Source organism: Xenopus tropicalis, chromosome 2 (genome assembly GCF_000004195.4).
Source record: "Xenopus tropicalis strain Nigerian chromosome 2, UCB_Xtro_10.0, whole genome shotgun sequence".
NCBI classification, from domain to species: Eukaryota; Metazoa; Chordata; class Amphibia; order Anura; family Pipidae; genus Xenopus; species Xenopus tropicalis.
The window spans coordinates 77,240,346-77,362,241 of record NC_030678.2 but is presented as its reverse complement, the minus strand read 5'-3'; the positions used below and the strand labels follow the sequence as shown (position 1 = coordinate 77,362,241).

Here is a 121,896-nt window from a genome sequence, read left to right as displayed (position 1 = left end):
AATATACATATGTCTTTTTTCGCCCTAACTTACTATGTTACTATGTTACCAGGGTCAGCCAGATGGCATTCTGGAAATGAGCAGCACATGGACATGGCCCATTTATATTACCCACAAAGATCTGATTCTTTTTTTTATGTGGTGTTTTTTCTGTGTTTGATAATATTTTCCCATCACGTTGCTCCCATAACCCAGGTCATTTTATCCAGGATGCTCATATTCTCTTTTTTATCATGTGTTTTTTTACAGTGCTGTTTTCTTACATTTCGCTATATTGTTTGTCTATTAATAGGAGGAGGGTGAAGTACAAAGAAAACTTAACGTGAATTCCTAAAGGCAGAGAAACACCAAACCATCGCTCCTGTTTTGAGCACCGATAACGGATCAGACCGCGATATAAACTGCATGATTTTAAGCGTATATTACAAAAACAGGTAATAAAACTTGTATAAGAATGGTGCGCCACCTGCTGGTCTCACGTACCATTGCGCTTCGGGCTATAACCAGGCGGCGCTTACAGTCCAGCCTCCATAATGCCTACCCTACCGATTCCAGCCACAGTTTAGCTAGTACCCACACACAAATACCTTTGCACAACTGACTGAGCAGTGCCTTTCAGCATCCAGTTCATAACGCCAAACACTCGTGTTAGTTATATTGTAAACCAGTGCTGTCCAACTTCTGTTGTACCGAGGGCCGGAATTTTTTCGACCTGCGTGGTGGAGGGCCGATAATGGAAGCCAGTTTTGACCACTCCCCTTTTTGAAACTGCACCCACTTGAAACCACACCCATGTTATCACATGACCATACCCATATTAATGGTTGTAGTACAGCAAAAACCTGCCATACTCTGCCTGCCTGTGTGCCATACTTGGCTGGTTTGTGCCATACTTGGCCTGTGTGTGCCATACTCTGCCTGTGTGTGCCATTCTCTGCCTTCCCTACCCTGCCTGTGTGTGCCATACTCTGCCTGTGTGTGCCATACTCTGCCTTCCCTACCCTGCCTGTGTGTGCCATACTCTGCCTTCCCTACCCTGCCTGAGTGTGCCATACTTTCACTGTGTTTGCCATTCTTGGCTGGTTTGTGCCATACTTGGCCTGTGTGTGCCATACTCTGCCTGTGTGTGCCATACTCTGCCTTCCCTACCCTGCCTGTGTGTGCCATACTCTGCCTTCCCTACCCTGCCTGTGTGTGCCATACTCTGCTTGCCCTATGATGCCTGTGTGTATGGCACACACAGGCAGCCTACAGTGACACAATGCTGGCACTGCTCCTACAGTCTGCACAATAACTATATATTAAAAAAACTTTTTAATTGCAGTACCACCTCAGTATATGTTCTTTTTGTAGTGTGCAGGGATTATTTGTGGGTTTCTACTGCTCCTGAGGTGTGAACAGGGGAACAATGTGGGTGATTACAGCCTGAGCCTGAGGTGTGAACACTGCAGGGGGGGAACAATGCAGAAACTAAAAGGTGTGAAAAACACAGGGGATTACATATTTAAACAATACAGCCTGATTACAGCCTGAATCTGAGGTGAGAACCATGCAGGGGGGGAAGTTAATCACAGTACTGATACCATTTAAAGCTTACACAAGAGTAAGCCATCAAAGCAGTCAGACAGGTGGGGGGCCACACAGAGGGGGGTCGCGGGCCGCATGCGGCCCGCGGGCCGCCAGTTGGACAGCACTGTTGTAAACTATCAGACATTTTGTTTGCAGTTATCGTTCTAAAGTAAAATGGAAGGTTTTGTCAGTTTTAGATAAGCGTTACACCAGCCGTGAATAACACAAAGCAAAAACACAAAATAAACATAGATTTTCCTACTGTCCCTAGCAGATGCCTCCACACAAAGAATCGAAATTATTAAACCTTTAATAGACAAAAACCCCAACGCCTCAATCTGCTCTATGCGCGCTTGCTCTTTGCGCAGCCAATCAGAATACTGCAAGCGTTACCTAGCGACTTGTACCAAACAATATGGCGACCCAGTGAGTGCAGCATGAGCAGCCCTTTATTTACTCTGGGAAGACCCCGTAAAACCAGAATAGCATTGGCCCAGCAGAGTTACAGCGGGGGGCAAAAACAGGCGCACGAAACACCTTTGCAGGCTTTGGCTCGCTGTGACGATGGGAGCAGGACCTCTGCGACTCTGGAACTAATAAGGGAACCTGACATACCCATGGCAGGGCAGTTGTCGAAACCTCAGATTAAATCGCCGAACCAGTTACCTGCGCTTGAATCCCCTGGGTAACTAACTGCAAGTATTTTCATCCGTTTCTGGACTACATCATCCAGTATCCCCTGGGAGCCAGCGGCCAGAGCTGGAGGCTGCAGTTCAGCAACCTTTGTAAAAGCTACTCTTCTTGAGCAAATTATCTATCTGTTATCTAACTGTTATTTCTGCTTATGTTTACAAAGTACCCCCCAGATATTACTTGAGAAAAAGAATGAGCATCTTTTAATATTTTTATTTTCTTCTTAGAAGACGAGCTGCACCATTCAAATCCATGGCATACTACACGGGTGAGTTATTTTTGTTCTACCCATTAATTGCACATATCAGTGATCAAAAAAAGGCCATATCTGGGCCAATATATTCCCATTTTTACAAACCTATTCAGTTTTATCTTCTTGTGGATATATTTAGAATAAATAATAAATAAGCTGTTTGGGGTTCTCAGAGTTAAAAATTAAACAGTAATTTAGTGGTTTGTATTTACTTTTATTTTCAATGCATCGCATTCAGTTTTTTTGTCTCTGTCCTTCCAAGTTTTAGTTGTATTATCCCCATCCCGCTGACCGTGACAGTGCCTTGCAATCAAGATTGCAAGTTCTTTATCCCAAGATTACAAAGTATTTAAAACAGCAGTTCCACAGCTTTAAAGTAATAAAAATATAATGCACTGTTGCCCTGCACTGGTAAAACTGGTGTGTTTGCTACAGTAACACTACTATAATTTATATAATAAGCTGCTGTGTAGCCACGGGGGCACAGGTTACATTGCAGATAACAGACAAGTTCTGTAGAGTATAATAGTGTTTTATCTGTTATCTGCTATGTGCCTGTGCCTTTTCTCCTTTGAATGGCTGCCCCCATGGCTACATAGCAGTTTATTTATATAAATTATAGTAGATTTTCTGAAGTAAACACACAACTTTTACTAGTGCAGGGCAGCAGCACATTATATTTTAGTTACTTTTATACACTTTCATTTTTTGGTGTTACTGTTCCTTTAACTCTTAACTCTCAGGAACATACAAACTAATTGGGGATTAGCCAGATATTGCTCACCTCAGGTGAGTGTATTAGAGGAAAGACCTAGCTAAATTAGTGGATCTAATAGTGTATGGCCAGCTTTAGTTTATTATTCAAGGGAATGCACTAATATCTGTTTGTTGATTGCAGAAGAGGAGATGATGCTACTTGAAGGTCTCCCATCAAACACCACAGGACCCACAAACAAAGGGAATTACTCCCATCTGGGGAAAGTTGTGCAGGGTTAGTACCAGTTTCATTTGGTCTAATGGACTTTTTGGTACTGATTGCCATAACACAATACTGTATCTTACTTAACTGTTGTCAAATTAAGGTTTACTGAAAGGTATAGAGTTGAACAGTGTAATGTGGTTGCAGGTTCGGCTCCCAGTGACTTTGACCTGCTAAATTCTACAATGAAGCGTTTAGGAGAGCTGGAAAGGAGGGTGCGGGCCCAGGAACAGGAGATACAATCAAAGGTCAGCACTGAGACCCTTTATCCAAAGAGCCATTTTGTCCTTTACTTTTGAGTATAGTCCCTTAAAGGAGACATATTATATAAAAGTTAAGAATGTACCAGTGAATTATAGAAGGATTGTGCTTAAAAAAGTTGTGTTTTAGACTGATTTATTGAGAAATTCCACCAAAACCCCACTTGTCCCGCCCATCTGTCTTACTTCCTGCTGGCTGAATTCTCTGGATGTGCAGGGGGGGCGGCGGTTCTCAGTACACTGCACTGTACCAATCAGCAGCTAGGCTGACCTGATAGGGAACTGAAGCCTGTCTTTGCTTGTGAGAGTGGCTCTCCCCCTCCTACTTTTCTTTGGCAGGGCTTGTTAGGACTCACCCACCCTTCATTTAAAACACAGACAGAGAACTGAGAGGATCTATCGGGAGCTCCAATAAAGGGGCCATTTTTACAGATAAGATGCATTTTTAGCCCAAAGTAAAACAAAGTAAAACCATTACCGTATATTATTCATAATTGCCTACAAAATCAGGTTTTTTTTCTATCTATCCTACATGTCTCCTTTAAAACCTTTTCACATTTACTGCTGCATCATATCATTCTTTAATATATGCACATTTTATGTCCAGTAATAGTGATAATGTTTACACTAATAGACACCAATTTTTTTATAGTAAAAAGGCTGTGGATTACTTAAGTAGGTTGGAGAGAGAACACAACCCCCCCCCCCCCATAGATGTGATTGTCTCAAAGGTTTTCCATGCTTTTGGGCAATTATCTTTGTAAAAAAAATTCTAAGTTTAAATCTAATACTAAAAAACGCATTATGCTGGATTGATGAATATTAGTAACTTGGCATTTTCTTGTTATCACACCGAATACATGAGGCAAGAATGAACAGTTGTTCATAGATGTGCTTAGTGCTTAGGAATACTGAGAAAATATATCTGTGTGTCTGTCTCTCTATCCATATCTATACCACAGGATCAGGAAATCAGAGACCTAGAAAAGAAAATCAAAAGACTTCAACAGCTACATTCAGGTTTGTTTGGGTTGGGGATGTGCCCAATGGTGGGTAGGAAAATGTAGGGTTTATATGTCCTTTAACTCAATTTTTACATACAGGGAATGCCACAAGTGGAAGGAGAGAACAGGAACTGGAACACCAGTGTAAGGAACTAAATAAAAAAATCTCTGAGATGGAGGTGAGTGTGTATGGTGTGCCATATTTTTTCTAATAGCTATGTAATAAGTGAGACCCAGAAATGTTTTGTTCCTCCCTAGCGTTTCCTTGGTGATTATGGACTGGTCTGGGTTGGGGAAAACAATGCAGATGTCTCACCTGAATCCACTGCCAGAACATGGAGCCCAGGTAATTGTAGATTATAACATTGCCACTGTAAACAATCTCCTTGGAAGCAGCGGTTCATAGCAGGCTATGAGAAGCTTCTATCTGTTATTCGGATATCACTGGAGTATGGAGTAGGGTCAGCCCTGAAAACTTCTGTTTAAACAGTGTAAATTCAGTGTATTAAGGGCTAAACTACATGGGAAGTAGTTTTCTAATGCTACAGTATCATTGATCAGATAAGTAGACAAGCCTGTACTCAGCGTTGCCAGGCAAATAGAACTCCTAATGGTTATTAATGCTAAGGTAATTAGAGCCAGGGACCTTAAATAATGAAGAAGTGAAATGTTTGCATACACCACAATTACTATTTTCTTTAATCCTAGGTTCTAGTATTTGAAATAAATGTCACTAGGCATTAACTTTTCCATATTATTGAAAAACCATGTTATAACACACCGATTGACAATAACTAAAAATATTGCTTCTCTGTATATTTACTAGGGATGCACCAAACCTATATTTCAGTTCCTTGGGTACGAATTTGGCTAAATACCGAACCAAGCCCAGAGCAGAAGCAGAAAATGCAGGGGAAGGCATGCTGCAAATATTTTTCAATACTTAGGGCTCAGATTCAGCTAGGCGGTTGGATTCGGCCATGTCATGCTAAAAATGGCTCCGATTTAGCTGAATCCCAAACTAAATCTGGGATTCGGCCCATCTCTAATATTTTTTACATGCTTTAAGTAGGAGTTCCACCTATTGTCAGGAATCAGTCCCTATAGCTTTAGCACTAGTGGTGTTTTCACTTTACACTTTTATTAAATAAATGGGTAATATGAGACTTTTAAAAATAGTTGTATTTATAGTAATATTTTTTTAATCTCCATAGGACCTTCTTCACCTACTTCTTTCCTACCAGACTTTGATCTAGTCCTGGAAAATTTAAGAGATTTGAATGTACTTGGAGGTGAGGGAGAATCGCATATTGAGTATCAAAAGGGAGGGGCCCGTTTGAGAGCACCCGAGTCTGTCCCATTGACTTTGTATAAAAACGGGATTATTATGTTCCAAGGGCCCTTTCGATCCTACAAGGAAAAATCCACACAGGTGAGGAAAACAGAAACAGTGGTATGTCAGATGGGAAAGAAGTTATTTTCCCTGAAATAATTTGTCCTTCATTGTGTTACAGCTATGTATAAGAGATATCATGGATGGCTATTTTCCCTCTGAACTGCAGGCCCGGTTTCCTAATGGAGTCACATTTCAGGTAAGAGAATTGCTGAAGAATACAGTCTACGCATGTAGGTGAAAAGGACTCTTGAAAAGTATCTTTGCCTTGCAGGTTACAGACAACCGCAATGTAATTTTCCAAGAGCAGCGGCGATGGGATGATTTTCCTGGTTCTGGTCAGACTATTGGGAGCTCAGGAAGTAATTTACAAACTAACAAAAAACCAGGTAAGGGCTCTCTTTAAAAATAAGGCAAGCCCTTAAGGGTTTATAGAACATTTTCATTGTAAATTCTGCCCACCAACAGGACCACAGCTTTCCACTGACCAGTTCTTGAATAGACTGCCTAAATCTGTAATTCGTGGGGGTAGAATTGTGCATGTACGAAGTGCTGTAAGAGAAGCTCTGCAGGTTTGTACATGACCATGGGAACGGAGGGTTTGGTGGAGCATCTTCAGACAGTTAGCTCTTGTTGTTTTTCTAAGGGGTCAGAAGAAAATGAGATGCCAAAAGAAATCTTAGTGGAATCTCCACAGCTATCAAAAGAGCAGAGGTACGGATAGTAAAATGTATTCCATAGGGTTAAAGGGGGGTAGTCATTACATAATATCTTTGCTGTTTTTGTTTTTAATATTTTTTTTATTAAATATAGTGTTTTCCTTTGTCTCATAAATCCAGTTGTCACAGTTATATTTATTCAAAGTCCAGCGTTTTTTATTGATGTCCTTCAGTTAAGCTTTCTTTCTCAAGCCAAGAATAAAACAGCTTTATTATTATTATTATTAATGTATTTTCACAAAAAGGTGTGTTGCTGTACATGGGCCCATAAAAGTTATCCCCATCAGCCCTAAGACTTTGGGTAGCCACATGGGGCTCCATCCTTTCTATAATGGCACAATTGTAAACAATGTAAAGAACACTGTTGGAATGTTGCTTTTGGCGAGTTTTAAAGGAATAGTTTAGTGTAAAAATGAAACTGGGTAAAATAGATAAACTGTGCAAAATAAAATAATAGTTTCAATATAGTTAGTTAGCCAAAGGTGAAATCTATAAAGGCTGGAGTGGGCAGATGTCTAACATAACAGCCAGAACTCTACTTCCTCCTTTACAGCTCTCTAAGCTATTATCAGTCAGTAGCCAATCAGTGATTTTGGGGGGGGGGGGGGGGGGCACATGGGACACAACTATTCAGTTAGTTTGTGAGTGCACAGGTCAGATTCAAAAGCAAACTAACTGAACAGTTATGTCCCATGTGGCCTCCCTAAAGTCACTGACTAACTAAGAGCTGAAAGCAGGAAATAGTGTTCTGGCTATTATGTTAGACATCTGCTCAATCCTGCCATTATAGATTATATTTTTCCATAACTATGTTAATATTATTTTTTATTTTGCGCAGTCTATTTTACCCAGTTTAATTTTTACACTGAACTGTTCCTTTAAGACAGTGTTGCCATCTCTCTCTCTCTCCTGATGTAGGATCACAACTATACAACAAGATTTAAAGAATATAAATATTTGTATTTGTTTTAGCACACAAGACAACATGGTAGTGTCAACTTTAAGGATCAGGTCTGAGTCTGGTGATAAAACATATAAAGTGCGAATGTTGTCTTCAGAAACCCTTGCCGACTTGCGAAATTACTTGTCCTCGTGCCGGTATGTGTTTTTTGTTTTTTTAAAATCCTATAACATATTTAGTCTGTTTATTTCTCATTCCTTATTATATATTTTGTAAGCAGGGCACCTGATCTCTCCTCCTACAACATTATCACCCCTTTCCCTTACTGTGTGTATGAAGATGATACATGTACCTTGGAAGAGGTTGGCCTCGTCCCCAATGCTTTTCTAGTTCTCAGAGCAAGAAGTGAGGAGGAACAAAAAAAGCAATCAGTCTGAGGAAAAAAGAAAGAATTTCATTTATGAATCTAAAGAACAGAAGAAACAAAGGGGCGGTGATCTTTTATCTCTTCCTGATGACTGTTCAACTTGAACTTTACAACATGCACTTTTATATGGTATAATTCTACAACTATACATGACCATAAAGGAACAATAAACTAATACTAACAGTTCTTTATCAGTATGCAGATTAAATTATGTTCTACTGTGAGTAAAACTTGATAGCTGGGAGGCAGATTTTGCCACTGAAAAGTCACCTGTTAGAAAATACATCTGCTAAAGCTATCCCATATAGTTGGGAGGTCATTTTTAACACTATTAACACAAGAAACATTCTTAACACAACAAGAAACATTCCCCTAAGTGTTGTACTCCATACAAATTTGCCATAACATCTTATAATTCCCACTAATTGCAGTAACGATGAATCTAGTCATTTGTTTATGCAAGAAACGTGCAGGAGATAAAAGCAAATCATTGTAGCATCCATTACCTTCTTCCTGGCTTTTAAACAGAAAGTGACGGTGCCTGGGGGGGGTCATATAGACCAATAATCTTGCAATCCTGGGGGATCTAAAACTATACCAGGGTGATTATTGCGGCGTTTTTAAAAATCTGATTGTGGCGATTTATCACCACACACAAGTACAATAGCAGTTTGTCCCACACTACATATTTATGTTGCAGCAACTTTATGTTGCAGTACCTTTCCATATGGAACTTGGTGCCGCTGCGATTAGTCGGCAATCAGATTTTTAAAAATCACGGCAACTAATTGTCCCCTCTGTCTTCGCCCTAAAGTAAGTGACTCCTTCACTTCCTGCTTTTCTGGAGCAAAATAAAGATGCCTGTAGAATTGTATGGCCACTCGTGTGATATTCTTTTATTCTGCCCAATCGGGCTAACAAACCTTTAATTAGTTTAAATGGAAACTGCTTGTCTGCTTCTATAAAACAAATGACATGACGGACTCCTCTTCAAGATTTGGGCACTTCCCTTCCAGCTGAAAAATGCTATTTTTCATATTCCCAGCCTCTATATACAACCACCTACAAACATCTGTTTATTATTCGTGGAATACTTGAGCAAAACTCATAGCAATTTCAGTCATTTAGTTAGGAACAGATAAGTGTTTTATTTTTAAATGAAAACAATGTGAACAACAGGTTTACTGATCTACTGGAAGACATTCTCACTTCCTCTTTGGCAGGAAAAGCATGGAATGAGTTTAGAAGTCATAAAAAGGAAAGTTTTTTTTTTTTAGATCCCTTATCTGCCAGCAGGGGGGGGGGTGGTTCTGAAAAAAACACAGAAAAAGAGTTCAGGGCCTCTTCCAGTATCCCAGGAATGAATGAGGTGCAAGAAAGTGAAATTTTGGAATGTATAGGAAAAGATGGAATGAATAATCCCTGTTTCTAGTTTACTCCTTTGTGGGTGAAAATAAGCAGGGTGTGGGCTCAAATGCATTGATGTAACAAAAAAGGTTCAGCATCACAGAATCTAAGCTTTAAGCTTAAGAAACTGGCTCAATATCTCATCTTCAACAGCAGCTGCAAACTGCTCATAGTCCTAAAATAAAGAAAAAGTTAGAGTGAGCACAGGAAAGGATTTAGAGTAAATCATATTCAAGACATTTAATATTATGTATGCAAACCCATAATTAAATGCACCATCATGCATTTTATTCTACATTTAGTTTACAATACATAACACAGTACACCATGCCCTAAAATTCTTACTGATGTTGTGGCATTTAGTTTTTTGTCCAGCCTATTTTTTTTCATAAAAAATTATATATTTTTACTTGAAGTAGCCTACCTGTCTATAAAACAGCAGTTAGGTACCTTGTGTGTATTTTTCTGGACCCATTCAAAGTTTACAGTTTTCAGGTCAAAATCCCTACCCATGTGAACAATGACATGCTTAGTCAGCAAAAAGGAGCTGGCGGAGATACACCATGTGACATTAGCCAAAGCCAATAGCTAGGAATATGTGCCAGCGAAGAAATGCCTCAAACTGTCCGTACCTCCTTCCCATTGGTCACAAAGCAGGTGGTTAAAAGTACATAGAAGATGATTATACCTGCTGTGACATTAACTTATGGCAGGGATTCCCAACCTTTTTTTACTGTGAAACACATTAAAATGTAAAAAAAAGTTGGGGAGCAACACAAGCATGAAAAATGTACCTGGGGGTGCCAAATAAGGGCTGTTATTGGATCTTTGGTAGCCCCTATGTGGACTGGCAGACTGCAGAAGGCTCTGTTTGGCGGTTCACATGCAAAAAAAACTTGCCTTCCAAGCCATTGGCTTATGGAGTACAAAATGGCAACACACTTACCCCACAATATTGGTCATCGTTGAAGATTTGAGGTGGAAATGCATTGGGGTTCCCACACATCTGCCTCATTTCTGTTCTGATATTGTTATCCGCAGAGATATCCACTGTCTCATATTTAATGCATTTGCTATCCAGGATACGAGTGATTTCACTTTGTTTAGACTTTATCTAAAAATTAAGCATATATAGATACATTAGTAGTAGTAAAATTATGGCAAGTGTTTACAACATAATTGGGCACAGATGTTCATAATAGGAAGTGAGAAAAAAAAATTCAGTCACAGGAAAAAAACCCAGTTTGTGATTATTTAAGGAAGTTCTTTACAAAGGCCAACAGGCTAAAAAGTATTGTGTGTCTTCTGCATTTTCAGGGATTGCCCCACTTCCTTTTTTATAATTTATTTAGTGCACAGACACTAGGGCTGGCCTGAATGCTGAAGTACATTCTGTAAGCTGGTAGGCGGTCAGTGTATATCCTGCAAAAAAGTAAGGTATCTCTGCTAATATCAACTGCTGCACCAAACACTCTGCCAGTAGGAGATGCCCAATTATTAGCAAATATATTTCACTCACTCTTCAAAAGTGCTATTCTGCATAACATAGTAATGTAGTATTGCTTGCTTGGACTGTTTCCCACAGACTGCACAAAGTTCAAACGCAGCACTGCAGTATGCTGTTTGAGAAAGGAATTATGCAAAGACACCGTGGTATTTAGAAACAAGGCTATGCTAATGCTCATTTTTTATTTTCTTTCAGAGAGGGCAATACATATTTTCATGTGGCATATTCAACAGTAAAAAAAGACACTGAAAAAAAAAAAAAAAAAGATATATTTAGATGCAGTTTAGAATTAGAGCCGAGGGCGTGTATAAACCAAGAACAGCTCAATATGAAAGGTGTGTTCGTATAAAGATTTCACAAGCGCTGGCAAGCAGCAAGAAAACGCCCATGCACTGAGACTATATGGACACATAGAGCACTGTGGAAGGTAAAATAGAAGACGTACACTAGAGGAAATATGTGTTTGTTTTGTATAATACAGGGGTCCTAAACTTTTTTAACCTGTGAGTGACATTCAGATATAAAAAAAAATTTGGAGAGTCACACAGGCATGCAAAATGTTCATGGGGGTGTTCTAGCTAAGAATTAACAAAAAAAAATAAGCACTTGCTTTGAGGCCCCTGGGAGCAACATCCATCGGACTGGTGAGCAGCATGTAGCTCGCGAACCACTGGTTGGGGATCACTGGTATAAAGGATACACATATTGTTGAAAAACTAGTCTATATTATCGAGGTGCTGAGTTAAGCTTATGTTGAAATGAACATGCAGTTATAGAAAATAATACCTTCTACTACCAGTTACTAATGTTGTCAATTTTCAACAGAGGAGTTAAGAGCACTTCCCATAAATAATACGTACATGTCACAATGTAGCAATTAGTGTTTCTAAATCAGTATTTGTGGCTGCTAACAAGAAAGGATGACAATGTGTAAGAGACAGACTAGGGGGACCTCTGATTGGATGGCAATCAGTAGTCTTTCATCATACCCTTTTTTGATCCCTGCAATATAAGACACAAAAGCTGAATTTCCCTGCATTTTATCTATGCAAGTATATCAAAATGATTTGAATGAAAGCGATACAACACAAATGCAGTAGCTGCAGTTTGTTGCTGGCTGTGTCCCAAGATAAGTTTGCATTGTGCATTGCATCAACCAATGTGCCAGACATATATTTAAATGCAAATGCCACAGGGAGTGCTTCACAACTACAGGAAGTTGTAAATAAACGCAATTAAAAATCCTCGGCCATTTCTAAAGCCAACATTTCCCTCGGTGGAATAAGGTACTGATTCTGGCATTTCTAAATAAGGGCGGGGAAGCAAGCCCTCCCAACCAATATAGAGGCAGACGCAGTATTTGTAACGCAAGTTGCACACACAATCCATCGTAGCGCCACTTTTGTCAATGCATGTTATCATGAAATCTCACCTCCCGGGATCCGGTTACCGACGTGTAATACACTTTCACCACCATCCTTAGCTCCAGCCGTGATATTACTCTGCAGCAGTACTTCCGGCCTCTCCCACCATGTGATAGGCAGGGGACCAATCACAAAAACATACTTTGCGCTTATCTACAATTGCCTAAGCCTATCCAGAAACGCTTTTGTGTAGTGTATCTTCCTTATACCTAGCGGCTAATGTTCGTATACGGAACTTATATATTTCCCGTCTGTATGTATATGCTTATATTTTTAGGCGCCATCTGCTTTTGTTTAGTAAACGTTATACCACTATCCCTTATTTACCTATAGGCATACGCTTTAGTTTTGTGGGAAGATGTGTCCAACTTACAACTTCTATTGCAATGAGTTAAACAAGGCTTAGTGGTCTCTACTCTCAAGGACAATTATTGCTTACATTATTGCTTATTAGTTGGGTTGTCTTACTGTGAATCAATGTGAAACAAAATCAAGGTAGATATTTGTAAATAATAACAGAATTAAAAAGTTTATGTAGAAATAAACTGTCTCTCATCATTAGAAAGACAAGTGCTAATAATTTTTTTTGCATTGGCTCATCAATGGCTGAGCCTGGACGTTGCTAGAGTAAATTTCCCCTTGCAACCAGGCAGCCATCTTCATTTTAAACTAGGGAGTTGCTTTAGGGCTTTTACACCTGGATGTTTTTATGTGTTTTATGTGGCATTGGCATTCATGTTTTAAAAATGCATTAAAAAAAAAAAAAATGAAAAACACCCACCACCAATCATAAACGAAGACCATCTGCAAATTGCCTCATGTTACTTTAAAGGTGAATTATCCCTTTACACATGGTAAAGAGGGGCAGGGGTATTTTGGTTTTCAATATTTTCTACCACCTGTGTTGAAACCCTCGCTGGACCACAACTTCCAACATTTTAGCTTGCTATTATGTTAGGGATTCTCGTGGTATAGCAACATCTAGGGTTCCAAGGTTATATCTATAACAGAAGCAGGCCCAGTGATGGTTAAGGGCTATTAATATATAGGGGTCCCATTGAAACACTGACTGCTAAGCAGTTTCAATATATACATACTTATAAGGTATTTTGTCCAAATATGCGGTGTTCTTCTTTGAGCTGTAAGTTAAACATGGAGATGTTGTAAATTTGACACATGAGGTGTTTTTGTAATTGGTTCTGGAATATAGTGTGAGATTTTCATCGTCTACAGGCATCCGTTATAGGAGAATATGATGTGATGTGTGTGTTGGCCTTCCTGCCTCTCCAGTAATGCAACCACCAGAGAATATGATCTACCAGCAGATATTCAGATGGTTGATAGAAGATCTTAGGTTCAGAGCATTGTCCACAACTAACTTCATTAGATTATTGGCCAGGTTGCTTTGGTTACATCTGTTATTACATTTTTAATAAACAAATTGTTTTATTTATATTTTTACAATACCCATATTTAGATGTGGAAGATCTTTATGTTATAGCGTCACTTTAAAATACACACAAATACAATAATACACAGACTTACACTGCCACATAAACCAAACAATGCTCAGTACAGCACATTATAACTGATTCTTCTGATTTCCTGCTGAGGTGCCCAACCCTTCACTAATCTCCTATGCTTAATGTCCATTAATTAAATGTTTATATTTAGTAATTTTATTGTGTGAGGCAGAACTCAGCCAGAATCTAATGTACTACATCAGCAGGGGGCCTCATCAATTTGTGGTCCCTGATCAAACCTGTCTGACTGAGATCTAGCCAATTTTAGGCCAGATATTGGTCAGGTAGGCCTGTCAGGGGTGCCCATACACAGGCAGAAATGCTGCCGAATCGGTCTGAAGGACTCAAAACGGCAGCTGAAATCTGCCCCTGTATGGCCACCTTTACACTCACACTAATAACGAGTAGTCAATATGACTGACAATTTATATTTTGGTGTGTAGGTGTTTTATTTATTTCATTGTTTAAGCTTTCATACACAGTGAGTGAGTCAGAAGTGAGGTGGTATGGAGGGGCTGAGGATCCAGCATGGCATCTGGTTATTCTTTGGCCCAAAACTGAGAGGAAGCAAGTGGTGATGCACATGATGAGGTCAGGAGGGTCATGTGGTTTGTTTGGTTCCCCTCTGCAACTGATAAATGAAGTTGAAAGGCTAATTTTTATCAATCCCATTCCTACTCCTTACATACTGCATGCGTGTGCACGCACACACACACACTGCAAAACTTTAAATGGGACAGGGTGTAAGGAAGGCATGTCTCCCTGTCACTGGGTGATGAGGAGGAGCAGAGATAAGGTCATTTTCTGAAATGGCTTGTGCTCCACCAGATTTGTTGCCCGTAGTAGCCCAGATTTAACCATCTCCCTGTGTGCTGTAACCCTAGGGTGGAGAGAAGCAAATGTGTGTGTAGCTGCACTGTAATTGACCTGATTGCAGCTACATGCAGCAGAGGCCTACATTCACATGTTCTGGGCCTATTGTCTCTCTTTGTAGCTGCAATCAGGAAGACACAGTGCCTTAAAATTGCAATTTTTTTTATTTAGGATTACCCAATAGCACATACTACTTAAAAAAAAAATAAAAAAAAAAAAATATATATATTTTAATTAAAATGGTTTATTTAGATGAAGCAGGGTTTTACATGAGCTTATTTATACAACATATTTTTTTAGAGACCTACATTGTTTGGGGTTATAGTGTTCCTTTAAGGGAAACATCTATCGTGCAGGCATAATGTTCTTAAGACTTGCATATTAAGGTGAGGACACAATTGCCCTACAGTTCACTTCTCTCCATCTGTGTTTTGTATTATGTGAAAAAGTTTGGATACCCATTTCATTTGTCCAGGGACCCTGACCCTTATTACCTCATTAGGCCTCAAAAGCTCTTCGGAGTTGCCAGCTATAGGCAACTTCAGGGCATAGGTTTTGTGTGGCCACTCAACAACCATGGGCAGTGAGGATCTGAAAATTAAGCTAATCAATATCTACAAAGTTATGGAAAGGCTATAAACATGTTGCAAATTGGTTTCAGCACACTGTTTTAGCTGCCCATAATATTATTGGAAAAATGGCAGTTAAGAGGAAATGTGGAAGAAAAGGCAAGATCTGAAAGACCCAGAAAACTTCTATAGAGCTGCTTGTGTGCTAGCCAGAAAATCAAAGGCAGAGACTCATATGACTGCTTGGAACCTGCAGAAAGGTTTGGCTGACAAAGTACTAGTGTCACACCTCTCCACTGTGGAGCTTTGCTTACACAAGAAGATCTCTCAAATTAAATGTTATCTGCAAGAAACAGTGGGCAATGATCCCTATAGAAAGCACTGAAAGACATTTTCCTGGATACAAAAGGCATTTACAAACCATTATAATTGTTTATTTTGCAATAGGTAGATTTTTTCGTAATGGCAAAATATCTGAAGGTGTGTTATTTGATTGAAAACCAGTCTAACATGTTTTGAGCTTTTTAGAATCTTTGTTAAGGAAGCAAGCTAAAACCCTGCAGGAAGGTAATCTAAGGCTAATTACATTGAACACAATTACTTCTGAATGAACAGCCTCTTTGAAATTTTTCAATACCTGCCACACTGTTGTCCAGAGGTTAATAGTAAGGCTGCAACATCTCCTTAATCACTTAGATTTCCTTCTCCTCCTCCTCTAACCCACTCAGCCCCCTCCCTCAGGAATTTGCTTTGACTTCTGGCTTGTGGGCATGCTCAGTTGTTCTAAGCTCAGGTTACTAAACACGCCCCCAGTCTAGCAGCCAGTGAAGAGCTGGCATTGCTGGTTCCCATAGAAACTCATCTCTAGCTGTTTGATTCAATTTTTTTCTGATAACATTCTCTCCTGAGCTCAGCTCAAACAAAACAGAACTTTTATCAGAGACAGTTCTGCCTGTATGAGTCTGTATTGGTGATGAAATGTATGCTGAATATGGGTGGTGTGTGTGTGTGTGTGTGTGTGTGGTTTGCAGATTTAACTGTATCGGATTATGTATCAGTAGAAAAATGGCCACCTGGTGAAAGCTACTATTTGCTTTAGGAAAATGTGATGGTGCTGGCAAGCGGAGGGGATATATGCAGTACAAATGATGCCCTTTGGGTGGGGGAGACATGCCCAACTGATCTACATTGTAGGCAAATGTAGGCTTTACATATCCTTTAAATCATACCCTGTGGCTCCCACTGACTTTAGTGGGGCAAAACTGAAAGCAGAAGTAACAGCACTTCTAAATTTTTGTTCTGAAAAGTAACAGCATTGATGCTTTCTCATTTAAGTGATGGGAGGTCGCAGGAACATTGAAGATGCTTCTGCCTGAAAAACACCTGCAGAAAAAAAGTGCACCAGAAATGATATTCTCCCCTAATTAGTTTATTGCTGTTGTCTATTTTTTCCCTTCTTGTAAATAGTAAAATTGCAAGAAACCACAAACAAACCACTACCATTTTCTAAGCACTTTTGCAATTTAGATTAACAGAACTGATAGCGGGAAAAGGCAAAGCACTGAAAATATATATATATTTTTTTAAAATCTACTTTCTCAAATGTGCAATAAAATAGTTAAACTTAATTACAAAAGTTAATTTTTTTCTTTAAAGGAGCTATTAAATGTGCCCAAAAGGGGAAGTACTGGTTTTACATTACAGCCCAGAAGGAAGGGGTTTAGGGACCCTGGCAGATGGGATGCTTTATCAGCTGCAGAAAATGTCCTCTCCCACTGGTGATAAAGCACCCGAAAATTCTGACTGTTTACTTAATTCTCATTTTAATCCCCTTAATGGGAAAAACTGTAGTGCACACTAGCCCATAAGGCTTTTAAATTAAGATACAAGACCCCATTTCAGCCATTCTATTTACCTTTCATATGTGCAGGACAAGTTTACAAATTATGACAACTTGAAGTTTATTATTTTAATGGTAAAACACAAAGCAGACAAAAACATAAATATACAGATTTTAAATTATAAATAATCAGTCAGAAGCCAATATATGGCCTGCAAACAGTACTGCATGTGATCAGAGACATGAATGTAATGTCACACAGTATAAGAAGTCTTTTATTCAGTATTAGAAACAGCTCAGTGCATCAGCCGATAAGTAATCTGCACTTATTATAAAGGAGCTAAATGAGCAGCAGTTGCCAGTGGGATTGATCTCCAAACCAATGTTAAAATTTAATAAAAATGCAATACACATTAAGCTCAAGGGTTTCCTGCAGCAAGTGCTCTAATACAGTTATTTTATCTCAGATGAAACATTCTGGATTTATGTTTTTAAATCTACAGTCCAGTGAGAAACAAAGCTTTTACTCACAAAATTGATTTTTATATGTTGGTCAGTGTGCAAAGAGTTAGAATTATCCTCTCATGCAGAACTGACCACAAGATCCTGCACGTTAATGTGCAGCTCATACCCGTCATGTTCATACATAAGGCACTTTGTTCCTTTATCATATATTTTAAAAGGATGGATTTCCAGTACTCACGGTGATATATCTGTTACACAGTCTGTGTGAAATCCTGTGTCAACTCATCACTGACAAAACAGTCCCCTTACTGTGTGATACAGTTATCACCCATATCCTGTGCATAACGGTCACTTATGGTGGTTCTCAAGTCCTCAATCTCTCTCTTCAAATGCCTCACTCCATCCAGATGTTTATCCAAAGACAATGAATCACTTGTCCCATCTTGATCCTCAAAATGTGAAGCAGCTGCAGATGCAAACAGGAATAATCAAAACAAAAGAAAATTTATTATGTGGTTTAAAAAATGGCAATTAAATTTGCCACAGTTTGGCAGGCTTCTCCATGTAAAAAAAAAAAAAAACATCTTTTTTTTGCACAATTTTTCTTTTTTTACTTCTGCCAGAAATAACAGCATCAGACCTGGCGTTTGGACATCGTAAATTAAAATGCCTTAATAAATTCACAGATTTACACAGCATAATAAATAGGGCCCAAAGTGTTGGACTGCCTGTTAGGGACTACTTACAGAGTATTAAAACCACAACTTAAAATGCTATATATATTTGAGAAAGGTACAGGAGATGGGACCAAAACATAATTTTTTTTGCACTAAAATGATATTATTGATTCTTAGTAAAGTGCTTTGTCCAATCGATTTCTATATGTATTTAAAAACATGTTCACTTCGGGCTAGAAAGATCTGCAAATGATCACACTTTTCTAGAAATGTGTAGGCTAAGGTGAAGAGAAAAAAAAAAGAACTTTGCATGGTTTACCATAGGGAAATTTCACAGCTCTCTCTTTACTTGTAAAGATGAACACTTGATGATCACTTTTTCCCCTTAAAAGCCTACACATGTGAACGAAGAACTTTGAAACTTACCTCTGGTGAACCACTGCAAGCTGCAATGAGTTTTCCTTATTTACAACAAATTAACAGGACATGTAAATAAGGTGTGCATGTGAAATTCAATACTGCACACAGCTGGCTTTGTGCAGCTACATTTTGTTCTACTTACAGTGTATCCCCAGGAGCAGTGACAAGTTGGGGTCTCTTCCCTCCATTCTCTGACTAATAAGAGTACATATAGATCTCAGGTCTTTCAGGCAGAGATTCAGCTCACTACAGAGGGCGACGATTGTCCCAGATTCTAATTCAGCAGGTTGTTCTGCTCCCCTTGTCTGACGCAATCGCTCCTGAAGAGTCACATTTTGCTCCATCAAGTCTTGATTCTGCACTGCAAGCTGTAAAAGATCACCATTTTAAACCACTTAAAAGGGAATAAACCCTCAGTAAAAGGGAAAAAAAACTGCTCTGCCGAGCATTTATGTTATTTACTCGAATTAAGAAAGCAATATTTGCATTGCATTGCATGGTGACTGGTGTTTAATTAAAAAATCGCTTGGAAATGCCAAGCTATTAGTTCTATGATTTCATGTAGAATGGCTCTCTCTCATCATTTCAGAATACCACTTTCTACACGCAAACAAAAAATATGCAGATAAATAAGCTATGGCTACAAGCTTCATTGAACACTGGAAAGGCTGATGTAAAGCACACTTTCATTTACCATAATTTCCATTCTAAGTGGCTGCAGAATGTTTTAAAACCCTGGAATTATGTAGAATTTGGCGAGAAGCCCTTCTTCATAGATTGTTCCCTAGTGCTTTATTATTAGTGTTAGAGGGATGGAAGAACCTCTCTCATATCAGTTCTCATATACAATACATCATCTGCAAGTAGCTTTAACTTTCTCATAAAGCTTGTGCTCACTGTCATCATATTTATTTCTGTGCATTAGATGCAGCTTCCCCAAAAGACTCAAATCTTTGTCTGTACTATGCAGAAATTTAGACAGTTCTTAAGGATAAAATACAGTTGTGCCCAAAGAACTACCAATTTAAAACAAACAGGCAGCATTTACATCTGGAATATACAGTTTGAGAAAATATACATGCAACAAGATTCAGCACAAGTACCATCCTACAAAAAGCACCACCTAATGGTAAATATTCTGTACAGTTCCTGCAAATGAAAAACTATTGAAAACATTGCCATCTTGTGGTTAAGTAGAAACACTGCCTTTCAACACTGTAAATAAATCAATTCCCGTGACTCCTACAGACTGCCATATTGACGTTAAAGAAAGCAAGACTAAACAAGGCACTATAGCAGTGTAACAACCCCTTGGATGTTACTCAGTGCCCCTAAACCAGGCAGTTATTTTTGAATTCCTGATTGGTTGCAAGTTTTGGTTGAATAAAAACAAGATTTACTAACAAATAAAGCTGATAGTGGGCATAGATGCTACCTAATAGTCAATCTTAGTCCTTATTTGGCACCTCCATGAACTTATGATGCTTGTGTTGCTCTACAAATCTTTATACATTTGACAGTGGTTCATAAGTAAGAAAGTTTGGGGGCCCCTGCACTATAGGGGGGTGTTTTCAAAAGGTGCATCTCACACATGAATGTAAGAAGTCCGTGGTATGTGGTGGTCAGTCATATGCATACTATATAATAATCACTAACTTTCTTGATAATTTCCTGGTGGCAACTTACTGATTATGCGTGCATGAGATGCTGCCACTAGATATAATTCAGGACTTCATAATACTCTGTTCAGCATACATCTTAGATGAGGTCCTAACTGATCACAAAGATCTTTGAGGTTCTATTGTCTTTAACCAATTAGGTATTTTGTTTCAGATAGGACAGTTATGATTTAATTCCTAAAAGCCCAGAAAAGCTGCACTGAGTCCTCTGTCAAAAGAAACACAGGATTTCTGGTCTCCTTTTTTGTAAACATGTCCTTAGGGTATCTGACTTCGGCTCTCCTTCAGTCGAGGGGCGGAGTCTGTGCAGCTCTCTCCCCCCTCCCATAAGAATGCATAATAATCACTCCCCCTCCAATCAGAATGTGTGATCTATCCTCAATGCAGCAGGAAGGCCAAGTGAACACCAAGCTACTATGGCAGGTGTTATCTTAAACAAAGAAAGCTTCTAGGGCTCTTTACTCAGGTACTTTAAAGGTTTTTGCAGGATAAATATAGCGTTTTAGGCGACACTAATGTGGCAAATCTATTGGTAGTAAAAGGCGAAAAATGACTTTCCTTCTCCTTTAGCTGAATATATCAAAATGGATATGTTTGTAAGCAAAAACTCCAAAGTACAATCCCTAAATAAAATAAGTGATATTTACAGTTTCTGCAAAACTGACACTTTGCAGCATAATTTCTACATGCTCTATGATATAAAAAACAAAAATCATGATCCATATTGAGTTGTTTGATAGCACATGTGCTGCTTAGGCTGAGGGCACAACACACATTGTATGAAGTGTATCAGCTCCTGTGTGCAGCTCCAGTGACAGGAACAGTTAACCTAATTGCAGCTAGATGGAGTGGAGATCAGTCCGAAACAATTTATCTAAATATATTTACGTTTACTGATGTTACTGGTCCCTTACTAAAGGGTTAAGTTGGGCTCTCTCCTCCCTAGATGAGCTAAATGTGTAGTTTAGAGAGATATAATGACCTTCCCTTTTTCTCTCCTTGCTGTTGGTATTTTAGGCAGATTAGGTAGTGAGATTATAGGGACACTGTTGTCATATATTACAATTTCCATTAGCTTGTTATTAAAAGCACATCGTATACACCCTTTTCTAACAATTAATAAGCAAATTTATGATATAAAAACAGTTTATTTCTTCACAAAATGTCAATATCTAAAACATTATTTTGCTTATTGCAGCCTAGAGTTCTCCATACCTGCCAAAAATGTGTAATTACTTCAAAAATTTAGTAACATTTTCCAAATCACCAACCTCTTTGACAGCTGCTCGTAGTTGCTGTAGAGCAGTTTCTTTCCTCTGTGCTTCTTCTTTAAGGGCATCACCTGTACCTTCTTCCTGTGCCACCTGTTCTTCCAGGACCTATTTAAATTGAGTCAAAAACAGCAATTGCCATACTTAAAAACATGTTGGTAGGATCCTAAAGGTGGAGGAGAGATTGAAATATATATCATGCTAATGTATAGCACTGGATTGAATTGTTATAAGGCATGCACATGTGGTGTTTTGTATGATTTGGCATTATGTAACCCTATACTACATTCCACTGACACCAAAGGCCTGTCTACTCACCTTTACTTTATTGCACATCTGTTCTATCTTTTTTTTTTGACTTTCTATCACCTGTGAAAAACAAAAGAGAATTTATCATGGTCTTTAGTATTTGAAGGAATCACTCATTTGGAGAGAGTTTTACCTTCCTCAGACACTCCTGCTCCTTCCGTAGAGACTGCACCTCTTGTCTGAATTCTTCTGACTCCTGCTTCAAACGCTTTTCCTTTTCTCCCGATTCCGTTTGCTTGAAACATTCTATTTCCTCTTTCAGGCTGTTAAACAATGTCCTGGTTATATGTGTTCCGTTGACTTAACAATCCTAATGCAGAGGTTGAAACTAACAGCACATTTCACTGCCTCCTTCCAACAATTACCTGTCAATGGTACTCATCAACTCCTGTCCCCGGCACTTTTCAGCTGCCAGCTGGGTCTCCTTTTCTCTGTTCACATTTCTGATCTCTGCAAGCCTCTTTTCCAGCTCACTCGCTTGCTCCTGCAAGAGGCTACTTTTTTCCTGAAGAATCTTAAGCTGGGGGGAAACATTTACATAGTTCAATTCAACAAAAAAAGGGATAAGTATTTTTTATTAACTTTATTCAGAATCATTGTGTTTTCCAACTGTTGGGTTTAATTTTTTCAAAAGTATTTGCTCTTTTTGGTGCCAATTTACAAAGTTTGGTTAACTATAAGGCTTACAGCAGGTTTGCCAGAGTTACATTCCTTTGTAATTACCCTCAGTTTGAGGTGGGTGGCGTTTGATTAGTTCACCTTAACAGACTGTATAAATAGAACCACTGGCACTCCAGTGGAGCTTGCTCTGGTGGTAGGTGCTCTATAAATGATTGCTCTTTAAGTGGGTGCTCTGTAAGTGGAGTTATAATCACAGGAGTTAGTGGGTGCTCTGTAAGTGGAGTTATAATCACAGGAGTTAGTGGGTGCTCTGTAAGTGGAGTTATAATCACAGGAGTTACAAACAAAAGGAGTTAAAACAAGGTAAAAAAAAATTTGTATTTATTTTAAAGCCTTTTTCACCAATTTTTGTTTAACTGTTTCTGTAACTGGGAGAATGAGTGGTAGCAACATTGAAGGTATGACACAGTGCACAGCCTGCCGCATGTATGCAGTTGTGGAACAACAGTTCCAAAGTGCATACCTCTGTTGTGGATGTGAGCGAGTTGCCACTTTAGAGGCTCGCGTTAGAGCTCTAGAGGAACAAGTTGCAACACTGCGTTCTATTGACAATCTTGAAAGAAGTCTCTTGCTAACTGAACAAGAACTAGCGGGGTCAGATAGTATGGGGGGAGGGGAGCAAGGAAAGGATGATAGGGCAGTAAGCTGGGTGACAGTTAGAAAATCTAGTGTGGGGAAAAGGAAAAGGGAGGCTGCTCCAGGGTTTGCGCATCCCAACAGATTTGCCGGATTGTGTGAAGAAGATGGGAGTGTGAACTCTGGACTGGCGGTTCTAGATGAGGCTGATCTCTCTAACAGCCGGGAGACCAGTTTCTCTAGTAGTGGTGGGAAGGAGAGCAGAGCTAGGCCTAAACAGATAGTGGTTATAGGGGATTCGATCATTAGGAAAGTGGACAGGGTAATCTGTCGAGCGGATCGCTTCAACCGGACAGTTTGCTGTCTTCCTGGTGCCAGGGTTCGGCATGTGGTTGATCGGGTCGACACATTATTGGGAGGGGCTGGGCATGACCCGGCTGTCTTGGTACATATCGGTACTAACGACAAAATGAACGGTAGGTGGGGGACCTTAAAGAGTGAGTTCAGGGATCTAGGCTCTAAAATTAAGCAAAGGTCCTCCAATGTCATTTTTTCGGAAATTTTGCCGGTGTAGCGTGCTAGTTTAGGGAGACAGCGGGAGCTTAGGGAGCTAAATGCGTGGCTAAAGTCTTGGTGTAGGAAGGAAGGGTTTGGGTTCCTAGAGCACTGGGCTGACTTTTCTTTGGGGTACAATCTATACAGCCCTGACGGATTGCACCTCAATGGAAGGGGGTCTACTGTGCTAGGGGAGAGAATGGTTAAGAGGCTGGAGGAGTGTTTAAACTAGACAAGGGGGGGGGGGGGTTGGTAAGCTAGATTCTTATGGGAGAGCTAGTGTAGATGGGGCAGTGGGACCAGTAAAGGGTTGTGGGGGGAGGAGTGAGGGGGGCATATAGTTTATCAGATAAGGAGCTTCCATTGTTACAAGGGAAACAGACTAATTTTCACTTTAGCTCTAACTGTCCTTTAGCTAATGTAAGCATCAGAGGAAGAAGTAGTAATCTCCGCTGCATGCTGGCTAATGCGCGTAGCTTGTCGGGTAAATTAGGGGCGCTGCAAGCTATTGCATGTATTGAAAATTATGATTTAATAGGTATCACTGAGACCTGGTGGGATGAAAAATGCGACTGGGCTGTGAATTTAAATGGGTATATGCTTTTTAGGAGGGACAGAGTGATTAAAAAGGGTGGAGGGGTTTGTCTTTATGTAAAGTCAGATTTAAAGCCATGTAATAAAGACATTACCAATGAAAACGTTGAATCTCTTTGGGTAGAAATTTCAGTAGGGCTGAAGGTCACAAAGAAAATCATCATTGGTGTATGCTATAAACCACCCCGTATAGAAGAGGGGGATGAGTCCCAGCTACTTTTGCAAATGGAGGAGGCTTCAAAATTGGGTCAAGTTGTTATTATGGGGGACTTTAATTATCCGGACATTGACTGGACTAATGGGGTGGCTAAGTCAGAAAAAGCTAGTAGGTTTGTAAACATGCTAAATGACAACTTTTTATTTCAGGTGGTTCAAGAACCTACTAGGAATGATTCTATTTTGGACCTGGTAATATCTAACAATACTGAACTTATCTCTAACATTTGTGTGGATGAGCATTTGGGGAACAGTGATCACAACATGGTCTCCTTTGAGATAATGCTGCAGAGACAGCTCTATAAGGGAGTAACTAAAACGCTCAATTTTAGACGTGCAGACTTTGCCAGTATAAGGGCATCTCTGCAATGTGTCAACTGGGAAAGGCTTTTCATGGGATTAGACACAGAAGGAAAATGGAACATCTTTAAAACATTGCTTTGCAGGTATACACAACAGTATATTCCCCTTGTAAGCAAGGAGAGGCATCGCAAAGCTAAACCTTTATGGCTGAATAAAAGAGTTAGGGTCGAGGTTGGTAATAAAAAATGTGCTTTTAAAGCATTCAAGTTAGCTGGGACAGCGGAAACTTTCATCAGGTACAAGGAAGCAAATAAAGCATGCAAAAAAGCTATCAGGCAAGCTAAAATAGAGATGGAAAGGGATATTGCAGCTAGGAGTAAAAAGAATCCAAAATTACTTTTTAATTATGTGAACAGTAAAAAAATGAAGCAAGAAGGGGTGGGAACTTTATTATCACGGGGGGATACGTTGGTTGATGAGAACGGGGAAAAAGCAGAAATTTTGAACTCTTATTTTTCATCTGTCTATACATCTGAGGAGCCACCTAATGAAGGCTTCCCTTTTAATATACCCAGTTCTAGTAATTTAGCTACTGACGCGTGGGTCAAAAGAGACTTGAACATGTAAAGGTAAACAAAGGTCCAGGACCGGATGGGATTCATCCCAGGGTATTAAATGAGCTGAGCGCTGTGATTGCCAAGCCTCTTCACTTAATTTTTCAGGATTCATTGAGGTTTGGCATGGTGCCGAGAGACTGGCGAATTGCTAATGTGGTGCCATTATTTAAAAAGGGATCTCGTTCTCAGCCTGAAAACTATAGGCCTGTTAGTCTGACATCAGTAGTAGGAAAGCTTCTGGAAGGGGTAATAAGGGATAGGGTACTTGAATACATTGCAGTTCACAATACTATTAGTTTGTGCCAGCATGGTTTTATGCGTAACAGATCTTGCCAGACTAATTTAGTTGCCTTTTATGAGGAGGTGAGTAGGAACCTCGATGCTGGAATGGCAGTTGATGTCATCTACTTAGATTTTGCTAAAGCGTTTGATACAGTACCTCACAGAAGGTTAATGATCAAATTGAGGAATATTGGCCTAGAACATAATATTTGTAATTGGATAGAGAACTGGCTGAAGGATAGAGTACAAAGAGTGGTGGTAAATGGAACATTTTCTAATTGGGCCAGTGTGGTTAGTGGAGTACCGCAGGGGTCAGTCCTTGGTCCTTTTCTTTTTAACTTGTTTATTAATGACCCGGAGTTGGGCATAGAGAGTACTGTTTCTATTTTTGCTGATGACACTAAATTGTGCAAAACTATAAGTTCCATGCAGGATGCTGCCGCTTTGCAGAGCGATTTGACAAAATTGGAAAACTGGGCAGCAAACTGGAAAATGAGTTTCAATGTTGACAAGTGCAAAGTTATGCACTTTGGTAGAAATAATATAAACGCGAACTATCTACTGAATGGTAGTGTGTTGGGGGCATCCTTAATGGAGAAGGATCTAGGGGTTTTTGTAGATCACAAGTTGTCTAATTCCAGGCAGTGTCATTCTGTGGCTACTAAAGCAAATAAAGTGCTGTCTTGTATAAAAAAGGGCATTGACTCAAGGGATGAGAACATATTTTTGCCTCTTTATAGGTCCCTGGTAAGGCCTCACCTTGAGTATGCAGTGCAGTTTTGGGCTCCAGTCCTTAAGAAGGATATTAATGAGCTGGAGAGAGTGCAGGGACGTGCAACTAAACTGGTAAAGGGGATGGAGGATTTAGGCTATGAGGTTAGACTGTCGAGGTTGGGGTTGTTTTCTCTGGAAAAGAGGCGCTTGCGAGGGGACATGATTACTCTGTACAAGTACATTAGAGGGGATTATAGGCAGATGGGGGGGGGGGATGTTCTTTTTTCCCATAAAAACAATCAGCGCACCAGAGGTCACCCCTATAGATTAGAGGAACAGAGCTTCCATTTGAAGCAGCGTAGGTGGTTTTTCACAGTGAGGGCAGTGAGGCTGTGGAATGCCCTTCCTAGTGATGTGGTAATGGCAGACTCTGTTAATGCCTTTAAGAGGGGCCTGGATGAGTTTTTGAACAAGCAGAATATCCAAGGCTATTGTGATACTAATATCTACAGTTAGTATTACTGGTTGTATATATAGTTTATGTATGTAAGTGTACATAAAAAATAATGTAAGTGGGTTTCTTTCACTGTTTGTTAGTTTGAAACCTTGTAATTTCCAGACATTAAATAGCATGTAGCAAAATACCTCTTGGGTCTGTTTTTGGTGGTCTTGGACAGTAGGAATATCAGCCAAATATCTTTCCAATGTCTCAATCCTCTGTTGTTTTTCTTTGTTTTGTTCAGTCTCTTTCTGACATTTCTTCTTTAGAGAGTTTATATGTTTGTCCCTTCCCTTCACCTACAGAAAAAATTCAACACAGATTGTCCATGCATTGCGTAATGTTTATTTTTAATGGGACTCTTTTCTGTTAGTGTTAAATTACTGAAAGAAATCGCCAGCGCTCAGTCTAACCCACGCTGTAGTGTTGACCAGCTGCTAGAAACACACTATTGTGCCAGCGCTCGGTCTAACTGTTAAATTACTACTCACTGCATGCCTTAAATGCTGAGAAGAAGCCTCTAGAAAAGGGAAAAGCCTTAAAGGGGTGGTTCACCTTTATGTCAACTTTTAGTATGTTATAGAATGGCCAAATCTATGCAACTTTCAAGTGGTCTTCTACTCTATTATTTACTTATCTTTTATAGCTTTTGAATCATTTCATCTTCTAACTCTCTTCAGCTTCAAAATTGCTCTGAGAGACTACAGTTTTATTGTTACTTTCTGTTACTTATCTTTCTTTCTATATAGGCCCTCTCCTATTTATATACCAGTCTCTCATTCAAACCACTTCTTGATTGCTAAGGTAATTTGGACCCCAGCAACCAGACAGCTGCTGAAACTCCAAACTAGAGAGCTGCTAATCAATAACGTAAATAATAAAAAAAAAAACACAAAAAACCCACCAAAAACTAAAAAAATGAAGACCAATTGCAAATTGTCTCACAATATTACCCTCTACATCATGCAAAAAGTTAACTCAAAGATGAACAAACCCTTTAACTAGAAATACAGATACACAAGTAAGTCAATGTTTTGTATTTAAAAATGAAAACTGGGACACATACAAAATTACAAAGTCTTAGGCTGATGCCACATGTGGCTTTTTACGCTGCGTGTTTTCTAATTCTCTCGGCGGCTGAAAAACGCACGATATCATCCATAGAAATAACTTGAAAAGACTCGAAGGAAACCACACAATGCGTAAATACGCTAGAAATCGCCTTACCACGGATTTTTCAAGCGTTTGCCGAAATACGCTGTTATTTGCACAGCAACCTATTCCTATGTATACACAAATGCAGTGGCGTTTTTTACTATTTCGCACTATTAGCACCATGGGAAACGGGATTTGCTACGTCACCAGTATTAGGCTGAAAAACGCCAGTCAGGGGCTGTGTGGCGTTTTTAGGCTGAGAAAATACGCAGCGTAAAAACGCCACGTGTGGCATCAGCCTTAGGGATCTAAATTTCTAATGTTTCTTACCCGCTCTTCCTGCTTTCTTAGCTCCTCAGTGTGTTTCTGGGTAGCCTCCTTTATTGCTTCTCTTAAGCCTCTGCTTTCTGCTTCACCAGCATTTAACTTTTTTTCCAAGTCTGCTTTTTCTCTGCTAGAAGAATCCACCTTTTCTGCAAACTGTGCCCGCAGGAAAGTAATCTCCCTCTGCAGTTCCTAAGATCATTCAAAAATGTGAGGTTTATTAACAAGTGATACTGACACTAAAAAAAAACTACTCTTCATTATTAATGTATGTAAAATGTTACCTATAGTTCATGTTTCTCATTTTTCCCTGATAGAGTTGCATTTGTAAATAATTGTTACTTGAAGTTCCTAAACCTGACAGTTTGTCCAACCTGACTGTCCCTCCTCAACACATCAGTTATAGCTTCTAATGCTAACGGACTACTGCTGCACAAATATGGCTGCCCCCTCATACAGAAACATGGGGGGATCAGATAGGTAATGTAAAAACATTGGGCAAATACATTTATGGCAAAATTATAAAGAAAACAAAGACAATGTTATGACAGTTGTAAAAAGGGTTTCATTTCTGGTGTCAGTATCTCTTTAAATATTTAAAGCAAAAAGAAAGGATTCAGACTGGTATGCTTACCTGCATCTTCATTATATACACGTCACTATAGGGGCTGGTCTGGCTCAGCAGAGTGCTATGTGCCTGTACCTCATTTCCTCTTAGCTTTTGCTCCAGTTGTAAAATATGCTGCCGTTGTCTGCAAATATAATACAAAACTCATTACCACCAGATAAGGGGACTTACCAAAGGAGTGTCACTGCAGATGCTAGAGGGATTAAAGTATTCCCTAACCTACAGAAGCAGGACAGAAGAAACTAAAAATTCCTCCCTTCTATAAAGCTGTACTCCACCTCAATTAATCCCAGCTGTCAGAGGTAGAGTTAGACACCACAAACAAAAACTAGGGATGCACCGAATTTGCTAAATTCCACTGGAGTTTTTTTTGTTGGATGGTGACGGGTCGACAAAACATATATATATATATATATATATATATATATATATATATATATATATATATATATATATATATATATATCTCAATCCAAATGGTGTCCGCACTTTTATCCTTGAGAAAGGTCCTAACAAGGACCGAAACGTTGGTTTTAACAATATATCTGCAATAAAAATTTTTTTGATGAAACATTGAAGGGTGTTCTGGCCACAGATGATTATTATATATATATATATATATATATATAATATAATATATATATATAATATATATATATACACACACACACACACTACAGATATAGGATCCCTTATCCAGAAACCCATTATTCAAAAAAAAATTTGAATCCAGATTGGTGGCAAAACAATCCTACTGGGTTTATTTAAATGTTTAAATTATTTTTAGCAGACGAAGTCTGGACTTTGAATTACAGAAAGATTCCTTTCCAAAAAAAAAAAAAAAAAAAAACCTAGGTCCCAAGCATTATGGATAATAGATCTCACACCTGGACTGGCACCAAAAACACTATTGCTTATTCATAGCACTGCCTGGTTGCTAGACTAAATTGGACACTAACAACCAGATAGCACCTGCTATTCCAGTCTACAAAGCAGTTGAATAAAAAGCTAAACCGTTAAAAAACAAAAAAAAATAAACCCAAACATGAAAAATGAAAACAAATTGCCTTTCCTGTCTACATCATATTAAAATATAATTCAAAAAGGTGAACTACCCCCTTTTAACTATGGATGAGAACCCAGAATAGGTTTTGTGCAATTAAGGATGAGTCTCCACAATGCTCTTAAAGGATGCATGGAAGTCATGATTTGTTCAAATCTCATAACTTTTTCAAAGATTTGGTTGAACCCTTATGGGCTTATTTATCAATATGTGAGTTTGTGAATGAGAGTTTTTTCTAATTCAAATAAATTCTCATTTTAAAAAACTCGAATGCTTGCTTATTTATTAATATGGAAAAAAAAAAAAAAAAATCCACTCGAATAGCTCAAATTTTCAAATTTACAAACTTGAAAATCTCAAATTGAAAATATGGCTTGACTTTGCCTAGGACAACTCCCACTGACTTTTACATGAACCCACAAGCTTTTACCTGCCAAATCTTTACATTCACGTTTTTGTTTTTTTTGCACTTAATAACAGACATTTGCATTTTTGAACCATAACTCAAATTTTAGCACAAAAAACTAGAGTTGTGAAAATTCAAATTAGAACATTGATAAATCACCCCCTTAGTGCTTAGTTCATGTAGTAGGATCACTGGTGTTTGTGGTGCTCAAAATGATGGCTGCATGGTAATTTAACATTCAAAAAGATAATCCAGTTTGTAGTTAAAAGGTCAGTGACAGGTTAATATAACAAATTAATTTTCTATGCCCTTTACTCACCTCTCCAACAACATTTCCTTCTCCAGCAGGACACTCTCTCTTGTCTTAAAGATTCTTTCCCACTGCCCAGGATCAGACTGCAGTCCTGAACTATACACAGGTGTCGGGGGACAGGGTCTCACCATCTGCAGACAAAAGAGAACTGCTATTCTGGATGTTTATTCTGGGTTTACTTTTTGCCAAAAATGGTCTTTGGAGCATGGAATTATTAGATTCTATATAGTATTTGCATAATTACCTGGAGCTGTTCCATTCTTAGTCTCATGTTCTCAGCGTTTTGATGCTGTCTCCAAGCACTAATTTCAGCACCTGGTTGCAGACTGTACTGCTCAGGCTTCCACCCATGACTGTTTTGATATGTAGCAGATTGTCCTATCTTGCATGTAAATTCCCCCTTTCCAATAGCTCTTATCTCAGGCAGAGCACCATATGGTTCAGTGTCTGCACTGACTATGCCTGTGGGAGCACCTGGACGGTGATCTGTGCAAAATGCATCCAGTATGCCAGACTGGTTCAGTGTTGGTTCTATATTAGGTGTTTCAAATTTCCTAGTGTCTTCTGCTGTAGTGTGGTCTGGAGGAGTCACACTTGAGTAGGCATGCGATGCAGAGTCTTTATGGCCAAGAGTAGAAGGCATGACATGAGCTGTAGGGATAGTGACTTGGCTTCTGATTGGCTGGAATGTCATGTTTCTGCTAGCATTACAAAAGTCTAAGGAAAAAAAAATGTAGCTTTTTGTAATGTAAAATATTAAGTGAGACATTTTAAGCTATTATTGGTAGACTTGAAATGGCTTCTTTGGTCACTTCTTGCAACGGGGTGTCAAAGGGCACCCCACAATCCTGTGCTCTATAAAACTTTATTGAATACAAACGAAACCAGCACACAGCCACACAAAAGCATTTACTCTTTTCCAAACCTTGGTAAATAGGATCAATCTCCAGTGTCACTGAGTAGCATGTGATAATCAAAAACATAGAAGACAAAAGCACCCTTAATAGCAGGCAGTAGGCATGTTTCTCAGTTTCCCCCTTTGCCAAAAGGTTTAAAAGGTTGCACACAACCTACCTACTACACAGATGTGTCTATGAACATACACTAGACAACAAAGACCGTCCCTGAACAAAATGTTTCTCATACCTGAAGGTTGACAAATTCCTCCTCTAAGATATTGGATCACAAGCCATCTAATATATAGGTACTTACGATCTAGCTAATAAACTTAGAAGACAGTACAATCCAACATCTTTTAATCCTCAACCCAATTTTTTTTCAGTTAATCTTTACATTACTACTTTAGACCAATTTTCTCTCCCACATTCACATTTATTATTTTCCCTCTTCTCAGGTGTTTTTGAACACCCGTTTTCTCTCCAGACCTATGTTGCTCTTTTCCTTCCCCTTTTAATGGCCTTGCCTTCTTACCCTATCCCTAATGTTTTCCCTGTTGATATTTTCTTTTTCTCTTAACTTTGTAGACAGGGAGATCAGATGGAGGCCATATGGCCCACAAATGGTTTCTTCCATGTCTCTTGCCAGTTTATAATGAATAAACTGGTAAACATAGGCACAACTCATATTATTCAAAATTTCAGACTGTTTCAGGTCCACACAAGAGCCATATTTTTCATCTGTCAAGACTAAGACATTATTGGGCAACATGTCACCGCTTATTCCCTTGCTACTTTTTTTTGCTAATATTCACCTGCTTTCTGTTGACTGTCCCTCAAGATCTTATCTGGCCATGAGCTTCAACAACCAAAGCCATCCTAGTGCAATAGGAAGTACACACATAGGTAGATTGGCAGGGTGACTTTAAGAGGCAATAAGGTTTGACATTAAGCAATAGTTCAATTCTACATACAAAGTGAGAAACAACTTTAATTTTATTTGGATTTAATATTATATATGAAGGTCTCACAAGCATATTGTACTAATGGATGGAGCGGACCTTATTTTGTAAAGTTATACATTAAAATATATATTATTAATTATATTTAGAGACAAGTTACATTTTTCATACTGCAATCATATGTATACACATAACTTAAGAGTGCAAGATCAGTGCTTACCTCTTGAATACCCATCTGACAGTATGAAGCGCTTATACTGAGCAAGTCAGTTTCAGCACTGAGATCAACCATCCCTTCAACAACTCAAAAGGGATTGGCCTTGTGCCCCTGTTCATGTTTGCAAATCAAGGCGTTGCTATGGGAGTTGGAAAAAGAAGGACATCTGTCCCAGGCACACAGCCCAAATTTGATATACCAAGAGGCAGTATGTCATTTACACCACCAGGAATACTAAATACAGATGAGCTTCTCCTACAGTATAAAGTTGCATGGGAGATAAAAGTGACAGTGAATGCTTTTAATGTAGCACTAAAAATACAGGTTAATATTCCAGTCAGCAAATAGAATCTCCCTAGCCTGTAAAAGACAGGATTTCTGCAAAGTGTTATATATAATTTATGATAACTTAGGGGCAGATTTATCAAAATGTGATATTAGAGCTCACCACAGAAACATAATTCACCCACTTTCTATTTATTCCTATGGTATTTTGGGAGCATATTTATCAATGGGCAAAAAAATTGAGTTCACTATTTGATAAATACGTCTCTAAAAATACCATAGAAATTAACAGAAGTTTTTTCTGTTACGAGTAAGAATCTCGCATTTCGATAAATCTGCCCCTTAGGTACAAAAGTTAAATATTATAAGTATAGTGAAATTACTTCATTGTGGTTTTTTTAAGAGAAAAAATATTAAAAGAAAATATCAAGTGCTTAATATTTGTTCTTATTGAATATAGCGCAGTAAAAATACTTGGCATATGGAGCAGCAGCCCATGGATCTGGTGGTTTTTATTCCACGGTAATTAATCATTTATCATTAAATTGTAAACTTTTGTGAGCAGAATCCCCTGATCCTATTTCTATTCTTTTACTTTTTTTTTTTTTTTAAATATTGCAAGACTGTTATAACAATCATGTAGCATGTTAAGTATTGCATAACGATGGCTTATTCTGTTTTAGTAAAAGCATTTTGGTGGCATTTAAAAAAAAAAACAAAAAAAAAAACCTACAGAGACTACAGGTCATTAATATAAAGGGCTAAAAATAGTTGGTGGTGCTCACACCACTGATAGTTTAAATTTAGAAAACACTATTTAGATCATCTCTTAAAATAGCACAAGGGAAGCTTAAAATAAAAGTGCATGCAGCAGTTCAGAATACGGTAAAACTTTTCCAGATATTATGACCTTCCTGAGAAGGTCCTTTGGTTCTAAAATTAACAGGTTGAGAGCACATTGAGAGCATGGCTCCACATCTAAAGCCCCTTAAGTCGGCTCCAGAAATTATAGGTAAATTCATGCAGGGGATTTGTGTGTGCTGATCTAAATTTCAAATGGGAGTGAAGCTTCAGTATAAGCCGAACCGTAACATCTCTCTATACATAAAACACAGGACCTAAAGGAAAATGCTTCCTGGTCCTAAGCAACAGTATCATCAATATAATAGTCAATTCAAGCATATTCAAAAAAGAAAGACATGTTAAATCAACTGGGAAAATACATATATTTTGTTTATGATTTTCACACACAATATAAAACCAAAGTTGAAAAAAAAATTCAGTGATTGATTATATTTCATTTTTTCTTATATACACCTAAAACATGGCAACCATTGTTTATACAGCTCAAATCGCTTAATAAAGGTTTCCTGAAACCTAAGATCCTTGACAAACATGTTTTTTTAAAGACCACCCAGCCCAATCCTGATCTTTGCGGCAGACAGCCTTACTCCTCTGTTTCTCACCAGCAGACCTGGCCAGGGAGCTGAAGAATACCTTTCCTTGCGTAAAGGCAAAGCTGTAAAAGTTCAAAATACCAATATTCCTGTGTTTTTTAGAATGCAACACCTTACACATGCCCACCACACAATGGTAACAGACAATGATAAATAAAATTCTAATGGTTTAATTTCTAAAAACTATTAGTTATGCCCAGGCGCAATGTTTATTACAGATTATGGGATAAGGATGATTTTACTATATGCGCCCCTTTAAAAGAGATTGTCATGATTTTTATGGTGTACTTTTTATTTCTATATTACACTGTTTACATAGCAAGTAATTCACTCTACCATTTCAATTTTTTTTCTTGAATAAACATTTTTAGCTGTAATATTGGTGTGTAGGCAGCCATCTCAGTGCATTGTGCCTGAGTCTGAGCTTTCAGAAGGAGCCAGTGCTACACATTAGAACTTTCAGGTAACCTATTGTTTCTCCTACTCCCATGTAGCTGGAGGAGTCCCAAGCTGGACTTGGATTTCTTACTATTGAGTGCTATTCTACTGGCAGCTGCTATCTTGCTACCTTCCCATTGTCCTGCTGATCGGCTCCTTGGGGGGGAAGGGGTGATATCACTCCAACTGCAGCGCAGCAGTAACATGTGACTAACAAGTTTATCAGAGCACAGGTCACATGGCTGTAGCACCCTCGGAAATGAAGAATATAGCTATCCCCATGGGAAATTCAAAATTAAATATAAATATATCAGCTTGCGTTGCCATAAAATGATTTTCTCATACGCATTCCTGTCAGTGCAGACATGTAAGACAGCTCCTCCTCTGTTCCCCAGTTTAATTGTGCATATGGCTTTCAAAAGAGTGCTCAGCTTGTTCCACTAAGGCTCCAAATAATCCAACTGGAACTATACTGGCATGTATATTACTTCAAGCCTTTTTGTCTTAGAGTGTGCACCACTCATCAACGCATATCACACAGAATAATCAGGTTTTCTCCCACAGTACAACACAAACTAGTACTACAGCTGGCTCCAGATAAAACTGAACCTTCTTTGTGGATGCTTTTAATAGAAAATTAGACTGTAAGCTCCAGTGGGGCAGGTAATGTATATGACTGTATATTATGCCTGCAAAGTGCTCCATAATACGTTGGTACTATTAAGTATTGTAAATAGTTGCCCATCGAAAAAAAAAAAAATTGCAACCTTTCCCCTTTTTATATAGAAAAGGTAATACCTTAAACCAGTTTCAGTTTTCATTTCAGTGCAATATACCAGAAATATATCTCTTTATATTAGAAACTGTAATAGCAACAGCCAGTTCTAGTGTTTATGCAGAGTGACAATTACAATCTGTCTCTTGGGAATCAGGATCCTTCTTAGCAGAGGGTGCAAAACTTGCATGTTTTGCAAGCTGCTGAACATAAGAACAAGTCACTGTGATCAACTGCCTCATATGCAAAACTTTACCACCACAAAGTGATAAATAGGCTACTTAAACTGCCTTTAATAGTAACACACTATAGTAAAAAGGGTCTTGCATGTGACTTCAGAGTACACTTAAAGGCCACATAATTCATACTGGTGAAAGGCACAGTTAAAATGATAAAAGAATGAAGATTTTTCATACCAGTACCTATTAATTTAATTAATTGCTACTACTGTACAGTGTACCAATCCATTGTGATATCACTGCCACACAGTTCTCAATGCTTAGATACTGTGAGTGCAAAAACAACGTAAGGTATGTAATTACTGAGCACGCCATAAAACGTGTGAAGGCAGAAGTTGAAAGATTCCCGAAACCTACTAGCGTAAGGGTCACAAGTAAGCAAAGATGGACAGAAATATCTCCTGGAAAACCTGTTGTGTGTCACTGTTATGCAAGCTAAGTGATGAAATCTTTCTGCAATCCATTTCTTTAAAACTCACCTTCCATACCTTCGAGACAGGAGGTCCCAGACCTTGGGTCACCTTTTATGATCCCATAACCAGTAGGAAATCTGCTGACAGCTTTACCAGACACTAAAGGGGTTTGCCACTCTGTGCATGACAGAACATTCTTTTGAGAAGATCCAGATTCTGCAAGAGAATCAGAGCAATAGGTAAAGGACACCAGTTTTATTAAAACCACATAACAGAATACCAGCAGATTTACCCACATTCATACTACAGTACAGAAGTAACTGAAAGCCTGTAACCACTTCAGAAATTGGAGAAGAAGTCATATCTTAAGACTTAAATTTAAAAAATGAACCAATAAAAAACCTCATGTACTTTAGCTTCTTTAGATGCAGGCCAGTTAAGGTGGCTTTTATACCTGAAGGGGGGGGGGGGGGGTGTAGTTCTCCTTTAAGGGATCACATACAAAATTATGTTCTGGAGAATGGCATTATGAGCAGTAATCAGCAAGGCTTTATGAAGGATAGGTCATGTCAGCCAAATGGCTTTTTATGATGGGGTTAGTAAGAAGCTTAACAGTGGGGATGCAGTAGATGGATTTGGATTTTGCCAGAGCATTTGATACTGTTCCCCACAAATGACTGCTTTCTAAACTAAGGTCTATTGGTCTTAGTGAAGTTGTTTGCTGGTTACAGGATTGGGTACAGATGGTGGTTGTTAATGGTACATTCTCTACTTCGGGGATCCCCAACCATTGTGACCCCTGTGACACATTTAAATATAAAAAGAGTTGGGTAGCAATACAAGCAGTTAAAAAGTTCCTGGGAATGCCAAATAAGGGCTGTGATTAGCTAATTGGTAGCCCCTATGTCGACTGGCAGCCTATAGAAAGCTGTTTAGCAATACACCTGGTCTTTATACAGCCAAAATTTAACACCAAGCACCTCTTTAGAGCCACTGGGAGCAATATCCAAAAGGGTTGGTGAGCTACTTGTTGCTTACAAGCCACTGGTTCGGGATCACTGCTCTACTTGAAGTAAGGTTCTCACTGGGATCCCTCAGGGTTCTGTACTGGGGCCACTTGTTCATAAATGACTTAGGGGAGGGTGTGATGTACTAGTGTTTACAGATGTCATAAAAGTCTGCAGCCCATTCATTTCTATCCAGGATGTGGCATACTTGCAGTAGGATCTGGACAAACTGGCAATCTGGGCGGCTAAGTGGCAGATGAGATTAAATGTGGATAAATGTAAGGTCATGCATCTGGGATGTAAAAATATGCAAGTCACTTACACCCATAATGGGCATAGATTCATGGGAGGAGGGTGTTTTCTTCCCATTTACAGAGCGCTGGTAAGGCCCCATCTAGAATATGCCATTCAGTTTTGGTCTCCAGGGCTCAAACGGGCATTATTGAATTAGAGAGTGTCCAGAGAAAGGCAACTAAGCTGGTAAAGGGTATGGAAAGTCTCAGTTATGAAGAAAGATTGGCCAAGTTGGGTCTGATTACACTGGAGATAAGGTGCTTAAGAGGTGGTATGATAACTATGTATAAATATATAAGGGGATCATATAATAACCTCTCTAATGCTCTATTTACCAGAAGGTCCTTCCAACTAAGAGGGCACCCACTCCGATTAGAAGAAAAGAAGTTCTGTTTAAATATTAGGAAAGGATTTTTTTTTTTTACTGTGAGAGCTGTGAAGTTGTGGAATTCTGGCAGATACATTATATAGCTCCAAGAAGGGGTTTTTGCCTTCCTCTGGATCAACTAGTAGTTAGGCAGGTTATATATAGGCATTAAGGTTGAACTTGAGGGACATATCTTTTTTTATAAACCTAACTTACTATGTTACCAATAGGAGGGGCCTGTGAGCATTTTCAGCAATTCAACCTATTCCTAAATTTGTTTTTAAAACCTTTTCCAGCCATCAGGAAACCTGCAATTTTAAAGAGTAAATGTGGCCATACACAGGCAGATATAAGCTGTTGACTCAGCCCCTTCAGACCAATTTGGCAGCTTATCTGCCCCTATACAGGGACCCTATCCGATCAATATCTATCTGAAAATCAGCCAGATATCAATTAAATAGGTTTGATTTGGCTCTAGGGCCAAACAAGTAATATAAATATTAGAGTCTGTGCTGCATTGCTAAGCCCTTGATAATCAACCTGTAACTACAAAAGTTTGTAGGTCTTTATGGCACACTTGGATTGAGAAAAGATTTTGCCACCATAATATGGAGGAGCTTGCTTATTTACTAAACCTGGTGCTAATCATCAGTGCAGTTTCTAACAGAAATCAATCGGCAAATATCTGAGCGTAATGCTGATTTCATAGCAACCTATGTTTGTAAATGTGCTGTGTGCACAGACAATCCTCACCTGCTCTGCTGGTTCGCTGGTACCCTGCATCCTGGTATCTTTCCATTGTTTCCATAGCATCAACAGGTTTCTTAACAGGAACAGTGGTTTCTAAGAAACAACACAGTTAAGTAAATTGACACACTTTATAAAAAGACATGAAAATCAGATTTGACCTAACTCGAGTCTTCTCTTTTTGGTTGTAGTTCCCCAAACAATACTTTGTACTTGGCTGAATATTTTGGCTACTTATTATTATACTAGAACAAATCTGATGAGAAACAAGCCTACCAGCACATGCTGATCACAGAAAAGAGGGTTATTCCCACCCCCAGCTCTGACACTGGATTTAGAAGCAAGCAGCAGCCTGGGGGTGTTTCAAGTGCTTTATTTTAAATAAAGACACCCAAGGTCTGCAGTTCTAGGCACAGGCCCTCAGATGTTTATATTTGTAGATATGGCCCTGGCCTGTGGTGTAGCAAATTGCTAGCTAACCTTGTGGCACAGATCAGCGTGTGTTTCGATAGAAATCACATTGGCAGTATAATACTTTTCATGCATTCACTAAACAGTGGCATATATATATATATATATATATATATATATATATATATATATATATATATATAATACCTTAGCCTGTGGTGAGCAGATACTTGAGGAAAGGATTAACTATGGCAGCTGGCATTCTATATGCAAGCACCCCAAGTTACCGAATTTATGGCTTAAGCCACTATGTTTACAGGTGTCCAACACATTTGTATGCCCCAGTATTAGCCTTTAGTTCCCTTTTAAACTTTTTTTTTAGCAGGACTCTAAGAATCAGTTTGTCCACTTAATAACTGGCTTATAAGCAATTACGTTGCTAATTGTAACTTATTATTTATATTACAGGAAGACTTTACAGGGATAAAAGTGACCCACCGACTCAATTTTGGCTCTTAACCGCACTGTGGTAAAGAACCCCATGAAATAAAAAGTCCAACAGACCCTCATCTATAGCAAAACGCGAACTACAATTTCATACCTCCAAAGTGTCCTGCGAATTCCGATTTTCATAACACTGCCCACAGTCCCGAATAGATAGCAGTTTGAGTATCCCGCTCCTCTCACCCTGACGGCCCGCTTCTCTCACAGCTTCGTCACAAACTCGCGAGATGAGACTTTGAGCTGACGATTGCGCGGGTATATAAGCGCAGTGACGCGCCACGCACTTACATTGAGAGCTGAGAGATAGAACGGTGTGTGTGGTTAGAGATATAACTATCAGAAATAGTTGTTATAGAAGGTAGCTGTAACGCTTGTCTGTGCGGGGTACTTTCGATTACAAACTTGTTGCTTTGCTGACAGCCCCTAGTTCTACCGGGGAACCAAAAAAACAAAAAGAAAACTGTAGGCCGACATCAGAACTTTACCTTGGAATGAGACGAAGCAATTTTTTGTAACTAGATTTCATGTTTATTCCAGAGAATGAAAAAAAAACTCAGTTTAATTTTTTTGCGCAGAAGAATTGTTTGAGCTAGGCGACAAGTGCAAATACCAATATTTGACTGGTATAGGTATGTTTTTATTTTTGTGCTGAAAGCGCCAACTTGAGCCATCGAACAATGAAAACTTGTCCATACAGTGTTAGATTTTTTTTAAATTTAGGAACGAAGACTAATAAGAAAAATTCGATTTTTAACACTGGCATTAGAGGGTGGCAGTGTTTAAGTTTTCATATTTTGCAAATTAGGGCCAGATTTTTTTCACAGATTATAAACAAAGGGCTAATTTAGGAGATGATTGGGTAAAATTGTTGGGGGTGTTGAAGTGGGATCATGTGGAGGCTGAGCAGACTTGGGGTGTGGTACATGAGGATAGTAACTAAGCAGTTGCTGTGGTTGGGCAAGCTGAGGGAATGAGAGGTTAGGACGCTAGCCCAAATAGTATTACCGTGGCAGGGTTTGTTTGCCCATATCACTTAAGCATCGTGGCACTTTTGTCATTACAAGAAAGTGCTATAAGTTTGCAGCCTTTTTAGTGCAGTTTTATGTTGTAGGATTCCTTCAATCAGATGCAGCTTTTTGGCACTCTGTCTGCTTTTGTATGGAGTTATACTGAGTGTCATGCAGTATTATTCCCAAGCCATGTTTGCTAGGTGCATCACTCAGTGGTTTTTCCCCAGCTCGGCTCTGTCCTGCTTGGGTCAGAAGGTTTCTTACAAAAGCCCATAAAAAAAGTGAACGCCTAACTTGGTTTTTCCTGGCCAGCAGTTCTCTTTTCTGAGGAGAGTACTGCCGTATTGTTAAGATGGAAAAAATATTCTGCACATATGGCTGCAGGTACAGGAATCTTAAATAGCACTCATGCTGCAGTAATATTACATGGGCCCCGTATTTCATTTTTCTATTATATATATATATATATATATGTGCATTTCATGATTTAAAGGCAAACAATGTTGTTTATCTTTATACAAATAGAGCCATTTTTGCAAAAAAAATAGAAATAGTATCTGGTAATAGATAATCTTACACTGAAATCTGTCATTTTAACAATGGGGGGAGATTTATCAACGTTCAAATTCTTTTTTTGAATGATTCAAGTTTTTGCACTAAAATAACCTAGAATTTGAACTATGGTTAAAAAACTCGAATGTCTTATATTTATGAAATGCAAAAATCCCGAAAAGTTGAATGTGAGACTTCACCATCTAAAAGCTTACGAATTTATATAGAAATCAATATGTTTACAGGGTAACCCTTTTAAATAAAAAATAACAAAAGTGGTATAAAGGGGATACCTTTATTGGCTAACTAAGATAACCATAGCAAGCTTTCAGAACATTTTAGTTCCTTTTTCAAGCTGATTACAAAGAAGCTGTGGTGCTCTCTGATATATTTATACAACATACAGCTCATAGATAAAATAACCAGAAAAAGAGAATATTGATCTCTGTGGAAGGTGTTAACAAAGTCATATTCAAGGGGGCCTGCAAGGGATAAACAGATAAGGTACAGGGTAATGTGGATCAAATGACTTGATATAAATTAAGGTTAGTTACTGAAGTGTGAAGTAAAAGGAATTCCATGGGATTAGTTGGTCCAGATGTTTGTACAGAGTTACATCAACTTTTCATCACCTTTTCAATACCTACTTTCGAAGTCAATGGGAGTGTTCCTAGACAAAATCAAGCCTTATTTTCATTTTGAGTTTGTAAACTTACAAATTTGAGAGATTCGCGTTTATTCAAATGAGATTTCCTCAATAATAAATAAGCAAGCATTCAAAAGACGAATTTTTTTGAATTAGAAAAATCTTGAATTCACAAACCTGAAAATTGATAAATAAGCCAATTAAAGTCACAAACGACACAGATGGGCATACATTGTCCAATGATTGGACAGAGGCGTTTGTTTTCGCAATAGATGTAGAAAGGATTTGCAAGATTTAGAAATGGCTAATATATTATTAGTAAATAGATGATGCATATCTGAATCAGTGATTGGGGTACTAATCAAAGGAAAGAGAGAACAGTCTTAAAATATAATAAAAACATGAATTTATCAAGGCATACCTAAAATAACCACAACTCGGGAAACATGAATGGTGCGCTATGGAATTATTTGGATACCTTTTTGTACCCCTGTCCTGATAGATACCTTTCAATGATAAAAAGTTCTTTGTGGACTATAGCTTATGGAGTATGTGAAAAAAATATAATCCTACAGGAACTTTATCTGAGCTCAGTTGGAGCCACTTTCAGTCAGGTGGATACTAATAACTGAGATGAGACTGAATGTGACTGGTTGATTCTGAATGCGGCCACATCCTTGATTATTAAAGGTTGTGCACAGTAAGGCAACCAGTTTTGTATGATTTTTGCTTTTCCTTCTTTTCAATTTCTTTGTATAGATGCCAATTTTGCAAAAAAGCTGAATAAGTTCTGACAGGATTTATACAGTCATATGAAAAAGTTTTGGAACCCCTCTTAATTCTTTGGAGTTTTGTATATCATTGACTGAGCTTTCAAAGTAGCAACTTCCTTTTAATATATAACATGCCTTATGGAAACAGTAGTATTTCAGCAGTGACATTAAGTTTATTGGTTTAACAGAAAATATGCATCATAAAATTAGACAGGTGCATAAATTTGGACACCTCAACTGAGATATTACATCAATACTTACTTGAGCCTCATTATTGCAAATATAACAGCCTCTAGACGCCTCCTATAGCCTTTGATGAGTGTCTTGATTCTGGATGGTGGTATTTTTGACCATTTGCTCATACAAAATCTCTCCAGTTCAGTTAAATTTGATGGCTGCTGAGCATGGACAGCCTGTTTCAAATCATCCCATAGATTTTCGATGATATTTAAGTTGGGGAACTGTGACGGTCATTACAGAATATTGCATAAATGCCTTTGTTTAGGGTCATTTTCTTGTTGGAATATCCAACCCCTGCATAACTTCAACTTTGTGACTGATGCTTGAACATTATCCTGAAGAATTTGTTGATATTGGGTTGAATTCATTCGACCCTCGACAGTAGGTAGCAGGTGTTTTTCTCGGAATGCAGTGTTCTTCTTCCGCCATGCAAAGCGATTTTTGTTATGACCAAATAACTCAACTTTTATCAGTCCAAAGCACTTTGTTCCAAAATGACTGTGGCTAGTCTAAATGAGCTTTTGCATACAATAAGCAACTCCGTTTGTGGCATGAGTGCAGAAAGGGCTTCTTTCTCATTAACCTGTACAGATGTTCTTTGTGCAAATTGCACTGAACTGAACAAATGATGTACGGCTGCACCGTCTGCAGCAAGATGTTCTTGCAGGTTTGGAGGTGATCTTTGGGTTGTCTGTAACCATTCTCACAATCCTCCGCATATGCTTCTCCTGTATTTTTCTTGGCCTGCCAGACCTGGATTTTACAGCAACTGTTCCTGTGGCCTTCCATTTCCTTATTACATTCCTTACAGTTGAAACTGACATTAAACCTCTGAGATAGCTTTTTGTAGCCTTCCCCTAAACCAGTGCTGTCCAACTGGCGGCCCGCGGGCCGCATGCGGCCCGCGACCCCCCTCTGTGTGGCCCCCCACCTGTCTGGCTGCTTTGATGTTTTACCCTTGTGTAAGCTTTAAATGGTATCAGTACTGAGATTAACTGCCCCCCTGCATGGTTCTCACCTCAGATTCAGGCTGTAAACCCTCTGTATTGTTTAAACATGTAATCCCCTGTGTTGTTCACACCTTTTAATCTATGCATTGTTCAACCCCTGCAGTGTTCACACCTCAGGCTCAGGCTGTAATCACCCATATTGTTTGTCTGTTCACACCTCAGACATTGTATGTACTGCCTGACTATGCTGTCTGTGTGTAGGCAGCATTGGGTAGGCAGAGTATGGCACATAGGCAGCATAGGGCAGGGAGGGTATGGCACACACAGGCAGCATAGGGTAGGCAGAGTATGGCACATAGGCAGCATAGGGCAGGGAGGGTATTGCACAAACAGGCAGCATAGGACAGGGAGGGTATTGAACACACAGGCAGGGTAGGGCAGAGTATGGCACACACAGGCAGGGTAGGGCAGAGTATGGCACACACAGGCAGGGTAGGGCAGAAATAGCCATTAAATGATCCCTAAGGTGTGTAATTATGTACTGGGGGTTGCTGTGCTATCCACAGGGGAGGAGAAGTCATATGGATTTTAGGGTGTGTCTTACTATGACATATATAATTCTTTCACATATGAATGATGGTTGATATCCCTGCAGTGAGGACCAAGCATTTGGGTTTTTGCTGCACTACCACCATTGTGATAAAATGGGTGTGGTTTGAAGTGGGTGTGGTTTAAAAGGGGGAGTGGCTGCCATTAGCGGCCCTCCACCGTGTATGCGCAAGAAATTCCGGCCCTCGGCACCGCAGAAGTTGGACAGCACTGCCCTAAACCATGATACTGAACAACCTTTGTTTTCAGATCTTTTGAGAGTTGCTTTGAGTATCCCATGCTGTCACTCTTTAAAAGGAGAGTCAAACGGAAGCACAACTTGCAAGTGGCCACCTTAATTACTTTTCTCATGATTGGACAAACCTGCCTATGAACTTCGAGGCTTAATGAGCTAATCCAACCAATTTGGTGTTGCCAGTAATCAGTATTGAGCAGTTACATGCATTTAAATTAGCAAAATTACAAGGTTACCCAAAGTTTTGCACAGCCAGTTTTTCACATTTTATTTTAATTTCATACAACTAAATACTGCTTCACTGAAATCTTTGTTCAGAAAACACCCCACTACTCAGATGTTCCTGGGAAATGAAAGACATACCACTGTTATCTTTCTTGTTGAAAGTGGAGTAAATTATGCAGGCTGAGAGGGGTTCCCAAACTTTTTCATATGACTGTACACACATATGTGCACAGGAATGGTCTCTCCAGGTCCAAATACTTTCTAATTCCTTTGGGTGCCATCACTCCAAGCCATCAAAAAGTGGATGCTTTTGGGTCACCTGTGATTCCCCACAGGTGACCCAAGAGCATCCACTTTTTGATGGCTTGGAGTGAAGTTTTACATCTCAGGTTTTGAAAATGTTAAGGTAGTACATAATCAGGGAGTCGAGGAGTAGCAAAAATACAGTCTGTGCTTAAAACAAACAGCTGTGCGCGTGTGCACGATTTTTAGGGGACAGATGCTTACTGTAGAAATGATGCATTCAAGACACGTGTTCAATGTTGGCGCTAATGATGTCCTTCTGGTCTGCTTTGCAGAATGAAGGATGGTCAGTGGAAAACTAGTGGGTGCTCTTGGGTCATCTGCAGGGAACAGCAATTTTATGCATTTATAATAGGAAAAGAACAAGAAAGTTGGTTGTTCCGAATCAGAACATCGCTTACTGTTCGATGGCTGGCTGTTACAATATCATCCTCATTGGAATGCCACACAGCACTTTGCATGAAAGCTAGGCCAACAGAGTGACAAGAAGACAAGTCTTTGTATAAAATACATGTATGTGCGCATGCATGATGGTCAAAGATGCTTCTGCAAAATTGGTGCATTCAAGTTGCGTGTTCAATGTTGGCGCTTATAATGTCCTTCTGGTCTGCTTAGCGGAAAGGTCAGCAGAAAACCCGTGGGTGCTCTTGGGTCACCTGCGTGGAACAGCAAATTTTTAGAACGGGTGAACGTCTCTTGACGTTGATTTGAAGGATGGTGAATGTCTGTAACAGGTATCATTGTTATAGGAATGACACACAGCTCTTTGCATAAAAGTCAGGCTTCAAGATAACAAGAAGACAGTCTGTGTATAACATACATATACAGTATATGTTTGTGCGATATTTGATGAAACATGCTTACTGTGGAATTGATGCATTCAGGTTATGTATTCAAATTTTCAGCCTGCTTTCATTGGTTTGCTTATTGAAATGGTAGATTTGTTGCAGAAATGAATGGATGTTCTTGTTTTACCCATGGGGATCAACAAAATTAAACATTTTTAAATGAGAGAAAAAATGCATGCCATTGCTGTATTTTCAGTCACATTTATTTCTTGCCTAGTTGTTTTGTTTGGAAAAAGATTCTTGTGAACTTCAAACAGTGGAAATTGTTTTGTGAAGCTAATAGACGATAACTACTGATAACTGATACAGATAACTAATTTTGGTATTTTCATTTTTAGAAAAATGTATTTTTTAAGATTATTTTCTGTGTGCAGATCAAGTTCTATGTGGCATGTTATCATATATGTAAGAAATGTTATTGTTCCCGATCACTGTCCCCATCAGTGTCCACATCTGAATCCTCTCCTTCATGGTAAATTATTCCAAATCTTGATTTGTGTTGTGCCACAGCTTCCTCTTTGTTGGGGCATTCAATACTCGCTATATTTTGAGGGAATAGTGGTACCCTTGAAAACCATGTGGATTGCAGTTCACTTTTACACATTTTGATGACATCAGTCATCATCCCTTCCAAATGGTCATTGCACATTGCCTCATAGACAACACGAACAACCCATTGTTTTTTTCGCCTTTAGGGAAAACCAGTTTTGTTCTTCCTGTTCCTTCTGCTGCAGTGTGTTTGCATGAAATATGTACCACTGCCTGTTTCCATCCAACCTTGTTGTTATGTGCAAGTGCTGCTAATTTTGTTCTCGCTTCCATACCATCTATTCCAAAACGAATTTAATTGGGTCTATATTTAAATGAATTACTGTGGTACACTTCAACAGCACCAGTATGGCAGTTCATTTTTAGATGTGTTAGATTAAGTATCAGTTTATCATTGTGCACAATCTCCTCAATCTGATAGTAAGCAGGTGTTCCTTTTTGGAGCCGCAAGGATTGGTTTTCTTCATGTGACAATATTAGAATAATGGAAAGTTGGCACTTTTTATACAGTTTCCCATTCATGCTGACTGGTGATGTGAAAGACTACGGATAGCCATTTTTCCTTCAAAATATTAACATCTTTGTTACATGTTTTTTACACACCACCATAAATTATGTATTATTTTTCCTATCCAGGGAATGATTGGTTTGCAATGTCTCTTTCTACTTGTAGCAAGTAGTTTTTTATGAAGTGATTTTGCATAATGCCAAATGTCATATTGATGATCAATATTTTTATCTTTTATTATTATATAAATAATAATAAACTCTTTGACGTCTCTGAAAATGTTAGAGATACTTGGGAAAATACAAATGTCTAGGCCAGCAGATTTTGCTCTCTCCATACATTTTTCAAAGCCAAATTTCTCCATTCCACCAGAGGATCCAGGTTGTGTCTTTTGAACAACTTAAAAATGTACAATTTTATCTGTGACAATATCCATTATTGTCTAGACACAATATTTAGCACTGTGCCTGGGGCTATCGAACTGACCATCACCAATAAAACAAAGAGGTTTCCCTTCTAATTGTCTCTTTATGTTGTGTTGATCATTTTTCCATGCCAATTTGATGATGGGGAACCAAAATTTATTTTGATATCAATAATATGACTTTTCTGAAATCTGACAAACTCCATAAATATTTAGAAATTCCTCCACCTTCTGAAAATTAGAACCGCTTAAAAGAATGGAGGCTGCAAGTAGCACATTCCCTGCAGCATGGCGTGGATGACTTTCAAAAACTTTTAATGTACAGTATGTCCCTTTGCACGTTTTGCAATGTCTCTTTCTACTTGTAGCAGGTAGTTTTTTTTTAAGTCATTTTGCATAATGCCAAATGTCATATTGATGATCAATATGTTTATCTTTTATTATTATATAAATAATAATAATAATAAACTCTTTGACGTCTGAAAATTTTACAGATACTTGGGAAAATACAAATGTCTAGGCAGCAGATTTTGCTCTCTCCATACATTTTTCAAAGCCAAATTTCTCCATTCCACCAGAGGATCCAGTTTGTGTCTTTTGAACAACTTCAAAATTTACAATTTTATCTGTGACAATATCCATCATTGTCTAGACACAATATTTAGCACTGTGCCCGGGGCTATCGAACTGACCATCACCAATAAAACAAAGAGGTTTCTTTGCTGTCTTGATCATTTTTCCATGCCAATTTGATGATGGGGAAGCAAAATTTATTTTGATATCACTAATATGATTTTTCTGAAATCTGACAAACTCCATAAATATTTAGAAATTCCTGCACCTTCTGAAAATTAGAACCGCTGAAAAGAATGGAGGCTGCAAGTAGCACATTCCCTGCAGCATGTAGCGGATGACTTTCAAAAACTTTAAATGTATGTCCCTTTGCACATTTTGCAAAGACATATGTTCCTATTTTTCAAGTTGTACTTCTTCATTTGAACATCAGTTTTCTCCTTGACACTTGACCTTATATAAAAGTGAATCTAGACATGATTCAAAAATAATAAATGTTCTTTCAGTGACCATGTCTTTATCTTCATCCCTCATTTTAAAACAGTTTTCAGACTCATTGAGACTTGGCGTTTCCTGAATGTAATCAGGATCTTTTGGATCTGTTTTTTCAAGAATGTCTATTGATTCTTCAAAAGTGAGTGATAGTTGGACACCTTATAAAGAATCATTGTCTTTTATTGGAAAAATTCCACTAATATCATCATCTTCTTTTTGTATGTACTTCTGTGTAGCAAAGTTTCCGCTTGCAAATTCATCTAGATAATCTTCTCTTGGAGGTGGCTGTGATACAGACATTACAGGTGTTGAGTGCCTGAGAAAATATGTATGATCTGAGTTTTCTTTCATTAATTCAACTAGATTATTTTCTCTTTGTGGTGACTGTGATGCAGACGATAGCGGTGTTGAATGCCTGAAAAAATATATATGATATAAGTTTTTTTATAGAAAACTCAGCTGGATACTCTTCTCTTGGTGGTAGTTGAGATACAGAAATTACAGGTTACTGTATGTATGTATAAAAATGTCTGCTTGCTCATGAAATGGATAAACTCATTGTAGCTCATAGTTTGACTTCATTTATAACTGAAGTGGTATCAGTCTGTGTTTCAGCATCCACGTGAAGTGTGTGAGAGAGAGGGCTGATTGTTTTTAAGCCTTTTATATGCACGTGGTGTAATCTTTTCATTAATGATTATTCCACCTTCAGTAGGAGGATCGAAATATGGTAGAAACATTATCTGACTTCAAAGATCTAGTGTCACGGTTTATAACAGCGGTCTGATTTAAAATGAGCCGAACACATTTGGTATTTATCGTTTTTTTGCATTCCAAAATATGATTAGCAAGTAGTTTAATGTTGTTGAACGGTTGACCAGTTTGTAAAAGCCATACTTTAATGCGTTCAAGTGAAAAAGGAAATACATATAATATCACATCAGGAAACAAGTTTTTCTTGCTTCTGTGTGAGCAGCCTTTCACATGCAATTTGGCATTTTGAAAATCTGTGAAAATAGTAAGTATATAAAGAAATTTTAGCAATTCAAATTCAAACAGTAATAATTAAGTTAGGAAGCTGCCTTTTTAATTTGTAATAATTTGACATATTTCAATTTCAAAAGCTTCCAAAATGCCCTTCAAATGTTTAAAGAAAAGTCAAAGTGGTATATGTTATATCCAATATCATAAATGTATTTTTTTAAATTTTAAAAAGTAAAATCATATTAAGTTTTTTTTAACAAATATTTTCACAGAAAAAAAACAGCCTCTACCCCGGATCGACTGACCTTTATTAATTCTTTAGTCAGAAAATAATACATGTGAAAAATATCAACTAAATTAAAGGAACAGTAACACCAAAAAATGAAAGTGTATAAAAGTAATAACAATATAATGTACTGTTGCCCTGCATTGCTACAACTGGTGTGTTTGCCTCAGAAAGACTACTATAGTTTATATAAGTAAGCTGCTGTGTAGCCATGGGGGCAGCCATTCAAAGGAGAAAAGGCACAGGTTACTTAGCAGATAACAGATAAACCCCCATTATATGGGGCTTATCTACTAGTTATCTGCGATGTAACCTGTGCCTTTTCTCCTTTTTTCCAGCTTGAATGGCTGCCCCCATGGCTACACAGCAGCTTATTTATATTGTAGCTTTTCTGTAGCAAAAACACTAGTTTTTTGCAGAGCAACAGCACATTATATTTTAATTACTTTAAAACACTTTAATTTTTTGAAATTACTGTTCCTTTAATGTATATGTCTAAGGAAAGGCAAATAATTTACAAAATCAACATAAACATAACTATAATTAGTACAAAAAAATCTATAAATGTAAAAGTTACATTTCTAATTTTTTTAAGTTCATTTTTGGTTTAAAAAGTAAGACATTTTTTTTAGCTGGGAACACATTTTTCACAAAGCACTATATTAGGCAAATGCCAGACAAGGGGCAGGGCGAATATTTTCGGGCTTACGCCTCGTCTGGCATTAGCCTTACAGATAGGTCATAGAGGTAGGACTGGGTAAGTGCATGCCAGGCCGCTCTGAAGACTCTTTTCTGCGTGGTGGCCCAGCGCCTCATTGTTACACCGCTGCCTAAAACTCTGCTGCTCTCAGCCTGCCACAAAATACACCTGCACCTAGGCAAAGTAGGAGGCTAATGCCAGTGTAGGGCCTGAATCTCAGACTGCAGTTTTCAGCAGATTGATTTTCAGCCTTTTTTGGCATTAGCCTAAAAGAAAAACAAAAAAAAAAGAGGATAAGGCCATTGACAGATGGGATTATTTGTTTGCGAGGAAACTTCAGTGTTTGCCCACCAGCAATTTACATTATTGCCACTTAGTATATTTAAAGAAGATCAGTCGCCTGCACTAGAGGAGATTAATCCCGAGGGACTAATCTCCTCGTCTTTCAGGGACCTAAGAGAAGATGAAGAGAAGGAAGGGGGTGGGGGGGGTAGAAGAAAAATTGAGGGGTAGGCTATGGGTACACATGGTGAAATCTGAACTGTGGATAAATAAATGCAGGCCAACAATCAGCCTCTTCTTTCGGACCAGCACTCTTCAGTATCAGAGACAAAATGCGCTCTGAACCATTGTCAGCACAGTTGTTCCGGTTGTGCAGACACAGAAAAGCACTGATACAGGCATAAGGGCTGATTGTTGGCTGCCTGCACTTATCCACAGTTGAGATTCTGCCATATGTGGCTGTAACCAACTGGTTAATACTATTATTGGACAATCAATGTTTTTTTATGATTAGTTTTAAAGTGATACTGACACCAAAAATTTTCTTATAAAAATATGAACCTACTTTCAAACCTACCTATAGGTCATGTTGACTGTTTTTTCCTAAAAGTCCTGTTTCTCTACATAAATCCTACTGAAGATCCTGAACCTGACCGGCAGCCCGACTGTAGCTTTTCAATCTGTCAAAAGGACTACGTCATAAACTGGGAGGATTCAGCTTGCCGTTTGCTTCAAAGAGTTCCCCCTCGCTCCCTCGCATAGCATTGCATAGCGTTATGAACTAGATAGCAGGCAGGCTTGATCTTCTACTTCAAAGGGCTGTGCCCCCTCTCTGCTCTTCCCACAAAGAATTAAATAGCAGGCCAGCTTAAGCTTTCCCGTAGCTGCTTCTAAGGGCTCTCTCCCCCCCTCCCATTACACATAGACAACAACAAGCTTGTCACACACCAGCTGAAAGCAGAAGGGGCGTTGCAGGTTTGTGATTGGGCATATTTATTCACTTGGGAGACATTTATATTAAAACCTGGAAGAGAAGAACAAACATGGCTGCTCTGTGGGTCTGTAATTTGTGCTACCATGATTATGAAGCAAAAAAACTTTGCAGATTTAGTTTATAAGTAATATAAAGCTGATACAAATTAAAACACAACAGCAGGTGTAAAAAAAAATTTTAAGTGGCTGTCAGTATCACTTTAATATATAAAAAATGTCCCACATGCCTTCATGATTGAGGGCATGGTTGGTGCTCTTTTTCCTCACTTGCCTTTTGGAAAACATTAAAGCTATTCAGTTTCCCCTTGAAAATGTTAAAAATGGAAAAAAATGATATGATTAACTTCTCCTTGAAAGTATGTGAAATAGAAAATAATGATGATGATTAACTCCCCTTTTGGAAGTGTGTAAAATAGAAAAATGTGTTTAACTTGCCCTTGAAAATGTATCAGGGTCATGCTGTCACTGACTATTCTATTCATTTTTGCATTTTGCATTGCACAACAGGAAGAAAGAGATGTGTACATGGGGTAGGGGAAATGTTATGTTGTTATTTCCTGTACTTTCCTCATGGCAGGGAGTATTAACCCTCTAATGGCCTTTGCCAAATGGAATAGGAAACCTCTGTATTTAAGTTATCTTATTTACAAATCTGTGTTATTGGTTCTTAGAGATAGTGACCACTTCCTGTTACACTTTTATATAGTAAGTGGAAAGGGGCGATACTCTCTATTTGGCCTTCTATCTTCCGACCAAGGTAGAGGTTTTTAGGGAGCCAGGTGTCAACAAGGCCCAGTAAAGATTCCCTTGACATTAGCAGCCATGAAAACAGTTACCAAGCATCTCCATCAGGAGGTGTAGTTTCACAAAACCCTCTCCCTTACTCCTCCACGTAGCCGCCTGGATAAGAAAGTCCAGTGTGACCCATGTTGTATTATCACTAGCTGGAAAGAGCACATGTGCTGATCCCACAACTGTTCAGGGCCCCTTCTGCAGTCACGTGGTCCACTGTATTGTAGTTACGCAACTTTTGTATCGCCCCTTCTGCAGTCACGTGGTCCACTGTATTGTAGCTACGCAACTTTTAGCAGGCATAAATTGTGATACGGGAAAATTTAAATGAACAGCCCCTGTGTTCAGGTACAATACAGATGGTTCTTGTTAAAACTTATTGTTTAAATTGTGGAGTCCCAAAATCCATGTTTCTCTTGAACTACATTTTCCATAACGATGAGTGAATCTGTCTAGTGTTGCCGAATAATTTGGCAATATTTGAAAAGATTCAAGAAACAATGAAAAAATCATGAAATACCGAAAATGATGCGCGTCAAAAAATATTGTCGTGTTCAACAATTTTTTTTGACACAGGCAACGATTTTTTGTCGCACTGTGAATCCATGCCTGCCTATTAATTTTGCTCATCACAAATCCCTAGCCAACAACAAATAATGAATTGATAAATATGTAAGCTTACTCCTGGAAGTATTAATTAAAAAGAAACTATATTTCCCATACTACCCTAAAAGTCACACACTTTAAAACAAAAAAAGCATTAAACATAAAACTAAACTGCTGTTGTGGTCTGCGCTTTACACTTGATTTTATTTTATCTGTAACCAGAACAGGTCAACTGTTGACTGAATGAACAGTTAATAGTGTCAATAAGTGGACACTTGTGTAGGTCATTGTAAATGACTCCTAATGCATTTGGGCAGAATTCAACATGTAGTTGTGTCTGGATTTATACTTTATTTGTTCTAGGGACTTAAATCATAACGTTTAGTATGGCTTTATACTACTACCTGTTTTAAAATATTAGGAGGCATTTATACTTCTGTTCCTTCTGTTAAACCAAATACAGAATTATTATGCTCGCTCAAAATTAAATGCTAATGTCAATTTAAGGACCAGACTCTAATCTAAGTAACTGGCTCAAATAAACAGAATTATAAATCCGTACCAAACATTAAGTAGAGACCCGGGTGTTCATACCCAAGGTCTATCGCTCAAGTACAACAGAAAAGTCTAAAAAAGGCGATATAAAGGAGCTCACCGTAGTCCCGTAGTGGTCCGGGTGCTCAGGGCCCTGAACCCGTAGCCAAGGCAGAAATCCAGGAATTATAAGGGTGAATCCAAGCGCACCGGACAACAGGATATTCTCTTAAACTTATGTTTAAAAAATGCCCATTATGTGACTAATTTAAAATCATTCTCTCTATTTATTTTTAAATAACTAAAATTAAATTAAATTAATGTAAACTAAATCAAATTAATTGAATTAAATTAGTGTAACTTTACCTATGTACAAATTTTCAGTAGATATTGTAGCTAAAATTCTGTCTTGATATTGGTCATTACACATAACACGATCATGATGCGATTAAATGAGTATAATATAATCTATTTACAAATTTTTAGCTGATATTGTTTAGTTCACTGGATTGATTCATGATTTTTAAGAATGAGTTTAAGCTAATTATTGTTGTTATTTATCACTACTATTGATATAATCGATTCATTGCAACATTTACTTGATAAAAGAAAAAGAAAATTTTTTTTTTTCTTTCTTTAAATGTAAAAATTCAGGATGTTTCTCTTTTGGTCTTTTTTCTCCTTTAATCTTACCTCTGGGGGGTGTGGTTTGTTTTGTTAATTTTCACTACGATGTTTTGTCAATCTGCATTTTTCTGTTTAAATTCCCTGTGATGTATGTGCACTTCCTGCCTATGATTAAGTGCATCTGTGCACGAAACGCATTAGGCGTGGCATGTTTTTAATGGATGAATAAAGATTAAGTTTTAAGAGAATATCCTGTTGTCCGGTGCGCTTGGATTTACCCTTATAATTCCTGTTCCTTCTGTTACCATTAAATGAAAAGTTGGCATTGTGTTGATAGGACAGGTTATAAAATATTGGTTGGATAATGTTAAATCTGTGCATGTATTGTGTATCTGACTATATCCTTTGGTGACCTACAATGCATTTCCAGGATGTCACTTTCGTATAGTTGTTGTTTCACAGTTATTTTATGATCAGAACATCCTCCAATTTATCCTACAGTTTCAATTTGAATGTTAGTTTTCGTCGGAAGAAGACTAAAATTTGAATGTGTATGACCACCTATACTCAAAATACATTCTTCTTCAATTTACTGACACACAAAGAAATATCTTGCAGTTTAAAAACACATCTTATCCTTACTTGACTACTGTAACCTGCTACTAACTGGCCTCCCTAACTCCCATCTTGCCCCCCCTGCAGTCTGTACTAAATACTGCTGCAAGAATTCTACTCCTCTCATCCAGGAGAGTTCAGACTTGTCACTTGTGGCTTCCTATTAATCAAAAAATATCTTACAAACTCCTTCTCTTAACCTTCAAAGCTCTCCATTTCTCTGCTCCTCACTACATCTCTTCTCTTATCGTTTCCATGCGTTCCTGGCTGACTCCTCCGCTCTTCACAGGGCAACCACTTGTTTGCACCCCCCGTTATTACTACCGTTTCCTGCCTTAAACCTTTCTGCCTTGCTGCCCCTTACATTTGAAATGAGAGAATCCTCCCTCAGTTTTTTTAAAACTAAATTTAAAGCCTACCTTTTGGAGCACTCGCACAGCACCTGATCTGGGAACTAGCACTTATTTTGCAATGTCGCCCACTGTAACCTACAGCACTTATATTTGCCTATTTGTGTCTGTAAGTTACCCTCCCATTTGGATTGTATGCTCTGCTGAGTAGGGACTTCTATTCTCTTGTCTCTTTGATTCTTTACTTATTGCAACTGTCAGGGTCGGACTAGTGGGCTCCGGTGGCTCAGACCCTGTTGCCGCTTCCCCTGGCTGCTGATGAGCGCGCATAAGGGAAACGCGTCAGGGGAGGACATTGGGCGGGGGGGTGGGTGATGTGGCCAGTGTGGGCACCTTTGGGGGTGCAGGGCCCCTGGGGCGGCAGCCCCAGAGGTCCCTGCATTCCCCAGTCCGACCTTGGCAACTGTACCTTGTATTTATTGTTATACTTTGTATTTATTATTATTTTAATAACCCCCCGTTGTATTAATCTATTCTACTGTACAGCGTTGCGTACATAAATAGAGCTTTATAAATAAAGATATACACACATACAATTCTCTATTTGCATGCTTTTGCCTATTTTGCATTGTTTATCAATTTCCCTTGATCGTTAACACATTTTGCTAACAATGTGGTCACAAATAAATTAAACCAGCAAAAAAATACAGTACAGTTCAATGCTACCTACAGCACATGGCAAGATGCTGGAATAAACATATTTGAGATCATAATGTCCCAGGGACTGTTTAAAATAGTGCTGCTGTTTGTCCATACAGAGAAGGGAGGGAAGATTTAAATGAGTTCTGGTGACGGTGCATTAACATGCCTAAAGGGTGAGTGAGAGGTCTGCAATTGTATTGATAGGGGAACGGTTCTTGAGGGCATTAAAAGAGTCTCTGTACTGTGCTCTTGGAGTGTTTGCTGTTTGCTAAACTAAAGCAGTTATCTAATTTTACTCTGCAGCTTAAAGTGACCACCCACTTTTCCACCCACAATTTGATCACATGGCTGTGACATCACGCCCTTCTTAGAATCTAGCGTCTAGCAAGGAGAAAAGAACATGAAAGCAATCCAGGCATTAAGATTCACAGTGATTCGGGTATGTGTGTCTTCTGGGAATCATTTGAAGTGTGTCCCTACTTTCACTTTCTTACTGCAGGGTTTGGCTATAAACCAAGACTATAGAACCATATTCTGCAAATGCTGCATGGTGTGTGTTTGTAATTACACTTCAGCTGTGAAAACAGTGTTTTTGTTCACAGACCTCCCTAATTCCAATTTATTAACCCTTGCCTTTCAGTTGGCACTCATTTTCGGTTTGCAGCTTAATGTAACTTAAAAGGGGATATTTTGAAGACTTACCCAGTAAACCTGTTTGAGAACTTTTGCAATTTACAATCATCTTAAGGTGAATTCTGAAATATGAGTCTTTTTAGACTGCTAAAGTAGGTTTTTCAGAAGCTCAAGGGTTAATGGACTAAAGTTCACAGATCGGGTTGCTGACAGTCTAAGCTTTTTAAAGAGAGGTAAGCCTGTTATAAACTTCAAACTGATACCTTAAACTGTTTTAATGTAAATTGCAAAAGTGCTCAGCGGCCACTGATCCCCCTAAATGAACCCTTCTCTTTTCAGCCAGTGATCTCATTAACCCTTCCCAATGGTCCCTCGTTGCCGGAATTCTTAGGGCTCTGGCACACGGGGAGATTAGTCGCCTGCAATTTAAATCGCGCCGCCGCGTATACCATCCCACCAGCGATTTACATTTTCGCCGGTGGGATGGCAATCCGGGGAGATTAGTCGCCCGCGAACAGGGAGTTTTGTCGCGGGCGACTGATCTCCCCGTGTGCCAGAGCCCTTAAACTTTTCCCTCTCGGCCAGCTCTTTTATTAGCCTATTCCCTCTTATTAACGCTTGTTATCTCAGCTTTTAGGATAAAGACACATGCGGTGATTAGTAGCTGATATGTATATTTTGAATATTTTCTAATTGCTTGCATGGGTTTCCTTGAGGTATTCTATGTTGCTCCCACACAACAAAAATAAACATACAGGCAGGTTAATTGGTTGCTGATAACATTGTCTCTAGTGTGTGTGTGATAAGGACCTTAGACTGTGAATCTCATTGGGGAAGGGACTGATGGGAAGATATTTGCTATATAAATAAAGATAATAGAAATCAACCTTTCTACTCTTTGCCACCACCCTCATTAACCTTTCTCTTTTAGCTGATGCTGACTCACTATGCATGCACATTTTTATTAACCATTTCCTCTATCTGAAACACTCCACAAACCTTATTTCCCATCATTTAAATTTACTCTCATTAATTAATCTTTCTGTGAAGTTAGCCTTACTAACCACTCCCTGCAATTGTGCATACGCATTAGAAGTTGCTTGCAGGTAGAAACTTTGCATGACTTCAGAAAGCAGAAGTGATGTGTAGGCCTTTTAACTGGCAACTTCTATTGTTGCTGGTCGAAAGGCATCTCAGCTAGTCGCCGACTAACTCGCTTCGCGGGCCATCATCCTTAAGGGTTCGTCCTCACGGGCATTTTGGCCAGAGTTTCCTTGCGGTGGAGCACACCTATGTTCCACCACAAGAAAATGCAGGACTAAACACAATTCAGTCTTTTAAATGTGCCTGTACTCGCATAGGTGCAGCATGTTGTGTTTTACCTGCGTTCAGCACTTACATCAGCTTGTGTGAGTACAAGCACATTTAGGGTTAAGACAGTTAAGTAATTAGTAGCCGCGACTTTTAAAAAACTTGTAGTGAATCCGTGTAGTGAACAAAACACAATTCAGTCTTTTCAGGGCGAAGACCGACTTTCTAAATGACATGGCCGGAAAGTTGCCGCATCATTTAGAAAGTTGGTCGCAGCAACTAATCGCCACCGTGTATTCAGCCCTTAAAAGACTGAATTGCATTTGTTCGGCTCTCCACTACAGGGAAACACAGGGTGAAATGTCGTAAGGATGAGCCCATATGCATGCCTGATAAAATGTTAACTATTTACTCTTGGCCTGTAAACTTGCCATTTCAGCCTGTTGCCATGTTAATTCTTTTACTCTCAGCAGGCCTGCTCAACATCACAACCTAAGTCCGTTATTGCTGCCAAACACCCATTTAAGGTGGAGTTGAAAGCAGGGAAGATGTATCCATGGTGTAGCTGTGGACATAGCAAGAAGCAAGTGAGTATAGCAGCATGTGTGACTATTTCAGGACCGTGTGATGACAAGAACATTAAAACATTAACTTTAGTGTTACAATAGGGCATAAGCATTGCAATAGGGTAAAGGCTTTGGGACATATATTCTGAAGCAAATATTTGACCATTTCTTTAGATTAGTGACTAAACCATATCTACTGTATAAAAAAATGTAAAATTTAAATTTTAAATGTGAGTTTTGTGATTGCACAAGCAACCCCCTTAGTTAGGGCTGTGACATTTAGGTGTTTCGTTCCCTGAGTTCCAAGTAACGCACGTTCCAAGTAACGCACATGTTTCTATATCATTGTTACTTGACTCTGTAATGTAAGGAAACAACATATGGAATATTTTATGGGTGGGGAGGGTTATCTAGAAACAAAGAAAAGTCTTGATACTCTCAGTCACACACTTAATACATGAAATCAGTGCTGTCCAACTGATGGCCCGAGCCCTAAAGTCTTCCTGTTCACCTCTCTCTGTTTACCTTGTATAACATTTGCTTTGACGATCTTAAGAGAGATTAACTAGTGCCTTCAGATTGTAGGAATGGTGCCACTATTGTTTACCATTCACACCTCAGAAACAGACAGTAGGAACAGCACCCGCACTTTCATGATCAATCTAGAGAGGTTCAATATGTGACATCAAGCACCTTCCTGTAAATGCAGCAACCCCTGCAACTGAAAGAAAGTATCTCCTAGCATAGTTCTAATGGGTTTCCCTGCTGCCAAAACCTGCCCTATGCTGCTTGCTCTACACTGCTTATAGGCAGGTGAATCTGATCTAGGGACCAATCACTTGGAAGTAGTTGCTAGGGGTCCCCTACCTTGTTCCATTATGTCCTGGGAATTGCTGTGCTATTAGCAAACTTTCACTCCTGATGCTGGGTCTTCCACAGCTGACTCCCCCATCCCCATTATTTTGTCACTACTAGTACCACTTGCACTAGCCCCTGAACCCCCATAGCTCTGTGTAGAAGAATGGAACAAAAGAAACCACAGTTTTTCCCCTTCAGATAGCTCCTTGTCAAGTAGTAGTTGCCTACCCTTCTTATCTCTAGTTCCGGCCATTTAATTCTGAGGAGTCAGTGCCATTTGATGCTGGCCATTTCTATGTCATTTAATTGTGTGGGATCATGTCATTTGGTGTTGGGCATATGTAATTACATATTTAATGTTGGATCAGTCAATGCCATTTAATGGCGGGCATTACATTTTTATAACCATTTATGTGGGTATGGTCCTTGTGGTAGCATTGAGATGAATTAAAGTAGACGTGTTTCAAAAATTGGGCATGGTCAACCTTGGCTTTCATTACCGGCCCTCCACCAGAGGGCCAGAATATTTTCGGTCCTCAATACCACAAGTTGGACAGCATTGCAATAAACACACATATACCTTGTTTTATTTTGGTAGGCTGTCAATGATACATATGACTGACTAAAGATCTGGTAATTTGTACATATTTTTTACAATTTATTTCCACACATTTATACATACTTAAGATATCACATTGGTGTGTTGATCATGGAACACAAATTTGTTAGATACAGCATTTTACATTTACAAAACAGTGTTTCAGAACAGAAAATAGTTTTTACTATAGGTACCACCCCATCAGAACATGACAAATGTGTCATTAAATGCTGTGGGCCACACTGGGCCTGTCATGAAATGCCTAGGGCTACTCTGGAGGTTTAAGGTTTATTAGTTCAGTAGCCCCTTTTGATCTCCCAAATATCCTTACATAAAATAAATGTGAATTAAATGAATAAACAGAATGGTGACACACGTGCAATAACATGTTTTATTCTAATCTATTTTTATCAGGCACACTCCATTTATTTTTAACACTGCATCTATTTTTATCCATTGCCTTTAGCCTTTTTGTGATGGCTCCCACCGACAAGCTGCTCCTGGCCTGTCACCGCTGCGTTTCACACCAACTGAGGACCAAGAGGTGTGGCTTTGTGGCTGCAAACAGACAAAAAATCCTCCCTACTGTGATGGTACCCACAAAGAAACCCACATTCAGAATTCTGCATAATGGTAGGATCCCTGACACATGAATCTAACCAATGAGAGGATATTTACACAAGAGTGGATTTAAATGCTCCACGAGTTCTGAAATAAGTTATAAATAACTTAATAATTATATTTGAAAATCTGTAAATGTGTGCAAACAAACCATTTCTGCACCCTGTCAATACTTTGTACTTGATTTTGTTAAATAATACAGGTGGCAAATGATTACAGTAGAAACACTGTTCTGCTTCTAATGGGCAGCCAATTTACTATGATGGGGACAGTAGGAGAAATATCTGATCATAACTTAACTTAAAAGCAGTGGGGTTGGTGTCTTTCATGTCTGGCTGCTTGAACTTCTGTCCCTTATTCTTTGGTTGCAATTGCAGACGAGGAGTATGTGCAGTTGAAGCCAGGACCAAATCAGCTTCAACTGTGTATGCTTCTGTTTGGTGACCACCTCTACGTACTGGATGTCAAGAACCCAGCCATGGAGGCTTTCAACCTTCCTGTACTACTCTGCCCTTTATGATCAAGTATGGGAAAGTGGGATCATGTTAGTAGTATGGACAACAAAACCTTCAGAATCATCCACCATTTATTCCAATAGCAATTGAATGGACTGTCGCTTAAATATTGTGTAATTGCCTGTCCTGTTTGTATACCCACAATTACATGTGATTGCCTTTGATAGGCACAAGGGGGGCAATCCTTAGATTTATTTTCAGATGGCTTTAGAGGTTTTTTGAAAGCAAAAGTAAACTCATTTGCACGAATTTCATTTATCAATTTAATTTTCATTTATCAAAAGATCCGAATTGAAAAAGCACAAACGAAAAAAGAAACCGGAAAAATGCAACTTTTCGTATTATTTCACAAATGACAGCATCAACCATACCTGAAAACCTTTAAAATAACGAAGCAAAGAGAAGCTCTTCCAGTGGTAAAAGGGACACCAGCCATTATAGACGGCATATTTTTGCTTTCCGAATTCCAGTTTTGTCGCACAATAAATGACAAAAAAAAAATTTTCCGCTGCAAAATTATATGCAAAAAACCCCCAAAACCATGAATTGTGGATAAAAAAATTGAACGTTAGTAAATGCTCCCAGTGTGCCATGTCTCTCTTACTGGTCTGTTCTATTAACAATAAAATCTAATTTAGTTTTTCAACTGAAGACATGTTCTTTAAAATATCCATGAAAATATTTTTATGATTTATGTTTTCATAATTTATTAGATCAAAATTGTAAATGTATTTTGTAATGGAATAAAGATTACCTTGAGTGGTTATTGTGGTGTCTGTACTATACTAACACTGGAGCTCGTTACTGGCATTGGTGAAACTGCACAGCTGGTCACTACAACTTGGTCAGCATGTTCATTGTATGCAACCATTAACAGATCAGTCTTTAGAATAACATTCTGCTTTTATACGGATTAATGGGAACGTACATGAAATACATTATACCACACTCCCCTAGAAGTACTAAACAGAACACTGTGGCCCACCAGTAATATTGTAGTTATCACACTGTACTTCCCTCAGCTGCTCCCTGGTCCTGGATGACACCGTGCTGGCCATCAGCATGATACACATCACTAGTGGTACAGATTACACAGCAATAAAGCAATCAGACTAAGGCTCAGTGACTTGTTTATGATATCTCATCTCACCTCTCGACAGCATCTGTGGAATGTTAGCAACTATTGTATCAATAATAACAGGTTCCTTTAAAGGGGAATTTTTAGCCAGACATAAAAAGTTGTATAATAAATTTTTTTTTTTTATAAAGACATTCATAGCTGTTATAAACTATTTAGAAATCTTAGCTGTCAATCATCTTTTGCCTTCCCTGCCTCTATGCCTCCGGTATAGAGGTGGGGCAGGTAGTTACTTGAATGTATCAACCAATGTACTTAATAAGAATAGATTACACTCACTGACCCCCCCCCTCCCAGAGCTGCTATAAAGGAACAGTAACACCAAAAATTTTTATTAAGGAACTTTAAACTACACCCTCTAAATAGTACCCATGCCCAGCTGCATTGTAGCTAATTTCCTTCAAAATTGGCCAAAAAAATCAATAAAACTCACTGGCATGGTATGGACACTGAATTGGAAAAAGGTGATACGGCAACCAGACCTTCAGCACCCTCATGCTCATGCGTGCGCGTCCCCCAATGTCTCTGCACGCGTGACGTCACTTCCGGAAGTGACTCGCTTAGCGACCGCCTAAGTTTGTTGGCAACCGGCTTCCTCTTCATTTTCTCCTCCGGCGCTTGAAGGGATCTGTTGTCCTGCGGGATTCTCTGGCATCAGTTGTCCTGCATATTGTAGTCCTGATCTTTCTATTGCTGGTGACCTGTCTGTTCAATCTGCAGCATTTTTTTCAGCGCTTCATTCAGTGCATTCATTTAGTGCTGCAGCATTTCCCCACTGCTCTGAGGTCTGTTAATCTTGTGACATTTTTTGGGGGTTCCACTTGTGCGGGTCTTTTTATTTTATTTTACAGCACATTCAGCTCTGGGGGTCTGTAAATGTTGCGGGGAGCTGCAAGGTCTGGGGTCTGCAAATATTTTATATATATAGAGGGGGCCACAGCTCTAGGTTTCTTCATACTATTTTATTTTTGCATATTTCTGTGGGAGCCACAAGGTCTGGGGTCTGCAAATATTGCTCATTTAGCGGGGAGCCACAAGGTCTGGGGTCTGTAAATATTGCTCATTTAGCGGGTAGCCACAAGGTCTGGGGTCTGCAAATATTTCAAATATGGAGGGGGCCGCAGTTCTGGGGTGTCCTGATACTATTATGTCATATTTCAGCGGGGGCCACAAGGTCTGGGGTCTGCAAATATTTCATATATGAATGGGGTCACAGCTCTGGGGTGTCCTGATACTATTATTACATATATCTGCGGGGAGCCACAAGGTCTGGGGTCTGCAAATATTTCATATATGGATGGGGCCACAGCTCTCGGGTGTCCTGATACTATTATTACATATTTCAGCAGGGATCCACTAGGTCTGGGGTCAACAAATATTTCATATATGGAGGGGGCCACAGATCTGTGGTGTCCTGAAACTATTGTTTACATTTTTCAACGGGGGCCACAAGGTCTGGAGTCGGCTGAACCTGTCAGTGTCTGCTAATCCTGTAATTGTCTGGGGTCTGCTATTATTATAAGTGTGCCGCAGGGGAATACACATTTGGGCTTTGTAAATCCTATTACTGCATCTGATGGGGGGGGGGGGGTCACAGCTCTGGGGTGTCCTGATACTATTATTACATATATCTGCGGGGGCCACAAGGTCTGGGGTCGGCTGAACCTGTGAGTGTCAGCTAATCCTGTCATTGTCTGGAGTCTGCTATTATTATAAGTGTGCCGCAGGGGAATAGACATTTGGGGTTTGTAAATCCTATTACTGCATCTGATGGGGGTCACAGCTCTGGGGTGTCCTGATACTATTATAACATATATATGCAGGGAGCCACAAGGTCAGAGGTCTGCAAATATTTCATATATGGATGGGGCCACGGCTCTCGGGTGTCCTGATACTATTATTACATATTTCAGCGGGGAGCCACAAGGTCTGGGGTCTGCAAATATTTCATATATGGATGGGGCACAGCTCTGGGGTGTCCTGATACTATTTTTTACATTTTTCAGCAGGGGCCACAAGGTCTGGGGTCGGTGTCTGGGGTCTGCTATTATTATAAGTGTGCCGCAGGGGAATACACATCTGGGGGTTGTAAATCCTATTACTGAATCTGATGGGGGTCACAGCTCTCGGGTGTCCTGATACTATTATTACATATTTCAGCGGGGAGCCACAAGGTCTGGGGTTTGCAAATATTTCATATATGGAGGGGGCCGCAGTTCTGGGGTGTCCTGATACTATTATGTCATATTTCAGCGAGGGCCACAAGGTCTGGGGTCTACAAATATTTCATATATGGAGGGGGCCACAGCTCTCGGGTGTCCTGATACTATTATTACATATTTCAGCGGGGAGCCACAAGGTCTGCAAATATTTCATATATGGAGGGGGCCACAGCCACATGAAAGTCAGGGGTCCACTGAACAGTTTGATGCCCAATATGCATCAATTTTCCAAACTATGTGGTGTACAGGGGCACCCAAATTAATATATAGCAGACAAAATGTCTATGGGCAAAGACAAGGAACAAAGAACAATGGGAAATGCAATAAAATTGCTTATTTTTTTCATTATGCCAAGTGAAATCTGCAGTCACAATCTCAGTTTGAGTATTTAAGATAGGTTAAATTAGTAACACAGAGAAAGTCAAGCAAACAACACCTGTGCATAACTGATAATGCAATAAAAGTGACTTTAATTATGATTGACATTATAGTATTTTGTTCATTTTTAATCATTTCACAATTTTTCCAGCATTTTACCAAATTTAACAGCAAAGTAAAATGACACAGATTTCCACAATACTACTGCATATTTAACAATTCAACTGAAACTGTCTTGGCTAATATGTTTTTAATTAACACAATCAGCAATACACATTTGGGTTTGTTCTACACTTAAAGGAGAAGGAAAGGTAAGAACTACATAAGCTTTACCAGGAAGGTCTATGTAAATACAGCCATAAGCACTCACAGAAATGCTGCACTGAGCTCTCTATCAAAAGAAACACAGGATTTCTTGTCCCCATTTTCTTGTGCCAGAGTCTGTGCAGCTCTCTGTTCTCTCCCCTCTCCTACTCCCCCTCCCTTAGGAACGTGTGATCTGAGCTATAACGGCTAGACTACAAGCAGGAATCTACTTAAAATGGCAGCTTCTGTCTTAAGCAAATGGAGAAAGCTTCTTCTTCTTCTCAGGTATGGCAATGCTCTCGGCAGAATAAATATAGGGTTCTAGGTGGCACTATTTTGGAAAGTCTATTGGCAGTAAAAGGCCAAAATGACTTTCTTTCTCCTTTAAATGTCATCTAAAAATTCTTTTTTAATGTCCATAAGTTTTTTGGGCAAGAATGCCATGGGCTTAATACTGTGAACATTTGAGTCTGCATTATTGTGTGGTGTTAATTCTTTTGAAATGTGATTCTACTTGCTCGTTTGTTTGTGAATGTAGATTTTCATGTGGAATATTAGTAGTAGGCAAGATTTTTGATGGTGGCCGAAATTTTTGCTTTTGACACAGTGCCGTAGTACTAGTATTAGTAATGCTGTTGTTCTCTATGGTCAAGTCAAATAACTCTGACGAAATGTTGGGGTTTGTGGTTGGATCTAGCTGCCTGTTAGCGCAGCACGTACAATGTTGGTCTTTTTCCAACATTTTTTGAAAAATATGCTCTAAATTGCCCAGCCTTCTGTCAATGGTTTGGTTTAATAAGATGACTGAATTTGTTAAATTCGACACTGTGTTGACTAAATTATTGCTTAAATTCATTGTAAAGGGAAAATATGTTTTATGAAAATCTCTGATAAACTTTAGATAATCTTGCTCTGCTTGAGCTAGACAGCCACCTTCAGCTTGTGTGTTAGTGTTCACTTCCTCTTCATCCTCACTTTCAGAGCTGTACAGTGGGAGATTGCTGCTGTCATTTATATCTGGTGAGGGGAGATTGGCATCCAGCAAATTCTCATCCAATTGTGTATCTTTCAGATTTATTTTACAAATAGCTGTAAAGCAAATGATATAATTTTCAGTTCATTTTTTAACATGACTAAAGACTAAAATCTCTATGTGCAAATTCACCCACAGGCCCCCCCCTAATTTGAATGGATTTTGTTTTTAAGCTAGTCTTGGTTACATCTACCGTGGGCTTTATTGCCATATTTCTGATCCGTGGGTCCCAAGGCCTACCCACTTCACTGCCCCCCCCCCCGCACACTCGCGTTTATGAATCACTTCCCCCCCCCAAGAGCGCATGCAAGTGCATTCACACAGACTACAATTGAAACTCATACGGAGCAGTGGGGAGAGGTCCTCATTGCTCTGTATCGGAGCAAAACCTCTGTGCGGCTGGGCGGCATGCTGCCTCTAAATTTATGCTGCTCTTCTAGGAGTGGGCGTTACTAGCCAACATTGCAGTTTGTGATTGTGGTGACAAGGTGGAGTTTGCAGTATGATTTTATCTTGAATGTGTACAAGAGAATCAAGTATGTGATCGTCCTAGAGTGATGCATCCTTGAATTTTCAGTGAGACTGTAATTTTTCAGATGGTATTTTCCAGAAAGTAACGGTTACCTGGGTAACCTAATGCATAAACATATATATAATATTGCTTAAAATATGGCAGCCCACGTAAACGAACGACAATATAATCGCTTCTTGCATCAGACAAGTGGCCTTTTTGGATAATAATAATATTAATTAATAATATTTTTAAAGCATGCTATCAATCACTTATTTTCGCCTTTTGTGAATCAAAAATTAAGCTTATATAAATGGTCATGGTCAAGTTGGAAACTTATTACACAGATATCTATTGAAATACATTTTTTAAAAATTCTCTTAAACATTGTAACATTGTTAGATTTTAATACCAATACACTTACCTTTTGATTTTGGCTTTCTGCTATCAATGTCAACAATACCGCTTATCATATGTGGGTGAAAAGTTTCACAGACAACTTGCTCATATCTGTTTAGATCTTTTGATTGTTGACAGGCCCGGATTAGTGGAAAGGCCACAAAGGCCCGGGCCTAGGGCGGCACAAATTGGTTGGCGACATGCCGCCCACCGCACCAAAATCTTAAAGTTTTTTATTGTATACGTAGCAATGGGGACCTTTCCCCCATTGCTCTGTATGCGATTGAAAAGACCGTGCATGCGCGGGGGTGCACGCGCCGGTCGCGCATGCACGCGGGGCGGGAGGGGGTTGGGGAGGTCGACGGACAGGGGGCGGCCTCGGGGCGCCCGACTTATAAATCCAGCCCTGATTGTTGATTTTCGTTCTCTTTATTCACTCCACTAATTGTGTCCAGTTTGGACTTAGTATTCCTCCTTACATTATACTAACGTTTTTTCAGTTCTTTTAAACTTTGCTGTGCAGTTCCAACTGCATTAACTTTTTTTTAAATTTTACGCCAAATATTTGTTTTTACACTCACACAGGTTTTTTTGGAGCTGGGACTAAAGAGCAATTTGTAATTTTTTTTCACCTATTATTAAAACATAATGAAAATGAATACCTTAATTCTTAAACCTAGAAATCATGTTTACATTGGTATGAATCAAAAAAGTACCCATTTTTTCCCCCTAATATTTTATAATAAACAATGATATTACTTGTAGAAATGGGCAATTATGTAGCAGACCACATTTACTAGAATTGGATTTTTAGGGGGCTTAAAACACAGTATTTAAAAAAAAAACGGAGGAACCCTGTTAATTTGTGATGCTCTAAAACAGTGCTGTCCAACTGGCGGCCCGCAGGCCACATGTGGCCTGTGACCCCCCTCTGTTTGGCCCCCACCTGTATGGCTGCTTTGATGGCTTACCTTTGTGTAAACTTTAAATGGTATCATTACAGAGATTAAGTGGCCCTCTGCATGTTTCACACCTCATATTTAAGGTTTTAAACCCCCTGTATTGTTTAAACATAAAATCCCCTGTTGTTTTAGCATAAAATCCCCTGTTGTTAACACCTATTAATCTCTGCATTGTTCATACACTGCATTGTTCACACCTCAGGCTGTAATCACCAACATTGTTCACCTCAGACAGACTGTAGGAGCAGTAGAAACCCACAAAAAAAACCCTGCACACTATAAAAAGAATATATTATATATATATTTTTATTATATATGCAATTACATTTTTTTAAAATATATAGTTATTGTGCAGACTGTAGGAGCATTGCCAGCATTGTGTCACTGTATGCTGCCTGTGTATGCCATACTCTTGGCAGGCAGAGTATGGCACACACAGGCAGCATAGGGCAGGCAGAGTATGGCACACACAGGCAGCATAGTGCAGGCAGAGTATGGCACACACAGGCAGCATAGGGAAGGCAGAATATGGCAGGTTTTTACTGTACAGGTATCGGATCCCTTATCCGGAAACCCATTATCCAGAAAGCTCCGAATTACGGAAAGCCTGTCTCCCATAGACTCCATTTTAATCAAATAATTCTGAATTTTAAAATTGATTCCCTTTTTCTCTGTAATAATAAAACAGTACCTTGTAATTGATCCAAACTAATATATAAATAATGCTTATTGGATGCAAAACAAGCCTATTGGGTTTAATTAATGTTTTATAATTTTTTTAGTAGACCTAAGGTATGGAGATCCAAATTACGGAAAGACCCCTTATCCGGAATACCCTTGGTCCCGAGCATTCTGGATAATGGGTCCCATACCTGTACTACCATCATTAATATGGGTATGTAATAACACCAGTGTGGTTTTAAGTAGGTGTTGTTTAAAAAAGGGGAATGTTGAAAACTGGCTTCCATTATGGGCCCTCTGCCATGTAGGCCAGAAAAATTCTGGCCCACGGTACCACTGAAGTTGGACGGCACTGTTCTAAAATGTCACGATAATGCTTACATTGATTTTATAAATATTTTTTGCGTTTACATCCTGAAAATCCCTAATTATTCCAGTTGACAGCATTGTTAAACCTGGAAACAATTGTAGTTTAAACTGACATTTGTTTCCATGAATCCTTTTAATTTTTTCTACAAAGAAATTGCTCCAGCAGCCATTTTAGGAGTATCGGCACTCATTCTTGTAAAACAATAATGTGTTTAAATTTTAGTTGAAAATGGGTGAAACTGAAATCAATGAGAGGATTAACTTGTCCTTTAAGGACAGGCTGTCAGTGACTATTCTATTTTTCTGCTATTCTAAGCCTCCATAGGACTCAATGGTACTCAACAGATCAAACCTGTTGAGTTATTATTTTGAAAATTTTAAAATAAGCATTAATAAATTAAGATTTATGGGAGTCATTTTGAAAAAGCTCAAATGTTTATGATTAATATTATGAAAACCCAGTTGTAAATATCAAAATTAGCTAGAACTAAGAAAAAAATTGCTTAGAAATGTGCCCCTATTTTTACAAAATAGTAGAAGGACACCAAAACTGATCACACTCAAGTGTGCAAATTATGCAAGATATACACTGTTTCAATTATATACATTGAAGTGTGTATCGCTCATACCTAATGGTTAAAAATATTGCATTTGGGTTGTTACATGAAGGGGAGGCTTATGTGCTATCTTTTACCAACTCTGTGTACAGTCATGGTCTAACTGGATGTTTGAGAGTGTTTCCTAAAGTTTAGTGGAATGGTACAAATATAAAAGTATTGTTTACCTCTTCTGTTAGAATAACCAGTTCTTTAAAAGCAAATCTTTCCTGTTTGCTTTTACTCGACGTAATATTGGTAGCCTTGTGAGTTTGATGTTCTGATGTAGTTGGCTGCTCATTATGAAATGTACAGTCATTTTGCTCACCTAAGTTAACATCCACACTTGTTAGAGTTGGTCTAGATGTTGAATGGGATGTTGATCCATGGTTTTTCTTTTTTATATTTTTTTCTAATGGGGTATCATCGCTTTTACTTTGCAAATCTCCACTTAGCGATCATCAAGATTTAGCGTAACTAAATCCTCACCATAATTTGAAAATATGCTTTCAGAACCTGAATGCTTATTGCTACTAGCAGACCGATTTGCAGAATGTGTTGTATTTTGCCTTTGCTGTTAGTGAAATTGTTTCCACATCTCAAAATCACCCTCCACTATATTAATCTGCATTCTGTACATTGTCAATTGTAGATAAATAGCTTTATTAATGATGATAAAGGTTATCATTCAACTATTACTATGGTAATGCATTTAAATCATTTCTCAGAATTAAGATAATGTATACAGATTCATAGCAATGAAGTCATTTTGTGAGATGTTAGCATTAATGCTGTCACAGAATTGTATTTAGGGCCACTGACACCCTAGACACCTTACCTAGCTGGACCCCTTAGCATGCAAAATGGCATTATAAGAGGCATATATATTAGAGTGTGTATGCCCTTAGCCATAGCATAGCAACGAAATAGCAATTACATTTGAACAGTCACTTAGAAGTTAGAAATCAAAAGTCAAAATCTGCATGGTTGCTGTGAACAACATCACCATTAAGGTAAAAGGACACACACAATTAGATATGCCCCTTAGTGTAATTACTATACAGCATGCACCTGGTAACCCCTCACACCCCAGCTATTATATAAGCACCCAAGGGCCAAGCCCCTTAAAGCTGCTACCCAAGGCACAGGTTCTTTGAAGATTATATACAAACAAGGCCATGACTTTCTAGCTACTTTAAAAAGAATTAATTTAAAACGTGAGAACTAAAGGATAGTAAGGTGTAAATTAATAAAAGTGCAATGAAAACACACTTAAAAGCAGTTATAAATAAGATAAGTAAGATCAAAAGAAAATAGAAAGGGAAGTTTGACACCAAATTTCATGTTGTGTTGAAAAATGTGTAGTCACTGATTGACATATGATTTGTTGTGGCCTCCGCCCACTTTTGGGCATTCAACAATCATCATATTTTCATTTTCAAAATTGTTCAATAACACCTACATGCAATTCCATACGAGATATATCTTAAAGTATTATTGTCAATATGCCAATATAGAAAATATGAATTATTGCCTTTTTAAACCAGCTGTTTACTTCAGTGTTTTTGCTTATTTTTAAACTTGCACATCTGACTGCGTAACCTTTAATTCATATTTGTGTAATGTGTTTCTGTAATTAATTGAAATGTATAAGTAACTTTTTTGGCTTGTCTATGAACAGGTATTTTGCAGTTTTATAACTATATTACCCATTTAATCATTAAAACGAAAATAGTCACGACAAGCGTTAACAACAAAGTCGTCACAACGCAATTTAAATTCGGCTTTAAGACAATAGCGGTCTTTTACTGCGCGCCAAAAGCTGACAACGTCACTTCTGGTCATACGAGCGCGTTATAGAGGATGGAGCTAGAAGGAAGTGCGCAGATCATTTTGGAGATCGGAGGTGTGGCTGGTATCTTGGAGCTTGAGGAGAACACAGGGGAGCCTTGCAGTTTGGAGCTTGAGGAGAACACAGGGGAGCCTGGCAGTTTTGAGCTTGAGGAGAACACAGGGGAGCCTGGCAGTTTGGAGCTTGAGGAGAACACAGGGGAGCCTGGCAGTTTGGAGCTTGAGGAGAACAGAGGGGAGGCTGCCAGCAATACACAGTCCCAGGGAACAGCTTTCTGCAGATTGTGACCAGATTGCTCCAGGGGAGCAAGCTCATGCAAAAAAGAGGGCCAAAAGATCACATCAATCTATTGATGAAAGCAACACCGCAAAAACCAGAGCCTCTGCCATGACAAGAGAAGAGATGGTAATGATGGTGAGGCTAATAGAAAAATTCCATTACGATGATAAAGAATATTTTTAAAAATGCCACCTTTTATAAAAGAAGAATAATGAAGAGAATTGCTTACTTGCTGAAGTTAAAGTTTGGGATACAAAGAGAAGTTAGACAACTTCAGAAAAGATGGTCTGACCTAAAATGCATGGAAAAAAGCAACTGCGAGACATCCGAAAGCAAATAAGCAAAGGTATTTATTTTTCCTAAAATCAATATATATATATATATATATATATATATATATATATATATATGTATATATGCAGTTATTATTTTAAACAAGTACTGATATTTCTTGTTTTTCCTTAAAAAGGGCAAGGCATGCTTAAGAGGCCATTAACCAGGCTGAAAGAAAAAGGTTTGTGTTTTTTAATCCTGCCATAAAATGTTATCTTAATCTTTTAGTATTAATATTGTGCAAGGTTGGTAAAGTAAAGTTTTTAAATTAAACATATTAATCACAATTAGCATTCAAAAAACAGCTCTTTAGTTTTTTTTTTAACCTAGTTGATTTTTATAGGATTTAAGAAAGCCATTAGTTTAAAACGACATATTGTAGAAAGAGTTGTGCGAAAGTCCTTTTGTCGGGCCGAGTTCATCCTAATTTACCTCATCATTGAACCCTTGTAACGTGTTTTTTCTAAAGCATAATGTAAGAGGTTGTACTTGCCCCGACAAAGGGCAACACAAGTCTTTTTTTCTCTTTTTTTTAATTTCTAATTTACCTCATCATTGAATCCTTGTTGAAAAGATGGACAAGGTATTTTCGTTTAATGAAACCCAAGTTTTCAAACATGTGTGCTGACAAAGTTACTATTTTTTTTTTTTATACACAATCATAATGTAAGAGGTAGGCAACACTCGTCATTTAAAATTGTTTGCAGCATACCTCATAATTGAACCCCTGAACAGCATAAGATCATATAGCTGTTCAATTACACTTCCTAATCAAAGTAAATTTTACAAATGTTTATGTATGTTGCTCTATGATTGGTAACATTTTATACTGAACCATACAGCTAATTTTTATTGACACAGTTGTGAATAAAATTTTTATCCAAAACATGTTTTCTTTAGTTTGTCCAAAAAATCATTGAAATAATTTCATTTCCATTTTTCATGTAGATATTAGCCCCAGAGTGTACTTGTGGCAACATATAGGAGTGCCCAAGTCTATTGGCTGAAGCAATAATATCTATATAATACACAACCACTGAATATCTTGCAAACTATGTCCATATATATATATAGAGAGAGAGAGAGCTTAGTGAGACCGTCAGCAATAATGGGTGCTTAGTAATATTTCTGTCATCACTCTGAAAATAGTATATTATATCACATAAAGTAATAACTGTAGTAAAATATGTGGATATTCTGTCACCTTAGAATCCCATGACTTGTATAAAAGCACTCAGCCTTTGGCCTTCTACCTTTTATATGGTCATGGAACTCATCAGTGACTTGAAATATCCCCAGATTTGACCACAGGGGGTACATTATTGAATATATAAACCCGTCATTTATGTGTATGCTAAACAATTAGTGCCAACCAGTGTGTAAACAGTAATTGTTATCAAACACAGATAAAGGCAATCTCTGTCTTTGCAAAGGACCACCACATGTGCAGTTGCTAGAAATATTTAAAGCCTTAATGTGCCGCCCCACATAGAATCTACGTTCTGTAAAGGAAAAAGGGGCAGTGTCACAAAACGTAAATTCTATGGTTGTTCTCCACTTTGGTTTTGTGAATGGAGGAGCACATGCTCCTTCGCTCCCCACTCATTCCCCAGCCCATATGGCAATGAAGTGGGTAATATGGGCCCATAGGAACCAGCACATGGTTACTATGTGACTGATGTTTCCTAGTCTTCTGCCTCATCCCCCCCCCCTCCAGCACCAGCCACACACCAGATCTGCAGATGAGACAACTCCTCCAGTTCCTGACTCTCTCCTGCCTCCTCCAGGACCATCCAGCTGCCTGCCAAACCCCAGGTAGGTGTGGGAAAAAAAACCCAAAAATAAACACACAGAGGCACTTCGAGGCAATATTTTAGAAATTTCATATTTATTTATAAAAAAACTTCCACATTTACAAAAGCAATGCTGTTTGGTACTTAGAAGTAGAAAGACATACTTACCCATTTTGGATTCGGCAGAATGTGTACTTTTCAAACATATATGGTTTCCTGGGGTAAACATATTGTTCCTGGATGTTTGCCTTTACAATATAAAGTATGCAATATTGTGCTGTAATGCTTGGAAAATTTGGTAATTTACTGCTGGGAGTTTGTGATCTATTGAAGTCATAAATGTCCATAAAACTATACATATCAGGTATTTAGCACATTCAGGAGACATGAAGCTTTCAAAAACGGTTGAATTTATGCCCATCAAGTAAATTATGTTTCTGGTCTAAATCCCTATATCTTGACAAATATACGTTTTTGTTTTTTTTGTAATTAGAGCTCTAAATCTTGGTCAAGACAGAATAATCAATACTGCCCAATTGAGATCTGGCCAATTTCATACCTGTATGCAATTCAGCTCAATGTTAGTGAGGCAGATATATAACTGTAATTGTTACATGTATGACCACCTTTAAAGTGAATCTGTGTCTAAATACAGTGCTTGATCCATACAGAATACCAGATATTGATCATTCCCAAAGCAAAAACACTGTACAATGTAACAAAAAGCACATAGTTGATAAATGGCTACAGGGTATGGCAAGGTGGAGAAGAATGTATGACCCCCTCCCCCAAACAACCTGAAGATCACAAAGTGAAGGCTGCACCAACTCTGTGCCCTAATAATGGCAATGCACTATGGTGCAATATGCCCCTGTTTGTTGAATACCCAAATAACCTCCTTAATTGAACAAACTATATATTCATGTGAACATTTCATATCACTACTTTAAAACATTGTGCTTTGGCAGCTTTTAAAAGTTGTTGTTGGGAAAACGTCAATTTACTCCCAGAAACATTTTGTCGGCAACAATATATTGGGAAAATGGCGAAGAAAAATGGCGGTATTACGACAAATTTAAAAAAAATGTTGTTATTTAAAAATGTCGGAAAGGTCGGAATATTGGCGGAAACTTGTTCTGTGAATTAGTCAGCACTTTCATCCGACATTTTACCGACATTACACCAACATTTTCGTCTCACTGACACTTTTGTTAATTCCCCCCATTGTGTGCATTCAAGTTTTCCTTGAATCACCTCTGCAGTCATATCTCTTACACACCTGCAAATTTGTTTTCCTTAACTGGTATTGGTAATAGTCAGTGATGCAAAATTGCACTTTTCTTACTGCATTTTATTTTTTGCAAAGCAGACTTCAATCAACAGTGTGACAGACAAAAGTCAGTTGTGCAAAATGACTAGTTTAACCTTCACTCCTATGGTGTCTAAACAGGGTTTCCTCCACCCCAGAATATGCAGCCCAAAGAAAAGTAGATGCCACAAGAAAAGGGAGAACTTATGCACCACAATCTGAATCTTCCAGTGTTACACACAGAGTGGATTGTACAGCACTGCAGAGCACAGTAAAGGGATGCCTCTCTGGACTTTCCTTGTCCTTTATGTAAGCAAGCAATTTGCTCACTTGTTATTTCAGATTTTCCTTTTCTTGCCTCAATGAGTCAACACAAGAACAAAAAATAATAAATTGCATTATTTCTTTTTGAGTATTTAAAAAAAGTTATTAAAATATTTACATGATTTTTAAAAGATGTTTTTTTGGCAAAATTCTGTGGTTTATCATTGTACATTGTTATAAATTCTGTTTAAGAAAATATATTAAGGCCTCTAACATACTGTGGTGCAGGTGGAATGAATGAAGTCACCATAAGTGATCCAGTTTAGGGGAATAAAAAAAGCAAGCGCTTGTGTGTTATAGCCTTTATGGGCATTTTCTAAGTTGCTTAACCCAAATAATTATTTAAGCACATAAGGTTGAATAGTGTTGATAGTAAAGTCTTACACTGAAAAATGGGATAGTCGATTTAATTTGTTGCTATACAATTATGGTTTGCTTACTGTAATTTCTCATGTTTTAATTCCATCAGTCTGTCTTTGGACTATAACAAAGTAGGATAACTGCTTCAAAAATTCATATATATTTTCCAGAGAGATTACACGTAGAAGGCCATCAACTGAAGTTCTCTCTCTTTTAGGGCATAAACTAAGGCACATATTTATTAGTTTTGTGAATTTAGTGGTTTTAGAGTTGTCTGAAACCACAAATACATGTAAATGCATTTCCACTAAAACCACAAATGTCTAGTAATTTACAAAAAGAACACAACAATCTAAGTTTTTTGTAAGAATTTTCATGCATTTGCAAGCAAAAAAAAAACCTTGAAAACCTCTAAAACAACAACAAATTAAAAAAATATTGTAACAATTTGGATAACCAAATTTCCTTGCCTTAAATAAAATGGATATCATTTCCTCTGTGAGTCCTTGTTGTCTTAAGATGAACTCTTCAACCACCATGCCATTAAATTGAACCGGCTGGGGTTGGGATGGTTGATGGGTCCCCTTTTAAGCAGGTCTGTCCTATGGGGTAGCAGTACAGTATGGGCAGGGGGATCAACAGATGTTTGAGGTCATGGAACCAAGTCCTTTGTGGCCAAAAGGGTGCCACCATTATCACTAGTACGTCTAATTGGTGTATCTTCTTGAACACTCTTGGGAGCATGGTTAGTGGACAGAACACATGCCAGGTCAAACCTTAAGGTCATTGTGTCAAATCCTTCTGCCAGTGGGCAAAGTATCTTTTCACCTTGCGATTGAGTCCGGATGCCATGAGGTTGATCTGTGGTTGGCTCCAACAATGCACCAGTTCTGGGAATACCTCTTCACCTGGTGAAACTACTATTCCCCTGGCTCTATCTGGTATTGGCTGTGGAAGTCCACCTCTATGTTGTTGACTTCTGTAATGTGAATGGCCAACAGAAGCACTGTGTTCTGTTCAGCCCAACATATGATCTTCTTGGCCTCTCTGAGGGTGTCTTTGCTTGGGTGCCTTTGCTTGGGTGCCTTCCTGGCAATTTCTGTACGGTTGTGGCGTTATCACACTTTATTCGTGCAGCTTGTGACTGTAGGGGTGACGACCAGTAGTGCAGTGCTCAGAGTATGGCACTCCAGTACGGCAACTCCATTACGTTGATGGGTAGTTGGGATTCCTTTGGAGTCCAGGTGCCCTGAGATGGTCTGCCCTGACAGGTTGCTGCCCAACCTGTAAGACTGGTGTTTGTAGTCATTACCTACTTCTTGTAGTGGGGTCTCTGGAGCGAGCCAACACAAAAGGGATTCTGTGGTTTTCAGGAATGAAGAATATTGGCCTGCAGGGGGCAAAAATGATTTTAAGAGAATGGGACTGCCTCCATGGTAGAAACAATGGAACACAGTACTTTCATAGTCTGTTTCCATTTTGAACCTTACTGATCTGAGAAATAGGTTCAACCCATTGAGGTCCAGTACCAGATGAAATGTTCCCTTCTTCTTTGGTACTATAAATAGATTGGAGTAATAGCTGTAAAATCTCTGTTGCTGTGGTACCTGAACAATTATTCTGGCCACTCATAGTGCTGCAACACAATCCTAGAATGCCAGCGCTTTGATTGGGTCGGGGACTGAGGACATGAAGAATCTCTGAGATGGGTTGGGCAAAAAATCTTGATGGTAGCCCTTTGTCACTATTTCGTATCTAGGCATTGAAGAGTGTATCCACACCTCCCAAAACTGTAGGAGCCTGCCCTCTATTCTGTGACTCCGAGGGGACGTCCCATCATGCAGAAGCGGGTTTGTCCTGGAAGGAATTACCCTGGGAATTGTTTGGTCTCCAGCTTAACTGGGTTTTGTCCATGAATTTGTTGCGGAAGGCCGACCTGTGCGGGGTGCTTGAATGCTTTGTGGATCTTGCTTTGGCCATTCCTTGATGGAATGCAATGGCGGACCGAGACTTTGACTGGGAAAGGAAGGAACTCTTCCTCCCTGTGGTCTGGGAAATACATGAATATGAGGATGATGAACATATAATATACAAATTCGTAGGGCTTAAGATGATGTACTATGTCCCCTGTAACAGGTACAATTTTGTGTTAAATATATGTTAACTTATGTATCCAACTATGCTGCTGCTTAACTAAAACTATCATAATATATGCAGCGTGGTAGGAAATGTGCAACAGATGAAAAGGGACTAAATGGCCACCCTTTATGCAAAAGTCATACAGTGTTAGTAACTCTCAACATGAGATTTTTATGCTTTTGAAAAGTATATTTGTGCTACTTAACTGTTTATGGCAACTTTTCAACTAACCTATTTTTTGTAGTGAATTTCTTATGTCTATATAGGGTATACATACAGGAAAACTTGAAACACTGTCCTCTGTCAGAATGTACTCTACAATGCCTTTTGTCTAAAGACAAGTTGATTCTCCCCCCTAAACAATCATTGCAATCATTTGGCCAACAGTTTTTAAAACATTGTTGGTAATGAGTGCTAAGTTATTTTTTGGTAAGTGCATTTGAGGGGTGTTGAGCATATAAAAGATATAAAATCAAGATTTGATACAAACTTTAACATACAGTATCATTTTCAATTAATTTTGAACACAACTCTCAAGTTTAATAAAATTATTTTAAAAAGTATAAGAAAAAAAATCAAAAGATACATAAAAATATAAAAGATAAAACAATATTTTACATATTATCAATACTAATTATATGTATGATGGGTATGTAGCTGCACGTACTTTCAAATACCTCATTTTCTGGCCAAAGTGATTTTACCAAAAGCTTAAAGAATTCCCACCTTGGGTCTCCAGCAATTTCAATTCTTATCAAAAACCTTTGTCTTTTAAATTGGTTAAATGCTGCAAGCCACACAGCTGTTCTTCTAATATAAAAACTTTTCTTTCAAGCCCTTTTATAACACACAGTGTGCATGAAGTTTTCCTTGAGTCATATCTCTTACACATCTGCAAATTTGTTTTGCTCAACTGGAATTGGTAGAGCAGTCAGTGATGCCAAATTGCAGTTTTCTTACTGCATTTTATTATTTGCAAAATTACCCCCACTCCTATGGTGTCTAAACAGGGTTTCCTCCACCCCAGAATATGCAGCCTATATACAGACTTAGAAACTAAACTTCCCCCCTCCAGCATGAGCCAGATAAGGATAAATATACTTATAGGACCAGTAAAACCTTTTATAGAACCCAATCCCAATTACTTAACATTGTAATTTTAAAAATGGTGCTATAATTTCCAGTACTTAAAAAGTAGATAAATTAAACTGACACTTTTTGGTGAAGTTCTTAACTTTTGTAACTTTAAAAATGGTGCTATATTTGGATTTTCAGTAAAAAAAGAAGATGAATTAAACTGGCACTTTTCAGTGGAGTCATCTTGAAACACCAGTTAGTTTCTTCTTGCCTATGTGCGTGCCACCGGCTGACATTTCCTGATCCTTGTGTTCCTCTCACACATCCTTTCCCTCAATGTTTCGATCTCCCCCAGCCTTCCCCTCAGCTGTTTTGACATTGAAGTGCTTTATCTGCATTTTCTTTTTGGTTGCTACAGTGAGAAGAGTGCTGATTGTAGTGTGCATAACTACTGGAGCAAATGTCTTATCATAGTCCTCCCCATACTTTTGAGAGTATCCTTAGGCTGCTAGTCTTGCTTTGTATCTTTCAACTGTACCAACAGCGTTATATTTGATTTTAAAAGTCCACTTATAGTCAATAGCTTCTCTCCCTGTTGGTAGTTCTATGAGCTTCCAGGTTTGGTCGTTATGAGAGATTTAATCTCCTCTTCAGCAGCTCATTTTCTTCCCCATCTGGAAGTTGAGATATTTCTTCCCAACTTGTAGGTTCACATATGCAGGCTGTATTTGTTTTGTATGAAAGTCAAACCAGGTGGCTTACCCTTGCTTTCTCTTGTTGAAGGTCTTGGTTCAGTGTGTCTGCTCATCTGTGGTGAATGATTCAGTGCCAACTTCAATTATTTGTTCTGGAGATGTACTTGTTGCCTGTTCATTAGTTTGCTGTATTTCTATTCTGGAATGTAAACAAATGCTTTGCACCCAAAAACTGATGTGTTTCTCACCTGGTCACCATGCCAGTTCATAAGGTGTTTTCATGACAGTTTCAGAGTACAGTCTGTTTCGTAGGTAAGTAGCTGTTATTGCTGCTTCACCCCAGTATTTTTCAGATAGTCCATAACCAATCAGCATACATCTGATCATTTCTGTCAGGGTTCTATTTTTCCTTTCAGCTACCCCATTCTGTTCTGGTGTATATGGGACTGCGATACTCTGTTCCAAGTTGTTTTAAGAAATTCTCCACTTTGTGTCCAAGGAATTCACCTCCATTGTCACTTCTAAACACAAGTGGTTTTCTCTGAAATCTAAAACTTGCCTTTGTCACATAGTCCTGCAGTTTATCAAACACTAATACTAATATCTACAGTTAGTATTAATGTTTGTCTATATAGTTTATGTATGTGATAGTAAAGATTGGGAAGTATAGGTTGTGTGTGCTGGGTTTACTTGGAAGGGTTGAACTTGATGTAACTTCTGATTTGTTTTTCATTAGATATGTGACTGTGTATCTTGAATGATCATCTGTAAAAGTCACTGTATCTTACCTACTGGTGTGGGCACACTTATAGGACCACACTTATAGGACCACACACATCACTGTGTATAAGGTCAAGTGGCTTTAAAGTTCGGTTCTGGTTTGCTTTTGGATGGGTTACTCTTGTAGCTTTGGCTTTAATACAGCACTCACATCTCATGGTATGTGGACAGGTTGGCACAAGATCTTTAGTCAGGTTCCACCTATTTAGCTCCTGTATACCATCAGGATGTCTGTGACCTAGGCGCCTGTGCCAAATATGAATCCCCAGCGGTTGCCAGCCGTGCCAAGAACATCCCGGTCTTGTCACCTTGGTCAAATATTCTCTGATTTTTATAGAGAAGCCGTTTTCTTTGTTAGTCTTGCCTGGGCCTATTCTGGGTCTCTTTGTGCCTGACTCAAGGTCTGATGGAAGGATATTATGAGTGTCTGATTCAGCCACTCTAAAAGCTGGCTCAGCTTCTCTAATTTCTGCCGTGGCAATATTTCCAGCAGTGTTTATTTCATTGATCAACACCCCACAAGCTACCGCTACATACTCCTCTTGGGAGCGATCTTTAATGTGTTTGTTGGCCAGCCATATAGGTCACAGTAGTCATCTAACGGCACCATGATTTCCCTCAACCTGCATAGAGATGGCAAGGGGGGAATGGTCTCAGAAGGGAAGTATTTAGCTGCTGTAACTAGCTGGGCAAAGTCTGCTGAGGCTAGGGCACCGGATGGATCTCAATATTCATTATTTGGTAATATTGTTCAAGTCAGTGTTCCATTATTTACAAGTGCTTACTGTGTGTATATAGCTATATATCCTTTACTGTTCAAGCTAATTCAGGCTAATGGCACCTGGGACAAGTTTTACAGTGTTAGTTAACACACCCTTATGTTTTTAATTCTGCTAAATGAATGTAGTCAGTCATTTAATATCCAGCCACAAGATGTCAGTGTATTACCTTTTTTCTTTATAACGCCTTTATACTTCCTCACCATCCTACTATGAAATGCAGGTAGAAGATCCAGACTCCCCTGTCTCGGGGAAGAATAGTGTCTTCCAAGGCTTTGATGTCATGTGAATACATGAGTGAATCCATTACGTTGGTAAGCTAATGTTAGCAAGTTTGTGTTATAAGGTGGGTCAGCACCAGCTTAGTGCCAATCAGGTTAGAAAATTGCCCAAACCTCCAGTATGATAGTACAGAGACGTCAACCTTCCTAGAATGAAACTTGTGAATTGTCTGGCCACACAGTTTACATACCATCCAAGACCTTTTATGTATTAACCATAGTGCTTGCTTCACACACCAAAAACCCCAATACCACTCATTTTCTGTTGTGAACCCCAGGTAGGGCTAGTACTGTAGTCTATACTAGGAACCAACTATTAGTAATGTCTACATTTATGGTGAGCTGGTAAATATCCCTAATATTGTTTTGGCTCTTGAGATAGCTCCCCTGATTCATCATAGTAATGTGGCCATTAAATTACTAGTCTTGTCACAGAGACTTAATTTAGTTTGGTGCTACCCTAGACACCAGACCTCTGTCCATTAACTCCTCTTTGTGCTATTTTGTGCATGAGCAGGACTGTCTGCCACTGGATTTAGCTGCAAGTCCGGCATTTTTTCTTTTGTCTATATAGGCACTCAAAGCTGCCTAAACCTTCCACCATAAGCACAGAGTCTTGGGTGCCTGCATAGAAATTTAGCCCAGGTTTTAATTCTGCTGGTGCTATCACCAGTGTGCATCTGGAGAGTAAAGCTGCTGTGTTGTGTGCTAGACATCTTTTGGGTAACTTTTGCAGTCAGGGCCACTGACAGTTACCCTGCCTGTCACCCCCCCTCTGATAACACCCCTGTGGGATCATAATATTGTCATGCCTTAGTTTTAACTGTCACACCAAAAAATCAGTACCATGCAAAAGCTTTGGCCATAATTTTTAATGGTTTATTTTAGCACAGAGCTTGACAAAAAGATTCACCTTACATGGCAGAATAAAAATCAATGTATTCTACATAAAAATGAATTCAATAATCAGCCCTCTGGCATTCACATCTATGACAGTAAACTTATTTTCTGCTAAAGATATAATTTTCACTGACCCCTAAACAAGACATGAAATATGGTATATATATCATATCATTCATATCATAAGTAGAAGCTGCTGTGGATTGCTTTGAAGTCATGAAACATGATTGGTTTAGGTCTGCTGAATAGTGATGGGCAGAAAAATTCGCCAGGCATGGATGGATTCACAGCTAATTTCCACATTTCGCCATTGGCGGATTTTTTCGCAAAACAACAAAATTCTCTGCGCATTGAAAAATTGTTGCCGTGTCAAAAAGAATTGTCTCGTGCATCAAAAGAATTGTCTCTCGTGTCAAAAAGAATTGTCTCTCATCAAAAGAAGTGAAAATTAAAATTCTTTTGGCACGCAACATTTTCCCTGTTTTTTTTCCATTTCGCAAACCATTTGAAAGATGCGCAAATTTTTTGCCGAAATGTGGCAGATTCGCTCATCACTACTGCCGAACCTTTTGGTACTGTAAGTTCAGTATCTAAAATAGAGTCTTTCTAGCCTTATTATTTTTTAAGCTTTAGTTTTTCTTTAAGCAACAGCTGAAGGGTCATAAGTTGCTGTTATGTATTTGCTTATGCTGTGTTATATTTTAAAAAATAGTAAATTGCTATTGAAACATGTCAGAATGTTCCTCCCTTGAAAAACCACTGGGAAGTCAGTATCTGTGTGTTGAAAAATAAAGATGGTGAACTGTAAAAAGTTTGCCTGCATTACTGTGATATAACAGTTAGCAATAACCGGCTTAAATTATATGTAACCCTCAGATTTTGGACTGAGAAGACAGATGGTTTGAAAGAGGCGTTAAAAAGGCCATTTATTCCAGACTGGAAAGACCCTGAACAGAGGAGGGGGCCTGTGACTCCACTTGTCAACAACTTACCATGCTGCTTTGACATCCTTATTCAAGTGGTTTCACAACGATTCACATTTCCAGTCATGTACTTTGAAAGCTTAACACCTGCATCAAGAACAATCCTGGTACCTTTGTGACTGGAACATACTTTCTTACACCTGTGAGTTTCAACACCTAACTAAATAAGTTCAATGGAATCATTATGATTGTATATCTGTGACTGTACAGGTATGGAAGACCTGTTATCCAGAAAGCTCCGAATTACGGAAAGCCTGTGTACCATAGACTCCGTTTTAATCAAATAATTCAGATTTTTTAAATTAATTTCCTTTTTCTCTGTGATAATAAAACAGTATCTTGTATTTGATCCCAACTAAGATATAATTAATCCTTATTTGACGCAAAACAATCGTATTGGGTTTGATTAATGGTTTATTGATTTTTTAGTAGACTTAAGGTATGGAGATCCAAATTATGGAAAGACCCTTTATTCGGAATACCCTTGGTCCCGAGCATTCTGGATAACCCTCAGGGGTTTTTAATGCCGTGGAATTCCCTATGACTTTAAAGTTTTATTCCCTACAATTTAAACCGAAGAAGCCACTTGGATGAGTGGTGAAATGTTTTCCAGAAAACTCAGAAAGTCCAGTTGTTTTAGACTTAATTCTACTAGATACTATGTTGCTGCCCTTCACACATTTCCCATCTCCTCTTATTTCTGTTCAAGATAATCCAGCTGGGATAACAGGATTTTAGAAAATGAAAAGTCAGGAATGCAAGGGTATCTAGTGTAAGTAAGATCCACAATGAGGAGTTAGCAAAATATTAGGGCTGGTGATAAGAAATATTCACATTAATAGAGTGAACAATTGCAGTGAACATATTTTTATTTCTAAATTCAACCTTGCTGGTTGGAAAAAGCTGAGATGTAATGCACATTCACTGACTTAATAATATATACATAATTTATAATACTGAAAACCAACTTTCTGCACTTTTTGTGGTTGCCATGGCCCCTTTCAGCTCATAACAAGATTATATATGAAGGAAAAAAAGCTCGTATATCATCCATTAATTTCAAGAATATTTAAGTAAAGTAAAGTGTTCTTTACAATTCTCTGCAAATTTTGCCCTACCTGGCTTTCAGTAGGTAGCTTCAGGCCCCCAGGTACGCAAGTGCTACATCTGAGAATCATTGCCTTAGGGTAAATACCAGTTGAGTTTTATTCTAGTGTTAGATGTGTGATGCATTTTTACGTGTATATATCCAATAATGCTACTACACAGTTTTCCCTGTGGGTTTGTAACAAGGGAGTGGTCACCAATGCAGATAAACTGGGTCAAAAAAAAAGGTTTCACTCTTGTAAGAGATTCAAAAAGTGAAACAGAGCTTGCCGGAGGGAAATTTCACTGCTCTCTATTTATTTGTATGGTTATTTGTTACACACTAGTGGGACCCACCCTAAGGGCAGTGGCACACAGAAAGATAAGTCACCCGTGATAAATCTTTACTATTGCGGGCAACTTATCTCCCAGACATGCCATCCCACCAGTAAGAATGTAAATCGATGGTGGGATGGCATACGCGTCACTTCGGTCTTCTGAAGTCGCCCAAAGTTTCCTTGTGACGCAAATTTGGGTGACCAAAGCTATGCTTATACCATCCCACTGGCGATTTATATTCTTGCTGGTGGGATGGCATGTCTGGGAGATTAGTCGCCCGCAATAGTGAAGATTTATCACAGGCAACTAAATCTCCCCCTCACAGGAGGTCCACTTCAGTTAAATGTCTAAAAATCTCCCTAAAATCTTTGAAGGCAGGATTCAGTGTCTTGTTTGGTGGACTACAGGAAAGGTATTTTTTCTATATGAAGCAACAACATTTTTCTTAGCCATAAGGGAGTGAGGATGGATTTTTCTCCTGTAGAAATTATGATGGTCGATTTCCTTTATTGCCTTTAAGAAGTGAGTAGTTGTCCAGGAACTACAATAAAATTAAACATACATATAAATTATGTACGTATAAATTATATTTTCTGCCAACAATATTTGAAGAAAGGTCATCAATTTGTACCACTAGCACAAAGAGCACATGTTTTTTCACAGGTTTATCAAAAGCATGGTGCTGTGGCATGTTGTTTTTTTTGTTTCAGCATGGGCATTGTGCATTTAAGTTACAACCTTAACGTATTTAGAGGTACAGAAACTGCCATGCTGTGGCAACCAAAAGGCACAATTTATAGGTGGCATGGCTTTAGGCCTTTCTTCAGAAAATTTACTTAGCTCTACAGGGCAGGGACCTCCTTTCTACTGTGTCTTAAACCACATGGTACTTAATCTGTGTATTTATACTTATTCATTGTATGTATTATAATACGTGTCCTCCCTGAGTGTACTGTTGTACATTGTAAGATTGTATAGCACTGCATATTCTTGTAGCACTTTAGAAATAAAGTTATACATTTATACATATATCTATAGTGATGACTGCTTAATCATGTAATCTAGAGGAGGAGGGCAAAGGCCCTCTTGGATTGTAAGAGAACATGACTGTGAAAAGAAAGACCCCTTTTGCTATCCATGCAGAATCTGATTAAGATTTTCAGATTCTGAAAGTTTGGCCATTCTGATATGCTGTTTTCACCTGTTCCTTTCCTATTTGCTTTGTTCAAGTCATTTGAGGAACCAGACCCATCCTGTAAATTCTGTGGATAACCATGGCTGTCAAAACTCCCTCTCTGACTGTCTAATGTTATACAGGCATGGATTTTGTTATCCAGAATGCCCAGGACCTGAGGTTTTCTGGATAAGGGATCTTTCCATACTTCAGATCTCCATATCTTAAGTCTGCTAAAAAAATATTTGAACATTAATTAAACTAGGATTGTTTTGTCTCAAATAAGGATTAATTATATATATATTAGTGGGATCAAGTACAAGGTACTGTTATATTATTACAGAGAAAAGGAAATTATTTTAAACATTTTAATAATTTGTTTAAAATGGGCTCTATGGGTGATGGCTTCACGTAATTGGGAGCTTTGTGGATAACGGGTTTCTGGATAATGGAACCCGTACCTGTATAATAAAAAGCAACCTGGTTTACACACATGTAATAGTAGCATCTCGAATTCTACCTAAAAATACGTTCAAGAGTTTTGATCCTGGAGGTCCTGTCATTGATCTTTGTCTGTCAGATAGGTTACTTACCATTATATAACACTTGGAGTGGTGCCAGGAAAGGAGGGGCAATTTTTTATTGTTTCTACTCAATGATAACGGAGGGCCAAATTCCCCATGAGCCATGTCCCTTACTGTTCATGGAAAATGAGAAGTGTGGCCTCCATCAGGCAACAAAAACTGCATATTTGACTGCAAAAAGGAAGTGTCACTAAAATACAAATCAATGTAAATTTACATTGGACAGCACCTTTAACCAATAATAGACATAATATCACTTATTGCTGTTAAGTTAAAATATTCCTTTATTTCTTTACAGAAAAAACATACTGTACTCATGAACAGCATGTATATTAAGGAACCATGTGCTTTAAACATTCCATTGCTTCCTCAGATGCAAACCAATGGTCAACTAAAAAAAGCCTGTAGTGAAATCATGAACATATCCATACTTGCTACAGGGATCTGCACTATACACTTCTTTGCTGCAGATAAAAAGGTGTTAGAGCATTGTAGAAACCTCCTAAATTGGGTTGCGTTGACGATAAAGGGGCTGGATGAAGGAAAATCTTCATAGTCACAACTGATAGTCCTTTCTTATATAAGCTGTTACAGCACATTGTTTGCTACACATTAGTAAAAACAGATTATGAGCCAACAATAAAGAGGAGCAGGAGGTACTCTGTCTTGTCATGGCTCACATCATGCTCCAGAACAAAAGAAGGAATAAGAAACCTGTAAAGAGATTATATGACAGTATTTTACATCTAGATAAATATAGATTCCACTCTTTTCTAGCAGTGGTATCATACTATATCCTTATTTGCTATAATCTGTGCAATAACTAGGCACAACAATACATGCAAATCTGGGTTTGCTGAAACACCATACACTTTGATTTGGTAGAATCGTAAGGCAAACTGATTTTGATCAAATGTGAATATTAGGCATACTGTACACTGATTTCAGAATCTGGTTAAATCTCTGCATTTTTGCAGCATTTTGTTTAGATCAAATTCTAGGTGCCTGGCCAAAATAATACTGAACCCTTAATGTTGTTTCATTTTAAAGCACTTAATTTTAACTAAACTAAATAATTTTGCTCAAATTTGGATTTGCAATCTACAGTTTGAATTTGTTTTGTTAAATGGCAGAATCTTTTTCAGAGGATTTGTTATTTGCCCAAATCCAACAATTCTAAACTTACGTGCCTACTACTGAATAAGCAAATTAGGTTATCTTCAGTGTAGAATTCAACCCAGGTTGTTGGAGCATTCATTTGTTATCTGATTAAAAAAATTGTGGTTTCTCTTGCCAAATGCAAAATAGTTATGGAAACAGTTATTAAAAACACATTTGTTCTAGAAACTTGATAAACAGAAAATATTTAGATTGCTATCTGCTGCTACTTTTCTAGATTTTGTTAAATAATATATCATTAGGTTGCTTTTATTTCTTCAGGTACGACTGTATGGCAAGCTTAATGAACTGTTTGGTTTGGTCCAATTTAGGAAGGGAAGGCATACTCTGGATAAGCTGATTATTTCCTACTTGCATTAAATGCGTGTCAAGAATTGCTTCTGGCTGTTCCAATGAACAATGGTATGATATACTTATTACTTACCTGCTTCACTGATTCTGTCACTAGCAGCATTTGTCACTAAAGCAGCTAAAAAAAGAGGGGTTGTATTTATTAAGAGAACCAGAACTTTAACAAACTTCAACTTTATTTATCTCAACTCACCTAGTTAACTGGTCTCAAAACCGATCATCTGATCTTCTTTGTCTGCTGTCAGTGGCTAAAATGCAACAGTATCTTCGCCGGTAATGTAATAAAAAGTACAACGTTTGCTTCTGGTTTAGTAACTCATAGCAATCAATGAACAGGTAGAATTGACAATTACAGTTGCAAAAGTATGTGTACCCTTTGGAATTATATGGATTTCTGCACAAATAAAATGTGATCTGATCTTCATCTAAGTCACAACAATAGACAATCACAGTCTGCTTAAACTAATACCACACAAATAATTAAATGTTTCCATGTTTTTATTGAACACACCATGTAAACATTCACAGTGCAGGTGTGAACCCTTGGATTTAATAACTGGTTGAACCTCCTTTGGCAGCAATAACTTAAACCAAATGTTTCATGTAGTTGCAGATCAGACGTGCACAACGGTCATTCTTGACCATTCCTCTTTACAGAACTGTTTCAGTTCAGCAATATTCTTGGGATGTCTTGAGGTCATGCCACAGCATCTCAATCGTGTTGAGGTCAGGACTCCAGAAGGCGTATTTTCTTCTGTTTAAGCCATTGTGTTGTTGATTTACTTCTATGCTTTGGGTCGTTGTCCTGTTGCAACACCCATCTTCTGCTAAGCTTCAGCTGGTGGACAGATGGCCTTAAGTTCTCCTGCAAAATGTCTTGATAAACTTGGGAATTCATTTTTCCTTCGATGATACTAATCCGTCCAGGCCCTGACGCTGGGAGGCTTCCAAAATCATGCACTGAAGGATCAGAAAAGTTTTCCTGCATTTTACGTTCAATATGAAAATTTCGTGATTTTTGGATCGCCAATACGATATTTTCATTACTAATATGATTTATTCATAAGCATATTCGTGATATTTGCGATCCTCAGAAATTTTCGTTTCCAATCCAAATTTTTCCCATTCGGGATTCTAACTCGCGTTTTCATGAATGTGCCTCATAGTGTTGTGTGTTTCTTCCAAACAACTTAACTTTGGTTTCATCTGTCCACAGAATATTGTACTGTTGTGGAACATCCAGGTGCTCTTTTGCAAACTTTAAACGTGCAGCAATGTTTTTTTTGGACAGCAGTGGCTTCCTCTGTTGTATCCTCCCATGAAATCCATTCTTGTTTAGTGTTCGTAGATTCGCTATCAGGGATTTTAGCAGATGCCAGACACTTTTGTAAGTCTTTAGCTGACACTCTAGGATTCTTCTTCGCCTCATTGAGCATTCTGTGCTGTGCTCTTGCAGTCATCTTTACAGGACGGCCGCTTCTAGGGAGAGTAGCAGCAGTGCTGAACTTTCTCCATTTATAGACAATTTGTCTTACCGTGGACTGATGAACAGCAAGGCTTTTGGAGATACTTTTATAACCCTTTCCAGCTTTATGCAAATCAACAATTCTTAATCGTAGGTCTTCTGAGAGCTCTTTTGTGCGAGGCATCATTCACATCAGGCAATGCTTCTTGGGAAAAGCAAACCCAAAACTGGTGTGTGTTTTTTATAGGGCAGGGCAGCTGTAACCAACACCTCTAATCTCATCTCATTGATTGGACTCCAGTTGGCTGACACATACTTCACATACCGTATATACTCGAGTATAAGCCGAGTTTTTCAGCCCTAAAAATGGGCTTAAAAAGTAAGCATCGGCTTATACTCGGGTATATACGGTACTTGCGCGCAAACTACAGGCAATACGGCCATGAGGAGCACCCCGGAGCCCCCCCTCCCTGAATGACAGGATTAAGCAGCATGTGGACATTATGGGACACAGTGAGTGGCGCGATATATTTATGGGCAGTGTCAAATAAGGTAATTCAGACAGTATTCTTTGGCTTTTGTGATGTTTTCTATTGTTTGCATTACTATAAAAAGTAACACCAAGCAACCCAACTGGGGAAAAGAAGTGTACCTGCTGTATGTATGAATGTAAAAAAAAGTACAAAGTGGCCTTGCAAATGAAATTGATGTCTTTGACACAAGTGGCCCCTCTTTGAAGCTCATGCAGCTCTTCTCAGGCTTATGTACAGTCACTAATGAAAAAATAAAAAAGAGAGAGAAATGTACTGGTCTCTATATCATGAGAGGTTTACATAACTTGCTAAGCTTTATGGCTAGTGGCACAGTAGTTGTTTTATCAAATTTAAATAGAATAATTTTGTATTCATTGAAGTGACATCCAGAACAGCAATTTACTGTATTTAAAGAATACAGAAATGCCATATTTAGTTATGGGATTAAAGATTTTGTATACCGGTATATGGATGCTTTTCATGCTGCACCATTGAGGGGCTTATACTCGAGTCAACACGTTTTTCCAGTTTTCTTAGGTAAAATTAGGTACCTCGGCTTATATTCGAATCGGCTTATACTCGAGTATATATGGTACTTTTTCCACCTGCGCTGTGAATGTTTACATGGTGTGTTCAATAAAAACATGGAAACATTTAATTATTTGTGTGGTACTAGTTTAAGCAGACTGTGATTGTCTATTGTTGTGACTTAGATGAAGATCAGATCACATTTTATGACCAATTTGTACAGAAATCCATATAATCCATAATAAAGGGTTTACATACTTTTTCTTGCAACTGTATATGATTGATTGCAATGGATAACTAGCCCTGAATTGTGCACTGGAACCAATTTGTTCTAGACACCCAGGGACAGGAAGTGAAGCTCCTAGATAGAAACCTGTTCCATAGCTCTCCCTTTTTAGTTTAGGTATGATGGAACATGATCATTCAGGGGATGTTTTTTTGTTATGGTTGGGTGGTGGGGGGTAGCCCAGTGCAGGGGTCTCATAGTTACATAGTTACATAGGGTTGAAAAAAGACCAGAGTCCATCAAGTTCAACCCATCCAAGTAAACCCAGCGCACACAACCCACACCTACCAATCTATACACTCACATACATAAACTATATATACAACCACTGTAGATATTAGTATCACAATAGCCTTGGATATTCTGATTGTTCAAGAACTCATCCAGGCCCGTCTTAAAGGCATTAACAGAATCTGCCATTACCACATCTCTAGGAAGGGCATTCCACAACCTCACTGCCCTCACCGTGAAAAACCACCTACGCTGTTTCAAATGGAAGCTCCATTCCTCTAATTTATAGCATGGGTTTATTAAACCTTTAAAGGAGAACCCCCCCCCCCAGGTATAAAAGTTCCTTAACTGGCCTGCATTGACTGTAGTTCTTCTTTAAAAAATAAGCATACTGGATGTGTCTGTTGTGCTATATCATTGAAAATCAAATGGATATCTTACCAGAGCTAGGGGAGCTAATGGTAGCTGGAATTATTACCAAAACATCTGGAAGAAAAGCAGATAATGGAGTTAATAAACTGAACTTATTTTTTTTTTTACCATCCCCAAAGGGCTTAACAACATTTGACCAGATTTGTACAGAAGTTGCTTTATTATAGTGTACACTATAATTTTTCAGCAACTTAAACAGAATTTTAAATGCAAATTTACAGATAATACATTAGGCCTCATTTGCTAATATACAAGCTAATATTCGATATCTTGATATTCTTAGCTGGGTCTAGTCAATATTTTGATATTCTTAACTGGGCCAAGCTATCCTTTATAAAACAAGAATGTAGAATAATTATAGCATATGTATATTTCCTTCATGGTACAGTATAGGACCCGTTATCCAGAATGCTCTGGACCAAGGGTATTCCGGATAAGGGGTCTTTCCGTAATTTGGATCTCCATACCTTAAGTCTGCTAAAAAATCAATAAAACATTAATTTACCACAATAGGTTTGTTTTGCACCCAATAAGGATTAATTATATCTTAGTTTTAAAATTCTGAATTATTTGATTAAAATGGAGTCTATGGGACCTGGGCTTTCCGTAATTCGGAGCTTTCTGGATAACGGGTTTCCGGATAAGGGGTCCGATACCTGTATCTAGAAAAAGGGTGAATATAAAATGTATAAGAATTTATATTTGTTTGTTTCTTAGACAAAACATTCAGATTGTTAAGGTTCTAGTCGTGTTCCAGTATTCTGGCATTGCAAAAATGTATAATACATCTATAATTAATTGATACTTCAAGAATTCAAGACACTACAGAAATTGTTTTTTTGATAGGTATGTCTGAATTGAAGAACCCCTGCATTTGCCTTCACGTTCCACAGTGATCTGATCTCTGCTTTTGAATGGTGTAAAAGAAAATACTAACCAATTTTTGCTGTAAATGATTTTACACACTTTGACAAAGAGGCCCCAAATTTTGTTGCATTATAGGTATATCTTTGATTTTGCTCTTATCACAGCATCATGTTAGCAGAAAACCTCACCAGCCCAGGGTACTTGTGCGCTTGCACCACAGAACAATTCCTGATTCTTCCTTCTACATGCTAGGTGCACATGCGAAGTAGAGTGAAAATCCAAACTTTAAGCAAAAAAGTTAAATGAGTAAGTGGAAGAAGACACTCATAGTTACTTAGTTACATAGTTACATAGGGTTGAAAAAAGACCATTGTCCATTAAGTTCAACCCATCCGAGTAAACCCAGCACACAACCTATACTACCCAATCTATACACTCACATACATAAACTATATATACAACCAGTAATACTAACTGTAGATATTAGTATCACAATAGCCTTGGATATTCTGCTTGTTCAAAAACTCATCCAGGCCCCTCTTAAAGGCATTAACAGAGTCTGCCATTACCACATCACTAGGAAGGGCATTCCACAGCCTCACTGCCCTCACCGTGAAAAACCACCTACGCTGCTTCAAATGGAAGCTCTGTTCCTCTAATCTATAGGGGTGACCTCTGGTGCGTTGTTTTTATGGGAAAAAAGAACATCCCCCATCTGCCTATAATCCCCTCTAATGTACTTGTACAGAGTAATCATGTCCCCTCGCAAGCGCCTTTTTTCCAGAGAAAACAACCCCAACCTCGACAGTCTAACCTCATAGCTTAAATCTTCCATCCCCTTTACCAGTTTAGTTGCACATCTCTGCACTCTCTCCAGCTCATTAATATCCTTCTTAAGGACTGGAGCCCAAAACTGCACCTCATACTCAAGGTGAGGCCTAACCAGGGACCTATAAAGAGGCAAAAATATGTTTTCATCCCTTGAGTCAATGCCCTTTTTTATACAAGACAGCACTTTATTTGTTTTAGTAGCCACAGAATGACACTGCCTGGAATTAGACAACTTGTGATCTACAAAAACCCCTAGATCCTTCTCCATTAAGGATACCCCCAACACTCTACCATTCAGTAGATAGTTCGCGTTTATATTATTTCTACCAAAATACATAACTTTGCACTTATCAACATTGAACCTCATTTTCCAGTTTGCTGCCCAGTTTTCCAATTTTGTCAAATCACTCTGCAAAGCGGCAGCATCCTGCATGGAACTTATAGTTTTGCACAATTTTGTGTCATCAGCAAAAATAGAAACATTACTCTCTATGCCCACCTCCAGGTCATTAATAAACAAGTTAAAAAGCAAAGGACCAAGGACTGACCCCTGCGGTACTCCACTAAACACACTGGTCCAATTAGAAAATGTTCCATTTACCACCACTCTTTGTAATCTATCCTTCAGCCAGTTCTCTATCCCATTACAAATATTATGTTCTAGGCCAATATTCCTCAATTTGATCATTAACCTTCTGTGAGGTACTGTATCAAACGCTTTAGCAAAATCTAAGTAGATGACATCAACTGCCAATCCAGCATCGAGGTTCCTACTCACCTCCTCATAAAAGGCGACTAAATTAGTCTGGCAAGATCTGTTACGCATAAAACCATGCTGGCACAAACTAATAGTATTGTGAACTGCAATGTATTCAACTATCCTATCCCTTATTACCCCTTCCAGAAGCTTTCCTACTACTGATGTCAGACTAACAGGCCTATAGTTTTCAGGCTGAATCCCTTTTTAAATAACGGCACCACATTAGCAATCCGCCAGTCTCTCGGCACCATGCCAAACCTCAACGAATCCTGAAAAATTTTGTGAAGAGACTTGGCAATCACAGCGCTCAGCTCATTTAATACCCTGGGATGAATCCCATCCGGCCCTGGACCTTTGTTTACCTTTACATGTTCAAGTCTCTTTTGAATTTCCTCCTGAGTGACCCACGCGTCAGTAGCTAAATTACTAGAACTGGGTATATTAAAAGGAAAGCCTTCATTTTCTGGCTCCTCAGATGTATAGACAGATGAAAAATAAGAGTTCAAAATTTCTGCTTTTTCCCCGTTCTCATCAACCAACGTACCCCCCCGTGATAATAAGGTTCCCACCCCTTCTTGCTTCATTTTTTTACTATTCACATAATTAAAAAATAATTTAGGATTCTTTTTACTCCTAGCTGCAATATCCCTTTCCATCTCTATTTTAGATTGTCTGATAGCTTTTTTGCATGCTTTATTTGCTTCCTTGTACCTGATTAAAGTTTCCGCTGTCCCAGCTAACTCTCCCCATGTTGTTTGCTTAGAAGTACCCTGGGCCAGTGCAGTTTTCCAGAGCACTGCCCCGTGGTTTTAGGTAATCGATTTCACCTTTTCTTCTCCTTTAAATCTAGGAGTAATGCAAGTTGTGGTTGCAGTGGCCAAAGAATAGAGGGCTTACCTTCGCAGCATTTGGTGGTATTATCAAACACAAAATCTCCAGAGCAGCAGCTGGACCTGGGGAGCAGACAGGAGTTGTCATCTACACAGTGGTACGTTTTGTTCCCACCTTCTGAGATGCAGTAGCAGCCATTTTCATTGCACTTCTCCTGAGGACAACTTGAACAGAGCATTACTACAGAGAGAAATTTACATTTATTAATAAAGCTTTATTAAGCATCAATACAGCTGTACCAAACAGATTGTAAAATTGCATAGCCAGCACAGTCATCAAACTTTTTTTTTCCAAAAACGTATAATCTCCATGGCCTTGTAACAAAAAAAAATCGTTATTATTTAAATCTACAGACTTCGTTCAACCAAGCTTGTCTAGAGCAGGACCACTGGGGAGAACTTTTCCCTGGTTTGTGTAACTTATAACAATGAAAGCATCCAACTAACCAGTTAGGTAATGGACACAATGCTAACCTATTGTTTCTTCAATAAATGGACATGTATACAAATCCTGGAGTATTTTTTTGTTCTATGGCAGTGACATCCAGGATTTTTCATGCTGTGGGCCAGTTATCTACTGTTTAACATTTGGAGGCAAGATTTTAAAAAACCCTCCAAATCTTTGGATGGTATTTAGTGTAATATTTATGATATAAGGGGTAATTTACAGTGGCTGTGACAGAAAATGGACACAGTAGTTGCACAAATTGATGGCATTTATAAGAGGTATATGGATACTAAACTATGGGAAATCTCTGAGCATCCAACATTGTCATAGACTAAATATATTTGAAGTGAGTTATACCAAAATATCCCAACTTTACATACTGTTAAAACAGGTTATAATTGTATTATATTAGCATGTTAATGTGTTCCAGATGACTGTGTTTTATGCATATTTATGAGCAGTGAAGAGCATTTACTAACATTAACCTTTTTATTGTGAGCTTTAAGTACCTGCATCCAACGGACCATGGTCACTTACCTTGAGGAGCTGCAAAAGCAACAAACAAAGGCAATCAAATATATACATATACGCTTATGACATATTTTATTTAGATTTTCAGATGATAACATATTGTTAATATTATTACATACCAGTGCAGTGTGAATTTCCTGCAAAATAATACAAATGTATAAGTATAAGTTAATAGCAATACTTATAAGAAACATTCAAGATATTTCATTGAAAACATTAATCCTTAGGTTAATGGCAGACAGGACTTTTTGTTCACCACACTTTGGGGGTTATGTAATAAAAGGCACTAAGTTTGCTCAGGAGCAGTAACCCATAGCAACCAATCCACATTCATGGTCATCTGTTTAAAAGCAAACATCTAATTGGTTGCAATGGGATACTACTCCTTGGCAAATGTAATGCTTTTTATTACATATGGGGGTTAATCTGGTAATGCTGGTATGCAACTTTGGTATTTAGCTGTTCAAAGCAGTCAGACATCAGACAGGAAGCTGTTTTGTACCTTTTAAAATGTGAGCAGAGTATCCTTTATACAACCCCCTTTATGAAACCTGCCCTAAAGTCAGTTGCAGGTTGACATTATGTTATATATGTTTAGTTTAAAGATGAAGCAAAGATTAACAAATAAGCAGGGCAGATATGCTGCACATAAATGATTTAGGCTTCTGTACCAGCCCAAGGCAACCACAGCACATGCTCTTTGCTGCTGTCAGTTAATGAGTTTAGGAAATGACTCACATAAATAATAATCAGCCTTGTAGCATCAGCTTATATGGCAAACCTCATTTTGTGCTTGATCATTCGCAAAAACCCCTAAGCTTAGCTTCTTAACAGCTGCCCAAAGCACACTGAGCATGTGCAGTGTCACTGACTCCTCACAGAATCCAAGATGGTGAGCTCCTTTGCAGAACTTTGAAGGCCTGGATCATTACAAGCTCATTTATGTCCACAGATGCAGTGGGCAATTTGTGCTTTCCCCACAGTGAGTTGCTTCAAAAACAACTTTCTTTAAAGGTACTTGGATTCAAATGTGCACTTTTGTAGAGTTGCACTCAACAGTGATCAGTCCTTCCTGCCTTCAATTCCGAATTGAGCACTGTTGTGTCTACTGACGCACTGTGCTATGGTAACCCTCCAGACCCAGACTCCCCTCATTGCCTTGGGTCAATAGATGCAGAGCACTTGTGCTTAAAAAATCAGGTATAAACTTCATTTGCATGTTTAACACCAAAACTGACAACAGGCAGACTGTGAAAATATTTGTCAAAACTGGTTCCAATTTACAGTGAAGCACACAGGCAATTCTTAGGAAAAATCGGTTTATTGTGGGGAAAAATCATGGAGATTGCAATCAAAAGTGTGCTTTGCTCACTACGTCAGGGTAGGTAAATGTGCCCTAAAATATGGCATTTTATCCATATTTTATTTATGACTTAGTTCTCCTATACAATGGCTACGAAGCCCAATCCATTTTCACTAAAATTTGGGGTTCTCTGCTTTTTTGCTGAAGCACTACCCTAAATCTGGCTTGTATGTTTTTTTCTATTTGTGGCAGCCTTAGATTAGAACAAGGAATTCCATAAAAAGAGCTCATAGTTCATCCCAATTGAAGTTACTACTGCAGGAACTATCTTTGCAAGTTGTATATAATACAACATTTGTGTCTTTGTGATGCTATTAGGTCCTATTTATAAAAAAAGGAGGTGTATAATTATTCAGAGTTTACAAATATCAACAGTTTATAAAACTGTAGCTTCACTAGATTTTTAATTATGATACAGTTTTTACCATTTTTCTCATATTACACTATTTCTACAGTAACTTAAAAAATGACTTTAATCAAATTAGCTCAAAATTTGTTATTACATGAAACATTGCAATTTCTCATTTTTTAATTTTTCTTGCTTACAGATTTACCCATTTGGATAAACTGCAGCTCCTGTATGTTATGTGACTGATCAACATGTGTACCAAACAATCTGATGCCCAAATTCATGACTACAACATCAAATACAGGAAGTGAGGAGAAGCTGTGACTTTTAAAACCTGCCCAATTAAAGAACCATCCAATATCCATGGTACATTGATAGGGAGTGTCTGGCCAGATGCCCATACTGAAATACTACAAAAAACTTTGTTTGACTCATTAAACACGAGGGGCTAATTCCCCACTTGCATTTGCCTTCAGTACCAGTACCTAATTCTTGTCTTTAGTGTTAGGGGAGTGCTGTCTCCCAAGGGGCTGTGTACCAGTACCTAATTTTTGTCCCTTGTGGTAGGGGAGTGCCGTCTCCCAAGGGGCTGTGTACCAGTACCTAATTCTTGTCTTTAGTGTTAGGGGAGTGCTGTCTCCCAAGGGGCTGTGTACCAGTACCTAATTTTTGTCTTTTGTGGTAGGGGAGTGCCGTCTCCCAAGGGGCTGTGTACCAGTACCTAATTTTTGTCCCTTGTGGTAGGGGAGTGCCGTCTCCCCAAGGGCTGTGTACCAGTACCTAATTTTTGTCCCTTGTGGTAGGGGAGTGCCGTCTCCCCAGGGGCTGCGCACCAGACACCAATTGCAGTTTTAGAGGTCTGGGTGTGCTTGTAAAACATTTGTGCAGCTTTAGCACAATGCCACACTGGTTTTCAGCATGTGGTAACAGAACAATTTTCTGTAATTTCTCTGCCTGCATAATAAAGTTCCATCTGACATTATTTAACCAGGGCTATTATATTATTCTAAAAATATTTTTATAATTCTAAAAAGAAAGCATGAAAACATTAATGTGTATCTGTATACTACCTGGGTGAATGAAGCTGTAAAAGATGACTATGCCACAGATAATCCTCATTGTCCTGAAGACCCAAGGTTGTGTTAGTGACCTTTCAGCCTGAGCTACAGTTTATAGTTTAAGAGAATTGGTGGGTGGGGTCTTACTTGAACTTGATCTGTGTGCTCAAAGAAGCCAGGACATTTCTGCAATCTGTCCTGCAAACACAGAACTACTAATGTAAAGAATCCAAATAACACAGATTTCTCAGATTTCAAAATCAGATAAAGGTCTAATCAACAAAATTACTTCATTAGTGCAATACCAAATACCTAGGCAAACGACAAACTGATGGACTTGTGTGTGTTGCTCTAAAAAAATTATATATTAAAGAGAACCTCGCACTACAGCTCTACTATAGGGTGCTCAGATGTGTGGTAAATATTTAGGGTAATTTGGAAAGACACATATAAGACTGGCACACGTATAACCAATAAAACCTAACCTTTATTATGAAATAATAAAACGTATTGGGTTAAAAAGATAGAAAAGCAAGAAAAAGAAATTCTAAAATCACTACCCTATGCCTTGTTTATGGGTTTAACTGACAAATCTGTGACAGTTGTCACAATGTTACTCTATCGAGGTTGGAAAATTCCTCAGGTAAATGTAGCAAATGTAACCATTGCATTAAGTATGAGTAGTTCTACTGATGGTATCAACTGGAACCTCTACTTTGTTGCAATTAACCGACACTTGTATCAAATTCGTAGGTGCGCATTAAAGCAAGAATACACAGTAAATTTCTAACCTATTTGTTTCACAGGGTTCTATGGTTCAAGTTCCAGACCTTCCAAGGTGTTTCTTTCACAATATAGCCAATACAGAATATATAACTCTTATCAAGTTTGCATTTCTCTATTAGTTTATTGATTTTATTGTGTAGTATTTTTTGTTAATTACTGCAATTAACCGGTAATTATATCGCATTCATATGGCACACACAGGAGCAGGAGAACACGGTAAGTTTCTAACCTATTTATTAAACAGGGTTCTATGGTTCGAATCCCCGACCTCCCAGATTATGCCGTTCAGAATATTGCTAATAGAGAATTAATAACTCTTAGCATGTTTGCATTTCTTTATTAGTTTTTATTGTTTTGTTGTGTATTATTTTTGCTTTATTACAAGTGGAAATGTATGTATCCAGATCAGCTTGTGAAATGATACATATAAATTGAGGCATACACAGGTGTGGTACTGGGTCATGCCAAAATCCTAAGCGGTCATTGGAAATTTCTTGTTGAGTATCATATATGCTGGTAAGTATATAAATTATATAGGCAGTAGATTTGCAACATTTCATAATAAAGGTTAGGTTTTATTGGTTATAAGTGTGCCAGTCTTATATGTGTCTTTCCAAATTGCTCTAAAAAAATTGGCTAGTCACCTTGTTTCTCTTGAAACTGTGGCCCAGAAAGGGGCTTGCTGGGTCAAATGGTTGGGATATTTTTTTTTCTGGACTGAAGAATCCAAACAACTATATAGCACAGGGGCCCTCTGATGTTTTTTACTGTCACTGGTCTTCCAACAGTTTCATATTTTAGACAGGCTGTTTCATATCCAGTCTAGAATGACTTATTATGCGCCAACATTTTTAGCATTTGAGATACCCAGCTACTTTGGCTATTAACAGGTGAACAATTGTGGCTAAATAGATATCTCTTTTTCTACACCACTCCCTTACATTCTCGGGGGTGATTCCAGTCGCCCTGATCTGTTGTACCTCAACTTTTCATCTTAACAGAAATACTAAAAACCAGACATAAAAATCCAGGGTAAAATGGAATTTATTGGGGGTTTTCCCCCTTTTAGTACACTGGTCCCAAAATGTTTATTGTATCAGCTACCTACAACATGATGATTTGGTAACATTGAGATTGTTACCTTTCCTGCCAGAGTACCATAGTATCTTCTGTGGGACCGACAGTGTGTGAGCCATTTCCCTATTTAGCAGCTATAACATTTAGGACTACCTGAATTGTTGTGAAAATGGGGCCTGGTTACCTGGTTTTCTCGGGGGGGGGGGGGGGGCTAGGAGGATGAGCTGCTAATTTTAGGTTGTTAGTAAAACAACAATGAGAACAACACCTATATATCAAATCTCTGCTGCTGTTTGGTTATGTGGGTGGAATAGACATACCCTTAGGAGTTTAGCAAATATCTGAATCTTAAGCCCAGAGTCTTATTTCTCTGTACACATTACAGGATGTTCACTAAGGGAATTCTTTCTGTTATTTTGTTATCTGCTAATTATTCTGCATTGTGACTTTGTGAGTGGGCCTTGTTCAAATAAAACTTGGAAGTTTTTGTTTTGTAATCAGACCATCGTTTATGGTACTAATCTGTGTTTTATTTCTAATATATGTTGTTCATTTTATTTAATGTATTCTTCTCTAAGTATTTCAGAGAACTGTAAAGGTTATAGTGTAAAGTCTTTTTTAGCCAAAAATAAAGCTGTAATTGGCAGCAGGGCCGGAACTATTGCCTAAGGAGAGACAGTAAGGGGAGGGGGCACTAGGTATGTACCTCTTTCGCCTACCCCTAGTCCAGGCACTTTTGCCCCCACCTCCCCCATGCCCCTATTACCTACCTTCCCCATATTTAGTACAAGCGTGCACCTGTTCGCGCATGCACACACAAAATGCACTGGGCCTCTTTAAAGAGAAGTGGGCTCATTTTTATACCAGTCTACTCTACCACCAGTATCTATGAGCATACACCACAACCTTTAACTCCTGGAAGCACTAGAGTCTAAATAAGTCATAGTTACCTATACACCCTATTTCAGGGAGACTAACTGTACTTTTTTTTTTATTATTTACACTCTTGAAACCTTAAAAATAATTAATTCACAAATAATATAATTTATTTAGCATTAAAACCAATATAGAGATATTTTGCCAGAAGCTGTTGCATATTATAAATACATGGTACAAGAATTACAGCTCAAGGTAAATACTAGCTTTTACAAGCTATTTCCTTGCTAATTATTAACCAGAGCAAGACCAGTGGACTTTTTCTGCAAACTCTTTACTTTGTGAAACTGAAGTTTCCCAGGGTCCTGGTTGAGCCTTTTTGCTGTAATGCCAGCCAAGAGAGCAAGTGATTATACTGATCAAGATAGGTGTGTGTATATAAAGGGATGTTCTAAAAATGCATATTTTATAATATTTATTTTTTTGAATAACATTTATTTGAATATTATTTTTAACAATATGGTTTGTTTTAATGTAAAATCGAACATATATTCTTTAAAGGTTATACCTAAAACTGACTACTCTGAAAGTGATTTAACACATGATTTACCATTGTTTGTCAATTTTTCCCTACATAGTCCATGTGTTGGCCAAAGTGAGGCGACACTTATTAAGTGTTTTCTAAAGACTGGTTGAATTTCCAGTGTTTTGGTTATACTGCCTAAGTAGAAACAGCCGATCTGAGGGATAAATGTATAATACAGCCCTGCCTAAGGCGGCAGCTTTAGGGAGGGTGGACCTCAGTTTTTGCAAGGCTGTACTAAGGCCAGACCCAAGAAAACCCTGTACTTAACGCCTTCTTAGAGCAGTGCCTTTAGTGCAGCATCCTGGCCAGGGTTGCAAGTGCTAAATCTTGCAACTTTGGAGAAACATAGTGGAGCATATATATATATATCAGCATGTGGAAACAGAGCACCCATGGGACTTAAATTATGTGCAAAAATTTAATGTAAGTCAACGTTTCGGTCCTAGACAGAGGACCTTTTTCAAGACATCTGTGTAGGACCGAAACGTCGACTTACACCTTGAAATTTTTGCCTTTTTTTTTGGGTGAGTGTGCTGCCTTTCAAACTCTATATATAAATTTTTCTTAATGTTTCTGTACAACAGAGGTGATGGGAAGGTATTTATAGAAAATTAATCATTGTCAGAAACAGCAGTATTGGGATTAGACACCCAGACATGGAAATACCTGAAATGAAACAGACAAATATTAGTATACAGTAAGTGTCTCTTTTGTAATGTATTCTGTATGTTCTTAGTATAGTAAGAAATATGTTTTCTTGAATAACACTTATATAAGGGCTCATTCATGATCATTCAGTGCAAATGTGGTCATACAAAGTTCGCTGCAGTTCATTAAAGGTAATTAAGTCAAAAGCCACTCTTTGAACTTCTGTAACATTGTGCTTGGTGCCTCTGCCTCCATCCCCCCTCCTCTTGCTAATCGCATGCATTGCATCTATTGACGCATGGAAAACATGGAGCTACAGCCACCCTTGAAGGGTCAATAGCGCCAGGGTTCCCACAGCAGTTTGCAATGCAGTCAACTCGCACCCTAAGAAATGGATGCAGGCAGTCATTTTGAAGCGCTGGAAATTATGCCTTTCAAACACTAAAAATGTCAGCACAATTGTGGCCCATTCACAAGAGTGAACAAATGTGTCAACAAGAACAATAAAACTGCAGCTTCACAGTGCAAAAGTTTTTTTGGGTGCTGGGGTCAGTGATGCCCAAAGAGTTGGAAGAAGAAGGCAAAGAATTAAAAAACTGACAAATAAATAAAGACCAGTTGAAAAGTTGCTTAGAGTTGTCCATTCTATAACATACTAAAAGTTAACTTAAAGTGAACCACCCCTTTACTAGGCTTATGTCAGATATACATACATGCAGTATCTCCTTGCCTTTAATAGGAAGGGATTAGTATTATGATTTATTTATATAGTGGCGACATTACAGAATATTTTACATGATATATTCATTTTACAAGATATATTCAGTCATAATGATACATGTTAGAATCAGTTTATTATAGCCCAGTCAATCTTCTACCAGTATGTTTGCAGACTATGGAAGAAATAAGTGCAGAAACCATAAAAACATAAACACTTTATGTAGACAGTTCCCTGTGTTCTATTAAAAGTGAGGATTGTAGGATAATATTAGGAATGACGAATACTGTTTCCCTATTAAGCTTGCATTATTTGCATTACACTGCATGTAATATAAGCTTCATGAGCAATTGCATTGTAAATTATGTGACTCATATTTGCTGTATTTCCCTCCTACTCATAGTGATATTTTATAGCAGCTATCAGAAAAGCACATGCTATGAAATCAGTCTCACTTAAAAAAAAAAAAAAAAAGATATTTTAAAGGACGTGCAGTACAGGTTGTCAAGGGGTGTTGGTTGGCAGCTATGTATGCCTAGATATTCTCCTATTGTGATTCATCTATGTAGTAAGTGACAGCTCCAAATAGAGTTGCCTAGTATCTTACAGCTACATACATATAAGCATGGTGCAAAATCCAATCAGTTAGGTGCATAAGCAAGAACCAAAGTTCTTTAAAGGGAAGTAAACCCTTCTTTACAACACATGGTTTTGTTGCTATTGGAGTCTTAACTGGAGGGCAGCTGACTACTGCCGCAGTGCTTAAATACTGCATGCAGTTTGGACCAGCAAGGAAGAGAATAGTAATATACAGGTTGATAGTTCTTCCAGCAGCAATTACAGATAACTTTTAGAACATTTACCATTTTTTAATTTGTGTATATTGGAGAGCTGATTTTCTTTTTCTTTTTTTATTGGGCAAAATTGTATATTTGGCATGGCTGCTAATCTAACAAATCCTTAGACATAGCTTGAAGAATAATGAAGATTTAGAGAGGTTTAGCTTCCTTAAAGTTCAGCTGCTTTATATTCATATATATTATTGTAAGTTCTCTAATGAACAACCTTCTACTGGTAGCCTCGCCACAAAAAAGTTACCCTCCTTCCCTGTCCTTAGCAGCTAGTCATAGGTCAAATATTTGCATACTCACAAATAAAAGTACCAGAATCAGCTAAATCAATGCTGTTTTCTGCAAAACAAATAGAAGAAAGTGTTCATATAGAGAGTTAGCATTTTATTATATGCTAAACATGTATGTGCCACTAGAGTACAAGTTTTAGAATTGATGAAGATAAACAACAGTGATCTTGAGATCATGTGCAATTCAGACATTCTAATGGATTTGGAGACTGCATTGATAGATCACATGGAATGTCAGCGCTACAAAATATGTTGGTGCTTTATAAATACATATTAATGATAATAATGTTGTGAACTTTCAGTGGGGAAATTTAAGTTGCTGCCATTCAGACACTATTAAAACCAGGGTCCCCAAACTTTGCACAGTGGTTTTTACTATATAACTGTGGTCTAAGGTTAGAGAAAGTAGGCAGAGCCCATTCAGTGACTTCATGTTTTTCAACCCAACATGAAGTTTGTTCTCAAACTTCCCTTTCTAGTTAATTTTATTATCTTCACAAGTTATCGCTATTTATCTATAACTTCCTGGTTTATTGCTCATGAACACTTCTCTCTGATCTAACAGTATATATGTTGTGCCATTCCAGCTTTCATTTGTATGTTGCCTGACGAAGGGGCCTTAGAGCTCTGAAAGCTTGCAATCTATTTCTACTGTTAGCCAGTTTAAGTATCATTTCTACAATACTTTTGTTTTTTTTTATTATTATTTTTGACACTGTCTAACACGATACTACAGTTTTTGTTTTGTCTATTACATGAAAACTCTATTGGAGGGGTCTATGGATTTATGGTTTATCATTCACTGATTTGCATCTGGCTCTGTGGGATAATTTGGAATTAAATTTGGAGATAAGCCTTTCTCATCAAATTGAATCTGACCCATAGGGAAAGTGTCCCATAACTGACTCTTACCTGTTTCAAGATATACACCGACTGTTGCTGTAACCTGTGGCGTAAGGACATTCACAGATCTGAAGTCACAGTTCTACAATAAAGGAAAAGGAAAATGTTTTTGAAACTTTCAGTTTAGAACTCCCAACATGTTTGTGCTTGTGTTTGTAAAGTCTCACTGTTTTACTATTAGTTACAAAAAGAAGACTACCTTTTTTCATTAAATATGTATTTTACATGAAGACAAGGTACTGGATCTTGGACCTTTCCATTTGTTAGAAATTACAACTCCTAGTTTTACCAGCAGGACCATATTACCTAGCCTAGGGCCTGTCTTGATACCAGAAATAAGAAGAAATCAATGGTGTAGTACTGAATTCAGATGCAATGCAATCGAATCCATGATCCAGTCTCATCGCTTTATTTACATATCAGAGGCGTCCCCTACTGGATGTGCTGCCTTACCTCTAATGGCAGGTACCACGGCTGTGGACTGTGTGCATGTGCAATATGTCTGTAGCTGGAATGTGGCAGCCTCAAAAGTGCTACCTTGCCTAGGGCGCTAATTATCGTTAATCCAACACTGATTACCAGTAAGTCAGTGCATGGCAACACTTCAACACTGGGACTGAAATTTGCTATAAAGAATGGGCACACACTGTCCTACGATTGCAGATTATTGTTATTAAACTGAATATTTACTTTATATACTTTTCCATCATGTTGGTAGGTCTATGATGCATTGGCAGCTGAGGTAGTGAAGAGAAGCGGCATTTTATTAAAGCAGTATTATTAGTACATTTTCAAACAGTATTGTGTCACAATGGATGCTACATTTGAAACATTTGTTCTGACATATAAAGTGACATATAGAATGGCGGAATCAAATCTACTATCTGGCATCAGCTTAATATAGATACTATTCTTAAAGAACCAGAAGTACTTTTGTTCTCAGCAAAACCACACATCATTGTATCACATATTCTTTTCCAGACAGAGCACAAAGGAATTTATCCCAGTTGCTATATATATTTGGTCAAGCTTTTTCTGATATTTCAAATCCATACCGGTATGCAAGAGCTGTTACAGATGGTAACATCTGCAAAGAGGTAGTAACTGCTGAAGGCATAGAATATCATAAGATTCATTTTAAACCGAGCTTCTGTGCCTAGGCCATTCTGAATGGGGTTCAGGTTGTTTTTGCTCAAGGTAAGATTTGGACACCTGTAAAACAAAGAAACATACAATTATTCTTTACAAATAAATACTATTAGACTTTATTAAATTTGCAAAAATGTATAATAAGTAGGGGACTTGATTTAAATGGGCAGTATACCCCCTCATTCAACATCAGTTCAATTAATAGGGTTTGTGCCATTTTCCCTATGAAAATATTGTTAGTAATCATGGAAAATTTTTCGTTTAAACAGGGCACTAATTAGATTATAAGTATATGACCCCCCCTTACCATTTATTATGTTAGTGGGATTTGGAATCTATGTATGAAAGCATTTTTCCCTACATTTTAAGATGGGATGAGAGTGGGTAGGTGGAGTTGAATCAGGTACAAAAATAAAAAGGAAGGCAAAGTCAAAACTGTATGTTGTGGAGTGTACAGGACCAAGTACTTCCAACTATCAAGTACTTAGGATACATTATAGTAATAAAATTATAATTATATATCACAGGCTCCAGTATCTTTGTGGAGGGAGTACTTTTTAGTAGAAATCCATGGACTTCAAACACAGTAAAGATTGTAATTGCTACATGTATGGCCACCTTTACAGCGTGGCTGCTATTAATTTTCGTATAGTTCTGTGGTCCACTTTGCATGGCAAATAATTTGTTTATAATACAATGTAGGACCTCAAGTGTATCTTCACTGGGGCATTGTTATGTTTAGGATTAATCATTATCGAACATCATTTCATGACCTTTCCAATCACAAACAAAATAAAAATGCATGTCAAATGTTATCCTATATAATTTTAAAGCATACCCATTCTCCAACAGATTGTAGGTTGGTCCAACGGTGTGATCTGAGTTTGGCGAGACATACAGTCTGAGCACTTTAAGTGAAATGATATCTAGTTGTGATATTACCACTGAGACATACACAGTTTGTTCTGAGACCAGGACGGTGTCACTGGTGATGATATCAGTAAAAGAAGGGTCTTTATATATTGTCATTGTTACGGTCATTACTGCATTTGAGTCAGGTATAAGTAATTGTGTTATCCTGAAAAATAAAAGTAAGTATAACTATACATACCAATAACTAATACTTAGTTACATTCTGCAAAATTTTGTTACTAAAGCCTGCACTAAAAGGGAATTGCCAAATTTAATGGATTCAAAAGAGGCCAAGGAAGATATTATTCCTGATGCATTATGGATAATAGAAACGGCCTATGATAATGAGGAGGAAGTCAATATGTTCCTCACTGATGTAATTTCCTTACTTATTTAAACTGCATGTTAAACATACAAGAAGACACTGGATGGTTGAGCCTGGAAGCAGCTCGAGAATTTAATACACCCAATAAAGCAAAGTAAGTGGTATGCCGAAGGTACTGTTTTCTTTTTCGCTTTACTATTTTTCCCCCCCCCGGAAAGGCTTAAAATGACAGGTTAGAATTTAGACAAAAAGTATAGACTTGATGTATATGTGTGCTTTTTTAAGCTAAATGACCATTTTATTCTGTGTTTATAAATGTGTTAGCTAGAAAACAAAGGATACTTTTAAGCTTTAATGTTGGCAAAGGCTTTCAGGAATAAATATCTGCATTTGCAGCAGTTGAGCACTTTCTGTAGCCTGCATTGAGTAAACAACTTTCTCATCAAATAGTTAATCTCCATTGTCTGTAGTTTTAGTATCAACTGCTTTAGATAGTGTGTTGGCAATAGGCATCAGTTTTCCTGGGTTATATGATACAGATACGTCATATTTTCCATTGCAGTAAGCATCCTCTGTAGTTGTGCAGGGCTTGTCCTATTGGTCTTGAGAGAATGGCTTTCAGAGTCTTATGATCTGACTGTATTTAACATTAGCCCCATAGATTTACTGATGACATTTTTTTTGTTGCAAACACAATCAATAGCAGTTTTTTTTTCAAGTTGTGCATAATTTTGTTTTGCGCATGAACGTTCTCTATAAACATAAACAGTTGGTTTTTGTTCTTGCATGAGACATGCTCCAAGTCCATCTTTTGATGCATCAGCTTGTATTTCTAGTTGTTTGGAAGGGTCATAGGTAATGAAAGCTTAGCTTTGTCCTACTCTGGCTCCCATTGCCACATAATGTCTTTTCTGAGAAGCATTCTTAAAGGTGCTGTCAAGGATTCTTGAGAAATATAGAGGCCCGATTCACTAAGTGCTATAAATAGCACTCGTTAAAAATTTTATCACTTCTTATTTTTTGTGACTTACCGCACGATTCACGAAAAGGACAGGTGTCAAAATTTAGATGCGATGTTCATGCATTATATAACTCGCAATGAGTTTTTCTTGCGTTATTTTCCACCGTGTGCGTTATTTCCTGTTGCGCGCGATATATTTTGCCGCTTGCTATATTAGTGCACGATTTTACACACGTAACCATTACTTTTGGAAAACTACTTTTCTGAAAACTGGAGGATGCATCACTCTAGGGCCAATCCCACTGCAAAGTCCATGTTGTGTTGCCAAAAGATCACGAGCCACAATTTTCTTTAAGTACTGCCTGCGCCAAGTAGGTATTAATTTTTATATTTAGCGCATTTAACACTTCATATGTGTTTGTGAATCATGCGTTAGTATTATATCTATGCGAGAATTAACGCAATGCAAGGTAAATAACGCATTTGTTTTTTGCGCATGCGATATGCGTTTTAACGCATGCGACTTTGATGAATCGGTACTAATTTATTGCATGGTTTTTAACGCAAAAAAAGCATGCTATAAGCATTATCGCACTTTAGTGAATCGGCCCCATATTGTGCTAAATACCTGGTCAGAACCTTTCTTGTCTTTAACATAGTTACATAGGGTTGAAGAAAGACCAGAGTCCATCAAGTTCAACCCTTCCAAGTAAACCCAGCACACACAACCTATACTGACCTATCTATACAATCACATACATAAACTATATATATATACAACCACTAATACTAACTGTAGATGTTAGTATCACAATAGCCTTGGATATTCTGCTTGTTCAAAAACTTATCCAGTCTGCTCTTAAACGCATTAACAGAATCTGCCATTACCACATCACTAGGAAGGGCATTCCACAACCTCACTGCCCTCACCGTGAAAAACCACCTACGCTGCTTCAAATGGAAGCTCCGTTCCTCTAATCTAAAGGGGTGACCTCTGGTGCGTTGATCGTTTTTATGGGAAAAAAGAACATCCCCCATCTGCCTATAATCCCCTCTAATGTACCCTCGCAAGCGCCTTTTTTTCCAGAGAAAACAACTCAACCTCGACAGTCTAGCTTCATAGCTTAAATCTTCCATTCCCTTTACCAGTTTAGTTGCACGTCTCTGCACTCTCTCAGCTCATTAATATCCTTCTTAAGGACTGGAGCCCAAAACTGCACTGCATACTCAAGGTGAGGCCTTACCAGGGGCAAAATTATGTTTTCATCCCTTGAGTCCATGCCCTTTTTTTTATACAAGACAGCACTTTATTTGCTTTAGTAGCCACAGCATGACACTGCCTGAAATTAGACAACTTGTTATCTACAAAAACCCCTAGATCCTTCTCCATTAAAGGAACAGTAACACTAAAAAATAAAAATGTTTTAAAATATAATGTACTGTTGCCCTGCACTGGTAAAAGTTGCGTGTTTGCTTCAGAAACCCTACTATAGTTAATAGAAATAGCTGCTGTGTAGCCATGGGGGCAGCCATTCAAAGGAGAAAAGGCACAGGTTACATAAGTAGATACCAGATAAACTGTGTAGAATACAATGGGAATCTATGCTACTTATCTGTTATCTGCTTAGTAACCTGTGCCTTTTCTCCTTTTTTCAATTTAAATGGCTGCCCCCGTGGCTACACAGCAGGGTATTTATATAAACTATAGTAGTGTTTATGAAGAAAACACACAACTTTTACCAGTGCAGAGCAATAGTATATAATATATTAATTATTTTTATACACTTTAATTTTTTGGTGTTACTGTTCCTTTAAGGAAACCCCCAACACACTACCATTCAGTAGATAGTTCGCGTTTAAATTATTTCTACCAAAGTGCATAACTTTGTCAAATCGCTCTTCTTGACACCATCTGAAGTTATGAAGTGGCCATGTACTTAACTTCTTTCACCAAGTATTGAATTGTGTCCTGGTTGAGCTTGATGTTAAGCATTTGGACTTTTTCTATAACTTTGTTCAGAATGTCATCATGCTCTCATGCATCAGGCTTCTGCATTTTTCTGTTGAAACCTCACTAGGAGACTTTATTCCAAATGGTAGTCCCCATGGCATGTTAAAGGTACAGAACAGTGATGATTATTCATCTAGAGCCAGTAACCGTTATTCTCATCCCAGATGGTAAAGAGTTTCTTGCCACTTAGTTGTAAATTGTATATCCTTAGGTGTAAGAATTAAGAAATGTTGTCTTTTTATAGCTTTGTTAAGATCTCTGGGATCCAGGCAACCTCTGAGGTTCCCATTTTTCTTTCCAGTGATGACAAGACCATTCAACCACTGTGTTGTTGGTACAGTCGCAGGACTCACAACTCCTATCTCTTTAAGTTCTGAAAACATTTGTTTAAATTTGTCCATGGTAGCATAGGGAATTTTCTTACAACCATGTATAACAGGTAGCACTGTAGATGTTCTCCTTGAAAACAACCAAGTCCTTAAAAAACTTCTGTGTATTTTGATATTGTCTTTTTTTAGTAGCAGGTGATTTTATGTTCATCTATTCTCTAAATGAGCTGTAGCTCTACACATGCTTTTCTACCTAAAATAGGAGTGGAATTTTCACTTGTGAGTTTCACTTTGTACCAGCATATGAAACTAAAACAGTGGAAGTTTGGTTTAATTTTCACAGAAGTAGACAGTGTATTAACCATTGCAATTGGTAATACATTGAATATTGTTTTGGTTTGTGTCTTTGCCCACAGTGTTTGCAGCTATTAAACTTCATGTCATGTGATTTCTGCATGCTTTGATTAATGTGCCATCTGTCCTGTGCAGATTCTTTGCTTAATTTGCTCTGTGATGGCGCTTGCATGTGCCTTTCAGTTGCACCTATAGCTTCAACTTGGGCTTTTGTTGTCTCTTTAACTGGGAAGATTGACACAGCTTTTTCTAATGTTAAATCAGGATCAGCTAAACGTTTCTTTTTTAGGGCAGGATTGGTAATGCTGAAACCAATGTGTGAGCATGATCTTCTGTGTCTTTAATCTTTTGCTTTTGAATACAGTTATGTCAGCAACTTTTCTATACCCCCAGTGTCTGGCATGGGATGTGTCCAGAACTGATATGTCTCAATCACTGTTTTTTCTAAGATTGCAGTGCTTTATGAATCCATTGTGGGTGCTTCAGGAGTCTCATATACTACTGTACATTCATAGTTTTATGCAGCTCCAACCCTTCTTCCCCCATGTATAACAGAATGGCTATTTTCTGTGTCAGATTCAGATGCAATTTCTGTTCCTACCTCCTCCAGTTTTCACTGAGGTTGCCAGAAAATAATAAAGGATTTGGAGGATTAAACTGCTTCAATCCCGGTCAGGCACACAGTCTCTATCTGTATTATTGTCCCTTATAGCAAACAGTATATTCTTCTTGAATTATAATTCTGTTGGGATTTTCTTGCGGATTCCTGGTTATACTTCAGCTTCTGACACCACGTCTTGTTGCTCATTTAACCTTTTCAGGCACCTTACACAGACTTTGCAAGGGACTCACAGGAGAAGGAAAGGTAAAAACTAAGTAAGCATTATCACAAAGGTCTATGTAAATACAGCCATAAGCACTCACAGTCCTCTCTCAAAAGAAACACAGAATTTCTTGTCTTCTTTTGTGTAAACATGTTCTTCAGTATTAGACTTCCTCTCTCAGAAAAAATCTTCATTTCCAGGGCAAGTCTGCGCAGCTCTCTCTCTTCTCCTGCTCCCCCTCCCATAAGAATTCACTCCCCCTCCCATCAGAATGTGTGATCTGAGCTACCAGCAGGTAGAGCTGCAGCAGGGAAGCTACTGAGACCTAGCTAAAATGGCACCTGCTATCTTAAACAAGTGGAGGGAGCTTCTAGGGCTGTTTACTCAGGTGTGGTAAGCTTTCTGCAGAATAAATATAGCGTTCTATCTTGCACTATTGTGGCTAATCTATTGGCAGTAAAATGCCTTTCCTTCTATATTAACCCAGTACATATAACAATAAACTGCAAAATGGTAGCCTAGTCTACTAGATACTCTGTGCAGAAACAGTAGAGAACATGTGACTAGCTGCTGTCCCAAAGTTATTACAGGATGTACTTAGAAGGCTGTGTATTTTTCATGTGATTTTCAAAACACAATGTTATCACTGATCTGAAAGTTTGTCACTTGTAGTGCAAAATCTGAAGAATATAATTATGATTTTGTCACAGATGCTACATACTTTAAAATGTCTTAATGACCTACTTAAAATAAGTCATCATAAACTACATGTAGGGAATGGAAGCATTTTTTTTTTACATTACTAGATTACTACACCTAGATGCTATTCTCTGTGGGAGGTGGAATTTCCTCTCAGGTGAAAGAAGATTTTATGTAGATTATGGTACACACTAGATTGACAGATCAGGGACAGTGACACCCTTGACACTTAATGAGTCAAACAGCTGCAATCTGTCTATGTAAACCCACCCCTTTTCTTTTACCTGATGTTTGTATGTTGGAATGAATTGTAGGGTTTCTTCTAGGAACTGACTGTCCTGCCTCCTATATTCATATTTTCATGAACCAGTGCACCCACCCTGAGAACTTGATCCTGTGTTACCTGAAAATCAAGTATTTCCTGTAATTTTTTGACCTTGTTTCTTTGCTTTCTGCCCAGATCTTGTAATATCTTTGAGTTCATATTATTATGTATCTTGCCCACTCCATCCTTGCATTTTATGATCACTAGTTCCTAGAGGGTCCATACTGCTCCTGTACTAAAAGACTCATTATTGCATTAATCCCCTTGACAATCTAGTAATTTCTAAAAGATGAATTGACTATGTTAGACTGGCCTCACAGTTTAAACACTCATTTAACTTTTAAGATGTACACATCAAAGGGCTAAAATGCTAACAAATAATTCCTGTCCTCATGGCAGACTATGGGTGAGTGGAGCATTAGCCTCAGGTAACTAGCACATGTCCACTGGGCATCACTGTTTTCTTACAAACAAACAAAAATAGATCCCCTTTCCCTAATTCAGTGCTTATACCACCACAGTATAGCAGCAATTTCTAGGTAATTGGTATAAGCAGAACCTTCCTTAAAGCATATGAACGACCACATCCCATTTTTGTGGAGTGCAGATTGCATGTTATCTGCCTGGTGGGAGCTACAGCCACCTATTCATCTCTTGTACATTTCTCCAATTTGCATCTACTAGCATACTAGACAGAGTTTTATCACTTAAGATGAAGCGATGCCTATTCTAGAACAGAGACTATTATCTGTAAATACATATTGTATCAGTGTTGTCCAACTATTCCCATGCAATAATACAAATGTGAAGACAAGATTATACTATAATGATATTGTACAATAACACTGCAAAATTTGGGCTTATTGTAGTTGTTATCAGTTGGTACTCACCCAATTATTGGTTTAATGGATATATTAGATGTAGCATTCATATTTAGTGGATAACTACAGGAAAGGTTCACTGCAATGTTATCTCTTTTTATAATTGATGTACTCTGGCTGGTAATAAATAAAGTATTGGAATAAGTCAAATGACTACTATTGACCTGTAAATAAGAAGCAAAATATTATTAATTGTAGAATAATTGCAGTGCCATCACTGATAAAAGAAAGCAAAAATAAATTCCTCTTTATTCCACTTTAAAAACTGTACCCACATTCTTAGGGGGAGATTTATCAATGTTTGAGTTAGATTTGTTCTCACAATTCAAGATTTTTGCTCCAAAAATCTCAAATTCAAATTATGTTTCAAAAACTCGAATGTCTGCAAAAAAACCCCCAAAAAACGTGATGTTAAATAGCTTGCGAGTTTCTATAGAAGGCAATGAGAGTTGTCCTAGGCAAAGTTAAGCCATATTTTGAGACTCAATTTTTTTGTGTTTTTTGCATTTGTAAAGGCGAAAAATTTGAAGTATTTTAGTTTTCTTTATTAATAAAAAAGCGAGTATTCAATATGAGTTTATTTGATTTAGAAAAACACTTGACTTGAAAATTGATAAATAAGCTTATTAAAGTAGGTTATTTATTTCTAACTTAACTGGTTACTGTGCCATCAATAAGTGGAATCAAAGGGCACATTCTATTTAAGTATATTAGATATTTATGCACTCTTTAGACCTACTTTTCTATACAAGTCAGTTTTCTGTACAATGCACTGTATGCAATTTCAGCTGAGCTTGATGGGAAGGGCACATGTTTTAGTCTTAGCAACCCTGACCCAAATAACCCAAATTCGCACAGTAATAATAATAATAATGGTTTAATTTGCTTAATCAGTTTATTTACATAAACAGGAGCAATTTCTTCCCCAACTCACACTGTTTGTCATAGAATAGTGTTTTTAAGTAAATGGGCACTGTTGAAATTTAATGGCAAGTGAGCGTTGAATAATGGAACTGGCTGTGGAGAGAAGCTAGAGGGGAAACTTAAATAGAATATAACCTTATAACTTGTAGAGTGCCCAAGTTATCTGCCTTGCCCCCTCCCTACCCTGAATTTACACTGTGGTGGTAAGTGCTAAAATTTAAATTTTTGCCATGTTTCAATTATTTATGCATTAAACTTGGAATAAATTGGAATGATGGTTTCAAAAACTCAACTGTTCGATATTTATTGAGCACAAATAATCCCAAAACTCAAATGTAAAACTTAATTATTTAAAAGCTTTTGAGTAAAAGTCAATGGGAGTTGTCCTAGGCAAAGTTTTTTTATATTCAAAATATTTGATAAATTAGCAAACAGTCAAGCTTTGTAAAATTTTGAGTGTATCCGAATTGAAAAAAACTGTAACATTTTGAAATTCATAAGTTCATAAAAACCTTCCTTGGTGGAATATATTTAATAGATAAATGAAGCTTAGGGACTGATGCAAAATATACTGTATATATATACTGTAAATGTCACAGTATAAGGCTGATAAGTAAATAATACAGATTATTAGTGCATGGCAGCTCTGAAACCAGTGCAATTAGTATCAGAATTTAATCAGCTTTGTAGCATCACCTTCTATGACTAACAATTCTCATTTTCCTACAACCCCTAAGGTTAGCTTCTCAACAGCTGCTCAGAGCACACTGAGCATGCCGCAGACACTTTCCAAGATGGGGAACTCCTGTGACAAGTTTGAAGTCCTGAATTATTGTTGCTATTGAGATGCTGAAACTTTAGCCATAATTATTTTTAGGTTTTAGTTCTCCTTTAAGGTAGCTTATTAATAAACTGTTACTATAAGACAAAAAGTGAAACCCACTGTAAATTTGGTAAAATGTTAAGAATACAGGCTTAATTAGGCAGAAGTTACTTTGATAAAAAGTCCTGCTTGGATTGAGCAGTGTAACAATCAAGCTGAGCTCAGGAAAGGAGGTTAGGAGAAAAAGCATCTTTCTCCAGCAGAGTGCACAGCAAGAGCAATGTTTTTATGGAGACAGCATTGCCATCTCTTCATTGGCTGCTGGACTGGGGGGTGCTTAGTAACCCGAGTTCAGAAGAACTGAGCATGCTCAGTTAAACAACAGCCAAAGCAAATTCCTAAGGGAGGGGCCGAGTGAGTTAGAGAAGAAGAAGAAATTAAGGGGATGCTGCAGCCTTACTATTAACCTTTTAAAAACTGGAGTGACAGGTATTTAAATATTTCAATATATACAAGAAGCTGGTCACTGATAAAAAAAACACTTTAAACCACTTCACTGAAGGACTTAATGTTTGCACTCACCTTTATTTTGTTACCACAACTTTCTTTTGTCACGTGAAGAAAAGCTATATAAGAATCGCCATTCACTATTTCTACTGACCCAGTGCAGGAAATGTTATTTAGGTGTAAATTGTCAGATCTGTACTGATTTTGCTCCAGTTGGCACTTTTTTATGTATATGTTCATGTCGCCATTTAGGCAGTCAATTAATGGTGCTGGAGGGATATCTGAGAAATTAAAGAGAGGGCACAGAAAACCAATGGGACTTTCAGATGGTTTGACATTTTATTTTACAATACTATATTTTTAATCAGAATATCAGGTTTCATTTTACAGGTATTAGAATTCAGCAGCAGCACCAAGCTCTAACACTTCTGTAATACATCTTTAAATGCGAAATAATTAATTTTGCATATGCAGCGAATAAGACAATGCCGCACACTGTACCTGATTCAGTGTACATAGTTGTATTACAGTCACAGCTGTTGGTGATGTTGTTACAGACTTGATCAGTGGCACAGGGTGGACAGGAAGCTGATGCTAGAAACGAATCAATATAGATAAGAAGGCAGGGTACATAATTGGCTAACATAGTCTTGTGATGTACAGTAAACTAGCACATGCCAGCAGTTGCTTAGAACAAATCAAATAAAAAAATTAAATAAAGCATAAATAAATTGGACACATTGTCCTGCATGTATATCATATAATGTTTTGCAGGACCCAACTGTATAAAAGCCATACAAAATAATCACAATAAATATCTTCATTTTTTCCCACACTTACCACTATGGATCCAACAGCAAGAAGTTGGGTCCCTGTTTTTAAGTTTGCGCAAGTCTGCATTATAGGCTAAAATGGTTGGCTTAATATGAAGCAGGCATTCCCCTACATATCTATGTTCAGCAGGTCTTACCTGATTGGAAAAGTTTGATGTTTTAGCCACACTCTTTATTGTTCCCTAATATGCATGTTGGTATATATGGTATGGTATTGTAAATTAAGTTTATATTATTGTTTTCATACATATTGTCCTGTATTTAATGCCATTCAGAGGGCAACTCATCTCTTCCTCTTTTAGGAGTTTGGTGATCATGCTAAAAAAGCATCCTAAAAATATATGCTCAGGTATGGTCGGAATATCTTTTACAGGGATCGACAGTGGTTCATTTATTTATATTCATAACTGGTTGCATTTTACATCTTACCTGATACAAAATAACACAGGAGAAGTAGCAGAAAGTACTTCATAGTCACATGTGGGGTGTCTGGGAATGGGAGAGAAACAGAAATCACACTTATTGTGACTGTATAAGGAAAAAGTATCCCTCCCCATTATTTGCATCGATATTCATTTCTTATTTTGGGCTATTATAAAAGCACTGCTATAATGGTATGAGACTGTTATTTAACATATATGCACGTATGTTTGTTGTTGATCTTATCATTTCTGTCTTTCTTTAGTTTTTATTTTTGTTTTTTTTACCTCTCGTTACATGTTTTTCAGAACATGTAAAGCATTTATTCCCTAATGTTCATATTCTACTGCATGCTAACTTGACACATTCCCTTGACTATATCTTTCCAAATGCATTGGTAGAGAGAAAGAAATGAGCATGATTTTGCCCACAATCTCATTGATGCAACTAAGCTTCTTTATGCTGAGCATTTACTGGATGGAAAAAGTCATTTTCTTGGCCCGTACCAGAAACCCAAAATTTATGTTAATATCAAAAAGCATCTTTGCTTATGCCATATTAGTTCACAGATCCATTTTGCTTTACTCTGTCTATTTCTTCCTTTGCTTGTCAAAAAAAATGAGTGTATGAAGGGCCGTTTTTATTATTATCTGGATTATCTCCTCCAGTGACAGTGGCTTCTGTTTCTCATCCCTTTTGTTTCCTTCTCCAAATGTCATTCTTTCCTTATTTCCCCCTCTCCATTTGCCTTTCTCTTATACCTTTCTGTCATTTTTTTCTACATTCCCTTTCTATGTGCACCATTTATCTTGCATTAACTCCTCTCCTCATTGTGTCATTTTTTATTCTCTATCACCCTTTCTCCTTCCTTCACTCTATATATCCTTTCTCCCCATGTCTCCTCTCCTTTGTGCCGTTTTCTAATCATTTCATCTTTATTCCATGTACCATACTTTCTTTCCTTCTCTTGCCATGTTCCACTCACTCCTTGTCCCAAATCTGTCCATTTTATTTCACTCGCCATCCTTTGCAACATGTTAGTGGTACCTTTTATTTGTCCTCGGTAAAAATGTTTTTGCTTTGCCACCTCTGAGTTATGGATTTAAATATAACAAACATGTTCACAACAGATAGGCCCATTGTCATTTTACAGTACAACTACTTCTTACACATATAATGTGTTTTGAGGAGGGATCATTATCTCCTTATGTCCTACTTTCTAGGTACCTCATGTATTATTGGACTTGTTCAAGGAACTTGAAACACGGAAAATGCTTAAGTGTACTTTACAATTAAAGTACTCTGTCACATTTTACTAACCACACAATTAGTGCTATTAGGCCACGCCTTTTATGTCAGAGGTCATGGACCCAAGCGCAGTTATAATTGTTTCTAATAGTAAGGGGCCCATTTACTTACTCACGAACCGGCCGAATGCGTCCGATTGCGTTTTTTTCGTAATGATCGGTATTTGGCGATTTTTTCGGAAAATTGTCGCGACTTTTTCGTTACCAATACGGTTTGTGCGAAAAAACGCAAGTTTTTCGTAGCTGTTACGATGCGCTCGTATTTTGGCGCGACTTTTTCGTAGCCTTCGTGCCGAGTACGAAAGATTCGGTTTCATTCAAGCTTCAGTATGGTGACTTTACTTGGGCCAGGTTGGAGCTGCAGGGTGCCATTGAGTCCTATGGGAGGCTTCCAAAATCATGCAGAGTCTGAAAGTTTCGCCCGCCGCTTGCGAGCGCTCAATACGAAAAAGTCGCGACAAGATAGGAGCGCATCGTAATGACTACGAAAAACTCGCGTTTTTTCGTGCAAATTGTATTGGTAACGAAAAAGTCGCGACAATTTCCGAAAAAGGCGCCGAAAAAATCGTTTTCCAATCGGATTTTTCCAATTCGGATTCGAATTCGAATTCGTGTCTTAGTAAATGTGCCCCTAAGAGTTAGAATTTGCTGGCTGATTTAATAACATCATTTTAGCTGGTAGGGAAAGCACTGCGGAGGGAAAATAAAATTATAGATTGATCTCCAATTATCGTAGTAAAATACAAAGGGGAAATGACACAAGATCATAAGCATTTGTACAAGTCTGTAGTTTCAGCAGCCCTATGAAAAGAAGATACTTTGACTTCCCTGCAGCCCTTTCTGTTGGCCTTAGACTATGGTGTCATAGCCATGTGTAGTTCAACTTTGGGTACTTTCATACTTGTTTAATGTTTTGTTTTTGGGCAAAATTACTGATCTATTATTCAAAAACCCATTATCTAGAAAGCTCTGAAATTACATTTTCTTCCATTGTTCAAAAAAAGAAACACCCCATGCCTGTATTTGATTGTTGAAACAGTAAGCATTTTGAAAAAGCAACTAAAATGTTCTGAAAGCTTGCTATGATTATCTTAGTTAGCCAATAAATATATCAACTTTATACCATTTTTGTTATTTTTTATTTCAAAAGGGTTACCCTGTAAACATTTAGCAGATCTATGTAACACTTGAATTTATTCTCCTCTTAAAGAAAACAGACTTGAACAGGATCTCACTAATTGCATAGATAAAATAATTAACAGTGTACCCATCTTTACAAAACATACACATGCAACAATATTTTATATTTTTAATCCTTGTTTAGTAAAGCAAAGTGAGATAAAATTATGCATTTTCTTACCTTGAAAGGACATAGTTTAAAGATTTAGGTCACTCTGAGCTCAAACAGTGTGTTTAAGCTGTATTAACATAACCTAGAGGAGAAGGGTGGGTTTATGTAGATGATGTAAAGTTTTTAGAAAGTTCAGAAAAAAACAGAGAAAGATGAAAGACAGATTTTTGGCCTCTAGCAGCCACAGCAAGTTATTCATAATTTACATTTCTAAGCTAAACAAAAGGTCAGGCTATGTCCCTGAATCTTGTGGTGCTGTATCATTACTCCCTGTACCAAATATGTCAGCGAAGAAGTGATAAATAGATTACAGTTTTTTTTTATAGATTAACTTCTTTTTTTATAGAATAATTTTTTTCTTATTACTTTTTTACATTTACAAAGAAAGAAACAACAAAAGGCACAAAATAATTGGCTAGAGGCTTAAAGGAGAAGGAAAGGTAAAAACTAAGTAAGCTTTTTTAGAAAGGTCTATGTAAATACAGCCATAAGCACTCCCAAGATTTGTTGTCTCTGTTTTCCTCTGCCAGAGACACGCAGCTCTCCCCTCTCCTGCTCCCCCCTCCCTCAAGAATGCTAAGAACTCCCTCCCCCCCCTTAGTATTGTGGATCTGAGCCAATCAGTAGGAAGCTTCCTCATAGTCTTACAAACTGAGCATGTACACCGGTCTTGGTCTTGGTGCAGGAGCGAGGCAATATGGGAATTTTCTTGACAGAGCTCAGCGTTTTTTTTCCCTATGAAGCTTCTGAACATCTGAACGGGAGAAATATAGGGAGACTTAGGGGCACTATTGAGAGAACTGAAGGTATGCCTGCAGCTTGAGATTAACTCTTTATTAGCCTTTCCTT

At 38.2% G+C, this 121,896-nt stretch overlaps 5 protein-coding genes and 2 long non-coding RNA genes across 14 annotated transcripts; 2 read left to right on the top strand and 5 right to left on the bottom strand.

The window, feature by feature from the left end:
* Nucleotides 1-311: 311 nt before the first annotated feature.
* Nucleotides 312-8,389, top strand: ubxn11 (UBX domain protein 11). 3 transcript variants are annotated; one of them, XM_031896886.1, is made up of 14 exons: nucleotides 312-434; nucleotides 2,490-2,530; nucleotides 3,414-3,506; nucleotides 3,642-3,742; nucleotides 4,717-4,774; nucleotides 4,858-4,937; nucleotides 5,017-5,104; nucleotides 5,973-6,190; nucleotides 6,273-6,350; nucleotides 6,426-6,540; nucleotides 6,620-6,723; nucleotides 6,798-6,865; nucleotides 7,843-7,968; nucleotides 8,052-8,389. In XM_031896886.1, exons 1-14 carry the CDS (start codon nucleotides 406-408, stop codon nucleotides 8,206-8,208), a joined length of 1,356 nt encoding a protein of 451 aa, XP_031752746.1. In that variant the 5' UTR covers nucleotides 312-405; the 3' UTR covers nucleotides 8,209-8,389. The 3 variants fall into 3 exon arrangements, with proteins under 3 accessions (XP_031752746.1, XP_012812803.1, XP_002934683.1); XM_012957349.3 differs by lacking the exon at nucleotides 312-434 and adding an exon at nucleotides 1,953-2,254 and having other exon boundaries at nucleotides 6,003-6,190; XM_002934637.5 differs by lacking the exon at nucleotides 312-434 and adding an exon at nucleotides 1,954-2,254.
* A 937-nt stretch (nucleotides 8,390-9,326) lies between these two features.
* Nucleotides 9,327-12,636, bottom strand: sh3bgrl3 (SH3 domain binding glutamate-rich protein like 3). Its single transcript, NM_001103044.1, has 3 exons — nucleotides 12,545-12,636; nucleotides 10,552-10,719; nucleotides 9,327-9,780 (listed from the first exon to the last, which is right to left on the bottom strand). Exons 1-3 carry the CDS (start codon nucleotides 12,587-12,589, stop codon nucleotides 9,712-9,714), a joined length of 282 nt encoding a protein of 93 aa, NP_001096514.1. The 5' UTR covers nucleotides 12,590-12,636; the 3' UTR covers nucleotides 9,327-9,711.
* A 4,809-nt stretch (nucleotides 12,637-17,445) lies between these two features.
* Nucleotides 17,446-40,336, bottom strand: cep85 (centrosomal protein 85kDa). Of its 3 annotated transcripts, none has more exons than XM_031895674.1 (14): nucleotides 40,198-40,336; nucleotides 39,192-39,281; nucleotides 36,837-36,986; nucleotides 31,333-31,805; nucleotides 31,095-31,219; nucleotides 29,313-29,430; nucleotides 28,685-28,870; nucleotides 27,346-27,498; nucleotides 22,528-22,682; nucleotides 22,296-22,425; nucleotides 22,172-22,222; nucleotides 21,854-21,961; nucleotides 19,046-19,271; nucleotides 17,446-18,272 (listed from the first exon to the last, which is right to left on the bottom strand). In XM_031895674.1, exons 2-14 carry the CDS (start codon nucleotides 39,244-39,246, stop codon nucleotides 18,112-18,114), a joined length of 2,091 nt encoding a protein of 696 aa, XP_031751534.1. In that variant the 5' UTR covers nucleotides 39,247-39,281; nucleotides 40,198-40,336; the 3' UTR covers nucleotides 17,446-18,111.
* A 16,506-nt stretch (nucleotides 40,337-56,842) lies between these two features.
* cisd3 (CDGSH iron sulfur domain 3) lies at nucleotides 56,843-62,379 on the top strand. 4 transcript variants are annotated; one of them, XM_031895647.1, is made up of 4 exons: nucleotides 56,843-56,950; nucleotides 58,929-59,042; nucleotides 60,944-61,110; nucleotides 61,898-62,379. In XM_031895647.1, the coding sequence occupies exons 1-3, from the start codon at nucleotides 56,912-56,914 to the stop codon at nucleotides 61,106-61,108; spliced, it is 318 nt and encodes a 105-aa protein (XP_031751507.1). In that variant the 5' UTR covers nucleotides 56,843-56,911; the 3' UTR covers nucleotides 61,109-61,110; nucleotides 61,898-62,379. The 4 variants fall into 4 exon arrangements, with proteins under 4 accessions (XP_031751507.1, XP_031751508.1, XP_012811815.1 ...); XM_031895648.1 differs by having other exon boundaries at nucleotides 61,476-62,379; XM_012956361.3 differs by having other exon boundaries at nucleotides 56,845-56,950; nucleotides 58,926-59,042; nucleotides 61,476-62,379.
* A 25,220-nt stretch (nucleotides 62,380-87,599) lies between these two features.
* On the bottom strand, nucleotides 87,600-95,791 carry LOC116408691. Its single transcript, XR_004221155.1, has 4 exons — nucleotides 95,636-95,791; nucleotides 92,290-92,334; nucleotides 88,879-88,923; nucleotides 87,600-87,989 (listed from the first exon to the last, which is right to left on the bottom strand). It is a non-coding gene; the product is annotated as an uncharacterized LOC116408691 (long non-coding RNA).
* A 298-nt stretch (nucleotides 95,792-96,089) lies between these two features.
* On the bottom strand, nucleotides 96,090-99,501 carry LOC116408690. Its single transcript, XR_004221154.1, has 3 exons — nucleotides 99,390-99,501; nucleotides 96,727-96,744; nucleotides 96,090-96,622 (listed from the first exon to the last, which is right to left on the bottom strand). It is a non-coding gene; the product is annotated as an uncharacterized LOC116408690 (long non-coding RNA).
* A 7,589-nt stretch (nucleotides 99,502-107,090) lies between these two features.
* LOC116408689 (uromodulin-like) lies at nucleotides 107,091-108,466 on the bottom strand. Its single transcript, XM_031896357.1, has 2 exons — nucleotides 108,100-108,466; nucleotides 107,091-107,324 (listed from the first exon to the last, which is right to left on the bottom strand). The coding sequence occupies exons 1-2, from the start codon at nucleotides 108,300-108,302 to the stop codon at nucleotides 107,156-107,158; spliced, it is 372 nt and encodes a 123-aa protein (XP_031752217.1). The 5' UTR covers nucleotides 108,303-108,466; the 3' UTR covers nucleotides 107,091-107,155.
* Between the last annotated feature and the right edge of the window lie 13,430 nt (nucleotides 108,467-121,896).

Excerpts from the sequence above, each read along its gene's own strand:
- ubxn11 (XM_002934637.5), top strand. The coding sequence starts at position 2,007 with ATGAGCAGCCCTTTATTTACTCTGGGAAGACCCCGTAAAACCAGAATA. Across the intron at positions 6,541-6,619 it reads ACAAACTAACAAAAAACCAG|GACCACAGCTTTCCACTGAC; the intron begins GTAAGGGCTCTC and ends GCCCACCAACAG. Across the intron at positions 6,724-6,797 it reads CTGTAAGAGAAGCTCTGCAG|GGGTCAGAAGAAAATGAGAT; the intron begins GTTTGTACATGA and ends TGTTTTTCTAAG.
- sh3bgrl3 (NM_001103044.1), bottom strand. The coding sequence starts at position 12,589 with ATGGTGGTGAAAGTGTATTACACGTCGGTAACCGGATCCCGGGAG. Across the intron at positions 10,720-12,544 it reads CGGTAACCGGATCCCGGGAG|ATAAAGTCTAAACAAAGTGA; the intron begins GTGAGATTTCAT and ends CTTAATTTTTAG. Across the intron at positions 9,781-10,551 it reads ACGATGACCAATATTGTGGG|GACTATGAGCAGTTTGCAGC; the intron begins GTAAGTGTGTTG and ends TCTTTATTTTAG.
- cep85 (XM_031895674.1), bottom strand. The coding sequence starts at position 39,246 with ATGGAAACAATGGAAAGATACCAGGATGCAGGGTACCAGCGAACCAGC. Across the intron at positions 27,499-28,684 it reads TAAGAAAGCAGGAAGAGCGG|GTGAAGGGAAGGGACAAACA; the intron begins GTAAGAAACATT and ends TTTTTTCTGTAG. Across the intron at positions 22,683-27,345 it reads ACCAAAAACAGACCCAAGAG|CTTAAGATTCTTCAGGAAAA; the intron begins GTATTTTGCTAC and ends GTTTCCCCCCAG.
- cisd3 (XM_012956361.3), top strand. The coding sequence starts at position 56,912 with ATGAAAGCAATCCAGGCATTAAGATTCACAGTGATTCGG. Across the intron at positions 56,951-58,925 it reads TAAGATTCACAGTGATTCGG|CAGGCCTGCTCAACATCACA; the intron begins GTATGTGTGTCT and ends TTTTACTCTCAG. Across the intron at positions 59,043-60,943 it reads GTGGACATAGCAAGAAGCAA|CCTTTTTGTGATGGCTCCCA; the intron begins GTGAGTATAGCA and ends CATTGCCTTTAG.
- LOC116408689 (XM_031896357.1), bottom strand. The coding sequence starts at position 108,302 with ATGACCGTAACAATGACAATATATAAAGACCCTTCTTTTACTGATATC. Across the intron at positions 107,325-108,099 it reads TACAATCTGTTGGAGAATGG|GTGTCCAAATCTTACCTTGA; the intron begins GTATGCTTTAAA and ends TTTGTTTTACAG.